Genomic DNA, 114,094 nt, shown 5'->3' on the forward strand with positions numbered 1-114,094 from the left:
TTCAATTTTATTTTATTGTAACCTACGATCCCCTTTTGTCTTCAGCATCCTACAAAATACCACTGATGCACATTTAAAAAAAATATATATAATTTTAAACCAAGGGGGGGGGGGGGGAAGGATAGGTAGGATGTGGGATGTGAACCCCACATTCTAACAAAATGCAGCAAAACCAATGCTCACACCTATCCATTGCTCCACAAAACGTTGATGGATACAATGGGAAATGTAGTTTACCAAAGTTCAAATCAGGAAGACAGGTCTGAATGTAATGGCTCGTCATTTTTTTTATTAATCTTGTAAACACATAATTTGCATCGCTTCCTATCTCACTCATCAGCATAGCAGGTATTTATAGGGTTGTATTATGACGTGACCTCATTAGCATAGCAGGTTTTTATAGGGTAGTATCATAACGTGACCTCATTAGCATAGCCGGTATTTCTAGGGCAGCATCACAATGTTACCTCATTAGCATAATGTCATATCTCTCCTCTTTTACTGTTATAGCGAGTGCTTGGAATGTCATTCGTCTATTAATTAACAATGAGCATGGCAAGCTGATATTTATTCCTGACCAGCAGATGTCACTAATGTGCACTGTGTTAAAAGCTTTGGGTAATGAACTGTTTTTTTCAGCACAATTTGGTGAAAGCCACAAAGGAGAACATGCCCAGGCTGACATTTGGCTTTGTGCACTCAGCCCTGTCAGCTGATGGGAGAGAAGATAGAGAAAGGGGAGGGAGAGAGAGAGGAAGAGAGGGAGAGAGAGAGAAAGGGGAGGGAGAAAGAGAGAAAGGGGAGGGGAGAGAGAGAGAGAGAGAGAAGGGAGAGAAAGAGAGAGAAGGGAGAGAGAGAGAGAGAAGGGAGAGAGAGAGAGAGAGAGAGGGGGAGAGAGGAAAATAAGAGAGAAAGAGACAGAGAGAGTAAGAGAGAGGAAAATAAGAGAGAGAAAGAGAGTAAGAGTGAGGTTGAGTTAGACATTTGAAATGTCTTTATTCTTTCGGAACTTTGAGTGTAACCTTTTAAATTTTTTTAATTTTTTAAATTTCACTTTTGTTTATCAATTTACATATGTTTCCCATGCCAATAAAGCCCATTAAATTGAATTCATATTGAATTGATAGATAGAGAGGGGGAAAGAAGTGTCTTCTACGAAAGGTCAAACTACAATACAGATCAAATTAGTGTCCCGGTGTTTCCTGATCAGGGGTCAACCATCCTTTGTGTTGTGTTCACAGTCCTGTGATGACTATCATGGTCGGAATATTGCAATAGACTGTCATGAAAGCAATTGATTAAAATATATATAAATATAAATATATATATAAATAATAGTTTAACTGAAAGAGTTGCACCTATTCCTTCATAATGTACTTCCGCAGTCACCAGACGTCTGTACGCATAAATGATGCCCCGACTAATAACTATTTCCTTAAACAAAACCCTTTTATTCACTCTCTGTCTTCCTCCCATATTCATTTTGAATTTCTTGCAGATATATTGATGCAGGATACCGTCGCTGTCCTGTTATTACAGGAAACGGGCTGATTCAGAGTGCTTTATTAGATTTCAACTTCAATTGAAAATAACCTTTTACATTTGTGAATGTAAACTTTATTTATTGAGGGTGGACTATTGAACATCAAATCAAAGTTTGTCACGTGCACCGAATACAACAGGTGTAGTAGACCTCACAGTGAAATGCTGAATACAACAGGTGTAGTAGACCTCACAGTGAAATGCTGAATACAACAGGTGTAGTAGACCTCACAGTGAACTGCTGAATACAACAGGTGTAGTAGACCTTACAGTGAAATGCTGAATACAACAGGTGTAGTAGACCTTACAGTGAAATGCTGAATACAACAGGTGTAGGTAGACCTTACAGTGAAATGCTGAATACAACAGGTGTAGTAGACCTCACAGTGAAATGCTGAATACAACAGGTGTAGTAGACCTTAGTGAAATGCTGAATACAACAGGTGTAGTAGACCTCACAGTGAACTGCTGAATACAACAGGTGTAGTAGACCTTAGTGAAATGCTGAATACAACAGGTGTAGTAGACCTCACAGTGAAATGCTGAATACAACAGGTGTAGGTAGACTTTACAGTGAAATGCTGAATACAACAGGTGTAGTAGACCTTACAGTGAAATGCTGAATACAACAGGTGTAGTAGACCTTACAGTGAAAGGCTGAATACAACAGGTGTAGTAGACCTTACAGTGAAATGCTGAATACAACAGGTGTAGTAGACCTTAGTGAAATGCTGAATACAACAGGTGTAGTAGACCTCACAGTGAACTGCTGAATACAACAGGTGTAGTAGACCTTAGTGAAATGCTGAATACAACAGGTGTAGTAGACCTCACAGTGAAATGCTGAATACAACAGGTGTAGGTAGACTTTACAGTGAAATGCTGAATACAACAGGTGTAGTAGACCTTACAGTGAAATGCTGAATACAACAGGTGTAGTAGACCTTACAGTGAAAGGCTGAATACAACAGGTGTAGTAGACCTTACAGTGAAATGCTGAATACAACAGGTGTAGTAGACCTTACAGTGAACTGCTGAATACAACAGGTGTAGTAGACCTTACAGTGAACTGCTGAATACAACAGGTGTAGGTAGACCTCACAGTGAAATGCTGAATACAACAGGTGTAGTAGACCTTACAGTGAACTGCTGAATACAACAGGTGTAGTAGACCTTACAGTGAACTGCTGAATACAACAGGTGTAGTAGACCTTACAGTGAAATGCTGAATACAACAGGTGTAGTAGACCTCACAGTGAAATGCTGAATACAACAGGTGTAGTAGACCTCCCAGTGAAATGCTGAATACAACAGGTGTAGTAGACCTCACAGTGAAATGCTGAATACAACAGGTGTAGTAGACCTTACAGTGAACTGCTGAATACAACAGGTGTAGTAGACCTTACAGTGAACTGCTGAATACAACAGGTGTAGTAGACCTTACAGTGAAATGCTGAATACAACAGGTGTAGTAGACCTTACAGTGAAATGCTGAATACAACAGGTGTAGGTAGACCTTACAGTGAACTGCTGAATACAACAGGTGTAGTAGACCTTACAGTGAAATGCTGAATACAACAGGTGTAGTAGACCTTACACTGAAATGCTGAATACAACAGGTGTAGTAGACCTCACAGTGAAATGCTGAATACAACAGGTGTAGTAGACCTTACAGTGAAATGCTGAATACAACAGGTGTAGTAGACCTTACAGTGAAATGCTGAATACAACAGGTGTAGTAGACCTTACAGTGAAATGCTGAATACAACAGGTGTAGGTAGACCTTCCAGTGAACTGCTGAATACAACAGGTGTAGGTAGACCTGACAGTGAACTACTGAATACAACAGGTGTAGTAGACCTCACAGTGAAATTCTGAATACAACAGGTGTAGTAGACCTTACAGTGAACTGCTGAATACAACAGGTGTAGTAGACCTTACAGTGAAATGCTGAATACAACAGGTGTAGTAGACCTTACAGTGAAATGCTGAATACAACAGGTGTAGGTAGACCTTACAGTGAAATGCTTACTTACAGGCTCTAACCAATAGTGTTTAAAAAGGTGTTAGGTGAACAATAGGTAGGTAAAGAAATAAAACAACAGTAAAAAGACAGGCTATATACAGTAGTGAGGCTATATACAGTAGTGAGGCTATATACAGTAGTGAGGCTATATACAGTAGTGAGGCTATATACAGTAGTGAGGCTATATACAGTAGTGAGGCTATAACAGTAGTGAGGCTATATACAGTAGTGAGGCTATATACAGTAGTGAGGCTATATACAGTAGAGAGGCTATATACAGTAGTGAGGCTATAACAGTAGTGAGGCTATATACAGTAGTGAGGCTATATACAGTAGTGAGGCTATATACAGTAGTGAGGCTATATACAGTAGTGAGGCTATATACAGTACAGAGGCTATATACAGTACAGAGGCTATATACAGTAGCGAGGCTATATACAGTAGTGAGGCTATATACAGTAGTGAGGCTATATACAGTAGTGAGGCTATAACAGTTGCGAGGCTATATACAGTTGTGAGGCTATATACAGTAACGAGGCTATAACAGTTGCGAGGCTGCATACAGACCACTGGTTAGTCAGGCTGATTGAGGTAGTATGTACATGTAGATATGGTTAAAGGGACTATGCATATATGATGAACAGAGAGTAGCAGTAGTGTTAAAGAGGGGTTAGCGGGTGACGGGACACGATGCAGATAGCCCGGTCAGCCCAATTGATATAGATAAAACACAGTATCGTACATCATAGTAGAACGTTCATAGTATTCTGCATCCTGTCTCCGTCTTTCCCTCAGCTCTTTACGTTACTTTCAAGGTCCAATGCAGACATTTTTTTTTAATCTCAATAGCGAATACTTTCTGGGGGGGGGGGGGGGCAATTAACCATATTCTAATTAAAAATAGTCAATAAGACACAAAAATAGCTTCTTTACAAAAGTACTGAACCTTTCTATTCTCGTAGGGTCAACCAAAAATAGCGTCTGAGTTAAGAGCTAGAACTGACTGGGAGTGGCCTGAGTGTGGGGGGGGGGGGGAGGAGGGGACTGAAAACTAACTGTTATTCGCAGAGAAGCTTGGAACTCTTTCTTATTGGTCTATTGCTCAATGTACCACCTGGTGACATCACCAGGCAGGTTGAAACACCAATCCCACCAAAACTGTCTGTAATTGCAGGCGGACTTTTCAAAAACAGCTCTTACACTTAAAAAAGGGCCTCGTTATCATTCTCACTATTTCACATAATTATTCCTCATAGTGTGGAGATGTAGATAAAACACAGTAAAACCACATTTGACTGCACTGGGCCTTTAAATTCTGCCTTATGTGACCAGAATGTGATCGAGTTCTGATTCCACAAATGAAAATGTAATCAATCTGTGCTGGTCAGGGAATCTGGGCCAGACCTAAGGGCAAGAGCGTGTGAGTTTTCCTTGGCCCACTGCCTCGCTCAGACGTGTGGGCTACAGTTTTAGAGCACCATGTTTTCATGAAATAGTGTAAGGCAAGAAACAAGCTAGACATGATGATGATCCCCTTTGGCCAAGCAAGTTCAGGTCCTGTCCTGTCAGCCCCAGCCGGGAAGGTAGTCAAGTCAGGCTACCGCTCGGCTGTGTCCATTAGCATTTGTTATGGGATGAATTCAGGTACCTTCCGAACACAACCTGGTCCTGTTCTATTTATTTTATGAAGCACAAGTTAAAATCCTACCGAGGTCAATTAGCTCAGAGAGCAGGGTGAGTCTCCCCTGGTCAACTAGCTGGGTGGGTCTCCCCTGGTCAACTAGCTGGGTGGGTCTCCCCTGGTCAACTAGCTGGGTGGGTCTCCCCTGGTCAACTAGCTGGGTGGGTCTCCCCTGGTCAACTAGCTGGGTGGGTCTCCCTGGTCAACTAGCTGGGTGGGTCTCCCCTGGTCAACTAGCTGGGTGAGTCTCCCCTGGTCAACTAGCTGGGTGAGTCTCCCCTGGTCAACTACCTGGGTGGGTCTCCCCTGGTCAACCAGCTGTGTGGATCTCCCCTGGTCAACCAGCTGGCTGGATCTCCCCTGGTCAACCAGCTGGGTGAGTCTCCCCTGGTCAACCAGCTGGGTGAGTCTCCCCTGGTCAACCAGCTGGGTGAGTCTCCCCTGGTCAACTAGCTGGGTGAGTCTCAACTGGTCAACAAGCTGGGTGAGTCTCCCCTGGTCAACTAGCTGGGTGAGTCTCCCCTGGTCAACTAGCTGGGTGAGTCTCCCCTGGTCAACTACCTGGGTGGGTCTCCCCTGGTCAACCAGCTGTGTGGATCTCCCCTGGTCAACCAGCTGGCTGGATCTCCCCTGGTCAACCAGCTGGGTGAGTCTCCCCTGGTCAACCAGCTGGGTGAGTCTCCCCTGGTCAACCAGCTGGGTGAGTCTCCCCTGGTCAACTAGCTGGGTGAGTCTCCCCTGGTCAACTAGCTGGGTGAGTCTCCCCTGGTCAACTAGCTGGGTGAGTCTCAACTGGTCAACTAGCTGGGTGAGTCTCCCCTGGTCAAGAGCCTTATATTGCGATCCAAATATAAGGATCTGACACACTCCACTGAAGTCCAGAGGGTTACGGCTACATAGCTAGTGGATACCAGTCAGGTCAACTGTCACTAGCTGAATGAGGTCACTGTTTAAGAGCTCATTAACTCAATAGGATCACGTATTCCGTTAAGATCAATGGAAGGTCTTGTCCAAATCACAGTAAACACTGTAATAGCAATCATGTTAGATTTCACGGAGAGGTAGCCTCGTTTTGTACCACCGGTTCAGTAAAGCTGTTTGTGAGAGGTGAGATGCTGCTAAAACTTCCTTTTTACTGCTGCTGCTAAAACTTCCTTCTTCCTTTTTGCAATAAATAGCGAAATCATGGGAACAACCTATTTATGCCGTAAACCCTGGATTAAAATGGAGCTGTGTCATTATGCAATGCCCTGAGAGTGCAGCTGCACAAATTGTCCAAGACCAAGAAGATAACCTATTTATAGAGATCTCCATTAGGGCCCAGAACCAATTGAGCCGTAATGGCTCAATCTGTATTCTTAATGGTGATGCCCTATTTGTTTGTTCCATTTGGCTCTGCTCTGTACAGGTGCATTAATGAGGTCTGCTGGTTAACAGACCAGTGAACAAGTCCCAGGGAAAGCAGACCGACTTGCTTAGAGAATGAACAGGGTCGTGTAGTGGTTCAGTGGTTTCTTAGCGCCCTCTAGTGGCGCTAAGACTACAGTCAACCAAAGGCCTTTTTAAAATGGAACAGTGAAACACCATTAAAATCTCAGCACACAGAATCAAATCAACTAACCAGAACAATTGTGGCTATTTACAGAATTCAGATTGATTAAATAAGAGAAGGCTGTCCAAGAAGGCTATTACTCCTATTCATCTGTGACCGTTGAAGGGGGTGGGGGGGGGGGGCAGGGTGTTATTTTAGGATTATATAAAACAAAAACAAAGCAGGGTTTGTTATAAAAAAAAACATTTAAAAGCTAAATAGCAAAAACTGGTAGATTTAATATCACTATCATTAAAATCACACACAAAAACAAACAATCCATCTTTTAAAAACACAGAAATAATAAAACACTCCAAGTAAAAACACAAATCAGCAACATAAAAAACCCACAGTGGAAACATTCACTTGGTGTAGTTTTCCATTCCCCTATTACCCTTCAGAGAACTCATCCGCTGACATCGATACACTGTAGAGAGAGAGAGAGAGAGACAGTGTTTTTAATTGAGAAGCAGTAATTATCTTATTGGATGTAGTTAATGAACACAACCAACACGCCATGTTGCCTACAGCTAAACTGGTAATTGAGTTTCTATTTTCTGAGACGGCTGCTCTGGCTCTCCTTGTGACTGTTCTACCCCCCACCACACACACACACACACAAATGGCACTCTATTCCTAATGCAGTGCACTACTTTACCCATAGAGCCCTGGTCAAAAGTAGTGAACTATATAGGGAATAGGGTTCCATAGGGCCCTGGTCAAAGTAGTGAACTATGTAGGGAATAGGGAGCCATTTGGGATGCAGGCATGTGTTGCTGGCCACACAGTGGGCGTATCAAATTGGTTGGGGCCTCTGTGTTGGATGGGGACTGTTGGATCGTGAAAGGCCTGAGGAGTAGGGACCACTGGCACGTTTCCCAAAGCTGGGTGAAGTTAGGTAGTCCCCTAGGTACAGATCTAGGATCAGTTTCCCCCTCCCACAATCCAAAACCTTAACCATTCGTGTGGAAAATGCTAAACTGACCCAAGATCAGTATCTAGTGACAAATTCACCTTACGTCTATCCCCTGAGGGTGGCACAGACTGTGCAAGAGGTGTCACCAATCTCATCTTCAGGAGACCATCTTACACAGATCATACTGATAATATTCAAGGCCATTGTTAATAAGAGTCCTATGGTTTGCCTCTTCTATAAACTGTTAAAGGTCAGACTTGTTAAGCTTTATTTCCTATGCCATTGGTGTGAATTTATAGGACGGCTACTGTTTCCATAGTGATTAAATAAGGCTCTCATTACAGTTGAGGTCACATTTCCAGTGCAGCATCCTCCCTTATTACAGTTGTTCTGTCACATTTCCAGTCCAGCATCCTCTCGTTACAGTTGTTGTTCTGTCCCATTTCCAGTGCAGCATCCTCCCTTACAGTTGTTCTGTCCCATTTCCAGTGCAGCATCCTCCCTTACAGTTGTTCTGCCACATTTCCAGTGCAGCATCCTCTCTCGTTACAGTTGTTGTTCTGTCCCATTTCCAGTGCAAAATCCTCTTATTAGCTGTTGTTCTGTCACATTTCCAGTGCAGCATCCTCCCTTACAGTTGTTCTGCCACATTTCCAGTGCAGCATCCTCTCTCGTTACAGTTGTTGTTCTGTCCCATTTCCAGTGCAGCATCCTCTCTCGTTACAGTTGTTGTTCTGTCACATTTCTAGTGCAGCATCCTCTTATTATTAGCTGTTGTTCTGTCCCATTTCCAGTGCAGCATCCTCTTATTATTAGCTGTTCTGTCACATTTCTAGTGCAGCATCCTCTCTTTAAGCTTATGATTTAGAGTTATTTGACTGACAGCATCACTTCTACAGCACCACAGAGGAAGAGGCACTGACTGACTGTTATTTACTAGCTAGCTTGCTGTTGGATTTTCTTTACATCATGACGTCAATCGGTTTAAAAAAAAAAAAGACAATGCCACTTTTTGACCGGGTCTTTTTCTGCACCTGGAGAAAGGCTGAAACAACAAGAATGACTTCCAGCTTTTAGCATATCCTTGTTGTAAATTCAACAGTGAAAGAGTCAACGTAAAAAGACAGAAAACATTGAGAAGTATCTCTCAGGTAAGTGAGCTAAAGACAAACATGCATTACATAAACGTAAACATGATGGACGGCTAGGATGAACTTCTCCCAACACAATGGTTTTACAGCTGTATTTTTGTTTTGACCCTTGAACTCTACCGTTTTTCTTCATGGGATATTGCTTATCAAAACAGGAAAACTTCAACAAAAGGATGTCTTTAATTAACCGAGTGTTTACACTTAAAAACAGAAGACCAGCGGAGACTGTGAAACAGTTCAGTATTTATTTTAAATGTTTTAGGTTGTTTACAATAAGAAATTGATATGAAAAAGAAAAATAGGTATACTGGCAGAACAGATAATTGTGTCAAATGAATGAGCACAATATTCAGAAAAATAAGGGGAAAATTACATCGGATATCAAAAAGTGGCTTAGGAGTCTTGTATAAAGATGCATCCCAAATCGCACCCTATTCCCTATGTAGTGCACTACTTTTTTTATTTTTTACCAGGGCCCCATAGGGCAGTGGTGAACAGTAGTGCACTAAACAGGGAATAGGGTGTAATTTGGGAAATAAAAATAATGATTTGATGAAGGCACTATCAAGCCTCCTGATGCGTTTCTCTTCTTAGCGTAGCTCGCTCCCTAACGAGCGTGACCCCGTTACCAAAAACACTAAAACATTCTTAGGCATAAACCATGTGACTTGGTCCCGATTTGCACCTTTCCCCGCGGGCCAAACCACGTCTGTACATTTGTACGGTGTATGCAACACGGTGGAAGATTATACCGTTGCTTATATATACACACACACCAGACCTTTCTGATCTGCAAACACAAAAAGGGTTAGGGCCAAGGGAGAAGGGGTGGAGCGCCATTTGGGACTGGCTGGGGTAAAAATAATAATAACAACAAAAGTCTTATTTCTGGTCAACGTTGATCTCACCCCCACTGTTGAGTCATAGTGACAAATTCCTGCTGCATTCACACACTAAAACTTTGTGCTAAAGACAAGTTCGTTTACCCGGACAACTCCAACAAACTGATGAATGAAACACGTTTGGAATGTTGTGGTGGTTATTAAAAAAAAAATGGGAGGAACTTCAGGTCGATAGTACAGAACGGAGATTATTTTATTTAAAAATGTTTTTTTAAATAAATTAAAATCGGATAATTTTTTTCTTAGTGGGCTACAAATTAACTAGATGTTAAAAGACACACAGAAAAAAAAAAGGTACAATGCTCACAGAAGTCTTACCAAACATTTGGTCCAGTACATCAGATATGTAGGGTGTAAATACACTGTGCACTGTGGTTTCATGTGTTTACTCTGTAAACTGCTGACAGTGGATCTAAAATATACAAATTGTGGCCAAAAGTTGTGAGAATGACACAATTATTAATTTCCACAAAGTTTGCTGCTTCAGTTGTCTTTAGATATTTTTGTCAGATGTTACTATGGATGCTGAAGTATAATTACAAGCATTTCATAAGTGTCAAAGACTTCTATTGACACTTACATGAAGTTGATGCAAAGAGTCAATATTTGCAGTGTTGACCCTTCTTTTTCAAGACCTCTGCAATCCGCCCTGGCATGCTGTCAATTAACTTCTGGGCCAAATCCTGACTGATGGCAACCCATTCTTGCATAATCAATGCTTGGAGTTTGTCAGAATTTGTGGGTTGGTTGTTTGTCCATCAGTCTCTTGAGGATTGACCACAAGTTCTCAATGGGATTAAGGTCTGGGGAGTTTCGTGGCCATGGACCCAAAATATCAATGTTTTATTCCCCGAGCCACTTAGTTATCACTATGGCAAGGTGCTCCATCATGCTGGAAAAGGTATTGTTCGTCACCAAACTGTTCCTGGATGGTTGGGAGAAGTTTCTCTCGGAGGATGTGTTGTTACCATTCTATATTCATGGCTGTGTTCTTAGGCAAAATTGTGAGTGAGCCCATTCCCTTGGCTGAGAAGCAACCCCACACATGAATGGTCTCAGGATGCTTTACTGTTGGCATGACACAGGACTGATGGTAGCGCACACCTGGTCTTCTCCAGACAAGCTTTTTACCGGATGCCCCAAACAATCAGAAAGGGGATTCATCAGAGAAAATGACTTTACCCCAGTCCTCAGCAGTCCAATCCCTGTACCTTTTGCTGAATATCAGTCTGTTACTGATGTTTTTCCTGGAGAGAAGTGGCTTCTTTGCTGCCTTTCTTGACACCAGGCCATCATCCAAAAGTCTTCGCCTCACTGTGCATGCAGATGCACTCACACCTGCTTGCTGCCATTCCTGAGCAAGCTCTGTACTGGTGGTGCCCCGATCCCACAGCTGAATCAACTTTAGGAGACGGTCCTGGCGCTTGCTGGACTTTCTTGGGCGCCCTGAAGCCTTTTCACAACAATTGAACCGCTCTCCTTGAAGTTCTTGATGATCCGATAAATGGTTGATTTAGGTGCAATCTTACTGGCAGCAATATCCTTGCCTGTGAAGCCTTTTTTGTACAAAGCAATGATGACGGCACGTGTTTCCTTGCAGGTAACCATGGTTGACAGAGGAAGAACAATGATTCCAAACACCACCCTCCTTTTGAAGCTTCCAGTCTGTTATTCGGACTCAATCAGCATGACGGAGTGATCTCCAGCCTTGTCCTCCTCAACACTCACACCTGTGTTAACGAGATAATCACTGACATGATGTCAGCTGGTCCTTTTGTGGCAGGGCTGAAATGCAGTGGAAATGTTTTTGGGGGATTCAGTTCATTTGCATGGCAAAGAGGGACTTTGCAATTAATTGCAATTCATCTGATCACTCTTCATAACATTATGGAGTATATGCAAATTGCCATCATACAAACTGAGGCAGCAGAATGAAAATTCATGTGTGTCATTCTCAACTTTTGGCCACGACTGTACACACACAATGTAGATGAACAGCCCTTAACACACCGAGCTGAAGCCACCCTTTCCTCCTCTACAGTACCTCCCTTTCACAGTCGCCCAGCTTAGGCACGAGCCAGCAAACTGTCCATCTGACACGAGCCAGCAAACTGTCCATCTGACACGAGCCAGCAAACTGTCCTTCTGACACGAGCCAGCAAACTGTCCTTCTGACACTTTGATCTGACATTTTGTACAACAGATCAAACTGTTTCTGACATACTCCTGTTTTCTTTTCAATTGACCTTCTCATATGTTGTTTGATTTTTTTTGTTTTTTTACGAAACGTAAAATAGACAATCTTTTGCTGGACGTCGTCCGATGTGGTTGTGGTTGGGCAGCCATTTTGAGTTGGAGCCTGAAGACCACAAGGCAGGTCCCCAGTGGAGGGGGGGGGGGGGGGGCTTATTGACCTCTGTGTAGATACACGCAGGTCAGATGTTGGATCTGGCTTAAATAACCTGTAGAAGAAGTGGCCAGCTACAGAGAAGTACAGGACACCATGTTGGATCTGGCTTCAATAACCTGTAGAAGTGGCCAGCTGCAGAGGAGTACAGGACACCATGTTGGATCTGGCTTCAATAACCTGTAGAAGAAGTGACCAGCTACAGAGAAGTACAGGACACCATGTCTGGCTTTAATAACCTGTAGAAGTGGCCAGCTGCAGAGGAGTACAGGACACCATGTTGGATTTGAGACCTGTTCAAATACCTTGTAGAGGTCAACAACTACAGTGAAGAACAAGGAACCAATGAAACCAGCACAGTATCCCCCAGACCCAGTACAGCTACACAGTAGGTCCCCATCTACACGTCAGACAGTAATTGTTATGATGGCATTCTGTGACGTGTGTAACAGGGTGAATAATGGTCAGTGTATGACCTCATCAATATCACCCTGGCCTGATGTTAACCCAGACCTCATCAACATCCCAAATGGCCTGATGTTAACCCAGACCTCATCAACATCCCCCCTGGCCTGATGTTAACCCAGACCTCATCAACATCCCAAATGGCCTGATGTTAACCCAGACCTCATAAACACATCTACATCCCCCTGGCCTGATGTTAACCCAGACCTCATCAACATCCCCCTGGCCTGATGTTAACACAGACCTCATCAACATCCCCCTGCCTGATGTTAACCCAGACCTCATCAACATCCCCCCTGGCCTGATGTTAACCCAGACCTCATCAACATCCTCCCTGGCCTGATGTTAACCCAGACCTCATCAACACATCTACATCCCCCTGGCCTGATGTTAACCCAGACCTCATCAACATTCCCCTGGCCTGATGTTAACCCAGACCTCATCAACATCCCCCCTGGCCTAATGTTAACCCAGACCTCATCAACATCCCTCCCCCTGGCCTGATGTTAACCCAGACCTCATCAACACATCTACATCCCCTTGGCCTGATGTTAACCCAGACCTCATCAACATCCCCCTGGCCTGATGTTAACCCAGACCTCATCAACATCCCCTCTGGCCTGATGTTAGCCCAGACCTCCACATCCACCTGGCCTGATGTTAACCCACACCTCATCTACATCCCCCTGGCCTGATGTTAACCCAGACCTCATCTATATCCCCTTGGCCTGATGTTAACCCAGACCTCATCAACATCCACCTGGCCTGATGTTAGCCCAGACCTGCACATCCCCCTGGCCTGATGTTAACCCAGTTCCACCCTAGTTCACTTTGGGGTAGATTTTCTCATAGAAGAAGTTCTGTGCCAGCAGGTAGAGTTCCCCGTCCTTCTCCCGGACGGCGTGGGCTCTGACAAATTGGAACTGCTCCTGGGCAAACTCGTAGAACTCGTTCTCCATCTTCCAAACGTCGGACTGCTGCAGCTTGGCGATGGACTCCTTGGTGGGTGGCTTCTTCTCTGTGGTCTTACGCAGGTGGGACTTCTTACCTGGGAGCACACGGGAACAGGAGAGGATCGGTTAGAGTCTACAGTGGTTCGTCCTTTAAAAAAGTTGCAGCGTATTGCAGCACAGTACTTGTTTATTGTGATTCAAAGCCATGAATGAGTGAGTCACTCAGCTTTATATAGGTGCCGGCTATATGACTGTGCCATCAACTTGACAATATATAACGATATTTGGAGATTATTCAGATTACAAAATCACTGACTTTTGTTTTTTTGAAAAGTAAATAAAGTTGTTTTTAGAGCGAGAGAAACACTGGGCCAATTGTTCACCTCCCTATGGGACTCCCAATCACGTTCAGATGTGATAAACAACAACTTAGAACCTAACTTTGACGATAGAATTCTCCCCCTTACCCTCCATCTTGGCAAGTCTACTGTCCAGCTACCTGTTGAACAGCCGGAACGTTTCCCTAGTCAGCCCCATTATTAGTGCAAAGCCCCTTAAAGTGTTGCTCTGTGCTGCCCAGTGTGGCAGGGTGGGAGTCCACCCTCCTCCTCGGTCTGTCTTCTGTGCGTGGCTCTGCGGCCCATCCCGTGCCCCCTGCCCTCGTCTTGAACCTCGCACGCTTTCAGTGGATACAGCTGGAGAACTGCAAGGCAGTCCCATTGTGCGCCACTTGGGAGCCATGACCAATATATATTGTCCTGCTAATAAAAAATTATATTTTGGAGATGAACATGGGGTGAGACATTGTTACTAATTTGTAAATAAAGCCAGTTTGTTATTTTTTCTGTTTTTAAAGCGAGAAAAACCACAAAAAAAAACCTAGTCAGCTCATGGGTCTTCCAGTTGAGGGCGGCACGGGTATTGAACCAGCATCCGTAGCAACACAGCTTGTACTGCTATGCAGTGTCTTAGATCGCTGCAGTGTCTTAGGCGCTGTACAACGTGACTGGTCGGGAGTGGCCTACAGTCCTACAGTAAGAGCAAAACAATCCTAACAAAATAAAATAAAATAATAAAAACATGAACAGTTTAGTAAGTAATACTGAAGTCGTGCACAATTATCAGTTTCTATTGAGGTTTATGCCACCCATTCATTGTCAGTTAGACACAGTAGGACCCAAAAGCCTAATCAGTACTCTAACTCCCCCTTGTGGTGGTCTGAAGCAATGAAGTGGTGACGCAGGGTACCGTACTAATTGCAAAAACTTTTAGTGGAGCAACCACTATCTATCCAACAGGCTACTCCTTCACTTGGTCTGCCCAAGTGCCCTAAATATAGTAGGTTATTCTGCCCAAGTGCCCTAAATATAGTAGGTTATTCTTCCCAAGTGTACTAAATGCTGTTACCAGGAAAAGAGCAGAGCGGCAGAGTGGGGCTGCAGACCAGGGTCGGTCAGAAGGACAAGGCGCCACAGAGACAAGGCTAGAACACTGACAGGGTTTTATCTGCTGAGGCTAAGTGAGAGGAACCAGGATACATGGTGTGCCAGTACAGTACCTGTTTTGTAGAGGCCTGTGGCACCCTTGAAGAAGCGGGGCAGAGCTGCCTCCAGCATCATGATAAAGTCCTCCAGCTCCTCTGTCACACCGACTAGTAGATATTCATTCAGCAGGTTATACTTGGCCTGATCCAGGGCCCACCTGCTGCCTACATTCCTATAGTACACATACACACCATGGTAATTACACATAGAAAACTCATTTAATAAGATATATCTGTGGTTTACACACAGTTTAACGACAACAAATGACTTAATCATTACGTTATCAATGTGTTCTGATTACTAACACATTGACCAAAGTCCCCTAGGCCCCAGCCGGTGCAATGGGGATAAGTGGGTCGGCGCTGGCAGCCATGTTGGCTCCCACCCAGCACTGGCAGCCATGTTGGCTCCCACCCAGCACTGGCAGCCATGTTGGCTCCCACCCAGCACTGGCAGCCATGTTGGTACCCACCAGCACTCTGAGTAGTGTCCGCAGAAGAACGGGATCTGGAGCCAAAGCTTCTCAGAGGCACAGTCAGAACCACCTGCTGACACACACTCATCAAAGGTCTAAAACACACACACACACACACACACACACACACACACGTCAGAAATAGAGCTTTATATACACTCACTAGGGCGATAAGACATTTTAAAACACCATTGAAAACTGTTTGTAAATGTATACAACAATACCTTTTTGTCACCTTGTTTTCTCCGTCGAAGGCCAGGCCTGTAGTCATCTCCAAACCTCAGGAAGTAGTAGTAAGATACGAGGCGTTGGATGGGGTCCCGGACCACGTTGATGTAAACGGGTTTACCTCTCACCCCATACCTATCAGAGGGCAAATAGTTAGGAGAAGACCTGTACCTAATCACAAGTTAGGAATATACCTGTACCTAATCACAATAGTTATGAATATACCTGTACCTAATCACAATAGTTAGGAGAAGACCTGTACCTAATCACAAGTTAGGAATATACCTGTACCTAATCACAATAGTTATGAATATACCTGTACCTAATCACAATAGTTAGGAGAATACCTGTACCTAATCACAATAGTTAGGAATATACCTGTACCTAATCACAATAGTTAGGAGTATACCTGTACCTAATCACAATAGTTAGGAGTATACCTGTACCTAATCACAATAGTTAGGAGAAGACCTGTACCTAATCACAAGTTAGAAGACCTGTACCTAATCACAAGTTAGAAGACCTGTACCTAATCACAAGTTAGAAGACCTGTACCTAATCACAATAGTTAGGAATATACCTGTACCTAATCACAATAGTTAGGAATAGACCTGTACCTAATCACAATAGTTAGGAATATACCTGTACCTAATCACAATAGTTACGAATATACAGTGCCTTGCGAAAGTATTCGGCCCCCTTGAACTTTGCGACCTTTTGCCACATTTCAGGCTTCAAACATAAAGATATAAAACTGTATTTTTTTGTGAAGAATCAACAACAAGTGGGACACAATCATGAAGTGGAACGACATTTATTGGATATTTCAAACTTTTTTAACAAATCAAAAACTGAAAAATTGGGCGTGCAAAATTATTCAGCCCCCTTAAGTTAATACTTTGTAGCGCCACCTTTTGCTGCGATTACAGCTGTAAGTCGCTTGGGATATGTCTCTATCAGTTTTGCACATCGAGAGACTGAAATTGTTTCCCATTCCTCCTTGCAAAACAGCTCGAGCTCAGTGAGGTTGGATGGAGAGCATTTGTGAACAGCAGTTTTCAGTTCTTTCCACAGATTCTCGATTGGGTTCAGGTCTGGACTTTGACTTGGCCATTCTAACACCTGGATATGTTTATTTTTGAACCATTCCATTGTAGATTTTGCTTTATGTTTTGGATCATTGTCTTGTTGGAAGACAAATCTCCGTCCCAGTCTCAGGTCTTTTGCAGACTCCATCAGGTTTTCTTCCAGAATGGTCCTGTATTTGGCTCCATCCATCTTCCCATCAATTTTAACCATCTTCCCTGTCCCTGCTGAAGAAAAGCAGGCCCAAACCATGATGCTGCCACCACCATGTTTGACAGTGGGGATGGTGTGTTCAGCTGTGTTGCTTTTACGCCAAACATAACGTTTTGCATTGTTGCCAAAAAGTTCAATTTTGGTTTCATCTGACCAGAGCACCTTCTTCCACATGTTTGGTGTGTCTCCCAGGTGGCTTGTGGCAAACTTTAACCAACACTTTTTATGGATATCTTTAAGAAATGGCTTTCTTCTTGCCACTCTTCCATAAAGGCCAGATTTGTGCAATATAAGACTGATTGTTGTCCTATGGACAGAGTCTCCCACCTCAGCTGTAGATCTCTGCAGTTCATCCAGAGTGATCATGGGCCTCTTGGCTGCATCTCTGATCAGTCTTCTCCTTGTATGAGCTGAAAGTTTAGAGGGACGGCCAGGTCTTGGTAGATTTGCAGTGGTCTGATACTACTTCCATTTCAATATTATCGCTTGCACAGTGCTCCTTGGGATGTTTAAAGCTTGGGAAATCTTTTTGTATCCAAATCCGGCTTTAAACTTCTTCACAACAGTATCTCGGACCTGCCTGGTGTGTTCCTTGTTCTTCATGATGCTCTCTGCGCTTTTAACGGACCTCTGAGACTATCACAGTGCAGGTGCATTTATACGGAGACTTGATTACACACAGGTGGATTGTATTTATCATCATTAGTCATTTAGGTCAACAATGGATCATTCAGCGATCCTCACTGAACTTCTGGAGAGAGTTTGCTGCACTGAAAGTAAAGGGGCTGAATAATTTTGCACGCCCAATTTTTCAGTTTTTGATTTGTTAAAAAAGTTTGAAATATCCAATAAATGTCGTTCCACTTCATGATTGTGTCCCACTTGTTGTTGATTCTTCACAAAAAAATACAGTTTTATATCTTTATGTTTGAAGCCTGAAATGTGGCAAAGTTCAAGGGGGCCGAATACTTTCGCAAGGCACTGTACCTGTACCTAATCACAATAGTTAGGAATATACCTGTACCTAATCACAAGTTAGAAGACCTGTACCTAATCACAAGTTAGAAGACCTGTACCTAATCACAATAGTTAGGAGAAGACCTGTACCTAATCACAATAGTTAGGAATATACCTGTACCTAATCACAATAGTTAGGAGAAGACCTGTACCTAATCACAATAGTTAGGAGAAGACCTGTACCTAATCACAATAGTTAGGAGAAGACCTGTACCTAATCACAATAGTTAGGAATATACCTGTACCTAATCACAATAGTTAGGAGAAGACCTGTACCTAAATCACAATAGTTAGGAGAATACCTGTACCTAATCACAATAGTTATGAATATACCTGTACCTAATCACAATAGTTAGGAGAAGACCTGTACCTAAATCACAATAGTTAGGAGAATACCTGTACCTAATCACAATAGTTATGAATATACCTGTACCTAATCACAATAGTTAGGAGAATACCTGTACCTAATCACAATAGTTAGGAATATACCTGTACCTAATCACAATAGTTAGGAGAAGACCTGTACCTAATCACAATAGTTAGGAATATACCTGTACCTAATCACAATAGTTAGGAGAATACCTGTACCTAATCACAATAGTTAGGAATATACCTGTACCTAATCACAATAGTTAGGAGAAGACCTGTACCTAATCACAATAGTTAGGAGTATACCTGTACCTAATCACAATAGTTAGGAGAAGACCTGTACCTAATCACAATAGTTAGGAGAAGACCTGTACCTAATCACAATAGTTAGGAGAAGACCTGTACCTAATCACAATAGTTAGGAATATACCTGTACCTAATCACAATAGTTAGGAGAATACCTGTACCTAATCACAATAGTTAGGAGAAGACCTGTACCTAATCACAATAGTTAGGAGAAGACCTGTACCTAATCACAATAGTTAGGAGAAGACCTGTACCTAATCACAATAGTTAGGAATATACCTGTACCTAATCACAATAGTTAGGAGAAGACCTGTACCTAATCACAATAGTTAGGAATATACCTGTACCTAATCACAATAGTTAGGAGAAGACCTGTACCTAATCACAATAGTTAGGAGAAGACCTGTACCTAATCACAATAGTTAGGAGAATACCTGTACCTAATCACAATAGTTAGGAGAAGACCTGTACCTAATCACAATAGTTAGGAATATACCTGTACCTAATCACAATAGTTAGGAGAATACCTGTACCTAATCACAATAGTTAGGAGAAGACCTGTACCTAATCACAATAGTTAGGAGAAGACCTGTACCTAATCACAATAGTTAGGAGTATACCTGTACCTAATCACAATAGTTATGAATATACCTGTACCTAATCACAAGTTAGGAGAAGACCTGTACCTAATCACAATAGTTAGGAGAAGACCTGTACCTAATCACAATAGTTAGGAGAAGACCTGTACCTAATCACAATAGTTAGGAGTATACCTGTACCTAATCACAATAGTTAGGAGTATATAGTGCATTCGGAAAGTAAGAAGATCCCTACACTTTTCCCACATTTTGTTACGTTACAGCCTTATTCTAAAAATTATGAAATAGTTTTTTCCCCCTCAAATCTACACACAATACTCCATAATGACAAAGCAAATGAAATGTTTGAAAATGTATAAAAAATAAAAACTGAAATATCACATTTCCATAAGTATTCAGACCCTTTACTCAGTACTTTGTTGAAGCACCTTTGGCAGCGATTACAGCCTCGAGTCTTCTTGGGTATGACGCTACAAGCTCGGAACACCTGTATTTAGAGAGTTTCTCCCACTCGTCTCTGCAGATCCTCTCAAACTCTGTCAGGTTGGATGGGGAGCATCGCTGCACAGCTGTTCTCCATTAACAATGTCTACACTGTATTTCTGATTAATTTGATGTTATTTTAACTAGACAAAACATGTGCTTTTCTTTCAAAAACAAGAACATTTCTAAGTGACCCCAAACGTTACAGTGGTGTACCTGTCCCTAATGACAACAGTTAGGGGAACACCTAATGACAACAGTTAGGGGAACGCCTAATGACAACAGTTAGGGGAACACCTAATGACAACAGTTAGGGGAACACCTAATGACAACAGTTAGGGGAACACCTAATGACAACAGTTAGGGGAACACCTAATGACAACAGTTAGGGGAACACCTAATGACAACAGTTAGGGGAACACCTAATGACAACAGTTAGGGGAACACCTAATGACAACAGTTAGGGGAACACCTAATGACAACAGTTAGGGGAACACCTAATGACAACAGTTAGGGGAACACCTAATGACAACAGTTAGGGGAACACCTAATGACAACAGTTAGGGGAACACCTAATGACAACAGTTAGGGGAACACCTAATGACAACAGTTAGGGGAACACCTAATGACAACAGTTAGGGGAACACCTAATGACAACAGTTAGGGGAACACCTAATGACAACAGTTAGGGGAACACCTAATGACAACAGTTAGGGGAACACCTAATGACAACAGTTAGGGGAACACCTAATGACAACAGTTAGGGGAACACCTAATGACAACAGTTAGGGGAACACCTAATGACAACAGTTAGGGGAACACCTAATGACAACAGTTAGGGGAACACCTAATGACAACAGTTAGGGGAACACCTAATGACAACAGTTAGGGGAACACCTAATGACAACAGTTAGGGGAACACCTAATGACAACAGTTAGGGGAACACCTAATGACAACAGTTAGGGGAACACCTAATGACAACAGTTAGGGGAACACCTAATGACAACAGTTAGGGGAACACCTAATGACAACAGTTAGGGGAACACCTCATCACAACAGTTAGGGGAACACCTAATGACAACAGTTAGGGGAACACCTAATGACAACAGTTAGGGGAACACCTAATGACAACAGTTAGGGGAACACCTAATGACAACAGTTAGGGGAACACCTAATGACAACAGTTAGGGGAACACCTCATCACAACAGTTAGGGGAACACCTCATCACAACAGTTAGGGGAACACCTCATCACAACAGTTAGGGGAACACCTAATGACAACAGTTAGGGGAACACCTAATGACAACAGTTAGGGGAACACCTAATGACAACAGTTAGGGGAACACCTAATGACAACAGTTAGGGGAACACCTAATGACAACAGTTAGGGGAACACCTAATGACAACAGTTAGGGGAACACCTAATGACAACAGTTAGGGGAACACCTAATGACAACAGTTAGGGGAACACCTAATGACAACAGTTAGGGGAACACCTAATGACAACAGTTAGGGGAACACCTAATGACAACAGTTAGGGGAACACCTAATGACAACAGTTAGGGGAACACCTAATGACAACAGTTAGGGGAACACCTAATGACAACAGTTAGGGGAACACCTAATGACAACAGTTAGGGGAACACCTCATGACAACAGTTAGGGGAACACCTCATGACAACAGTTAGGGGAACACCTCATGACAACAGTTAGGGGAACACCTCATCACAACAGTTAGGGGAACACCTAATGACAACAGTTAGGGGAACACCTAATGACAACAGTTAGGGGAACACCTAATGACAACAGTTAGGGGAACACCTAATGACAACAGTTAGGGGAACACCTAATGACAACAGTTAGAGGAACACCTAATGACAACAGTTAGGGGAACACCTAATGACAACAGTTAGGGGAACACCTAATGACAACAGTTAGGGGAACACCTAATGACAACAGTTAGGGGAACACCTAATGACAACAGTTAGGGGAACACCTAATGACAACAGTTAGGGGAACACCTAATGACAACAGTTAGGGGAACACCTAATGACAACAGTTAGGGGAACACCTAATGACAACAGTTAGGGGAACACCTAATGACAACAGTTAGGGGAACACCTAATGACAACAGTTAGGGGAACACCTCATCACAACAGTTAGGGGAACACCTCATCACAACAGTTAGAGGAACACCTCATCACAACAGTTAGGGGAACACCTCATGACAACAGTTAGGGGAACACCTCATCACAACAGTTAGGGGAACACCTAATGACAACAGTTAGGGGAACACCTCATCACAACAGTTAGGGGAACACCTCATCACAACAGTTAGGGGAACACCTCATCACAACAGTTAGGGGAACACCTAATGACAACAGTTAGGGGAACGCCTCATCACAACAGTTAGAAGTGAACTGCTAAAAGAATAGCTGAACTTCTTAGGAGCTTTTGATTCACGCCCAATGCATTTCACAAATACAGGACTAGTTCCACTTTCAGCCACATGGTGGCAGCAGCCGTTTTGAGAAAATGAAGAGCAAAGATGAATCCCACAGTAGGAGAAGTATACAAGCGATGAGAGCAGCAAAAAAAAAAAAAGTCTACATCAGTAACTAAATAAATAAAAGCACCAAGTCAAGACCTTGTTCATGTGTCATATAAAATGTGTTTGTTACTCATCTGGATATCGTTTAAGTAAAGAATGTTGTGGAGAGTTTTACTTGGAGAAGTCGAGGAAAGCCACATGTCCGTGGTAGAACCCAGGCTTCATCGCTCTCCAGGACGTCACGTTTCGGACAAAGCGCACCTGGAAGCACAAATCAACAGTCCTAAATCACACAAGCTGATTAGTTTGTTATCCATGTCGTCTATGCATGTCTGAAACAGACACGAGGACAAGTACATTAGAGTGGCAGGGTAGCCTAGTGGTTTAGAGCGTTGGACTTGTAACTGAAAAGGTTGTAAGATTGAATCCCCCGAGCTGACAAGGTGAAAATCTGTCGTTCTGCCCCCCTGAACAAGGCAGTTAACCCACTGTTCCTAGGCAGTCAGTGTGAATAAGAATTTGTTCTTAACTGACTTGCCTAGTTAAATAAAGCTAAAAACATACAACTTCCTTCCTGTCTCCATTAACATCATCTTCTCCAAACTGAAAGGTTTTGTTAACGTTCCCCATTTTCCCATTTCTTATTTTGGGGTAACACTCTTATCCAAACAGATAAGTTTAAAAAGAACATCAAAGATCACATTTATGTGGAGAGATTGGATTTATGTGCAATCCACACTACAGTTCCTTGTGGCTACGAGTTTCTCTCATCTATCTAGGTGACATTTAACAATGCTCAGATTCTCCCCACCCATGTCGTATCGTCTGCACAGGGAAGAGACCGCTGTGAGAACAGACAGGTTATTACCTTGGCAGGGCAGAGGAGCGGACAGAACTAACACCATCACGGCTCTAGCCAGAGGCTCCAAAGCATTCCTTCTGCTCGTTCTCTGTGTTCTCAACAGGAGTCACAGTGACAGTCAGGAATACAAATGCACACAGCCAGACTAAACACGTCAGGGCCGTGGAGGACACAGCCAGACTAAACACGTCAGGGCCGTGGAGGACACAGCCAGACTAAACACGTCAGGGCCGTGGAGGACACAGCCAGACTAAACACGTCAGGGCCGTGGAGGACACAGCCAGACTAAACACGTCAGGGCCGTGGAGGACACAGCCAGACTAAACACGTCAGGGCCGTGGAGGACACAGTCAGACCAGACTAAACACGTCAGGGCTGTGGAGGACACAGTCAGACCAGACTAAACACGTCAGGGCTGTGGAGGACACAGCCAGACCAGACTAAACACGTCAGGGCCGTGGAGGACACAGTCAGACCAGACTAAACACGTCAGGGCCGTGGAGGACACAGTCAGACCAGACTAAACACGTCAGGGCTGTGGAGGACACAGTCAGACCAGACTAAACACGTCAGGGCTGTGGAGGACACAGTCAGACCAGACTAAACACGTCAGGGCTGTGGAGGACACAGTCAGACCAGACTAAACACGTCAGGGCTGTGGAGGACACAGTCAGACCAGACTAAACACGTCAGGGCTGTGGAGGACACAGCCAGACCAGACTAAACACTGTGGAGGACACAGTCAGACCAGACTAAACACGTCAGGGCTGTGGAGGACACAGTCAGACCAGACTAAACACGTCAGGGCTGTGGAGGACACAGTCAGACCAGACTAAACACGTCAGGGCTGTGGAGGACACAGCCAGACCAGACTAAACACGTCAGGGCTGTGGAGGACACAGTCAGACCAGACTAAACACGTCAGGGCTGTGGAGGACACAGCCAGACCAGACTAAACACGTCAGGGCTGTGGAGGACACAGTCAGACCAGACTAAACACTGTGGAGGACACAGCCAGACCAGACTAAACACGTCAGGGCCGTGGAGGACACAGCCAGACCAGACTAAACACGTCAGGGCCGTGGAGGACACAGCCAGACTGTTTCTCTGACCAGGTGCTTGATGAGGCAATACAAGGGTCAATAAGTGCCGGAGGGCTAAGGAGACAGATTTGTATTCAAGTTTCCCCAACAAATCCTTAAATGAGTACTGTCGTGGCTCCTAGAAAATTATATTTTTGAAATGTATTCAAAAACACGTCTGAAAACAGTACATGCCGAATTCCTTCCAAATCAGGCTGACATCACTCCTACTTAATACCTCCTGTTTCTAAATGCTGGTGGATGCGTCTCGTTGTAGGAGTGTTTATAAAGTGGCAGGTGTGTTTATAAAGTGGCAGGTGTGTTTATAAAGTGGCAGGTGTGTTTATAAAGTGGCAGGTGTGTTTATGAAGTGGCAGGTGTGTTTATAAAGTGGCAGGTGTGTTTATAAAGTGGCAGGTGTCAGCTTTGTTCTCACCTGGTCTTGTAAGGACATGACAGGATTGTTCTTGGTGGTGTTGATGTGCAAAACGTGGAAGTGGTTCTTTCCACAAAGGTCGTAGGCGATGTTGGTGAACGACGTGCTCGCCGTCTTGGGCACTCTGTTATATATGATAACCACGTCCTCTGCCTCAGCCAGCGGCGGCGTGTCCCGTACGCCATCTTGGGTGTGGCGCTGCTCCACCTCCCTCACCTCGTGTCTGGCGATGGTACGCTCTTATAGGAGGGAGACAAGAGGAAGGTCAAGGTTCACGCTCAGAAAATATTTATTGTGCCAACATTAGGCAATGGTCGCTAGCAATGATCTGGTTTCACAATAAATAGGGGCTTCTGGGGGAATAAATGATGAAGACAGAGCGTACTGCTGGATAGACTGGAGTGTCACAGTGTACCAGCAGAGGGAGCAGGGGAGGCCTCAGGATGTGGACACAATAGCCTTCCATCTTCTATGACAAGTGCCTCCAGATAAGCAGGCTATAGTCAATTACTTGGCCCAGTGTTTTTCACTGAAGGTGTGATAGAGAGGGGTCATAGAGAGAGTGGATAGAGAGAGGGGGGATAGAGAGAGTGGATAGAGAGAGGGGGGAATAGAGAGAGGGGGATAGAGAGAGGGGTTGAGGGTGGATAGAGAGAGGGGGGGGGGATAGAGAGGGTGAAGGACAGGCATGTTTTAACAACGACAACAGACGGGACTGATCACAAGTTCCGCTGATGGCTAGCCCCTGTACAAACTAAAACGATGTAATTACACAAAGCTGGTAATTGAGCCATCCTTCGTCTACAGTAGATAGATGCCCACTGGTGCATAAAATAACTAGGTTCCATTATCGATCACAGCTTCCCAAGGCACCATGCATCAACCTGGGAGCCGCCTGGATGTGAAGCTAGTCTCTCTGTTAAAAAGCTGTCTAAGACCAAGGTCTCCATCATCCTGTAACAGAGGATGTTTCAGTTCGCACAACAGCCGTCTGAGACCTGAGGGTCTAAACTATTTCTGTATCACTAGCTGGTCATGGTAGCAAAATCAGTCCGAGGGTAGGAGGGCTGAAAAACTGCTTACATCAAAAATAACTACTCTCTCTCTCTCTATCACATTGTAAGATAGATCATACTGGGTCATGATGCAAGCAGGCAGTCTGAATACACAGCAGAAGGCTCAGAAGTTCAGTCCCAAGTCCCCAGGCACTGTTCAGGCTCAACTCAGCTCCTGGCTCCCACTCTGCTTGTTTGCATACTCACTGATGCACTACTCAAACTGCACTACTCTCTCAAAAACAGCACTACACAATGCACTGCACTACTTTCTCCAAACTGCACTACACACAGCACTACTCTCCCCAAACTGCACTACTCTCCAAACTGCACTACTCTCCAAACTGCACTACTCTCCAAACTGCACTACTCTCTCCAAACTGCACTACTCTCTCCACACTGCACTACTCTCTCCACACTGCACTACTCTCTCCACACTGCACTACTCTCTCCACACTGCACTACTCTCTCCACACTGCACTACTCTCTCCACACTGCACTACTCTCTCCACACTGCACTACTCTCTCCACACAGCACTACTCTCCCCAAACTGCACTACACACAGCACCACTCTCCCCAAACTGCACCACTCTCCCCAAACTGCACCACTCTCCACAAACTGCACCACTCTCCCCAAACTGCACCACTCTCCCCAAACTGCACCACTCTCCCCAAACTGCACCACTCTCCCCAAACTGCACCACTCTCCCCAAACTGCACCACTCTCCCCAAACTGCACCACTCTCCCCAAACTGCACCACTCTCCCCAAACTGCACCACTCTCCCCAAACTGCACCACACGCAGCACTACTCTCCAAACTGAACTACACACAGCACCACTCTCCCCAAACTGCACCACTCTCCCCAAACTGCACCACTCTCCCCAAACTGCACCACTCTCCCCAAACTGCACCACTCTCCCCAAACTGCACCACTCTCCCCAAACTGCACCACTCTCCCCAAACTGCACCACTCTCCCCAAACTGCACCACACGCAGCACTACTCTCCAAACTGAACTACACACAGCACTACTCTCCAAACTGCACTACACGCAGCACTACTCTCCAAACTGCACCACACACAGCACTACTCTCTCCACACTGCACTACTCTCTCCACACTGCACTACTCTCTCCACACTGCACTACTCTCTCCACACTGCACTACTCTCTCCACACTGCACTACTCTCTCCACACTGCACTACTCTCTCCACACTGCACACAGCACTACTCTCTCCACACAGCACTACTCTCTCCACACTGCACTACTCTCTCCACACTGCACTACTCTCTCCACACTGCACTACTCTCTCCACACTGCACTACTCTCTCCACACTGCACTACTCTCTCCACACTGCACTACTCTCTCCACACTGCACTACTCTCTCCACACTGCACTACTCTCTCCACACTGCACTACTCTCTCCACACTGCACTACTCTCTCCACACTGCACTACTCTCTCCACACTGCACTACTCTCTCCACACTGCACTACTCTCTACACACAGCACTACTCTCTCCACACTGCACTACTCTCTCCACACTGCACTACACACAGCACTACTCTCCAAACTGCACTACACACAGCACTACTCTCCAAACTGCACTACACGCAGCACTACTCTCCAAACTGCACTACACACAGCACTACTCTCTCCAAACTGCACTACACACAGCACTACTCTCTCCAAACTGCACTACACACAGCACTACTCTCTCCAAACTGCACTACACACAGCACTACTCTCTCCAAACTGCACTACACACAGCACTACTCTCTCCAAACTGCACTACACACAGCACAACTCTCTCCAAACTGCACTACACACAGCACTACTCTCTCCAAACTGCACTACACACAGCACTACTCTCCAAACTGCACTACACACAGCACTACTCTCCAAACTGCACTACACACAGCACTACTCTCCAAACTGCACTACTCTCCCCAAACTGAACTACTATCTGCATGCAGGCATTTAGAAGAACTGCTCTGTACTCTGAAAATCAAAAAGGAGGTGGGGGGGGCCTCATCAGGCCAGCGAGCAGAGCACCGCACGTCTTCGCTCATTAGCGTGGCTTAATTATCTAAAACAACCTGCCCCTTCGCAACGCACAAACCTGTTTCCAGGTGATTAAACCTTGGATGAAAACATTTAAAGAGAGGAGGCATAATTACAAGTGAAGTTTGTTTTCTATTGTCGCAGTCTGACGGAAGTTAATTACAGGTATGGCCTTGTCAGTGTGTGCGCAGTGTTTCTCCTAGGATTTTATTTTTTCAGCATCGTTGGCAAGTGTGTTCGGGGTACTTCCGCTGCTGCTGCAGTTTCAGAGGACTGGCATCCTGCCGGCATCCTGTCTTCTGCTGGCGGGCCTCTGTTAGGGGAATTTCACCAATTCAGTGCCTTTTGAGAAGTGGAACTTGGTCAACAAAAAAATAACGTTTGATTTGATCTCATTTTAACATTGTGATAAAGAGCAATGTTCAACTTCATTTAAACATGGTTTCCCATTTCAAGATGTTAAATAAAATTAGTATAGTAAGTGCCTATTACGGGACATTTAAAATAGTATAGTTAGTGCCTATTACGGGACATTTAAATTAGTATAGTTAGTGCCTATTACGGGACATTTAAATTAGTATAGTTAGTGCCTATTACAGGACATTTAAATTAGTATAGTTAGTGCCTATTACAGGACATTTAAATTAGTATAGTTAGTGCCTATTACGGGACATTTAAAATACTATAGTAAGTCTGCCCCTCATGCGGTGTCGTTGTTTTGGATTGCCTACTGGAAATAGCTCCATTGTCCTGGGTGCTAGTCCGAACACAGGATCCGCTTCAGGAAAGTCGTATTCCTGGTTGTAATGTTGGTAAGCTGACGTTACTCTTATATCCAATAGTTCTTCCTGACTGTATGTAACAAGACTTAAGATTTCAATGTAAGAAAAAATACATAATTAAAAAAAAAATACTGCATAGTTTCCTAAGAACTCGAAGCGAGGCGACTATCTCTGTCGGCATCTTGCTGTTGATCCAGAACACAAACACCAGTGTTCCAGAACACAAACACCAGTGCTCCAGAACACAAACACCAGTGCTCCAGAACACAAACACCAGTGCTCCAGAACACAAACACCAGTGTTCCAGAACACAAACACCAGTGTTCCAGAACACAAACACCAGTGCTCCAGAACACAAACACCAGTGCTCCAGAACACAAACACCAGTGTTCCAGAACACAAACACCAGTGTTCCAGAACACAAACACCAGTGTTCCAGAACACAAACACCAGTGTTCCAGAACACAAACACCAGTGTTCCAGAACACAAACACCAGTGTTCCAGAACACAAACACCAGTGCTCCAGAACACAAACACCAGTGCTCCAGAACACAAACACCAGTGTTCCAGAACACAAACACCAGTGCTCCAGAACACAAACACCAGTGTTCCAGAACACAAACACCAGTGTTCCAGAACACAAACACCAGTGCTCCAGAACACAAACACCAGTGTTCCAGAACACAAACACCAGTGTTCCAGAACACAAACACCAGTGCTCCAGAACACAAACACCAGTGCTCCAGAACACAAACACCAGTGTTCCAGAACACAAACACCAGTGCTTAATCTACTTAGGTGTGAGAGCTGCTTTAGAATTAGTCTCCGTCTCCACACTAGAGGTCGACCGATTATGATTTTTCAACACCGATACCGATTATTGGAGGACCAAAAAAAAAGCAGATACTGATTCAAATCAGACAACTTTTTAAATGTATTTATTTGTAATAATGACAATTACAACAATACTGAATGAACACTTATTTTAACTTAACATAATACATTAATAAAATCAATTTAGCCTCAAATAAATAATGAAACATTTTCAATGTGGTTTAAATAATGCAAAAACAAAGTGTTGGAGAAGAAAGTAAAAGTGCAATATGTGCCATGTAAGAAAGCTAACGTTTAAGTTCCTTGCTCAGAACATGAGAACATATGAAAGCTGGTGGTTCCTTTTAACACGAGTCTTCAATATTTGAGGGTAAGAAGTTTTAGGTTTGTATTTTATATACCTTTGACTATTGGATGTTCTTATAGGCACTTTAGTATTGCCAGTGTAACAGTATAGCTTCCGTCCCTCTACTCGCCCCTACCTGGGCCCGAACCAGGAACACATTGACAGCCACCCTCGAAGCATCGTTACCCATCGCTCCATAAAAGCCGCGGCCCTCGTAGAGCAAGGGGAACAACTACTTCAAGGTCTCATAGCGAGTGACATCACCGATTGAAACGCTACTAGCTAGCCATTTCACATCAGTTACACCAGCCTAATCTCGGGAGTTGATAGGCTTGAAGTCATAAACAGCTCAATGCTTGAAGCACAGCGAAGAGCTGCTGGCAAAATGCACGAAAGTGCTGTTTGAGTGAACGCTTACGAGTCTGCTGCTGCCTAGCGTCGCTCAGTCGGACTGCTCTATCAAATATAAAATCATAGACTTAATTATAACATAATAAACACAGAAATACGAGCCTTAGGTCATTTAATATGGTAAAATCCGGAAACTTAAATTTCGAAAACAAAACGTTTATTCTTTCAGTGAAATACGGAACCGTCTGTATTTTATCTAACGGGTGGCATCCCTAAGTCTAAATATTGCTGTTCTATTGTACAACCTACAATGCTATGTCATAATTATGTACAATTCTGGCAAATTAATTACGGTCTTTGTTAGGAATAAATGGACTTCACACATTTCACAACGAGCCAGGCGGCCCAAACTGCTGCATATACCCTGACTCTGTTGCACAGAACACAAGAGAAGTGACAATTTCCATAGTTAAAAGAAATTAATGTTAGCAGGCAATATTAATTAAATATGCAGGTTTAAAAATATATACTTGTGTATTGATAAAAAAAAAAAAAGGCATGATGTTTATGATTAGGTACACATTGGTGCAACGACAGTGCTTTTTCGCGAATGCGCTTGTTAAATCACCCGTTTGGCGAAGTAGGCTGTGATTCAATGATAAATTAACAGGCACCGCATCGATTATATGCAACGCAGGACACGCTAGATAAACTAGTAATATCATCAACCATGTGTAGTTAACTAGTGATTATGTTAAGATGGATTGTTTTTTTATAAGACAAGTTTAATGCTAGCTAGCACCTTACCGTGGCTCCTTGCTGCACCCGCATAACAGGTAGTCAGCCTGCCACGCAGTCTCCTCGTGGAGTGCAATGTAAGGCAGGTGGTTAGAGCGTTGGACGAGTAACCGGAAGGTTGCAAGTTCAAACCCCCGAGCTGACAAGGTACAAATCTGTCGTTCTGCCCCTGAACAAGGCAGTTAACCCACTGTTCCTAGGCCGTCATTAAAAATAAGAATTTGTTCTTAACTGACTTGCCTAGTAAAAGGTACATTAAAAAAAAAATGTAATTGCCCACAATCGGTCCAAAAATGGCGATTACCGATTGTTATGAAAACTTGAAATCGGCCCTAAGTAAAATCGTCCATTCCGATTAAAATCGGCAGGCCTCTACTCCACACCACTCCCCCTTTATCTAGGCTGAGAGTGTAAATGTGCCCCGCCCAGGACGCATGCTCTGCTCTTTTAACAGCCAAAGTAAATGAAGAAAATAGCAAAGCATTCCATGATCAGGAGTGGGGGTACATATGACAGAGAACACATGTGAAGGAAGGAACATCGCTTTACTGTGACAGTAATGGAGAGAGGAATCCTGGTTAAAACAAGTCTGAACTCTTAAGTGAAGACAAATCATAGTGACTGTATCTTGTAGTGCAAATTAGTACAACATGATCCAAGAACAGTGGGTATTAAGGGGGAAGCTCAACCATTCGGAAACCTGCATGAAGACAGTGACAACAAGGTAAGCAATCTCAGGCCTACCTAGGGTGGAGCAATAGCACCTAGCCTGACAAACGCATCTCAGGCCTACCTAGGGTGGAGCAATAGCACCTAGCCTGATAAAAGCATCTCAGGCCTACCTAGGGTGGAGCAATAGCACCTAGCCTGACAAACGCATCTCAGGCCTACCTAGGGTGGAGCAATAGCACCTAGCCTGACAAAAGCATCTCAGGCCTACCTAGGGTGGAGCAATAGCACCTAGCCTGACAAACGCATCTCAGGCCTACCTAGGGTGGAGCAATAGCACCTAGCCTGACAAAAGCATCTCAGGCCTACCTAGGGTGGAGCAATAGCACCTAGCCTGACAAACGCATCTCAGGCCTACCTAGGGTGGAGCAATAGCACCTCGCCTGACAAAAGCATCTCAGGCCTACCTAGGGTGGAGCAATAGCACCTAGCCTGACAAACGCATCTCAGGCCTACCTAGGGTGGAGCAATAGCACCTAGCCTGACAAACGCATCTCAGGCCTACCTAGGGTGGAGCAATAGCACCTAGCCTGACAAACGCATCTCAGGCCTACCTAGGGTGGAGCAATAGCACCTAGCCTGACAAACGCATCTCAGGCCTACCTAGGGTGGAGCAATAGCACCTAGTCTGACAAACGCATCTCAGGCCTACCTAGGGTGGAGCAATAGCAACTAGCCTGATAAAAGCATCTCAGGCCTACCTAGGGTGGAGCAATAGCACCTAGCCTGACAAACGCATCTCAGGCCTACCTAGGGTGGAGCAATAGCACCTAGCCTGACAAAAGCATCTCAGGCCTACCTAGGGTGGAGCAATAGCACCTAGCCTGATAAAAGCATCTCAGGCCTACCTAGGGTGGAGCAATAGCACCTAGCCTGACAAACGCATCTCAGGCCTACCTAGAGTGGAGCAATAGCACCTCGCCTGACAAAAGCATCTCAGGCCTACCTAGGGTGGAGCAATAGCACCTAGCCTGACAAACGCATCTCAGGCCTACCTAGGGTGGAGCAATAGCACCTAGCCTGACAAACGCATCTCAGGCCTACCTAGGGTGGAGCAATAGCACCTAGCCTGACAAACGCATCTCAGGCCTACCTAGGGTGGAGCAATAGCACCTAGCCTGACAAAAGCATCTCAGGCCTACCTAGGGTGGAGCAATAGCACATAGCCTGACAAAAGCATCTCAGGCCTACCTAGGGTGGAGCAATAGCACCTAGCCTGATAAAAGCATCTCAGGCCTACCTAGGGTGGAGCAATAGCACCTAGCCTGACAAACGCATCTCAGGCCTACCTAGGGTGGAGCAATAGCACCTAGCCTGACAAACGCATCTCAGGCCTACCTAGGGTGGAGCAATAGCACCTAGCCTGACAAACGCATCTCAGGCCTACCTAGGGTGGAGCAATAGCAGCTAGCCTGACAAACGCATCTCAGGCCTACCTAGGGTGGAGCAATAGCACCTAGCCTGACAAACGCATCTCAGGCCTACCTAGGGTGGAGCAATAGCACCTAGCCTGACAAACGCATCTCAGGCCTACCTAGGGTGGAGCAATAGCACCTAGCCTGACAAACGCATCTCAGGCCTACCTAGGGTGGAGCAATAGCAGCTAGCCTGACAAACGCATCTCAGGCCTACCTAGGGTGGAGCAATAGCAGCTAGCCTGACAAACGCATCTCAGGCCTACCTAGGGTGGAGCAATAGCACCTAGCCTGACAAACGCATCTCAGGCCTACCTAGGGTGGAGCAATAGCACCTAGTCTGACAAACGCATCTCAGGCCTACCTAGGGTGGAGCAATAGCACCTAGCCTGACAAAAGCATCTCAGGCCTACCTAGGGTGGAGCAATAGCACCTAGCCTGAAAAACGCATCTCAGGCCTACCTAGGGTAGAGCAATAGCACCTAGCCTGACAAAAGCATCTCAGGCCTACCTAGGGTGGAGCAATAGCACCTAGCCTGACAAACGCATCTCAGGCCTACCTAGGGTGGAGCAATAGCACCTAGTCTGACAAACGCATCTCAGGCCTACCTAGGGTGGAGCAATAGCACCTAGCCTGACAAACGCATCTCAGGCCTACCTAGGGTGGAGCAATAGCACCTAGCCTGACAAACGCATCTCAGGCCTACCTAGGGTGGAGCAATAGCAGCTAGCCTGACAAACGCATCTCAGGCCTACCTAGGGTGGAGCAATAGCACCTAGCCTGACAAACGCATCTCAGGCCTACCTAGGGTGGAGCAATAGCACCTAGCCTGACAAACGCATCTCAGGCCTACCTAGGGTGGAGCAATAGCACCTAGCCTGACAAACGCATCTCAGGCCTACCTAGGGTGGAGCAATAGCACCTAGCCTGACAAACGCATCTCAGGCCTACCTAGGGTGGAGCAATAGCAGCTAGCCTGACAAACGCATCTCAGGCCTACCTAGGGTGGAGCAATAGCAGCTAGCCTGACAAACGCATCTCAGGCCTACCTAGGGTGGAGCAATAGCACCTAGCCTGACAAACGCATCTCAGGCCTACCTAGGGTGGAGCAATAGCACCTAGTCTGACAAACGCATCTCAGGCCTACCTAGGGTGGAGCAATAGCACCTAGCCTGACAAACGCATCTCAGGCCTACCTAGGGTGGAGCAATAGCACCTAGTCTGACAAACGCATCTCAGGCCTACCTAGGGTGGAGCAATAGCACCTAGCCTGACAAAAGCATCTCAGGCCTACCTAGGGTGGAGCAATAGCACCTAGCCTGATAAAAGCATCTCAGGCCTACCTAGGGTGGAGCAATAGCACCTAGCCTGACAAACGCATCTCAGGCCTACCTAGGGTGGAGCAATAGCACCTAGCCTGACAAACGCATCTCAGGCCTACCTAGGGTGGAGCAATAGCACCTAGCCTGACAAACGCATCTCAGGCCTACCTAGGGTGGAGCAATAGCACCTAGCCTGACAAACGCATCTCAGGCCTACCTAGGGTGGAGCAATAGCACCTAGCCTGACAAACGCATCTCAGGCCTACCTAGGGTGGAGCAATAGCACCTAGCCTGACAAACGCATCTCAGGCCTACCTAGGGTGGAGCAATAGCACCTAGCCTGACAAACGCATCTCAGGCCTACCTAGGGTGGAGCAATAGCACCTAGCCTGACAAACGCCGACACTGATATAAGACCATCTATTCCACAGATGGTTTCTATTATCATATCGTTACATCATCTCACCTCAGCAGTACAGATAACCCCCCCCCCCAAAAAAATGGCACCCTACAGGGCTCTGGTCAACAATAGTGCACTATATAGGAAATAGGGGGTAATTTGTACTGCAACCCATAGTGATGGCCACACTGTCACAGTCAGTCAGCTTCCCAGCAGACACTGCACACATCTTCCCCTAGGCAAAAGCTTGTGGTACCCTGCTGTGGAGTCCAGCTGACGATCCACCTCTTTCACTTAAAAAAAAATTATAAAAATGTTTTAAAACTTAAGTCAACTTTAGCCACAACAACATTTCAAATATGGATACATTTCTCCAGCTATTAGAACATGGAGTATTGTACTTGCAAGTACAGAACAAGTCTCAAATCTCCATCATCAAAAGTCTAGCCAATATCATCCTGCTTTAAAAATGGCACTAAAGGAAAACATAAACAGTCCCAAGGTAGATATTCCTATAGGTACTCTGCCTGACACTGGCCCCAAGGTACTCCGCCTGACACTGGCCCCAAGGTAGATATTCCTATAGGTACTCTGCCTGACACTGGCCCCAAGGTACTCCGCCTGACACTGGCCCCAAGGTAGATATTCCTATAGGTACTCTGCCTGACACTGGCCCCAAGGTACTCCGCCTGACACTGGCCCCAAGGTAGATATTCCTATAGGTACTCCGCCTGACACTGGCCCCAAGGTAGATATTCCTATAGGTACTCTGCCTGACACTGGCCCCAAGGTACTCCGCCTGACACTGGCCCCAAGGTAGATATTCCTATAGGTACTCTGCCTGACACTGGCCCCAAGGTACTCCGCCTGACACTGGCCCCAAGGTAGATATTCCTATAGGTACTCTGCCTGACACTGGCCCCAAGGTACTCCGCCTGACACTGGCTCCAAGGTAGATATTCCTATAGGTACTCTGCCTGACACTGGCTCCAAGGTAGATATTCCTATAGGTACTCTGCCTGACACTGGCCCCAAGGTAGATATTCCTCTAGGTACTCTGCCTGACACTAGCCCCAAGGTAGATATTCCTATAGGTACTCTGCCTGACACTAGCCCCAAGGTAGATATTCCTCTAGGTACTCTGCCTGACACTAGCCCCAAGGTAGATATTCCTATAGGTACTCTGCCTGACACTGGCCCCAAGGTAGATATTCCTATAGGTACTCTGCCTGACACTAGCCCCAAGGTAGATATTCCTATAGGTACTCTGCCTGACACTAGCCCCAAGGTAGATATTCCTATAGGTACTCTGCCTGACACTAGCCCCAAGGTAGATAATCCTATAGGTACTCTGCCTGACACTGGCCCCAAGGTAGATATTCCTATAGGTACTCTGCCTGACACTAGCCCCAAGGTAGATATTCCTATAGGTACTCTGCCTGACACTAGCCCCAAGGTAGATATTCCTATAGGTACTCTGCCTGACACTAGCCCCAAGGTAGATATTCCTATAGGTACTCTGCCTGACACTAGCCCCAAGGTAGATATTCCTATAGGTACTCTGCCTGACACTGGCCCCAAGGTACTCCGCCTGACACTGGCCCCAAGGTAGATATTCCTATAGGTACTCTGCCTGACACTGGCCCCAAGGTACTCTGCCTGACACTAGCCCCAAGGTAGATATTCCTATAGGTACTCTGCCTGACACTAGCCCCAAGGTAGATATTCCTATAGGTACTCTGCCTGACACTGGCCCCAAGGTAGATATTCCTCTAGGTACTCCGCCTGACACTGGCCCCAAGGTAGATATTCCTCTAGGTACTCCGCCTGACACTGGCCCCAAGGTAGATATTCCTATAGGTACTCTGCCTGACACTGGCCCCAAGGTAGATATTCCTCTAGGTACTCCGCCTGACACTGGCCCCAAGGTAGATATTCCTATAGGTACTCTGCCTGACACTGGCCCCAAGGTAGATATTCCTATAGGTACTCTGCCTGACACTGGCCCCAAGGTAGATATTCCTATAGGTACTCTGCCGGGTCCTTAGTCACGACGCTGCATAATTCATGTTTGTCTTAACTGTGAGCATAAAGTGGCATAACGTAAACCAAAATATTCCAGAAGACTATCAAGTGTTCCTCTGCAGTAAGTTACTGAATCTACAGTTATGGACTTCATTTCAAAATGGCACCCAGGGAGGAAGACGGTCCCCTTCTTCTAGTTGTTCCAGTCAGCCTCGGTGAACTACGAAGTCAACCAATTATGTGTGTTTATTCAAGAGGCCTGGGCTACACTTTAACCTGATTGAAAAAACAAATCGACCAAACCGGGAGTAGAAATAGGTGTCAGCAGATATGCAGAGAAATGATGAAAATCTCAAATTTGGGAGGAGCTGAGCCGGGCTACTCCTTTATCAAGAATACAGAAGTGGCGAATGTATTGCAGATGAGCTGGTAGAATGGGCTCCACCTAGCCTACTCCTTACACGTCAACGCTTACAAAAGGATAAAACACATTTGAGTTTCAGGGAAATCTGGACCATTCAAATTCTAACATTTATATTTAAAAATATGATTAAAACAAGCTCTAAAAACATAAATCTGTGCCGGAGAGAGCGAGAGAGACAGGCAGAGGGAGAGAGAGACAGGCAGAGGGAGAGAGAGACAGGCAGAGGGAGAGAGAGACAGGCAGAGGGAGAGAGAGAGAGAGAGAACATCCCAAAGACCATTGTACACCACCATATTCTATGCTAAATTCAACTGATTTATGGGTATAAAACAACCCTGTGGACAGCCATAACGGACCTGGCCACCTATCAACATTCTCTTGACAGCGTAGAATTTAAAAGAGACAAACAAGACCAGTCATCATCAGGAAGAGAGATGAAAGAGAGCAGTCAAATAGCTTCCTCTCTCTCTCTTCTTCTCTGCATGAGCAGCTTCATGTTGCCCTGAACCGTGTCTTGTAAATGGCCCCCATGGGATGGCAGATAAAACCAAAAAGAGAGGAAAAAAAAGATACCATACGCCCAGAAACACCCGACCTCTGTCAAGCTGGATAAGTCCCAAATGGTACCCCAGTCAAAATCAAAATGTATTTATAAAGTCCTTCTTACATCAGTTGATGTCACAAAGTGCTGTACAGAAACCCAGCCTAGACGGTGGCTAGGGGAAAAAAAAACAGTGAGCTCCAACAGTATTGGGGAAATGACACGTTTAATTGGTTTTGGCTCTGCACTCCAGTTGGATTTTAAATGATACAATGACTAGGAGGGTATTCTCATACATATTGGTTGAACCGTTTAGAAATTACAGAACTTTTTGTACATAGTTCCCCCTTTTAAGTATTCAGACCCCTTGACTTTATCCACATTTTGTTACGTCACAGCCTTATTCTAAAATTGATAAAATAGTTTCCCCCCTCAATCTACACACAATACCCCATAATGACAAAGAAAAACAATATAAATATATATATATATATATTTTTTTTTTATTTATTTTGTGCGGATTTATTTAAAAAAATTGAAAACTGAAATAATCACATTTACATAAGTATTCAGACCCTTTACTCAGTACTTTGCTGAAGCACCTTACAGCATTGAGTCTTCTTGGGTATGACGCTACAAGCTCGGCACACCTGTATTTGGGCAGTTTCTTCCATTCTTCTCTGCAGATCCTCTCAAGCTCTGTCGGTTGGATGGGGTTCAAGTCTGGGCTCTGGCGGGGCCACTCAAGGACATTCAGACACCCCTGTATTATCTTGGCTGTGTGCTTAGGGTCGTCGTCCTGTTGGAAGGTGAACCTTCGCCCCAGTCTGAGGTCCTGAGCGCTATGGAGCATATTTTCATCAAGGATCTCTGTACTTTGCTCCGTTCATCTTCCCTCAATCCTGACTATTCTCCCAGCCTAAATGGGGGCTAGGAAAAACTCCCCAGTGAGCTCCAACAGTATTGGGGAAATGACATTGGTTTTACCACTGAAAAACATCCCCACGGAATGACGCTGCCGCCACCACCATGCTTCACTGTAGATCTGTGCCTCGACACAATCCTGTCTCGGAGCTCTACGGACAATTCCTTCGACCTCATGGCTCAAGGATGATCAATGGAAACACGATGCACCCGAGATCAATTTTGAGTCTCATAGCAAAGGGTCTGAATACTGATGTAAATAAGGTATTTCTGGTTTTTATTTGTAAAAAAAATGTGCAAACATTCCTAAAAAAACTATTTTCTGTATTTTTATTATGAGCTATTGCATGTAAATTAAATGAGGAAAAAATATATTTTATCCATTTTTGAATAAGGCTGTAACTTAATAAAATGTGGAAAAATTCCAGGGGTCTGAATACACATATACAGGGCATTCATAAAGTATTACAAATAGTCAAAGGTTTAGTGTAGTTTAAAGTTTAGTCCCATATTCCTAGCATGCAATGATTAAAGCAAAGCTTGTATCACATAAAATCCAAAGTGCTGGAAGTATAGAGCCAAAACAAAACATGGGTCACTGTCCCAATCGTGTTGGAGCGCACGATCGTGCACTACCTTTACCGGACCCTTACTTTTGGGACACACCCTCTAACCCAGGACACACCGCATTCTGGGAGGTGGAGGACAGGCATCGATGAATAAAAACGCTGAAATTAGTTCTGTCCTTTCGATTGACTCGGTGACTGGCGAACACAGTGACTCTGAAGCTGCTTAGGAAAATGAGAAACTTGCATTTGGACATATTTATTGGTTTATTCAGACTTAATTTTGTTCTGGTTCCATGGAGAGATGTTTTAGCGTTTTCCATTAAGTTGATGTTTCTAGAGCTGGTCAACGGTCACAATTCACCAGACAAATCCAACATGTCAGCAAGGTGAATTTAGGACAAATTCGGATGAGATTTTGATCCATAGGCCATGTTAGTCCCACATCTGGAGCTGCTGCAGTGGGGACGTTCATCTAGCCACCTGTTCCATCCCTCAGCATGACCTAATCCAGGAGGGTGGGGGGGGGACAGGAACCTAAATCATTTTTACGCTACAAATTGATGCAAGAAGCCCAAACAGATATTGTATCTGACAAAAACAATCATTTAAAATCTTGATTACACAACAATCACATTGCTATGAGTGGAAATACTTTACAATAACAATTATTTTGAGCTGAATTCCTAATGATTTACATTATTTGATCAAGAAGTTGAACACACAAAAAAAAAAAATCTACCCCCAAATTACACTTTTTTTTGCTGTTTTTTTGTGTGAGAATTTTACCCCCTTTTTCTCCCCAATTTCGTAGTATCCAATTGTTAGTAGTTACTTTGTCTCATCGCTACAACTCCCGTACGGGCTCGGGAGAGACGAAGGTTGAAAGTTATGCACATCCAACCCGGAAGCCAGCCGCACCAATGTGTCGGAGGCTACACCGTGCACCTGGCAACCTTGATTAGCGCGCACTGCGCCCGGCCCGCCACAGGAGTCGCTGGTGCGCGATGAGACAAGGATATCCTTACCGGCCAAACCCTCCCTAACCTGGACGACGCTGGGCCAATTGTGCGTCGCCCCACGGAGCTCCCGGTCGCGGCCGGTTGCGACAGAGCCTGGGCGCGAACCCAGGGACTCTGATGGCACAGTACAGCGCCCTTAACCACTGCCCCAACCGGGAGACCAAAAATTACATTTAAAAAAAGATATATATATAAACACATATTGATTTTTTGCTCAGAAAACTTCGGGGCAAAATAAAATTGCAGTGGGCCGCTAGTTGATGATCCCTGACAGCCTAACCACAGTCAGTCAATGTCACCAACAAAGACTGGGGAAACACAACCACCGTGCAGAAACAGGAAACCAAAATTGTGCTGTTGGGGAAATTAGGAATTAGGAGTCAGTTTTATCATTTTGAGCCAACAGATCTGTACATTTGTCAGTTTCCCCTGAAAACATCTCACTCTCATCACGATATCTAGCTGACTGACTTAAAGCACCACCAGCCTGCATGGTGTTTAAAGCCTTAAAAGCATCTTAAACTAAGACAGGAACCTCTTCCTGATCCTTCTCCCTCCCAGAGGCACATCTCAAAAAGAGCCATAGAGAATGAGTCTGACTCAAACAGTCAGAAATCCTCATCGCAATTAAGAAGCTTCCTCTGATGAAACCTCATCTCACAGCCCATCGAACACTAGTGTGGGGCTAACCCCCATCTCACCCCCTCAACCTCATCCTCACCCGCTCCTCCAAGTCTCCTCTCCTCCCTCCTCCCAGTCTCCTCTCTCTCAACCCCCTCACCCCCATCTTCACCGTCTCCTTCCTCACCCTCATCCTCACCCCCTCCTCCAAGTCTCCTTCCTCACCCTCTCCTCCCTCAATCCCTGCCAAGCCTGCCCTGAACCCTGTCGAATCACCAGACAAGACAAGCCCTCTCTAATACTGGTTCCCAATTAGTGTTACACTTGCCAACGTATAGCATGGTGGGGGGGGGGGGGGGAGAATAGACAGCTTAATGAAATTACAGAACACTGCTGGGAGCAGAGAACAAGAGGGGGGAAAAAATCCCTTACATTATTGTGCTCTGGCCTAATTATTCTGTTTCTTGTATCCAGCCGTAGGGGCTCTGTACGTTCCTTCCTTCTGCAATGAGCAAAAGGCTAATGATTCAGCAGAAATCTAGGAAATCTTTTTTTTTTTTTTTAAATGCTTTGATAAATGCAGTGAAACAGCGTTCACATATTATCATGGCCTGAAACAAATCAGGATGCAGACCAACGTCACTGGTGAAATGGCATGAACAGGAGTCCCAAAATTAACAAAGCTTTGACCCCCCCCACCCCCCACCACCAAAAAAAACTTGTCTATTTCACTTAATGTCACCTTTTTGGCTGTCCTGTCAATGCCTGCCCCATACCTGAGGCTAACGTGTCCCCGAAGCCTGCAATTGTGGATCAGGTGAGGGGTTGACAGTGTCACTCAGGGAGGAGGTGGCCTCGTCCCAACCAGCATCCTACTATTAGGGCACTACACTTGACCAGTAGACCTATAGGCCCAACATATAGGGAATAGGGTGCTATTTGGGTCAAAAATTCAGAGATGAAGAACACAGCTGACAGCTGGAAACAAGGGATGTAAAAAAGCAGTTCTCTGAAGACACTTCTTCAGGACTAGACTGAAAATACTGTTGCAGCAGCACAGACAGACAGTTCATGGTTTAAAAAACAGGGTCACCAAGAGGCTGAGATCAGAGGGAGAAATCTGGGATTGGTAAATAATTGGTTTTAGTGGCATGGTGACTGCTTTGTTGTTGTTTGAATCCCAGCTTGCCCCTTTAAAAAATAAAAAGGAGACGTGTTGTACAGCTTGTCCTCTGGGGGAGTCTGACACGTTGTACAGCTTGTCCTCTGGGGGAGTCTGACATGTTGAGATCCATGTCTCACTGAGCCTCTGGTGCCACCGACCAGCCGGCCCAATTAACAGGCACCTGGTGGAGGGTGTTAAGACACCAGGCTGGAGTCACAGGGTCAAAACGCATCGAGGTTCTCATGTCCTCAGGCTGTGTTGTGTTAGAAGAGAGATATGACCAGTATCCCTCAGAGTATTCATTCAATAATGCTTGGTCAAAACATAATCTGGTAGGAAAATTGTGTTCCTCAGGGTTCTATTTGAGAGTCTATGCTTTTTAAAATGATCATGGCAGGGGGTTTAAATGTACACTGAACAAAAAAATATATAAAAACGCAAGATGTAAAAGTGTTGGTCCCATGTTTCATGAGCTGAAATAAAAATCCGACATTTCAGGACACAAATAGCTTATTTCTCAAAAACAAAAATCGCACACATTTGTTTACAGGGACACCAAGAGGCTGAGATCAGAGGGAGAAATAGAAAGCATTTTTCTTTTGTCAAGATAATCCATCCACCAAAAAGGTGTGGCATATCAAGAAGCTGATTAAATAGTGTGATTACACAGGTGCACCTTGTGCTGGGGGGACAATAAAAGGCCACTCTTAAATGTGCACTTTTGTCACAACACAATGCCACAGATGTCCCAAGTTGAGGGAGCGTGCAATTGGCATGCTGACTGCAGGAATGTCCACCAGAGCTGTTGCCAGAGAATTGAATGTTAATTCTCTACTATAAGCCGCCTCCAGCGTTATTTTAGAGAATTTGGCAGTGCGTCCAACGGTGTCGTGTGGGCGAGCGGTTTGCTGTTGTCAACGTTGTGAACAGAGTGCTGCGTGGTGGTGGTGGGGTTATGGTATGGGCAGGCATAAGCTACAGACAACGAATACAGTTGCATTTTATTGATGGCAATTTGAATGCACAGAGATACCGTGACGAGATCCTGAGGCCCATTTTTTTTAAGGTACAGTATCTGTGACTAACTAGGGTTGCAAAGGGTCGGAAACCTTCAGGGGAATTTTTTGTGGGATACACACAAGGCAATTCTAGGTTCTTGTGGCATATTTTGGTTAAACTATCCCCAATGCAATGGAATGGCAACCCTTTGCATGCAACAGTGCATTCTTCCATCACATGTACAGCTGATTCTCAAGATCTTGCTATTGAGCCCACACTACTACACTGTCTGAGCCAAGGACTAACTACATGCTTTCTGGTAAGCTTTGATTACAATACTGGGTGGGGTGAATATATTTTATATGACATTCATTATTTTTTGTTAGCTAGTAAATAGTAGTTTACAGCAAAGTGTGTTTAAATAATTTCTAACTTGTTAATTTCTGCTAGTTAGTTTTTGCTACCATGTGGGTATTAGTTTCCATACAGGTTTCATTTAAAAACATTTATCTTACCAAGGCATTGTTTAATCTAAATGCTTAACTATTTATCTGAACATGGAATTGTATGTTTTTTTTTTTTTTAAACCAATTTTTCTCTTTACAGGAAAATGCCACGGGCACTATCTGATGTGGATACATTTCACTGCAGCTAATGTAGAAGGAAAAGCTGTGTACATGTGTAAATACTGTGCCAAATCATATGTGAAGAATGCAACAAAGATGCAGAATCATCTGGCCAAGTTCATTAAGTTCCCTCGGCGCTCATAACAAGCAACCTCAAAAGTCCCTCTACTTCTATTCGAGGTGAAAATGATGAATCTGACACCTTATCGATAGCAACAGCTCATGGTCCTCCTGGAATCAGAAGTTGTTTTGACTCAATGGAGGAACGTAGTCAGAGAAATGCTGATAAATACTCACAGGCAATGTGTATTGGAAGAGATTTCTGAATGTTCTTCGCCCAGCATTTGCTGGATGCAGAGTTCAGAGTTCAAGTGAAGGTCAAGCAAATCATAGAGAAAGCAGACTGCAATCATCTCTGATGGGTGGTCAAATGTTTGTGGGCAAGGAATAATTAACTACATAATCTCCACCCCTCAACCAGAATTATACAAGAGCACAGACACAAGGGACAACAGACACACCGGTCTCTACACTGCAGATGAGCTGAAGGCAGTCAATGACCTTGGACCGCTAAAGGTATTTGCATTGGTGACAAGGCTGCGAACATGAAGGCTGCTTGGTCTAAAGTGGAGGAGTCCTACCCTCACATCACACCCATTGGCTGTGCTGCTCAGGCATTGAATCTGCTCCTCAAGGACATCATGGCACTGAAAACAATGGATACCCTCTACAAGAGAGCCAAGGAAATGGTTAGGTATGTAAAGGGTCATCAAGTTATAGCAGCAATCTACCTCACCAAGCAAAGTGAGAAGAATAAGAGCACCACATTGAAGCTGCCCAGCGTCATCATGTGTGAGTCTCCTGGAGGGGAAGGAGTCTCTCCAAGAAATGGCCATATCACAGTCTGCCGATAGGGACAGCCCCATCAAGAGGATCCTCCTGGATGATGTATTTTGTGAGAGAGCCTGAAACTCCTGAAACCTATAGCAGTAGCCATTGCACGAATTGAGGGCGACAATGCCATCCTGTCTGATGATCAGACTCTGCTTGCAGATGTAAGAGAAGATATCAGTACTGCCCTGCCCACTTCACTGTTGCTCCAAGCAGAGGAAACTGCAGTTCTGAAATACACCCAAAAGCGTGAAGACTTCTGCCTGAAGCCCAGCGTACATGTTGGACCCCAAGTATGGGATGGAGATGCAATATGGCAGCCGTGCCAACATATCTCATCAGCCACCTGGTGGGAAGGGACTTTGTGGATCTGAGGCTCTTTCCCCTGTTGCCTCCATCATCCTCCAAATCACACCGACATCAGCCGCCTGAGAGCACAACTGGTTCAACAAGGGTTGAAAAAAAAATAAAAATAGGTGGCCATCTGGGCAAATTTGAGGCTTTTTGAGCCTGACAAAGAGCCATCCTCAACAAGGTTGGAAAGTGACAGTGAAGATGTCTGATGTTCAAGAGGTGGATTTTGAGGAGGTCCAGGGAGAAGACATGGAAGCCTGAGAGGAAGACAACCACAGATTTAGTTTCTAGACTATAATTTTACAGATGTATGTTGAAGACGTTTCTGGGAGATGCGATGGATCACTGAATATTCCCTTTTGTTGTTCAGTGAAATCATCCCATGTGAAAAGTCAACTCATTTAATTAAAGTTCAATTAGTAACTTTTTATTGGAAGGATTTAATAATTTGGAATTATGTCTACTTATGATAAAGTAAAAGGTTTGTTTGTCGCCAAAACATCTACATTTAAAATGGTATTAATATCTATTGCCATATATTCCCACGGAAAGTTTTCATCTCTGAATATTCCCCAAAATGTGCACCCCTATCTATCTGTGACAGATCTGCATATCTTTATCACCAGTCATGAAATATCCATAGATCAAGGCCTAATGAATTTATTGCAATTGACTGATTTCCTGATATGAACTCGGTAACATTTTTGAGAAGAGGCCTAGCTGTATGAGAAGCCTAGCTGTATGAGAGGCCTAGCTGTATGAGAAGCCTAGCTGTATGAGAAGCCTAGCTGTATGAGAAGCCTAGCTGTATGAGAAGCCTAGCTGTATGAGAAGCCATACGAAAGCCCAGACTGGGAAGAGGCCTAGCTGTATGAGAGGCCTAGCTGTATGAGAGGCCTAGCTGTATGAGAGGCCTAGCTGTATGAGAGGCCTAGCTGTATGAGAGGCCTAGCTGTATGAGAGGCCTAGCTGTATGAGAGGCCTAGCTGTATGAGAGGCCTAGCTGTATGAGAGGCCTAGCTGTATGAGAGGCCTAGCTGTATGAGAGGCCTAGCTGTATGAGAGGCCTAGCTGTATGAGAGGCCTAGCTGTATGAGAGGCCTAGCTGTATGAGAGGCCTAGCTGTATGAGAGGCCTAGCTGTATGAGAGGCCTAGCTGTATGAGAGGCCTAGCTGTATGAGAGGCCTAGCTGTATGAGAGGCCTAGCTGTATGAGAGGCCTAGCTGTATGAGAGGCCTAGCTGTATGAGAGGCCTAGCTGTATGAGAGGCCTAGCTGTATGAGAGGCCTAGCTGTATGAGAGGCCTAGCTGTATGAGAGGCCTAGCTGTATGAGAGGCCTAGCTGTATGAGAGGCCTAGCTGTATGAGAGGCCTAGCTGTATGAGAGGCCTAGCTGTATGAGAGGCCTAGCTGTATGAGAGGCCTAGCTGTATGAGAGGCCTAGCTGTATGAGAGGCCTAGCTGTATGAGAGGCCTAGCTGTATGAGAGGCCTAGCTGTATGAGAGGCCTAGCTGTATGAGAGGCCTAGCTGTATGAGAGGCCTAGCTGTATGAGAGGCCTAGCTGTATGAGAGGCCTAGCTGTATGAGAGGCCTAGCTGTATGAGAGGCCTAGCTGTATGAGAGGCCTAGCTGTATGAGAGGCCTAGCTGTATGAGAGGCCTAGCTGTATGAGAGGCCTAGCTGTATGAGAGGCCTAGCTGTATGAGAGGCCTAGCTGTATGAGAGGCCTAGCTGTATGAGAGGCCTAGCTGTATGAGAGGCCTAGCTGTATGAGAGGCCTAGCTGTATGAGAGGCCTAGCTGTATGAGAGGCCTAGCTGTATGAGAGGCCTAGCTGTATGAGAGGCCTAGCTGTATGAGAGGCCTAGCTGTATGAGAGGCCTAGCTGTATGAGAGGCCTAGCTGTATGAGAGGCCTAGCTGTATGAGAGGCCTAGCTGTATGAGAGGCCTAGCTGTATGAGAGGCCTAGCTGTATGAGAGGCCTAGCTGTATGAGAGGCCTAGCTGTATGAGAGGCCTAGCTGTATGAGAGGCCTAGCTGTATGAGAGGCCTAGCTGTATGAGAGGCCTAGCTGTATGAGAGGCCTAGCTGTATGAGAGGCCTAGCTGTATGAGAGGCCTAGCTGTATGAGAGGCCTAGCTGTATGAGAGGCCTAGCTGTATGAGAGGCCTAGCTGTATGAGAGGCCTAGCTGTATGAGAGGCCTAGCTGTATGAGAGGCCTAGCTGTATGAGAGGCCTAGCTGTATGAGAGGCCTAGCTGTATGAGAGGCCTAGCTGTATGAGAGGCCTAGCTGTATGAGAGGCCTAGCTGTATGAGAGGCCTAGCTGTATGAGAGGCCTAGCTGTATGAGAGGCCTAGCTGTATGAGAGGCCTAGCTGTATGAGAGGCCTAGCTGTATGAGAGGCCTAGCTGTATGAGAGGCCTAGCTGTATGAGAGGCCTAGCTGTATGAGAGGCCTAGCTGTATGAGAGGCCTAGCTGTATGAGAGGCCTAGCTGTATGAGAGGCCTAGCTGTATGAGAGGCCTAGCTGTATGAGAGGCCTAGCTGTATGAGAGGCCTAGCTGTATGAGAGGCCTAGCTGTATGAGAGGCCTAGCTGTATGAGAGGCCTAGCTGTATGAGAGGCCTAGCTGTATGAGAGGCCTAGCTGTATAGCTGTATGAGAGGCCTAGCTGTATGAGAGGCCTAGCTGTATAGCTGTATGAGAGGCCTAGCTGTATGAGAGGCCTAGCTGTATGAGAGGCCTAGCTGTATGAGAGGCCTAGCTGTATGAGAGGCCTAGCTGTATGAGAGGCCTAGCTGTATGAGAGGCCTAGCTGTATGAGAGGCCTAGCTGTATGAGAGGCCTAGCTGTATGAGAGGCCTAGCTGTATGAGAGGCCTAGCTGTATGAGAGGCCTAGCTGTATGAGAGGCCTAGCTGTATGAGAGGCCTAGCTGTATGAGAAGCCATACGAAAGCCCAGACTGAGAAGAGGCTGAGAGGGTATTGCATCTGGTTGCTATGTGACTGTGCGTTTCGCTTCAACAACAGCGGATTGAGAGATCAATCAAGGATGAAGAAGAGAAGATGTTGTCGATGCTGGAAATGGGAGACATGGCCAGTAGACGCACGCACTCACAAACACACGCCAGGAAGCCTCCTCTCCGGCTGGGACTAATTACAGGGCTGGCATTTAGCTCTCGCTCCACTACAATCCCCCTCGGCTCATCCTCTCATCCCTCTCCTCTGTTTATTCATCTTTACATCAAATCGCAGAGAGAGGCGCTGCTGCTGATTCAGGAAACCTCAGTTTACTAAATCTGCGTTTCCACATACTTTTCACCGTCTGCTATTAAAACACACATTGGAGGAGATGCAAACCTCCTGCCAATAGGCCAAGCCCGTCTTCTTCTAAACCAACCAATCGGGAAGCTATTACTCACATGCACAGGGTTGCTAATAGAATCCCAGGGTACAGTGCAGGTCTAAATATTATAAATGAATTGTGTGAATGGTGTGGCTGTTGAGAAAGTTGAGGAGACTAAATTACTTGGCGTCACCTTAGATTATAAACGGTCACGGTCAAAACATAGAGGTCTGTCTGTAATAAAGAGATGGGGAGAGGTCTGTCTGTAATAAAGAGATGGGGAGAGGTCTGTCCGTAATAAAGAGATGGGGAGAGGTCTGTCCCTAATAAAGAGATGAGGAGAGGTCTGTCCCTAATAAAGAGATGAGGAGAGGTCTGTCCCTAATAAAGAGATGAGGAGAGGTCTGTCCCTAATAAAGAGATGAGGAGAGGTCTGTCTGTAGTATAGAGACGGGGAGAGGTCTGTCTGTAATAAAGAGATGGGGAGAGGTCTGTCTGTAATATAGAGATGGGGAGAGGTCTGTCTGTAGTATAGAGATGGGGAGAGGTCTGTCTGTAGTATAGAGATGGGGAGAGGTCTGTCTGTAGTATAGAGATGGGGAGAGGTCTGTCTGTAGTATAGAGATGGGGAGAGGTCTGTCTGTAGTATAGAGATGGGGAGAGGTCTGTCTGTAATAAAGAGATGCTCTGCTTTTTTGACACCACACTCCAAAAATTCCAAGTCCTGCAGGCTCTAGTTTTTTGTCTAGTCTTGATTATTGTCCAGTCGTGTGGTCCAGTGAGGCAAAGAAAGACCTAGTGAAGCTGCAGCTGGCCCAGAACAGAGCGGGACGTCTTTCTCTTCATTGTAATCAGAGGGAAGAAAACGTACAGTATTATATAGAGCCACCTATTGCTTGGAACATCTCATAATGCTCAAATGAACAGTAAACCTGTTTTAAAACACCTCACGCCTCTCCCCTATTTGATCTATATGTAGGCTACTTGTACATTTAAAAAAAATAAAAAAAAATAATAATAATAATAATAATAATAATAATAATAATAAATGTAGTTCTTTCCTTGAGCTGTTCTTGTCTATTGATGTTCTGTATTATGTTTCAGGTTCTGTGTGGACCCCAGGAAGAGTAGCTACTGCTTTTGCAACAACTAATGTGGATCCTAAAAATAATATCAAACTGTGGGGGGGGGGGGTAGTTGTCCATTGGGGGTCATGGGCAGGGTAAAGGTTCAATATATAGACACCTAGCCTACCTTCTCCTCTGATTGGTTTAGGAAAAAAAAGATAACTTCTTGATATACAATGCGTTTTGGAAAGCATTCAGACTTTTTCCACAATTTGATACGTGACAGCCCTATTCTGCGATAAAACAAGTTGGTTCCCCTCATTAACTTACACACAATACCCCATAACGACAAAGCAAAAAAACACGTTTAGAAATGTGCAAATATATTTTTAAAAAACTTAAATATTACATATTTACATAAGTATTCAGACCCTTCACTCAGTATTTTGTTGAAGCACCTTTGGCATCGATTACGGCCTCTAGTATTCTTGGGTATGACGGTACAAGCTCGGCACACCTGTATTTGGGGAGTTTCTCCCATTCTTCTCTGCAGATCCTCTCAAGCTCTGTCAGGTTGGATGGGGAGCGTCACTGCACAGCTATTTTCAGGTCTCTCCATAAATGTTAGATCAGGTTCAATTCCAGGGTCTGGCTGGGCCACTCAAGGACATTGAGACTTGTGCAGAAGCCACTCCTGCATTGTCTTGACTGTGTGCTTAGGGTCGTTGTCCTGTTCGAAGGTGAACCTTCACCCCAGTCTGAGGTCCTGAGCACTCTGGAGAAAGTTTTCATCAAGGATCTCTCTGTACTTTGCTCCGTTCATCTTTCCCTTGATCCTGACTAGTCTCCCAGTCCCTGAAAAACATCCCACAGCATGATGCTGCCACCACCATGCTTCACCGTAGGGATGGTGCCAGGTCTCCTCCAGACATGACGCTTGGCATTCAGGCCAAAGAGTTCAATCTTGGTTTCATCAGACCAGAGAATCTTGTTTCTCATGGTCAAAGTCCTTCAGGTGCCTTTTGGCAAACTCCAAGCGGGCTGTCGTGTGCCTTTTACTGAGGAGTGATTTCCGTCTGGCCACTGTACCATAAAGGCCTGATTGGTGGAGTGCTGCAGAAATGGTTGTTCTCCCATCTCCACAGAGGAACTCTGGAGCTCTGTCATAGTGACCACCGGGTTCTTGGTCACCTCCCTGCCCAAGGCCCTTTTTCCCCCGATTGCTCAGTTTGGCCCGGGCGGCCAGCTCTAGGAAGAGTTTGTGGTTCTAAACTTCTTCCCATTTAATAATGGAGGCCACTGTGTTCTTGGGGGATCTTCAACGTTGCAGAAATGTTTTGGTACCCTTCCCCAGACCTGTGCCTCGGCACAATCCTGTCTCGGAGCTCTACGGACAGTTCCCTTAACCTCATGGCTTGGTTTTTGCACTGACATGCACTGTCAACTGTGGGACCTTATATAGACAGGTGTGTGCCTTTCCAAATCATGTCCAATCAATTGAATTTACCACAGGTGGACTCCAATCAAGTCGTAGAAACATCTCAAGGATGATCAATGGAAACAGGATGCACCTGAGATCAATTGAGTCGCGTTGCAATGGGTCTGAATACTTATGTCATCATGATGGGATATTGTTTGTAGATTGAATACATAGTCAAAAATCCTCACATTTCAGAAGTAGGTTGTAACACAAGAAAATGTGGAAAAAGTCAAGGGGTCTGAATACTTTCCGAATGCACTGTATGCCTAGCCTACAGCACAGCGCAGTACACTTCCCAGCAGTTCAGTACAGTACACTTCCCAGTACACTTCCCAGCAGTACAGTACACTTCCCAGCAGTACAGTAGACTACAGTACAGTACACTACAGTACACTTCCCAGTGCAGTGCAGTACAGTACACTTCCCAGTACAGTACACTCCCCAGTGCAGTCCAGTACACTTCCCTGTGCAGTACAGTACAGTACACTTCCCAGTGCAGTACACTTCCCAGTGCAGTACAGTACACTTCCCAGTACACTTCCCAGCAGTACAGTAAACTTCCCAGCAGTACAGTAGACTACAGTACAGTACACTACAGTACACTTCCCTGTGCAGTACAGTACACTTCCCAGTACAGTACACTTCCCAGTGCAGTACAGTACACTTCCCAGTGCAGTACAGTACACTTCCCAGTGCAGTGCAATACACTTCCCTGTGCAGTACAGTACACTTCCCAGTGCAGTGCAGTACACTTCCTTGTGCAGTGCAGTACACTTCCCAGCAGTACCAAAGACTTGGCTGGTAAAAAAAAAAGCAGCAATACCATTCAACAGCAGATTGACCAAGAGAGTAAATCACAACAAACACCTTTTCAAACTACTACTCACTGCCACCCTACTAACAGTCTCCCCGTCTGTCTGCCACCCTACTAACAGTCTCCCCGTCTGTCTGCCACCCTACTAACAGTCTCCCCGTCTGTCTGCCACCCTACTAACAGTCTCCCCGTCTGTCTGCCACCCTACTAACAGTCTCCCCGTCTGTCTGCCACCCTACTAACAGTCTCCCCGTCTGTCTGCCACCCTACTAACAGTCTCCCCGTCTGTCTGCCACCCTACTAACAGTCTCCCCGTCTGTCTGCCACCCTACTAACAGTCTCCCCGTCTGTCTGCCACCCTACTAACAGTCTCCCCGTCTGCCAGACTGTGCCACCCTACTAACAGTCTCCCCGTCTGCCAGACTGTGCCACCCTACTAACAGTCTCCCCGTCTGCCAGACTGTCTGCCACTGCTATCCTCAGTGGGCTCTACAGATGAAGGTCCTACCCTATGTAGTCACAGTGCAGGTCCCAGACGGCACTAAATGCACAACACAATGACCAAAATAAATAAATAAATAAAAAAAATTTAAAAAATCAAGCTGGAATTGGCTGATGACCAATCGGGTTCTGTGAACCTGACCCACTTACTACCCTGCAGTCTAATTGGTCTATTGATTTCCTGAAGTGTGATGAGCTTTCTGTCTCTCTCTAAAGAGAGAGTGCCATCATTGCTGGAGTCCCAAACTGCACCATATTCAGTACACTACTTTAGACACATAGGGCTCTCTGGGTCAACCGTGGTGAATTCTTTAGGGAATAGGATGCCATTTGGGATGTACGATGTGCCATGTATCATCAGAAGTGGGCATTAGATGCCCTGTAAAGTGAACAACCTCTTATTCCCTCAGTGAAGGACAAACATTAACAGTGATATGTGATCCGAGAGAGAGAGAGCGCAAGAGAGCGAGAGAGCGAGAGAGAGCGAGCGAGAGAGAGCGAGCGAGAGAGAGCGAGAGAGAGCGAGAGAGCGAGAGCGAGAGAGCGAGAGCGAGAGAGCGAGAGCGAGAGAGAGCGAGAGCAAGAGAGAGCAAGAGAGAGCGAGAGAGAGCAAGAGAGAGCAAGAGAGAGCGAGAGAGAGCAAGAGAGAGCAAGAGAGAGCAAGAGAGAGGAGTGGGAGATTATACTGTGTCACAGCCATCAATCATCTCACTGAGGGTTCCTTTCTTTACCCCAGTGTTTTCCCATTAGCACTGGCTGTCGGCTCATCAGCCGGTTACAGACTCATTTTCAGCCGGCTACATTTTCCACTTCATTCGAAACCATACGACTATTCATTGCAGCTTCAATCCGCTAGTCTGTCAAGCCCTCTCCCACTAGAATGGACCATATGCATCTTCCAGCGATCCATTGATAGGCGCCTGTCAGGTCACAAAGTGAGCGATGACACAGTAACACAGCAGAGAGGAAGAGACGAAACGAGCGGTTTCACTCTCGCCAAAACCTGTCCAAAATAAGCCTGCCTTTGGAACAACTCCTCCCCTTGTTGGGAGTAGAGACATGAGCGTCATCATTATATACAGATCTGTGGTTGCAGGCAAAATGTCCTTACACGGAAGGGAGAGAGAGCATGATGCTCGTGAATTTGCACGTCCCATGTAATGTAAGCGGGAACGATGAGGCAAATTCCACGACTTAGTCTAATTACTATTCTCTGAAAAGTTCATTTATTTTATTTTGTGTGTTTCACATAGCCAGTCACACGGAGTCCTGGCTCACAGTAGACTATTTACTGTGCGTTGATTGACAACTGAACAGCAAGTGTTGACGAGTTTAGAAAAAGGTTTCAAATTTACTGAATAAAATCGATATACTGTATATCCCTTCGCCATCCATAAATCATGCAACGTGGTTATTTTTTTTATTTTTTTCATTTCACCTTTATTTAACCAGGTTGCCAGTTGAGAACAAGTTCTCATTTACAACTGCGACCTGGTCAAGATAAAGCAAAACATTGCGACAAAAACAACAGAGTTACACATGGGATAAACAAACGTACAGTCAATAACACAATAGAAAATCTGTATACAGTGTGTGCAGATGAAGTAAGGAGGACAGGCAATAAATGGGCCAATAGTGGCGAAGTAATTACAATTTAGCAATTAACACTGGAGTGAGATGTGCAAGTAGAAATACTGGTGTACAAAAGAGCAGAAAAAATAACAAATATGGGGATGAGGTAGGTAGTTGGTTGGTTGGATGGGCTATTTAGAGATGGGCTGTGTAGAGCTGCAGCGATCGGTAAGCTGCTCTGACAGCTGGCGCTTAAAGTTAATGAGGGAGATAAGTCAATTCATTGCAGTCATTGGCAGCAGAAAACTGGAAGGAAAGGTGGCCAAAGTAGGTGTTGGCTTTGGGGATGACCAGTGAGACATACCTGCTGGAGCGTGTGCTACGGGTGGGTGTTGTTATCGTGACCAGAGAGCTGAGAAGGCAGAGCTTTACCTAGCAAAGACTTAGATGATCTGGAGCCAGTGGGTTTGGCTACAAATATGGAGCGAGGGCCAGCCAACTAGAGCATACAGGTCCCGATGGTGGGTAGTATATGGGGCTTTGGTGACAAAACAGATGGCACTGTGAGAGACTGCATCCAGTTTGCTGAGTACAGTGTTGGAGGCTATTTTGTAAATGACATCTCCAAAGTCAAGGATCGGTAGGATAGCCAGTTTTACAAGGGTATGTTAGGCAGCATGAGTGAGGGAGGCTTTGTTGCGAAATAGGAAGCTAAATCTAGATTTAATTTTGGATGGGAGATGTTTAATATGAGTCTGGAAGGAGAGTTTACAGTCTAGCCAGACACCCAAGTATGCATAGTTGTCCACATATTCTAAGTCAGAAGCGTTCAGAGTAAGACGTGTCCAGAGTAGTGATGCTAGGCGGGCGGGCGCGGAGAGCGATCGGTTGAAGAGCATGCATTTAGTTTTACTAGCGTTTAAGAGCACTAGGATTGTTGTATGGCATTGAAGCTCGTTTGGAGGTTATATGTCCATGGTATTGTATCAGGACACGTAAACCCAAGGATTTCCTTGGCTCCCATCCTAGGATGTCGGGGCTTGCCAAACAGTGAGTGATTTGTCAGGCAACGTAGCCTACCGAATTGCATCAATGAAATAGCCGTTCATTTGGCTCCTTTAATTTGCAAAGGCAAACGGTAGGCCTACGTTTTGTCAATTATCTGCAGGTAAATTACTAAAACAATTTGATGACGATGGTGAATCATCACTGTAGGAACAATAGGTAGTGGAGAGACTCATCCTGGTTCAAATACGATAATTGGGGCCCCTCGCGGAATCCAGGCATTAAAACAGGAAAACACATTAAAAAAAATATATATATATTGACCTTAGTAGAGAATGAACCAAATGTATTCTTTGCCAAAGTTTATCATAAGACATGGAACAGAATGCATCAGTCATTCATATTTCCTGCAACTTTATGTAGATGAAATGAGAATGCCCACTGCTCTGATGGACAGGCTTCCCCAAAAACATTCTCAATGAAATGTAAATGCTGTATGCTGACCTGGCAGAAGAGATATCATGATTATTTTTTATCAATCCAGTATTTGTCTGGTGGGGATTAACACGTTATAGTATTTCGGTACAAATCTGGAGGAACTAGGACTGTTGTAGTTACTGCCTGGAGTAACTAGTACTGCCTGGAGTAACTAGGACTGCCTGGAGTAACTAGGACTGTCTGAATGAACCAGTACTGTCATAGTTACTGCCTGGAGTAACTAGCACTGCCTGGAGTAACTAGGACTGCCTGGAGTAACTAGGACTGCCTGGAGTAACTAGCACTGCCTGAATGAACCAGTACTGTCATAGTTACTGCCTGGAGTAACTAGTCCTGCCTGGAGTAACTAGTCCTGCCTGGAGTAACTAGTCCTGCCTGGAGTAACTAGTCCTGCCTGGAGTAACTAGTCCTGCCTGGAGTAACTAGTCCTGCCTGGAGGAACTAGTACTGTCTGGAGGAACTAGTACTGTCTGGAGGAACTAGTACTGTCTGGAGGAACTAGTACTGTCTGGAGGAACTCTGTGGGCTGGACTTATACTCTTACTCAAGTCATTTCTGAAGGAAGTAACTTCCTTTTTACTCTGTTACATTTGACCAAATCACTTGAAAGCCTTGTCCATCAAAATGTTATAAAATTATTTAAAAAATGTAATCATGAAATCGATACTATTGTTTCTCTTTGTTTTAAGGTTTAACGACCCCTTGACCAATGAAATGTATTCAAAATAGCTTGTCAAAACTCTTAAATCCATTGGCTTTCAAAGTTGTCCGTCAAAACCCCGCATCTCCACCACGGCTCTTGAAGAGAAGCGCACGTCTTCACTCCTAATAAAGATTTTTGTTTGTGGGTTCGTAGCAAAGATTGGAATAGAAATGATTTCCCAATCGTTTCGTTCTGAACAGAACCATGATGTGTTTGTTCCATTCCACTGTTCCGACCAGCAAAATACATTTCTAAACCGGATCGAACCCCCCCCCCCCCCCCCAAAAAAAAAGTACTGTTCCTTTTTAAACCTTTGAAATCAAAATGTTTTTATAGAAATAGAGCAGCAATTTAAATCTGTATAGGAAAGACGCTACGGGCAAATTGTATTTTTCCATAACAGCATAGTTTAATCATAACGAAAGACAACACACACACAATCGTGTTGCCAGTCATAATTAACAGACCAGTGTAGGGCACGAGATGCAATTAATATTTTGCGGGTGAGGAGAGAGGGTGAAGGAAGCTTGCCTTTAAGCGCTGGGCATCTTGTTAGATACACCTGGAAGGATTTCTGCAAATATGTCAATACCACTTGGGAGTCCTCTTACATTTGGGAACATTACAGTCCTATTGATCAAACAACCATGAAAAAAAAAAGGGTAGGCCCTCTCTCCCTCAGTTATGCAACAAAAAGATCCATCAACTAATGTTAGCCAGAGAAAGATGAGCTAAAATATAACGAAGGAACATTCAATAAACCCTCAAACTTTTTCAGTTTGAGCCATCAAAAATTGCACTGATAAAAGATGGGGAATCATAGCCTACTTGTCCTTCTGCAGCTTGCCTGACAAACAACGCATTCATGTCCCAACTAAGCACCCAAAACTAACTGGCTAAAATCGGCTAGCTTGCTACTTCCAGACACAAATGAGAGAACACCTCATTCTGACCATTTTACTCACCCTAGCAGAGCTGGTAAGGCTGGCTAACTAGATAAGTCGTTTAAGTTCTCGCTAGCTAACCAAATCCCACCTGCATCTCTAGCTGTGTACCGTATAGCTACCCCAAAAAAACTATATGAAGGGAAAGTCAATCACTCACCCACTCCCCCAATGACATGATATCCTCCTAGCAGCTAACTAGCTAACGTTAGGCTCCGTGTTATTAGCTTGCTACAGAAATAGATGCGCTAGACTATTAGCCACGTTATGACTGACTTGTGATCATTGCCTTTGCTAGTTTGACTGTATTGACATTGGTCAGCCCTAATTACATTTTGTCCTGTTTTTATCCAAAATATTGAGCCATTGGAACTGAAACAGTGCATCCCGAATGGAGGCAGCAACACATGTACCAGGCCAGCTGTGACTGACAACCTGATAGCAATATATTTTGCACTACCAAGAAATGTATTGGTGAATTACATTAGTCATGAATGAAACTGTATCCATATATTCTGTCAACAATGCCTTAGTGCACGTCATGAAATGTTGAGGCAAATAGAATCTATTTTTAAAACCTTTCAGTTGGTTTTGTAACAAAACTGGGACTTTGACATGTTTGACTGATATTATGATTGTCTGTTTCATATCTGCAAAGTAGTTAAAATGTTGTCAGTTCCACTCTAAGTCAACTTTGAATAAGACTGTAATTGAAACTGTACAGCCTACCTGTGCTGGTGGACATCTGCAAGATGGTGCTGGCGGGTATAAATAATACAAATAAATTGCACTAAGTTGTTATCGTTTGCTGTCAAAATAATACCAAAAGGTGTAAAAACAAAATTTAGTTTTTTTTTTTTTTTTTTTACTCTTACTTGAGTAGTTTCTTAAGAGGGTTACTTTTACTTAAGTACAGATTTCACTATTCAGCCAACCTCTGGTATTTGTTATGTAAACTCTACCATCATATGTTCACTACAAAAACACCCTAGGTGCACACTTTAAATAAAAGGGTAACCACACACTGATTTTTCCCAGACCACAAAGGTGGTGGTCGCCTGATGTGGTTTAAGCGTTGTTGTGGACTTACAACATCCAAATGTTGTTGTTTTTCTTATTTAATATATATATATATATATATATATGTGTGTGGCCGGCCACTTACTCTGTGTGGCCGGCCACTTACTCTGTGTGGCCGGCCACTTACTCTGTGTGGCCGGCCACTTACTCTGTGTGGCCGGCCACTTACTCTGTGTGGCCGGCCACTTACTCTGTGTGGCCGGCCACTTACTCTGTGTGGCCGGCCACTTACTCTGTGTGGCCGGCCACTTACTCTGTGTTCTTGTGGAAAACACTGTTAGCCAACATCCAAGTTACACTTCACTAGAAATAGCCTTTATCTACGGACAGAGGAAAAAGGGCAGGTTTGACAGAACGGTCAATAGTTTGTCTAGTTCTGTCAGAACTGTATAGTAATTCATGCATGTCTTTAACCTTGAAAGGGGTGGGGTACAAGACACGCTATGCAAGCTACTCACTTCTACAATAATGAAGATATTTTATGACTAATCAAGGGAGCAGTCATTCAGATCATTTTTTTTTTAAAACAGCAGGGGATCGTATTACCCTTTTGATATTCTCTTACTGGAATATCGGGAGTTTAACATTTTATACATAAACCGAAATGAAAGATATTTGTTGCTAACAAGTGAGTGTTTTTTTTCAATTCTGAGACAAGACATAGCAGTCTGCTGGACTGAACGCTATCTTCAGGTCCTCACAGCTACTGAAATACACTGGGTGGTTTCTCATCTGGTCCACTGAGCAACCATAGCCCTCAGCAGCACTGACCATGGGGGGGGGGGGTTAGGCCTCAGCAGCACTGACCATGGGGGGGGGGGGGGGGGGTTAGGCCTCAGCAGCACTGACCTTGAGGGGGGGGGGGTTAGGCCTCAGCAGCACTGACCATGGGGGGGTGAGGGTTAGGCCTCAGCAGCACTGACCATGGGGGGTTAGGCCTCAGCAGCACTGACCATGGGGGGGTTAGGCCTCAGCAGCACTGACCATGGGGGGTTAGGCCTCAGCAGCACTGACCATGGGGGGGTTAGGCCTCAGCAGCACTGACCATGGGGGGGTGAGGGTTAGGCCTCAGCAGCACTGACCATGGGGGGGGGGTTAGGCCTCAGCAGCACTGACCATGGGGGGGTTAGGCCTCAGCAGCACTGACCATGGGGGGGGGGGGGTTAGGCCTCAGCAGCACTGACCATGGGGGGGTTAGGCCTCAGCAGCACTGACCATGGGGGGGGGTTAGGCCTCAGCAGCACTGACCATGGGGGGGGGGGGGGGGGGGGTTAGGCCTCAGCAGCACTGACCATGGGGGGGGGGGGTTAGGCCTCAGCAGCACTGACCATGGGGGGGGGGTTAGGCCTCAGCAGCACTGACCATAGGGGGGGGGGGGAACGTGCAAAAACAAACAAAAAAACACAACCAATTCAAGTCTGATCACATTTAGTTTCATTCATAATATTTTATTGCGTTCCTATTGGCCACATTTCACCAAGCTAAGTCCATTTAACTTTCTCATTCATGAATGCTGCATGAACAAAGCTTTAGCTACACAACCGCGTCTTTGTCTATTAGTGTGGAAATGGGCCAAAAAGTCTACACTCAACCCACTTGGAAGGGAGAGAGGTCTGCCACCCATGTGGAGAGAGACACAGAGACCAAGAGAGGAGAGACTGTTTTATAAATCTACATTTTATTTTATCTTTATTTAACGAGGCAAGTCAGTTAAATTCTTATTTACAATGACAGCCTACACAGGCTAAACCCGGACAACATTGGGCCAATTGTGCGCCGCCCTATGGGACTCCCAATCACGGCCGGTTGTGATACAGCCTGGATTCGAACCAGGGTGTCTGTAGTGACGCCTCTAGCACCGAGATGCAGTTCCTTAAGAGCGCTGAGGCACTCGGGAGAATAATCCATCATAATAATAATAATCTCACATAATAATAGTGAGCTAATGTAAACAGCATCTGCACAGATGGCATTTAGGCCTTTACCCATGGCTGCCAATGCTTAGCTTACATGACCATTATTCAAGATCACCTTTTGTGCTGCTGATTAAGATTGTCAATATCCGATAAGGCAAGCTAAAAATGTTATTAAACTTGAAATGCTCTCCGTTTTATCATAAATCATTCAGGTGTACTCACCTCCCATTCATTCCTCTGATACTTGATAGCGTTCAAGGACAGGCAGGAATCAAAAACAGCAGCAGACATGCGAATTCAGTCAGTGAAACGTTTGATAATGGAATCTCTGAGAGAATAGCTCAGCAAAGTCACCTCCCTCTCTCTCCTGCAGAGAGGGTCTATTTTCACTCGATGAGAAAATGTGTTTCTTGGTCTAAACTCTGTTAGTACTGTATGGATGTGTTGTGCCCCAGTGAAACTGTTGCTGACTAAACCACACTGATTCTAACACAGTCTCATCAAACGTGTTCATTAGGTCACACTGCAACCAAATGTTTTAAAACACTTTGCAACTGAACACGACAAAGCCCAGGTTGTCCCTCCTGTTTGCGGTATCTTTTTAACCAGAATTTTGGAACCATCTATGGGCGATTCCAGCGTGATGGATGTTACATTTGCACGCAAAATCACAACTTTAATAAAAATGAAAAACTTTGGTGTGTGTATATATATCCCATTGAGGGGAGTGCATAGCCAAAAAGGCAGATTTCTAAACATTGGCATGTTGGAAAAATCTAATTAAAAACATAATTATTTATGAAGGTTTCATGAAATGGACAAGCTGTGTGGAGAGACTGGCTAGCCAGTTAGATAGACTTTTGCTAAGATGTTCAGTTGGCTGAGTTTGTAAGAGGTAGCCTAGTGGTTAGAGCGTTGGGCCAGTAACCGAAAGGTTGCTAGATCGAATCCCCGAGCTGACAAGGTAAAAATCTGTCGTTCTGCCCCTGAACAAGGCAGTTAAACCCACTGTTCCCAGGCAGTCATTGTAAATAAGAATTTGTTCTTAACTGACTAGTAACATAAAAATAAAATATTGTGGCTAAAGATCTTTACTAACCACCTGTCTAACAGCACACAGGTCGTTAGGAACATAATCCAGGTAGAATCAGGAATTCCCCAGGGTCTGCTTACTGTTTTCAATCTTTGCCGGCTTTGAGTTGAGCTTCAGTCAGTTCAGTCAGCTGTTTCAGAATGGGTGGCAAAGAATAAGTGAATCCTAAATATTTCAAAAAGTTGTATTTGGGACAAATCATTCACTAAACCCTAACCCATAAATAAAAATATGAATGAATAATGTGTAAATTAAGCAAGTTGAGGTACCTAAACTGCTTGGAGTAACCCTGGATTGTAAACTGTCATGGTCAAAACATATTGATACAACAGTAGCTAAGATGGGGAGAAGTCTGTCCATAATAAAGAGCTGCTCTACCCTCTTAACACTATCAACAAGGCAGGTCCTACAGGCTCTAGTTTCTACCTTCTTAACAGCACTATCAACAAGGCAGGCCCTAGTTTCTACCTTCTTAAAAACACTATCAACAAGGCAGATCCTAGTTTCTACCTTCTTAACAACACTATCAACAAGGCAGGTCCTACAGGCCCTAGTTTCTACCTTCTTAACAGCACTATCAACAAGGCAGGCCCTAGTTTCTACCTTCTTAAAAACACTATCAACAAGGCAGATCCTAGTTTCTACCTTCTTAACAACACTATCAACAAGGCAGGTCCTACAGGCCCTAGTTTCTACCTTCTTAACAACACTATCAACAAGGCAGGTCCTTGTTTTGTTGCACCTGGACTACTGTTCAGTCGTGTGCCACAAAGAGGGACTTTTTGGCTCATAACAGGGCAGCACAGCTGGCCTTGGATACACACAGAAAGCTAACAATAATACGCATGTCAGTCTCTCCTGGCTCATATTGAAGAGATGGACTTCATCACTACTTGTATTTGTGAGACGTATTGACATGTTGAATGCACCAAGCTGAACTACTAGCACACAGCTCAGGTACGCCATGCATACCCCACAAGACATACCACCAGAGGTCTCTTCACAGTCCCCAAGTCCAGAACAGACTATGGGAGGCGCCCAGTACTACATAGAGCCATGACTACATGGAACTCTATTCCACAGTACTACATAGAGCCATGACTACATGGAACTCTATTCCACAGTACTACATAGAGCCATGACTACATGGAACTATATTCCACAGTACTACATAGAGCCATGACTACATGGAACTCTATTCTACAGTACTACATAGAGCCATGACTACATGGAACTCTATTCCACAGTACTACATAGAGCCATGACTACATGGAACTATATTCCACAGTACTACATAGAGCCATGACTACATGGAACTCTATTCTACAGTACTACATAGAGCCATGACTACATGGAACTCTATTCCACAGTACTACATAGAGCCATGACTACATGGAACTATATTCCACAGTACTACATAGAGCCATGACTACATGGAACTCTATTCCACAGTACTACATAGAGCCATGACTACATGGAACTCTATTCCACAGTACTACATAGAGCCATGACTACATGGAACTCTATTCCACAGTACTAAATAGAGCCATGACTACATGTAACTCTATTCCACAGTACTACATAGAGCCATGGCTACATGGAACTATATTCCACAGTACTACATAGAGCCATGACTACATGGAACTCTATTCCACAGTACTACATAGAGCCATGACTACATGGAACTCTATTCCACAGTACTACATAGAGCCATGACTACATGGAACTATATTCCACAGTACTACATAGAGCCATGACTACATGGAACTCTATTCCACAGTACTACAGAGAGCCATGACTACATGGAACTCTATTCCACAGTACTAAATAGAGCCATGACTACATGGAACTCTATTCAACATCAGGTAACTGATGCAAGCAGTAGAATCAGATTTAAGGTATACACACACACACATTATTCTATGGTGGTATCGTGCATTTTGTGTAGTAGATCTGTAGTGGTGGAACAAAGTTATGATGTACTGTTTTATTTGTGTTTTTTTATGTACAGTAAGTGTCTTGATGTGTTTGGACCGCAAGAAGAGTAACTGCTGGGGATCCCTAATAAAAACACACGCCACTGGCTAGCTAGCGTGCGTCGCAAAATACATTTAGAAATCCTTGTTATTCAATTATTGCGCCAACGAGCATCTACGATGCCAAGAGCTAAAATAGAACTCCTTCCTGTTTCAGACGCAGATCGCACTGCAAGCCCTGCCTCTCCCATCTCCTCATTGGTTTATAGAAGCAGGTACCCACGTGCCATCTCATTGGTTATACCCACGTGGGTGACTGAAAGACGAACTGTTTTGCCGGTCGTCGTGGTAATACAATGAAATTTTAGATGCGATCAACATAAGTTAAACGATGAAAAAGCCTGGGAGGAGAGATGACTAGAAACAATTCGGTTGGCCGAGGTCCTTGTTGGAGTAGAGGTCCTTGTTGGAGTAGAGGTCCTTGTGCATTTCAGGTAAAATAACGCAATGTTTATATCCCAGGACAAATTAGCATGAGCTAGCAACAGCAAGCTAGCTAAACGGCCAAATTAACATTAGCTAGCAAGTGCAAGCTAACTAGCTAAATTGCCATACATGTTTAATGATTTTTCGACCTGTCCCCAGATTAATGTCATTGGTTCAGAGTTTGTTTTGATATTTTAACCTGCGTGTCATGATCGCGTTTGGTGTGGGGGAGCAAAATAAATGTATGCACGATAGCGCACGATAGCGCACGATGGCACACTCGCGTAGCCAAACATTTGGCTATGGACTGGCGCTATGGGATTATGGAGAGGGAATTAAATATATTTTGTCATCTTGCTAGGTAGTCATCTAGCTGTGGCCATCCGGCTAGTATCAACCATGACTTTCTACAAAATAGCAAGAAAGCTAGCATTGGAATCTAGACCATAAGCGAAACACCACACACAGACATGCATTGCCAAACACTACCACCACCTTGTGGTTTGGGGTATTTTAACAAGGCTGAGTGGCTGACGACATGGGCTTTACAGTGTGATACACAAAAGAGAATGACTGCCAACACTGTTCAGAGATGCTAAGTTCTGTCAGCAGGCATACGGTTTGACTATCCTACCGGTTTGTCTGAGCGATTAAAGCTATATTTTAGACAATGTTTTGGTTCTTTGCTAGCTTGTCAGCTGTCCAACTGGCTAGATAGCTCATATAAAATTACAAGAACACATAGTGCAAAGTTCAAGGGGGCCGAATACTTTCGCAAGGCACTGTATATCTGACAACTTTTTCAGTTTAACTATAGCCAATTTTCTATTTACCATATGTGGAAAATTAACACATTACAAGTTAGTTATTGACAAGTACAGCGAGCAAAAAAAATAAAAAATAAGCTATCTTACAGTTCGGAATGAAGAAATGGAAGCAGTGCATTCTGTCGGTGGAATTTCAATCTTGATCCAACGTCACGGTCAGGTTACCATGACCAAGATCGCAACAACGGGGTCAAAGTTGAAATGCATATTCAAGGGGCAAATGGATCCAGGTGATAAATCAGATGGCAGGTTCACCTGGGAGAGATGGAGCGCCATCTTGGGGAGGTACAGAATGTACGGACAGCGAACAGATTGGAGAAACCCTGCATGGAAGGGAGATTTTACACACCTGCTCAACATAGGGACAGCTGGCGGAAAAGATGGCTTCCATACACTCAAATAGTGTGATTTTAAAAAAAACATAGGAGGGATTTAAATACCATTTTGTAAGAAAATGTACTGATAAGATCCAGTTGAAATGAATAGTATTATTTCAGATATTACATCCCAAGACTGTAAACACTTAGCAGAATTGGGGGGGGAAAAAAAAAAAAAAATCAATATTTATTTTTTGGTATATCGATATTTGACTCCAAGTCTCGATTTCACCCTCTCGCTTGTTCGTCATCTTTTCAGACCTTATTTCCTGGATTGATCAAAGCTCGTTTCGTCACGCTCTCTCGTCTCTCTGCAGCAGACGTTATATTTATATAGGGAGCAATATAATTGGAACATCAAATAAATCACCAATCGCGACAAATCATATCGGCGCCGAAGTATCGTGATAATATCGTACCGTAAGGTCCTATAGCTTACCTCTGCTTACTGTAGCCTACACCAACATAGGGAACTGCATCTTATTGTCAGAGATGAGTTCACTTTTAACAACGTCCCCCATGGACTTCTCCCTGAATTATTTATCACTACAAGGCGCTGCTAAAGAGAGAAAGTATTTGATTTCATTTCTCCCTCCCTCCTTAACTCGCCCTCTCCCCCCCGTTAAATATCTGCAGCATAGCATATGAATCACAAACCCAACAAGACAATAGCAAGTGAAACAAGTAGACCTGAATGTATCCCAAATGGCACCCTAATCCCTACATAGTGCACTACTTTTGACCAGAACCCTATGGGCTTCGTGCACAACAACGGGAATAGGGTGTCATTTGGGACACTAGGAGCTAGGACACATTGTATTGATTTAATGACGATTAATAGGACTAATCAATTCAAGCCGCATGCTTCAAATGATCAAATTATCCGTCGCAGCCAAATCTATAACTAAAAACAGGTGTTTTAATTAATGATGTTGTCAGTCTCATAACATTGACCTACAGTTTGGTGTTTTCCTGGAGCTAGACTACTGTGTGTGCTCGTACACTAATTGAATACGCATCTATTGCTGCAGACTGATGATGACAATGGGAGATTGCTGCAAAAAAGATTCAAGGCACACCCACGGATCTTACATTAATTATTACATATGAAAACTTTCATATATTTTCCTAGTACATTGGAGAACCAGTATTTGCACCACACACAGTGACATTACAATTTGGATAATGTGGTGTATGCAGGCCATGCTCCCATGCTATTCTACAGACAGAGCAGATGGGATAATGTGGTGTATGCAGGCTCCCATGCTGTTCTACAGACAGAGCAGATGGGATAATGTGGTGTATGCAGGCTCCCATGCTGTTCTACAGACAGACAGAGCAGATGGGATAATGTGGTGTATGCAGGCTCCCATGCTGTTCTACAGAGACAGAGCAGATGGGATAATGTGGTGTATGCAGGCCATGCTCCCATGCTGTTCTACAGACAGAGCAGATGAGATAATGTGGTGTATGCAGGCCATGCTCCCATGCTGTTCTACAGACAGAGCAGATGAGATAATGTGGTGTATGCAGGCTCCCATGCTGTTCTACAGACAGGCAGAGCAGATGGGATAATGTGGTGTATGCAGGCTCCCATGCTGTTCTACAGACAGAGCAGATGGCATAAATAGAGGTACGGCCAATCACAACCTCGTAAATCATTTGAGCAGCTGTCACAGACATATTTTACTTGCTGCGTCCCAGATAGAGTACTTTCAGTAACCACCTCAGTGGTTCACCATAGCAGATTTGTGTTCAATCCAATAGGCTTTGGCTTAGTGATGCTACTGCCCAAGCTTTAAGAAAAGTAGAATCTACGGTCCAACTCACTGGCTCACTCAAATTGGTAAGAAAAACTGGGACGTCAACAACAGACATCAGCATTTTCCACGCTAATTTCAGTAACCTAGCCTCAATGACAAATCCATTGCGGCTTTGTTCTTCCTAAAAAAAATGTTTTATTTTTTGTAATTCTTAGTCAAATCAAACCCCCAAAAAAGGTGTGCATTTCTTAAGTTTAGCAAAGAGTGTAATGGTTCTGTTTCCACTAGGCCGCCCACCTCAGTGGGAGAAAGGACAAATCATCCGGCAGCAGCTGATGTTACGCTTGAAACAAAGCGACAGGTACCAAACAGCAATATCACAGTGGGTAAAATAAGCGAGAGAGAGCGAGAGCGAGAGCGAGAGCGAGAGAGAGGTACCAAACAGCAATATCACAGTGGGTAAAATAAGCATGAGAGAGAGAGAGCGGGGTACCAAACAGCAATATCACAATGGGTAAAATAAGCAGAGAGAGAGAAAGAGAGAGAGATTTACATTTAGTCTAATCCTTTGCAGGAAAAATCATCAGTTATAGAGATGTGCCCACGATGCAATGCTTTGGGGAAATGGGGCTTTGGACAGGCTGGTGCTACAGCACATGCCCCCTACTATGTCTTCAACTGGAAAACGCAGACTTCCCCCCCCCCCCCCCCCCCCCCTATGAGGCTACATCATGAAATGAACCAAGACTTTCCCCTGTGGACCAAGACATCCCACCATCTGTTTAGGTGTAGCACAATCGGCCCCTAACACAAGACGAGCAGAAGCTAATCAAGTCCTATTCGTCACACGCTTCATAAACAACAGGTGAAGACTAATTGAGAAAGGCTTATTTTATAGGTCCTTTTACAACAACGCAGATTTTAAAAAATATATTTTTTTTTTTTTTTTGAAAAGTGCATTGAGGAATAACTACACAGTAAATCATGAATAGCAATTACAACTTTAAAATTAACTTGGCTATATACGGGGAGTAGCAGTACCTAGTCGATGTGCAGGGGGGTACGAGGTAATAATAAAATGAGGTGAAACAGATTTCAGTTTCCCTGCATTAAAATCACCAGCCACAAGAAGCATTTTCCTTGTTTGCTTATGACCCTCAGAGAAACTGGTGAGGTCCAAAAAAGGTGATTGAAACACGCAAAAAATACATCTTTATTCATATCAGCTTTAAAAAGGCTAATTTCTAGTGACTTAGGCTGGATCCCATCTTGAAATGCAGGTTTTAACTATGTACTAATTAAACAACAGAGACTACACTCCACATGACCAGTCTGTGGAAATAAGTGGTTAATCGCATATTCGGTTATTATTCTATTATTTTAATGAGCTCCGCCCCCAAGCAAGATCAAATTGGGTTAGTCAGGACCAAATCTGAACCAATCCTAGATCATTCACAAGTTTAGACATTAAAGTACAGTATAGTTCAGAATATTACAGTGTACTCAACTCGTGTGGTACTCCACTCTGTAATGAACTATACGTTACTGTGCTCGCCTGTAACATATTGTGCTCTCCAAATATCTATGATTGGTTCAGATCTGGACTGAACCAAATCTAGAAGTCTGTTTGGGCCAAATCAAGGCTGGTCCGAACCAAAATAGTTGTCAGGGGTCTTTACTTCAAAATGGTGTGTTGATGTATTTCCAATACCCTTTAAGACTGTTTACTAGTAGACGTTTTCTAAAAAGACCCCTTTTCCATTAGTTTGACCCAAGAATCAAAGACTTACTCACATTTAGGATAGAAAATGGTTGAGAAATGTATGCCTTAAATTGACTCTTCGGTTTCATTTGACACCAGAGTTGACTTCACATGTTGATGCTCATGCGTCCTTTTACAAGGATCTGCCCATATCTAAAATACCATCCTCCAAAGCTCAGAAAGGATTTTTTTTTTTTTAAGATTTTCTGAGAGTATTTTAGCAAAGTAACCCGAAATAAAGAATTGAAGCTCAAGGCAGCACACAGAACTAGGCAGACAGATACGGTAGCCCCGTAGAAGCGAACAGACACAGGGTAGCCCTGTAGAAGCGAACAGACACAGGGCAGCCCTGTAGAAGCAAACAGACACAGGGCAGCCCTGTAGAAGCAAACAGACACAGGGCACCCCTGTAGAAGCAAACAGACACAGGGTAGCCCTGTAGAAGCGAACAGACACAGGGTAGCCCTGTAGAAGCGAACAGACACAGGGTAGCCCTGTAGAAGCGAACAGACACAGGGTAGCCCTGTAGAAGCGAACAGACACAGGGTAGCCCTGTAGAAGCGAACAGACACAGGGTAGCCCTGTAGAAGCGAACAGACACAGGGTAGCCCTGTAGAAGCGAACAGACACAGGGTAGCCCTGTAGAAGCGAACAGACACAGGGTAGCCCTGTAGAAGCAAACAGACACAGGGTAGCCCTGTAGAAACGAACAGACACAGGGTAGCCCTGTAGAAGCGAACAGACACAGGGTAGCCCTGTAGAAGCGAACAGACACAGGGTAGCCCTGTAGAAGCGAACAGACACAGGGTAGCCCTGTAGAAGCGAACAGACACAGGGTAGCCCTGTAGAAGCGAACAGACACAGGGTAGCCCTGTAGAAGCGAACAGACACAGGGTAGCCCTGTAGAAGCGAACAGACACAGGGTAGCCCTGTAGAAGCGAACAGACACAGGGTAGCCCTGTAGAAGCGAACAGACACAGGGCAGCCCTGTAGAAGCAAACAGACACAGGGCAGCCCTGTAGAAGCAAACAGACACAGGGCAGCCCTGTAGAAGCAAACAGACACAGGGCAGCCCTGTAGAAGCAAACAGACACAGGGCAGCCCTGTAGAAGCAAACAGACACAGGGCAGCCCTGTAGAAGCAAACAAACACAGGGCAGCCCTGTAGAAGCAAACAGACACAGGGTAGCCCTGTAGAAGCGAACAGACACAGGGTAGCCCTGTAGAAGCGAACAGACACAGGGTAGCCCTGTAGAAGCGAACAGACACAGGGTAGCCCTGTAGAAGCAAACAGACACAGGGTAGCCCTGTAGAAACGAACAGACACAGGGTAGCCCTGTAGAAGCGAACAGACACAGGGTAGCCCTGTAGAAGCGAACAGACACAGGGTAGCCCTGTAGAAGCAAACAGACACAGGGTAGCCCTGTAGAAGCGAACAGACACAGGGTAGCCCTGTAGAAGCGAACAGACACAGGGTAGCCCTGTAGAAGCGAACAGACACAGGGTAGCCCTGTAGAAGCGAACAGACACAGGGTAGCCCTGTAGAAGCGAACAGACACAGGGTAGCCCTGTAGAAGCGAACAGACACAGGGTAGCCCTGTAGAAGCGAACAGACACAGGGTAGCCCTGTAGAAGCGAACAGACACAGGGTAGCCCTGTAGAAGCGAACAGACACAGGGTAGCCCTGTAGAAGCGAACAGACACAGGGTAGCCCTGTAGAAGCGAACAGACACAGGGTAGCCCTGTAGAAGCGAACAGACACAGGGTAGCCCTGTAGAAGCGAACAGACACAGGGTAGCCCTGTAGAAGCGAACAGACACAGGGTAGCCCTGTAGAAGCGAACAGACACAGGGTAGCCCTGTAGAAGCGAACAGACACAGGGTAGCCCTGTAGAAGCGAACAGACACAGGGTAGCCCTGTAGAAGCGAACAGACACAGGGTAGCCCTGTAGAAGCGAACAGACACAGGGTAGCCCTGTAGAAGCGAACAGACACAGGGTAGCCCTGTAGAAGCGATGCGATCGGATGTCAGCCAGTGAAAGAGAAGGCCACTGTAATCTCTATGATCTCCCTCTCCTTATCACCACCATCACTTCCCTCTTCTCTGGATCAATATAGCTGTCCTGTCCCGGGTCATGTTGGAGCACAAACCGTTTGTTGTTCCCCACCAGTAATAGCAGGAAGTGGAACAAGTTCAGAATCACAGTCGTGGCGCTCCTAGTCGAGAGTCCTGATCGTGAATTGGACTGTCTGGAGTGTGATAGGTAATTAATTCAGTACGGTAGCCTGGCTGCAAGGGCATGATTAATTATAGATACATTTGACAAATTACTAAACTATTTTAATTTTTTTTTTAAAGGCCCAAACTATAAAAGGAATTCACCAGACGAAATTTGAATGCATTCAGAGAAACATACACTCAGAGATCCATGCCTAAGCATTATACAGCAGAACTACTCATGTATCTTATTAAAGTCCCCCCCCCAAAAAAAAATAGTTTTGAATAAAAATAAATAAATTAAATAAAAAACAGGTTAGAAGGATATCTCAGATGAAACGCCTGCAGAATCTGCCACGTAGCCTGTTTCACCACTCAATGACTAGCCTATTATACAACATTAAAATCAGTCAAGTTGCTGATGACGTAATGGAATGTGGACGCCGAGCTGAGATTGAGGGATAGTGAATGGGGACACCCAGCAGGGATAGTGAATGGGGACACCCAGCTGAGATTGAGGGATAGTGAATGGGGACACCCAGCTGAGATTGAGGGATAGTGAATGGGGACACCCAGCTGAGATTGAGATGGAAGGTAGGGGTGTGAACGTTTAAACTAAAATTGGGAACCTTATCAAGAAAATGTTTGCCTCCACAAAATTAAAATCACTGTGCAGTTATCACAAAACATAACTTTCTGTGTTATAGCCCAACAAGATAATAGGCTATAAAAGGCCTGGGTTGTGTAATTTCAAATGGTAGACTCAGCGATAGGAAGTGCATGGAGAAAATACACAGCATTGTGAGTCAAATGGTAGTACAGGTGCAATGTGCAACCATCTGAACGGGATGCACCATGAGACCCATATTGTTGCTAGCAGTGTAACAGTATAACTTTAGACCGTCCCCTCGCCCATACCCGGGCGCGAACCAGGGACCCTCTGCACACATCAACAACAGTCACCTACGAAGCATCGTTACCCATCGCTCCACAAAAGCCGCGGCCCTTGCAGAGCAAGGGGAACCACTACTACAAGGTCTCAGAGCAAGTGACGTCACAGATTGAAACGCTATTTAGCGCTGCACCGCTAACTAAGCTAGCCGTTTCACATCCGTTACACCAGCACCACCGCTAATTAAGCTAGCCGTTACACATCCGTTACACCAGCACCACCGCTAATTAAGCTAGCCGTTACACATCCGTTACACCAGCACCACCGCTAACTAAGCTAGCCATTTCACATCCGTTACACCAGCACCACCGCTAACTAAGCTAGCCGTTTCACATCCGTTACACCAGCACCACCGCTAACTAAGCTAGCCGTTTCACATCCGTTACACCAGCACCACCGCTAACTAAGCTAGCCGTTTCACATCCGTTACACCAGCACCACCGCTAACTAAGCTAGCCGTTTCACATCCGTTACACCAGCAGCATTGTGAATTCATGTGGAATGCAATCATTTATCATTTTACAAGAAAACCAGATTTAAAAATACTAAATAAAAAAAATAGATTAAACGTTAAGAAAAAAAAAATGATGTGTCACATTCCTAATTGAGGGATAGTGAATGTGTACATGGACATACAGAGTTAGTCAGGAAGAAGTCAGCTGAGACAGGGAGAGGAGGCATTCGGGGCCATGCAGAGTGTTTGAGACAGGAATCAGCATGCCTTCAGCTGAGACAGGGCGAAGAGGCATTCACTCTTCCTTTCTTTTCCATCAGGGACTCATTATTTAGGGTACCATGTCTTCCATAGTGCTCATGCACTCACTTCCACTCTAGTTTAGATGAATTACTCATATCTGCCTAGAAAGGGGAAGTGTTAGGCTTTGTTACTTGACAAAACACCCTAAATCTACAATAAGACCGGAGTCATTTGTTTCTAAAAAGAGAATGATGACCATCCTCCACTCGCCGTCTGTCTCGGTCGGTCTCTGTCTGTCCGTCCGTCCATCCGTCCATCCAGTCTAAACTGCACAAGGCTGAGAGGAAGAAATCAAACCTGAACTCTCATCGTGGTGTGCCAGTTTGGTAGTGTGCCCACAGCAGCAGAATAAGAAGTCCTGTCGAAGTAGAATGTGTGGTCTGGCCTGGCATCGCTCTCCTCACCACTACATTGGCAGTTTGACCGGCAGCTCGTTTATCAAAGCACTGCTGATTAACACGAAAGCCCTGCCTCCTGATAAAAAGATGAATATTGACAGTCAGAAAGACTATAGTCCTGCTGCAGTCGTATTAATCACACACACACACACACACACACACACACACACACGCACCTCCATTCATCACTCAGCTAACCAGTATCATAATGGATGTGCTGCCAATCACAAACCAAACTTACTCCCAGTGGACTCAGACGATTGGCTACAGAGTGAGCAAAAACATGAATCATTAAAAATCAGTTACACAGATACAAAACCTTATTTTGGGGCTGGCAAGTTGTAGGACAACAGATAAGGTTTGTAAAATTATTATTTGATGAATTTGTATTTTATTTCCGTGTCTAATCGCCAGTTGACAACCCATCCCTTACAGGATTAATTGACACAAACATTACAATGATTCGCAGAGATAACTTCGTCGTGCAGCAATAATAGCCTAACCCTAGAACAGTTAAAACAATTCAAAAAAAATACAGAAAAATTTGATGTTTTAAATATATGGAACAAAAACATTAAAAAGTTCCCTCTGTCTCAGCACCACTTAAAACAAGAAATCAGAGAGCATTTTTGCTGTGATTCCAACCATCCATGAAGATACAAAATGGCTCCAATCAGGTTCAACTGAAAAGTTGCAGTCTTCGTGATACGGTTGCTGAGCAGAGATCCAAATTGAACAGACATGAAAACCAGGCCCAGAAAAGAACAGGGCTTTACTGAACCGTGTGAGGGGCGTCTGTCAAATCGCTCCACCTTCTCTCCCCCCCCCCCTTCTCACTCCTTTCTTCTCCTCCATGAAGCCCACTTTGCCAAGGAGACTTGCCAGGGTACCAAGAAAATCCACTCCACAACGAGAGCCCTTGCTAATGTTGCAGTGGAAAGAAGTGGGGAAATGCATTGAGGACACGAAGGAAACATCCCCATTAGGTTCAGTTTTACAATGACATTTAGAATACAAATGTTTTTTTAAGTAACGTTGCCAAGTATAAAACCCATTGCAGCTCACATACCAGACTTAAGACATATTCAAATATAAATATATATTGTTGTTCTTGTGAATTCAGCCATGTATCCTAGGTAAATGGCCACTGTGTCATCTGTATCCATTCAAAAAAAACTGTTAAAAGACAGCAACAAAAGAGGGGCTAATGATCAAACGTGCACATGGCAAAATGCACTCTACAAACGTCGCTGGGCAGATGAGTCCTGTTCAAATCAGAAAGGATAAATCACATCTGGTCAAAAGGGTTGACCCATTGGCATGATGGGTAATGCCACTGTAATTGTCTACTCAAACACAAAATGGACATCCGGCTCTTCTTTCTCCCTCCAAATAGCCTAGGACCCCCATCAGAGCAGAAACTTGAGGTATCGTCCCAGCCCTACTTACTACCATCTATCCCACTCAAACTTAATCCTTGGACACTGCCCTCAACCAGTCCCTGCGGACAGAATAACCCCCCCCCCCCCCCTTATGAAGTACTGCTACCCCCAACGTCAATCTGTTGCACGATCAGCAGGGACGTGGACAACAAGAGGATAAAGGTCTGGCTAAGCTGCTGCTTCTTCTTCTTGTCTACCTAGTAACAATTATTCTAATCCTCTTTGTTTCCAGGGTTGTGTCAGCAGCTTCCTGGTGTGGAGGGCCTTAACAATAGCCTTAATGGCAATGTATTAGTGGTACTGCATGTATTATATGCAGTACCACAAGGAAGCTGCTCATGGTAGGTCCAATGCGTTTCACACCATGAACTAGCGTGACCTACTTGTCACTGTGCAGCAAAATGCATATAAAAAAGATAAATCTATTTTTTTAAATGTAAACATCCATTTGTATTGGTAGCCTGCATAGTAGAACTATATGTAAAAGTATCTGTACAGTTTACCCCTATTCAGAGTTTGAAATATCTAGGGGGTCCCTGGTCAAAAGTAGTGCACTATATTAGGAAATAGGGTGTGATTTGGGACGCAGTCATTGATGTGTCAGAGACTGGGCCATAGTGACAGACTGTCAGCACGATAGGGATTATTCCCCCATTGGTGCTCGTTCGTCACCTTTCACCTCTCCAGATACAGCAGCCGTCCACATTTAATCCCATTAATTACAGTATTATTGGATTTCAGATCCCCCAATCTCATCCATAATGAACATTCAGAACATGACTGAAAGCTGTGCACTTATTCCTCGGGTCACTATTTCTATTATTGTATCTTTTTTAACCTTGTTGTTGTTGTTGTTGTTGTTTGTTGTTTTGTTGGTTGTTTTGTTGGGAAAAGTTAAAGACTTCACTGTTAAGTCTACACCTGTTGTTTAGGAAGCTTGTGACAAATACAAATTAGACCGGAATAAAAACATGCTTTCTGTTCATTATTCATTGGTTCATTAGTCATGATATACTCGATTGTTTGTTACATTTATACACACAAACACACACACACACACACACACACCCTCCCTTATTTAAAAAAAATATATATGTAACTTACAACATGAAATAACGCCAAAGGGGAGCATGACGGCTATGGCTAGTCTAGACTAGCAGCTCTGTCTCTACCCCGCTTCAGAGGAACAGGAAAGATTATCCTTTGGGATGGTTGTGGCTTAGCCTTCGCAGACAACTGACAAGACATGATCAAAACAAGTAGTTTATTGGTCGTGTACACAGTTTAGCAGATGTTATAGAGGGTGCAGTGAGATGTTGTGTTACTACCTCCTAACGAGAAAGAAATTAATTTAAAAAAATGTCAAACTGAAATGTCTGAATCAATAAGTATTCAGTTCCTTTGTTATTGTAAGCCTAAATAAAAGTTCAGGAGTAAAAATGTGCTTAACAAGTCACGTACCAAGTTGCATGGACTCATTCTAAGTCCAATAATAGTTTAACATGGCTGTTGAATGACTACCTCACCTCTGTACCCCACACATACAGATAATTTTAAAGGTCCCTCAGGCGAGCAGTGAATTTCAAACAAAGACCAGGGAGGTTTTTCAACACCTCGCAAAGAAGTGCACAGATTAGTAGATGGGTAAAAAAATAATGTAAAGCAGACATTGAATATCCCTTTGAGCCCGGTGAAGTTGTGAATTATACTTTGGATGGTGTATGAATACACCCAGTCACTACAAAGATACAGGCGTCCTTCCTAACTCAGTTGCCGGACAGGAAGGAAACTGCTCAGAGATTTTACCATGAGGACAATGGTGACTTGAAAACAGTTAAGAGTTTAATGGATTGGTCAACATTGTAGTTACACCACAATGCTAACTTAATTGACAGAGTGAAAAGGAGGAAGCCTGTACTGAATTTTTTTTTTTTTATATTCCAAAACATGCATCCTGTTTGCAACAAGGCACGAAAGTAACACTGCTGAAAATGTGCCAAAGAAATAAACTTTATGTCCTGAATACAAAGCCTTATGTTTGGGGCAAATCCAATCCAACACATTACCGAGTACCACTATCCAGATCTTCAAGCATAGTGGTGGCTGCATCATGTTATGGGTATGCTTGTAATCATTAAGGACTGGGGAGTTTTTCAGGATAAAAAAAAATAAAAAAAATAAAAAGAATGGAAGGGAGCTAAGCACAGGCAAAATCCTAGAAAACCTAGTTGAGTCTGCCTTCCAACAGACACTGGGAGACTAAGTCACCTTTCAGCAAGACAATAACCTAAAACACAAGGTCAAATATACACTGGAGTTGCTTACCAAGAAGACACTGAATGTTCCTGAGTGAGCGAGTTACCGTTTTGGCTTAAATCTATTTTAAAATATATGGCAAGACCTGAAAATAGTTTCTCTAGCTTTTGATCAACAACCAATTTGAAAGGAATAATGGGCAAATGTTGAACGATCCTGGTGTGGGAAGCACTGAAGAGATTTACCCAGAAAGACTCACAGCTGTAGTCAATGTTAGAAGTGCTTCTACAAAATGTCTATAAACATGTTTTCACTTTGTCATTATGGGGTATTTTGTGTTGCTGGGAAAAAGAGAAAATGTCATTAATCCATTTTGAATTCAGGCTGTAACACAAGATGTGGAATAAGTCGAGGGGTATGAATACATTCTGAAGACACTATCAACACGGGATTAATTTACAAATATATACTAAGAATGGTATGTACAGTAGTAGAGATACTGTACAGCAGTAGAGATACTAAGAATGGTATTACAGCAGTAGAGATACTAAGAATGGTATGTACAGCAGTAGAGATACTAAGAATGGCATGTACAGTAGTAGAGATGGTTTGGAGCCATGTCAAGAATATCGTATTTAAATACACAGTACAAAACCCCATGGCAAGAGGGATAGAATTGCAGGAAATTACCAGAGTCCAGAATATAATATGTGTGAATGGTGTGTATATACACCGAATGTGAATAGAAAATGTGTGTATATCAAGCAGTAGTTAGTTATACTGGATGAGCCATGTGTAGAATACAGTATATAGATATAAAGTGTGTAGAACAGTGTGTAAACATTAAAAGTGATCAGTGTTCAATGATTCTATGCACATAGAGCAGCAGTAGGGTAGAGTACCGGGCGGTGGCAGGGTACAGTGCCGGGCGGTGGCAGGGTACAGTGCCGGGCGGTGGCAGGGTACAGTGCCGGGCGGTGGCAGGGTACAGTGCCGGGCGGTGGCAGGGTACAGTGCCGGGCGGTGGCAGGGTACAGTGCCGGGCGGTGGCAGGGTACAGTGCCGGGCGGTGGCAGGGTACAGTACCGGGCGGTGGCAGGGTACAGTACCGGGCGGTGGAAGGGTAGAGTCTAAGGTTCTGGGCTCCAGAATGGCACAACGGTCTAAGGGACTGTATCTCAGTGATAGAGGCGTCACTACAGACCCTGGTTCGATTCCAGGCTCTATCACAACCGGGCGGCCAGTGATTGGGAGTCCCATAGGGGCGGCGCACAAATTGGCCCAGCGTCGTCTGGGTTTGGCCGTCATTGTAAATAAGAATTTGTTCTTATTAACCAACCTGCCCAGGTAAATAAAGCGCAATAAAATAAGGTTCAGGGCAGGGTACTGGGCGGAGGCCTGGCTAGTCTGATGGCCTGGAGATAGAGGTCTCTTGATCCTGGATTTGATGCACCTGTACTGTCTCCGCCTTCTAGATGGTAGCGGGGTGAACAGGCCGTGGCTCGGGTGGCTGAGGTCCTTGATGATCTTCTAGATCAGGGGTGTCAAAGTCAAATGGACGGAGGGCCAAATAAAAAAATCAGCTACAAGACGAGGGCCGGACTGTTCGAATGTTCATTGAAAAATTTTTAAATGACGCATATAGTCTAGTGAACCTAATTGAACCTACTGAAAACCTAACAAATATATTACAATATGATCAGATAAATAAAGCAATATTTTCTTATGGCTCTGTCAGTAATCTTTAATTTTCAACAGACACAAAAGACAAATTTCCTTTATATAAATATCCCCATAACATGAACATTAAATGAAAGAAACCGGTATTCAAGGCACCATCAGTAGACTATATTTTCTATTTTAGCAAAAGTGGGCTAAATTTACTTCAAAGAAAAAACAATAATAGCAATTTTCTATCATCCACTCAACTGAAATATTTTTAAAATATAATTGGATTGAAATACAAAAAAATAAAGTGCAAAAATCTATTAATCAAAAACAACACTTTGTTTAAGGAGAAGTAACATGCAGTGAAAACAAATATTAAATTTTAACTTTTAAACTTGAACTGAGTAAAAACTCTAAATATGTGATTGCACAGTAATGTTCACTTGTTTGAGGTTGAGGGTGATACTTGGTGGTGTCCCATCTTTTCCACAAGTTCATCAATGTTCGGGGTAAGGCTCTGAGCTGAAGAAATCCTCAGAATTGAGTGGAGGTGTTCAGCAGTAAGTCGACTTCTGTGTGATGTTTTGTTCAGGTTCATCAAAGAAAACAGTTGTTCACACAGGTATGTGCTGCCAAACATAGACAACGTTTGAGCAGCCTGGATGCGCAGCTGGGGCATTGTGCCGGGGAGGAAACGGGCGAACTCCGCAGCACCCACTGCCGCATATTTTGCCCTCAGTGCATCATTGCATTGGAGGTCAATCAACTCCATTTGGAGGTTTGGTGGTGAGCTTTCCACGTCAACAGCAAATGGGTTACCGAGCAGTTCCAACCTGCTTTTTTGTGCTTCAAAGTCAGCAAATCAGCGTCGAAAGTCAGCGGCAAGCATACCTATTTTATCAGCCAACTGTGTGCTCGGGAACGCACTGGTAGAGAGCTTCTCTTTCATGGTCTGGCAGCTGGGAAAGTGGCTCAAATTTTCTTTCCGCATCTGCGTCTCCCACAGAGTCAGTTTGGTTTTAAATGCCTTCACTGTACTGTACATATCAGAGATGACACGATCCCGACCCTGCAGCTGCAAGTTTATTGCATTCAGATGACTCGTAATGTCACACAGAAAAGCCATTTCACACAGAAACATTTCGTCTCGGAGTTGTGTTGTGTCTTTCCCTTTGCTGTCCAAGAACAGACAAATCTCCTCACGAAGCTCGAAACATCTTTGAAGCACCTTTCCCTGGCTTAGCCATCGCACCTCTGTGTGATAAGGCAAATCACCATGCTCCGTTTCTAACTCCGTCAGAAATGCCTTGAACTGGCGGTGATTCAAACCTTTGGCTCTGATAAAGTTAACTGTGCGCGTGATGATGCTCATTACATGCTCCATTTTCAAGGCTTTACCGCACAACGCTTCCTGGTGTATGATACAATGATAAGCTGTCAGCTCACCTGTCGCGTTTTCCTCTTGCATCTTTTCCCGTATCTTCGCCACCAGTCCGCTCCTGTGTCCACACATCGCAGGTGCTCCGTCGGTTGTCAAACCCACGAGTTTTTCCCAAGGCAGCTCCATCTCATTTACACATCTTGACACCTCTTCATACAAATCATGCCCCGTAGTTGTGCCATGCATAGGACGTAAAGCCAAAAACTCCTCTGTCACGCTTAGGTTGGAGTCCACTCCGCGGATGAAAATTGACAACTGGGCAATGTCAGAAATGTCGGTGCTCTCATCCACAGCCAAGGAATATGCAATAAAATCTTTTCCCTTTTTCACAAGCTGCTCTTTTAGATTGATGGACAACTGGTCTACTCTCTCGGCAATGGTGTTTCTGCTCAGACTCACATTTAAAAAGAGTTGCCTTTTTTCTGGGCAAACTTCGTCACAAACTTTAATCATGCAGTTTTTGATGAAATCCCCCTCCGTAAATGGCCGGGCTGATTTAGCGATCTCTTCTGCCAAAATAAAACTGGCCTTTTGTAGCCTTTGTTCCATGTCCATATTCTTGTTTTTGTCCGCGTGTTTCGTTTCATAATGTCGTCTCAGATTATACTCTTTCAGTACCGCCACACTTTCTCCACACAGAAGACACACAGGTTTTCCAGCTACCTTCGTGAACATATACTCCGACTCCCACCTTGTTTGAAACCCCCGGTTCTCAGTATCCACCTTCCGTTTTGCCATTTTTGATGGGTATCTGAAAGTTAATTTTACTGTGATGCTGACGACTGCTGTGCCAATAAATATTGAAATGAAGCAGCCTACTGCTCGGTGCGTCACCTTTGCATTGTGGGAAATGTAGTATTGGTGCGTGTAAAAGATCTGCGGGCTGCCGGCTTGCTGCGGGCCGGTTCTAATAATAAATCAAGATCATCCCAGGGGCCGTAAAAAAACCTTCTTGCGGGCCGGATGTGGCCTTGACTCTGACATATGTGTTCTAGATGGTAGCGGGGTGAACAGGCTGTGGCTCGGGTGGCTGAGGTCCTTGATGATCTTCTAGATGGTAGCGGGGTGAACAGGCCGTGGCTCGGGTGGCTGAGGTCCTTGATGATCTTCTAGATGGTAGCGGGGTGAACAGAGGCTGTGGCTCGGGTGGCTGAGGTCCTTGATGATCTTCTAGATGGTAGCGGGGTGAACAGAGGCCGTGGCTCGGGTGGCTGAGGTCCTTGATGATCTTCTAGATGGTAGCGGGGTGAACAGGCCGTGGCTCGGGTGGCTGAGGTCCTTGATGATCTTCTAGATGGTAGCGGGGTGAACAGAGGCTGTGGCTCGGGTGGCTGAGGTCCTTGATGATCTTCTAGATGGTAGCGGGGTGAACAGAGGCCGTGGCTCGGGTGGCTGAGGTCCTTGATGATCTTCTAGATGGTAGCGGGGTGAACAGGCCGTGGCTCGGGTGGCTGAGGTCCTTGATGATCTTCTAGATGGTAGCGGGGTGAACAGGCCGTGGCTCGGGTGGCTGAGATCCTTGAAGATCTTCTTGACCTTCCTATGACACTGGCTGCTATAGATGTCCTGGAGGGCATTGTGCCCCCGATGAGGAGTCTGGCTGACCGCACCACCCTTAAGGCGGTTTCAGGCGGTGCAATTGCTGTACCATGCGGTAATACAGCCCGACAGGATGCTCTCAACGGTGCATCTGTGTAAGTTTGTGAGGGAGGGTATTGGGAGGCCAAGACTAATTTCTTCAACAAGGCTCTGAGCATTCATCACCATGCTGTCGGTGTGAAGGGGACCGTTACAGGTCCTCGGTGATGTCCAAACTTTTGACCCTCTCCACAGCGGCCCTGTCCATGTGGATAAGGGCGTGTTCTCTCTGCAGCAGTATCATACCCAGGTGAAACGATAACCTGACATTCTATTTGTTGGAAGGGGAAATCTTTTGGATCAGACCTATGCAGAATTGCCTCTAAGGGAATGGGAAACAACATATCAACACAGCTATAGCTGTGACAGCTAGCTTCTTCAAATCAAAACCCTTCACGCATAGATATGAGAGCCATTCCTGCTCTCTTTAGCTTGATTTGAACAAGACGACCCAGATTTCCAGCCAACTGAGTTACAATGCAGCTGTAACGAGAAGATTGAAACACTGCACATTTTTACCCGGGAAACAGCAACTTTCATCTTCATGCTAGCTAGCAGTAGCCACCTCATGCTAGCTAGCAGTAGCCACCTCATGCTAGCTAGCAGTAGCCACCTCATGCTAGCTAGCAGTAGCCACCTCATGCTAGCTAGCAGTAGCCACCTCATGCTAGCTAGCAGTAGCCACCTAATGCTAGCTAGCAGTAGCCACCTAATGCTAGCTAGCAGTAGCCACCTAATGCTAGCTAGCAGTAGCCACCTAATGCTAGCTAGCATAATGACAAAAAGGGAATTTTTCAAGGAAAACTAGCAGTATTTCAATCTTGTCTATGTATCAGTGTGGATAAAGTTACAATTTGGAGTACAGTGGCATATTGCATTGAGGTATGTTTTCCGACTCCATCGCGTCTGAAGGCCGAGATCCTTTTCCACGTAAATTTGTATAGCCACGTTTGCATCACCCTCATGTTGGTTCTAGCAACAGCTTGGTAGTGCTATGTATCAATAGTAAATCCAGTATGGCCTGGAAACTATAGTTACTGGAAACTACAGTTACTGGAAACTAGTGAACTTCAAATGGTCAATAGCAATGCAATTTTCCTAAAGTTAATCTTTCCCCAACTTTGATCCTGCCATGTCCCTCACCCATATTAGCATCACCCAATGCCCCCCGCCCCTTCTGTCATTGAAATGGGATGGTCTTCCATTGGTTCATCACTCCCAATTTGCTATGTTGATCTCTTGTGTTAATGAAACCATGATTACGTTCTGACCCTAGTGCAGCTCAGTGTAAAAAAAAGCGTAACGGTAGGTTCGGGTATCTTCTGGTAAATACTTAAAAGTATTAAGTTAACTAGTTTGTTGTTGGAAAACATCAGCTAAATGTGGAAACAGGGGATAAATTGTAGCCAGTCAACTAGCTACTGAGTTGCCTTTAGGTAACCAGCTGCAAGCTAGCTCGATTAGAATGCAAAACTGCACTCTTGGCTGGAAAGCTATCTTAAGCTAGTTAAACGTTACCCAAAAACCCCAAGATAGCTTTCCAATCTAAAATCGATGATTGTAATTCTCCAAACACAATGTTTACAAACACTTAGCACGTAACTAATGTTGATATTTTATAAAATATCGTGTGCACAACAACGTTCAAATGCTTACCCAGTTTTGCCCGCGACTCCTCCAATTTCTGGATTTGGTTTTCAATGAAGAGCATCGACACTCCAAAAACCAAAATAGACAAAAGCTGTAACTTGGGAGGCATCATAATCCTTAAAAGCCCCATCAAACTATCAGATGCAAACAATTCATACCGCGAATTCAATATTCATAAGAGACAGGGTGAAGTCAAGTCTTGTGTTCATCAATGCACGCAAGCGATGGGAATGTCCGAGACTAGCGTTCACTTATCAAGGGATTAAAAAACTAACTAATACTACCCACTAATTTAATATCTGACACTTATCAAATCAGTTCAACGTTGGGTCTTGTTCTCTTCGCGGTCCAAATTCTCTCTGCTCCGTCCGTAGTTTCATCCGTGCTCCGGTGAAAAGCAGCCTGCTAAACACACAGCGCGCTTTCAAGCAGGGTTGCCAGGATAGGACATTTCATGGGAATGATCACGCAAAACCCGCACCGCCAAAAAGGACAGAAAACGAGCAAAACATTTTTTTCACAGCAGGAGATTAGTTGCCATATCTATACAATAAACCATTTTCTATAACGTTAACAAGCCAATTAAGAAGGAACATTATAGTAACAGGCTGACTACACCTCTTGCATTGCAAAATCAATTTAGAAATCTATGTTATTCAATTATTGCACCACACTACTTGTGTGCGCCAACAAGTGTATGCATAGAAGTCATTCCTATATCTGACGCAGATTGCACTGCAAGTCCTGCCTCTCCCATCTCCTCATTGGTTTATAGAAGCTCATCTCATCTCCTCATTGGTTATAGGCACGTGGGTGACTGAAAGATGATCGAGGTCAGTTTCGGTAATGCACCTAAGTTATGAAAGTTGCCAATCATAATATAAAGTAAAGAGAAGAAAAAGCCTGGAAGGAAGAGAGATGACTAGAAACGATTAGGTTGACCGTTTTATGTGTGGATTAATTGGCGGAGTAGAGGACCTTGTGCATTTCAGGTAAAATAACAACTCAATGTTTATATCCCAGGACAAATTAGCTAGCAACAGCAAGCTAGCTAAATAGGACAAATTAGCTAACAAGTGCATGCTAACCGGCTAAATTGCCATAAATATTTAATGCGTTTCGACCTGTCCCCAAATTAATAGAATTAATTCCGAACTTGTGTTGATATTTTAATCTGCGTGTCGTGATCGCATTTTGTGTGGGGGGACAAAATACATTTATGCACGATGGCGCACGATGGCGCAGCCAGTTTGGGTTCCGTGTAACTTGTAACGATGTTAGAAGCTACATTTGAGTTTCCTCAATATAAGAATTATTGCAAGCTTTGAGATTACTTAGCAAAGCAATTTAAATATATGGCAAGAGAAAAGATAATTCACCCGTGTTAAACTCGCCAGATCATTTTCCATCAATGGATGTCAATTTAATTTGTTTGACTGCTATGATTAAACAATAAGCCACAAAGGGGTTATGGTATATGGCCAAAATACAGTGCCTTCGGAAAGTATTCAGACCCCTTGACATTTTGCACATTCTGTTACGTTACAGCCTTATTCTAAAAATGGATTTTAAAAATAAATAAAAAATCCTCAGCAATCTACACACAATACCCCATAATGACATCACAATAACCCATAATGACAAAGCAAAAACAGGTTTTTAGAAATGTTTGCAAATGTATTACAATTTTCTTTTAAACAGTGCATGTCGGAGCAAAAACCATGAGGTCGAAGGAATTGTCCGTAGAACTCCCAGACAGGATTGTGTCGAGGCACAGATCTGGGGAAGGGTACCAAAAAATATCTACAGCATTGTGATCCCCAAGAACACAGTGGCCTCCATCATTCTTAAATGGAAGAAGTTTGGAACCACCAAGACTCTTCCTAGAGCTGGCCGCCCTACCAAACTGAGCAATCCTTGGTCAGGGAGGTGACCAAGAAACCCATAGTCACTCTGACAGAGCTCTATAGTTCCTCTGTGGAGATGGGAGAACCTTCCAGAAGGACAACCATCTCTGCAGCATTCCACCAATCAGGCCTTTATGGTAGAGTGGCCAGACAGAAGCCACTCCTCAGTAAAAATGTACATGACAGCCCGCTTGGAGTTTGCCAGAAGGAACCTAAAGGACTCTCAGACCATGATAAACAAGATTCTCTGGTCTGATGAAACCAAGATTAAACTCTTTGGCCTGAATGCCAAGTGTCACATCTGCAGGAAACCTGGCAAAGTACAAAGAGATCCTTGATGAAAACCTGCTCCAGCTCGCTCAGGACCTCAGACTGGGGCGAAGGTTCACCTTCCAACAGGACAACGACCCTAATTACACAGTCAAGACAATGCAGGAGTGGCTTCAGGACAAGTCTCCGAAATGTCCTTGAGTGGCCCAGCCAGAGCCTGGACTTGAACCTGATTGAACATCTCTGGAGAGCTGTTCTGAAGATAGTTGCTAGAAATCTTAGCAAATATATATGTGTGTGTGTGTGTGTGTGTGTGTGTGTGTGTGTGTGTATATATACATTCGCTAAGATTTCTAAAAACCTGTTTTTGCTTTGTCATTATGGGGTATTGTGTGTAGATTGATGAAGGAAAAATACAATTTATTCCATTTTAGAGTAAGGCTGTAATGTAACAAAAATGTGGAAAAAGTCAAGTGGCCTGAATACTTTCCGAAGGCACTGTATATCAGTACACTCAACATCTTAAGCATTACAAAACTTATATTTGATCAAATAAACCTCAGGTATCAAGTAGGCCATTATTTTTTTGTAGACCAAATTTGACACTTTCTCATTGACAGATTTTCTGCCGAGTTAGGACTGTTAGTTAGGGCTGGGTATAATAAGAACTATGGGAGAGCAGACCGGAATTTAGCATTTTATTCAATGGTAAACGGCCTGAGTGAACTGCCATCATTTATCCACCATCTTTGATATAACAATAGCGCTTGGTTCGTTCTCATGCCAAATTCAAGACAACTCGGGAACTCTGCCATTTTCGTATTGCAAAGTTGTTGCAAAAAGTTTCACACTTGGAAAGTATCAGCAAAGATTTTTTATGACTAAACCAAGATAGACCACAGCCTGTCGTTTACAATGTGAATAAATGAGACATAGTGTGCAGAACAAGCAAGGAGGTGGGCAGAGCCAAGCACGAGCTAACAAGATCCTATTGGTACATCCGTTAGGGAACGCCTACTCTGTGAGGTGCGCATGTGCAATTCCATCTTCTCCCACTGCCGGCCACTGGGCTTCCTTTCACCACCATATTTGGTAGTGAGTGGAAAAGCCAACCGGATGCTTCACATTTATACATCCGGTGAAATATCTGTCTCATTGTTCTGTGGTATCAGAATCAACCAATAGGAACTTCTATGCAAAAATGTAGCTAGTCAAATGTTTTAACTCTGAGGTTTCGAGTTTCGAATAGTCTTGAAAGCATTGTTGCCATGTTCACGGTTTTCCCGCTAAATTGGGATACTTTGAAAACAGATGTCGCGGGTGAAAATGTATTGGTTGCGGGTTTTTGGGCTATTTCTAAGTTGCACCTCCACTGTCATGGCATTTCTCTTAAAAAAATATACCGTATATTTCACTGTAATCTGCTGCTTACTGTCAGGCTATCACGACCCAGGATAAGACACAGATACAGACAGGAGGCAGATAGTTAAATTCTCTGATTATTTATTATAACACAGGGGCAGGCAAAAGGCAGGTCGAGGGCAGGCAGAGGTTCGTAACCAGGTCAGAGTCAGTAAAGGTTCAGGACAGGCAGAAAGGTCAGAACCCGGGAAGACTAGAAACAAAAACTTGAGAACAGGAAAACAATGGGCAACACGCTGGTATGACCTGACAATACAAGACTGAACTGGCAACAGACAAACAGAAAACGCAGGTATAAATACACAGGGGATAATGGGGAAAAATGAGACACCTGGTGGCGGTTGGAGACAAGCACAAGACAAGTGAAACCGATCGGGGTGTGACACCGATCGGGGTGTAACACCGATCGGGGTGTGACACCGATCATGGGTGTGACACCGATCATGGGTGTGAAACAGGCAGTGAGGCAGACTGTTGCTGACCTAAGACCTAAGGATGTATGTATCAGATGTTCAACATGCTCTGCTCACACCTACTGTGATGGTCCGGGCATAAACCACACAAAAACACTAGACCCTATTTGACACATTTGAGTTAACAGCAGTGAATGGATGGCGAGCAGCAAATAGTTTGAACTTTCTCATGCTGTTGCTGAGAGGAAATACTCTTGAGATTTTGTCAGACTTTAACCTCAGGATACAAAGAACGATTACAACAGCATTCACTTTCACTGCGAACTCAAATTGTTCAATCCAAACAGTCCATTTTGCTTTCCTTCCCCTCGAAAGATTCTGGCATGAGCACCGGCTGGTCAATCCGTCTGTCCGTGGCACCCGGCTGATCCACCACCGGCTGTCGTTCGGTTGGCGGTTATTTGATTGCTGTTCCCAGGTGGTTTCGACTTCTCCCTCCATTTTCCCACCAAAGTGGCTTTGCAGCGCCATTTTGAGCCATCCAGCCATGCTGACTGGATTCGTGCAATTTAATATTATTATTTTTTTTCTTCAGGGCAGAAAACGTAAAGTGGGTGAGTGCATTCGTGACTTTGGGCGAGCGGTTTGCTGATGTTAACGTTGTGAATCGAGTGCCCCATGGTGAAGGTGGGGTTATGATATGGCATAAGATTCTGTACATAATTCCGGGAAGCTGAAAATGTCCCAGTTCTTCCATGGTCTGCATACTAACGAGACATGTCACCCATTGAGCATGTTTGGGATGCTCTGGATCAACGTGTACGACAGCGTGTTTCAGGTCCTGCTAATATCCAGCAACTTCACACAGCCATTGAAGAGGAGTGGGAATACCACGATTTAAGCAGGCTAGCTTCAAAATATTTATCCAGATGAAAGTGCGACCTGATTCACAAGATCATTTTATTACACACATTGGGTGCAGTGATCTTTGTTTGCACCTGCTCAAAGGAGTACCAACAACTTTGGAAGAGGCCATTAGCATTGCTATAGAGCTTGATCAGATACAGCCTGGACCAGGGGAGAGGGGAGGGGAGGAGGATCTAGTTTCCCCGGGAACGACAGAGGACGACCTATTTTGACCAATAGCAGGGTCTGCTGGCACTGTGGTTGCACATTGCACATGAAGAAAAATAGGTAGGCTACAGGATTCTAACTAGCTGCCATACTCTCCCACCACAGAAAAGTGGGACGTAAAAACAGTTCATCCAAAAGCTGGACATAGATTTCAGCCAGCTAACTGAGGTGCAGCTGAGAGCTGTAAAAAGACATCGGTGGGAAGGTATGTGGAAGTGTTTAACACTGGTATTTTTTTGGGGGGGGGGGTGGGGGACTTGGGCGACACGAGGATTGACACACGGGACACCAGGCCTATCAAACAAGTGTTGAGGTGGGTACCTGTTCATCTGGAAGCAGAGTTTCACAAGGATTTGCAGGACATGCTAGAAAGGGGAAAAGTTAACCCATCCGACAGTGTCCACCCCACCAATGGTGTTAGTAAGAAAGGAGGACGGCTCAATCAGGTTCTGTGCGATTTACAGAAGGTTAAACGAGAACACTGGTTAAAGATGCTTATCCACTTCCTAGGATCGACGAGACCTTGGACTCGCTAGCTCAGTGGTTTTCCACTTTAGACTTAGCCAGTGGGTATCGGCAAAGTCGAGATGCATCCCGAGGATAGCTGCAAAACTGTTTTTGTGACAAAGCGAGGGCCTTTTGAATTCCAGGTCATTGGGTTTGGGTTGACAAAGGCTCCAAGCAGCTTCCAGCGTCTCATGGACCTGGTTCTGGCTGATTTACAGTGGACAACATGTCTGGTGTACTTAGACGACATCGTAGTGTTTGGTCGTACATTCCAGGAGGATGTGAAACGTTTAGACGAGGTTTTCACCAGATTGGAGCAGGCAGGACTTAGATGGTGAAACCTTCTAAGTGCCGTTTGTTCAGGTCGTAGGTGAGCTACCTGGGAAACGGTATCTCGGCTGAGGGAGTGTCCACTGACCCCTTGAAAACAGAGACAGTTAGTTCATGGCCTAGTTTTGTAGCATTGACGGATGCCTTTGTACAGATTGACAAACAAGGGGGACAATGTTTTGAGTGGACTGCAGTGTGTGAAGTGGCTTTTAATTCATTAAAATCCAAGCTCACCCCCCCCCCCCTCCCCCCAAACTGGCTTTCCAAGACCCAAATCTATGTTTCATAATGGATAGCGACACGTGACACAGGGTAGAGAGAGAGAGAGAGGGTAGAGAGAGAGAGAGAGAGAGAGAGAGAGTGAGAGAGGGTAGAGAGTGAGAGAGGGTAGAGAGAGAGAGAGAGGGGGTAGAGAAAGAGAGTGAGAGTAGAGAGAGAGAGAAAGGGTAGAGAGAGAGTGAGAGAGGGTAGAGAGAGAGAGTGAGAGAGAGAGTGAGGGTAGAGAGAGAAAGAGAGAGAGACAGGGTAGAGAGAAAGAGAGAGAGGGTAGAGAGAGTGAGAGAGAGAGTGAGGGTAGAGAGAGAGAGAGAGAGAGAGAGAGTGAGAGAGTGTAGAGAGAGAGAGAGAGGGTAGAGAGAGAGAGAGAGAGAGAAAGAGAGAGAGATAGCATGTGCCAGTTGGCCACTGTCAAAACAGGAGAGGAAGTATTAAAATCAAATCCAATTTTATTTGTCACATACACGTGTTTAGCAGATGTTATTGTGGGTGTAACGAAATGCTTGTGCTTCTAGCACCGACAGTACAGTAATATCTAACAATTTCACAACATATACCCAATACACACAAACCCAATACACACAAATCTATGTAAAGGAATGGAAGTAAGAATATATAAATATATGGATGAGTGATGTCAGAGCGGCATAGACTAAGATACAGTAGAATAGTATAGAATAAAACAGACTAAGATACAGTAGAATAATACATAGACTAAGATACAGTAGAATAATACATAGACTAAGATACAGTAGAATAGTATAGAATAATACATAGACTAAGATACAGTAGAATAGTATAGAATAATACATAGACTAAGATACAGTAGAATAGTATAGAATAATACATAGACTAAGATACAGTAGAATAGTATAGAATAATACATAGACTAAGATACAGTAGAATAGTGTAGAATAATACATAGACTAAGATACAGTAGAATAGTATAGAATAATACATAGACTAAGATACAGTAGAATAGTAGAGAATAAAACATAGACTAAGATACAGTAGAATAGTATAGAATAATACATAGACTAAGATACAGTAGAATAGTATAGAATAAAACAGACTAAGATACAGTAGAATAATGCATAGACTAAGATACAGTAGAATAGTATAGAATAATACATAGACTAAGATACAGTAGAATAGTATAGAATAAAACATAGACTAAGATACAGTAGAATAATACATAGACTAAGATACAGTAGAATAAAACATAGACTAAGATACAGTAGAATAATACATAGACTAAGATACAGTAGAATAGTATAGAATAATACATAGACTAAGATACAGTAGAATAGTATAGAATAATACATAGACTAAGATACAGTAGAATAGTATAGAATAATACATAGACTAAGATACAGTAGAATAAAACATAGACTAAGATACAGTAGAATAATACATAGACTAAGATACAGTAGAATAGTATAGAATAAAACATAGACTAAGATACAGTAGAATAGTATAGAATAATACATAGACTAAGATACAGTAGAATAGTATAGAATAATACATAGACTAAGATACAGTAGAATAATACATAGACTAAGATACAGTAGAATAATACATAGACTAAGATACAGTAGAATAATACATAGACTAAGATACAGTAGAATAGTATAGAATAATACATAGACTGAGATACAGTAGAATAATACATAGACTAAGATACAGTAGAATAGTATAGAATAAAACATAGACTAAGATACAGTAGAATAATACATAGACTAAGATACAGTAGAATAATACATAGACTAAGATACAGTAGAATAATACATAGACTAAGATACAGTAGAATAGTATAGAATAATACATAGACTAAGATACAGTAGAATAGTATAGAATAATACATAGACTAAGATACAGTAGAATAGTGTAGAATAATACATAGACTAAGATACAGTAGAATAGTATAGAATAATACATAGACTAAGATACAGTAGAATAGTAGAGAATAAAACATAGACTAAGATACAGTAGAATAGTATAGAATAATACATAGACTAAGATACAGTAGAATAGTATAGAATAAAACAGACTAAGATACAGTAGAATAATGCATAGACTAAGATACAGTAGAATAGTATAGAATAATACATAGACTAAGATACAGTAGAATAGTATAGAATAAAACATAGACTAAGATACAGTAGAATAATACATAGACTAAGATACAGTAGAATAAAACATAGACTAAGATACAGTAGAATAATACATAGACTAAGATACAGTAGAATAGTATAGAATAAAACATAGACTAAGATACAGTAGAATAGTATAGAATAATACATAGACTAAGATACAGTAGAATAGTATAGAATAATACATAGACTAAGATACAGTAGAATAATACATAGACTAAGATACAGTAGAATAATACATAGACTAAGATACAGTAGAATAGTATAGAATAATACATAGACTAAGATACAGTAGAATAGTATAGAATAATACATAGACTAAGATACAGTAGAATAGTATAGAATAATACATAGACTAAGATACAGTAGAATAGTATAGAATAATACATAGACTAAGATACAGTAGAATAATACATAGACTAAGATACAGTAGAATAGTGTAGAATAATACATAGACTAAGATACAGTAGAATAATACATAGACTAAGATACAGTAGAATAGTATAGAATAATACATAGACTGAGATACAGTAGAATAATACATAGACTAAGATACAGTAGAATAGTATAGAATAAAACATAGACTAAGATACAGTAGAATAATACATAGACTAAGATACAGTAGAATAATACATAGACTAAGATACAGTAGAATAATACATAGACTAAGATACAGTAGAATAGTGTAGAATAATACATAGACTAAGATACAGTAGAATAGTGTAGAATAATACATAGACTAAGATACAGTAGAATAATACATAGACTAAGATACAGTAGAATAGTATAGAATAAAACAGACTAAGATACAGTAGAATAGTATAGAATAATACATAGACTAAGATACAGTAGAATAGTATAGAATAATACATAGACTAAGATACAGTAGAATAAAACATAGACTAAGATACAGTAGAATAGTGTAGAATAATACATAGACTGAGATACAGTAGAATAGTATAGAATAATACATAGACTAAGATACAGTAGAATAGTATAGAATAATACATAGACTAAGATACAGTAGAATAGTATAGAATAATACATAGACTAAGATACAGTAGAATAGTATAGAATAATACATAGACTAAGATACAGTAGAATAGTATAGAATAAAACATAGACTAAGATACAGTAGAATAATACATAGACTAAGATACAGTAGAATAATACATAGACTAAGATACAGTAGAATAGTATAGAATAATACATAGACTAAGATACAGTAGAATAATACATAGACTAAGATACAGTAGAATAATACATAGACTAAGATACAGTAGAATAGTATAGAATAATACATAGACTAAGATACAGTAGAATAGTATAGAATAATACATAGACTAAGATACAGTAGAATAGTATAGAATAATACATAGACTAAGATACAGTAGAATAGTATAGAATAAAACATAGACTAAGATACAGTAGAATAATACATAGACTAAGATACAGTAGAATAATACATAGACTAAGATACAGTAGAATAGTATAGAATAAAACATAGACTAAGATACAGTAGAATAATACATAGACTAAGATACAGTAGAATAATACATAGACTAAGATACAGTAGAATAATACATAGACTAAGATACAGTAGAATAGTATAGAATAATACATAGACTAAGATACAGTAGAATAATACATAGACTAAGATACAGTAGAATAATACATAGACTAAGATACAGTAGAATAGTATAGAATAATACATAGACTAAGATACAGTAGAATAGTATAGAATAAAACATAGACTAAGATACAGTAGAATAATACATAGACTAAGATACAGTAGAATAGTATAGAATAATACATAGACTAAGATACAGTAGAATAGTATAGAATAAAACATAGACTAAGATACAGTAGAATAATACATAGACTAAGATACAGTAGAATAATACATAGACTAAGATACAGTAGAATAGTATAGAATAATACATAGACTAAGATACAGTAGAATAATACATAGACTAAGATACAGTAGAATAATACATAGACTAAGATACAGTAGAATAGTGTAGAATAATACATAGACTAAGATACAGTAGAATAGTATAGAATAATACATAGACTAAGATACAGTAGAATAGTATAGAATAATACATAGACTAAGATACAGTAGAATAGTATAGAATAATACATAGACTAAGATACAGTAGAATAATACATAGACTAAGATACAGTAGAATAATACATAGACTGAGATACAGTAGAATAATACATAGACTAAGATACAGTAGAATAATACATAGACTAAGATACAGTAGAATAGTGTAGAATAATACATAGACTAAGATACAGTAGAATAGTATAGAATAATACATAGACTAAGATACAGTAGAATAGTATAGAATAATACATAGACTAAGATACAGTAGAATAATACATAGACTAAGATACAGTAGAATAGTGTAGAATAATACATAGACTAAGATACAGTAGAATAGTATAGAATAATACATAGACTAAGATACAGTAGAATAGTATAGAATAAAACATAGACTGAGATACAGTAGAATAAAACATAGACTAAGATACAGTAGAATAGTATAGAATAATACATAGACTAAGATACAGTAGAATAATACATAGACTAAGATACAGTAGAATAGTATAGAATAATACATAGACTAAGATACAGTAGAATAGTATAGAATAATACATAGACTAAGATACAGTAGAATAGTATAGAATAATACATAGACTAAGATACAGTAGAATAGTATAGAATAATACATAGACTAAGATACAGTAGAATAGTATAGAATAATACATAGACTAAGATACAGTAGAATAGTATAGAATAATACATAGACTAAGATACAGTAGAATAGTATAGAATAATACATAGACTAAGATACAGTAGAATAGTATAGAATAATACATAGACTAAGATACAGTAGAATAATACATAGACTAAGATACAGTAGAATAGTATAGAATAATACATAGACTAAGATACAGTAGAATAATACATAGACTAAGATACAGTAGAATAGTATAGAATAATACATAGACTAAGATACAGTAGAATAGTATAGAATAATACATAGACTAAGATACAGTAGAATAGTATAGAATAATACATAGACTAAGATACAGTAGAATAGTATAGAATAATACATAGACTAAGATACAGTAGAATAGTATAGAATAATACATAGACTAAGATACAGTAGAATAGTATAGAATAATACATAGACTAAGATACAGTAGAATAGTATAGAATAATACATAGACTAAGATACAGTAGAATAGTATAGAATAATACATAGACTAAGATACAGTAGAATAGTATAGAATAATACATAGACTAAGATACAGTAGAATAGTATAGAATAATACATAGACTAAGATACAGTAGAATAGTATAGAATAATACATAGACTAAGATACAGTAGAATAGTATAGAATAATACATAGACTAAGATACAGTAGAATAGTATAGAATAATACATAGACTAAGATACAGTAGAATAGTATAGAATAATACATAGACTAAGATACAGTAGAATAGTATAGAATAATACATAGACTAAGATACAGTAGAATAATACATAGACTAAGATACAGTAGAATAATACATAGACTAAGATACAGTAGAATAGTATAGAATAATACATAGACTAAGATACAGTAGAATAGTATAGAATAATACATAGACTAAGATACAGTAGAATAGTATAGAATAATACATAGACTAAGATACAGTAGAATAGTATAGAATAATACATAGACTAAGATACAGTAGAATAGTATAGAATAATACATAGACTAAGATACAGTAGAATAGTATAGAATAATACATAGACTGAGATACAGTAGAATAATACATAGACTAAGATACAGTAGAATAGTATAGAATAAAACATAGACTAAGATACAGTAGAATAGTATAGAATAATACATAGACTAAGATACAGTAGAATAGTATAGAATAATACATAGACTAAGATACAGTAGAATAAAACATAGACTAAGATACAGTAGAATAATACATAGACTAAGATACAGTAGAATAATACATAGACTAAGATACAGTAGAATAATACATAGACTAAGATACAGTAGAATAATACATAGACTAAGATACAGTAGAATAGTATAGAATAATACATAGACTAAGATACAGTAGAATAGTATAGAATAATACATAGACTGAGATACAGTAGAATAGTATAGAATAATACATAGACTAAGATACAGTAGAATAGTATAGAATAATACATAGACTAAGATACAGTAGAATAGTATAGAATAATACATAGACTGAGATACAGTAGAATAGTATAGAATACAGTATATACATATGAGATGGGTAATGCAAGATAAGTAAACATCATTAAAGTGACTAGCGTTCCATTTATTAAAGTAGCCAGTGATTTTTAAAACTATGAGACAGATGACACCATCTGGAGAGGGGTTGTACCAGAGGAACTCGTAAATGAGATACTTAACCTTTATCCACAATGATAGAACAGGAGGCTATTTAGGTGTTGAAAAACTCACCGGTAAAATTAGAGCAAGATTTAACTGGCCAGGCTGGCAGAGAGCCATAAAGCACTGGTGTAAGTGCTGTGTGGCGTACGCTGCCTACAATTTACAGGGTCCAGACCCCCCCCCCCCCCCCCCCACACACACCCCCTTCCTCCCCCCCAAAACACCCCATGACAAGGTCTGTCACAGGCCGTCCTTTTGAGTAGAGAGCTGTAGACTTAATGAGTCCGATTTACATGTTTTCTCTAAAAAAAATAGTTAATTTAAAATTTCACCCCTGGTCACTATGGATAGAGCGAGGAACGCCTAGCTTCAGTTTCTTGGCAACTGTTACTGCTTCCTGATTGGGTATGGCATGTGCCTCTGACCACCTCGTAAAGTAATCTGACACTACCAATATGTGTTTGTTACCTCGTCCCGTCTCTGTAAACAAACTCATTAAGTCTACAGCTCTCCTCTCAAAAGGGCGGCCTGTGATAGACCTTGTCATGGGTGCTCTGGGGGGGGGGGGCTCCATAAACTGGCAGTCTTTGTTCATGACTGTCAAATGGTACCTAGGCTGGTATTCTGCTGCATTGCAGAGTCCACTTCAGCGCTTAGAGTTCTGATTTTGGACACGTGAGTGTCACACTTGCTCCTTTTCGGTCTCAAACTTATCTGTCATGGTTTGCAGATAGAGAGGTCTTGAGTACGGAGCGAGAGATTCAGTGATGAGATTTCCTCCGCTTGCTTAGAAATCAATATCTCCATCTTCATCACCTGAGTTCTCTCATCATTCATATCTCCATCTTCATCACCTGAGTTCTCTCATCATTCATATCTCCATCTTCATCACCTGAGTTCTCTCATCATTCATATCTCCATCTTAATCACCTGAGTTCTCTCATCATTCATATTTCCATCTTCATCGCCTGAGTTCTCTCATCATTCATTTGGTCAGCGACTTCAATGAGTTCTGCTGATTCATCATCCAACTTTGTCATTGTGTTCATTAACTGATGGTCTTTGGCCTGCGGCGTTTTGAGGAGAATCGTGTTACTCTGAGTAACGTTCAACAAAACCTCATGCACGTTATCAAGTTAAGCGCTCCTGTTTGTAGATAACTCTTCAGATTCATCTAGTTTGGCGTGGATATCATCGTATTTAGTTTTGTCTAAATTGATTTGTTCCTGTAGCATATGATTTTGTTCCTGTAGAAGACGATTTTGTTGAAGAGCTTGTGCTTGTTCATCGTCATATGTTTTTGCAATTCCATTTAATTGTTCAGTTTTCAAATGCAGTTCCATAGCTAGCAGAATCTTTCCCTTTTCTGCATTTGTCATTGGTTTCCCGGTTCTCTCCCTCTGTCCCTTTATGTCTCCCATCGCCTGCTCGTGCTTCAGCTGTGCACTGCGGTATTGGACAGATGACATTCTTGGATGGCAAGACATCAGGGCTAGACTGGAGAGAACCTTTACGAGGCCTACGCCCGATGGTTGATTTTGGAAAGCGTTGTTGTCTGCTTTCCCACTAATGGCATAATTAGGGTTGGTATCGCTGCTGAGGTCAGAGGTCAATCCATTCGCGGGTGGAGGTTCACTAATTAGTGGGCGAGTGGGGACTACCCCCTCTGATAGCGAGTGGGGACTACCCCCTCTGATAGCGAGTGGGGACTACCCCCTCTGATAGCGAGTGGGGACTACCCCCTCTGATAGCAGGTGGGGACTACCCCCTCTGATAGCGAGTGGGGACTACCCCCTCTGATAGCGAGTGGGGACTACCCCCTCTGATAGCGAGTTGGGACTACCCCCTCTGATAGCGAGTGGGGACTACCCCCTCTGATAGCGAGTGGGGACTACCCCCTCTGATAGCGAGTGGGGACTACCCCCTCTGATAGCGAGTGGGGACTACCCCCTCTGATAGTGAGTGGGGACTACCCCCTCTGATAGTGAGTGGGGACTACCCCCTCTGATAGCGAGTGGGGACTACCCCCTCTGATAGTGAGTGGGGACTACCCCCTCTGATAGTGAGTGGGGACTACCCCCTCTGATAGTGAGTGGGGACTACCCCCTCTGATAGCTTGCACATTATTAGAACATTTTGAAAGGAAAAAATGTTTTTCCTAATTTTCCAAAGTTTGGTTTTGGAATATATTGGGAGCTGCAAAGATTATTTTATTCTATTTATAGACGTTAATGAACCATCAGTACTGGACAGTACTGTGTAAGTTGGATGTGAATGAATTTGCAAAAGCAAATTGAATTAATCAATGATAATGATTAATCATACCTGGATAGGCTATCTGGGAATTAAACTTTAAATTAACCTGGGGAGTTGGTTCATCTAGGTTACTATTGCAAAGTTTAAGGTGTCTCATTTGATTGGAAGAACCTAGAAAGGTATGTCCGACAATTTAAATAAATAAATTGAATGAGACGATAATACCGAAGCAATTGAGATTGCTGGATTATCATAAAGATAATGTTAGGTACATTTACCACTATAGTACACTTTCCCCTCAGGCCAAAGCCATATGGGATTCCCACTGGAGGCGGGACTGATTGATTGTGCTTTACAGAAGCAGATTTTACTGATTGATCAAATTTAATGAATAATCAAACCTGTATAGGCTATCTGGAAATTAAACTTTAAATTCACCTGGGAAGTTGGTTCATCTAGGTTACTATTGCAAAGTTTAAGGTGTCTCATTTAATTGGAAGAACCTAGAAAGGTCCGACAATTTAAATAACGTTATTTTAACGTGATCCACGTTTGGATTTCCAACCCTTCGTTTAAGAGATGTACTTGCGATTCTTCACCAGCAGTGATGCAGAATGCTGAAATCAAACGGGAGTACAAAGGGCGGGATTTCCGTCGCGCAAGGCGGAGGAATTTAAACGGAACACAGGAAGTGAAATCTGTTAGCTTAGCATCTCGTATTCCGACGATAATCAGAAATACCACGTTCTAAGCACAAAATAGGGTCCCTTTTACAGTGGAAAGGGTGGGTTTACTGGTGACGTTTCATATTAAACCATTCGGCATACTCTGCTAGCGTTGTGTTGACCGGAGCGACACGGTACATAATACGGGTATGCCTGTAGTCTGTCCACACTGGTGTAGTGCGGTAGGCGGACAAAAATACTTCGGCTCGGACACCGATTTCTAACCTTACTGTCTCTAGAAGTTAATATTGACCGACAGAAATAGTACCGTTTGGCCTAACGGACTAAATCTGGAATTTATCACTCATTGCTCTGACGCTAAAAACCACTACTGGAGGCGCTCTGGAGCCCCTTCGAATGGGAACACACACAACCAGTTTGAATGTATACAAAGCAGTCTGTTTGTACAATTCTGTTTGCAAAATTGATATATAGAATTCTGCAGCAAAGTCTAATTCTCTCTTAGATTCCTCGCACGGGGCGTAATAAATGTTGTGTCTTTACTATCATTAACTGAATACTGATAGTTTTTATCAAAGATTCTCTAATTAGTTATTACGCGATTAGACTGATTAATAATGTAACCGTAATTACTAGGAAGTCGTGGCACCAAGGAAAAATATTCAGATTACAAAGTTACCATTTCCTAAAATAACTTTTCAGATATTTTATTTGATCAATTAGTCTTCGAATTAATGGATTATTTACTTTACCTCATGTTAGTCTCATTCCAAACATCGTAAATTGTTAGTTATCTGCACGAACCCAGTCTTCACTATGAGTCATCCATACATCAATTGTCTTAAATCATTTACTTATTACTAACTAAGTAATTCACAGAAATGCATAAACAAACAAACAAGGTAAATGTGGTTACATGTAATGATAGGAGAATGTGCCCTAGTGGGCTAAACCGGCATGGCGGCTTGTTAGACAAAAAGGGAAGTGGGGGTCGACTAAGAAGTCACTACAAAGTGATAATTATAACAATTGAAATGCTAATCCTTTACACATGAACGCTCACTCATTCGGGAACAATTGCAATAAATATATATATTTACGCTCAGTTTGTCGTCTTGATTGCTAGTGAAAAGTTCATTTATTTTGTAGAATTGTCTGTCTCTCGATTGTGGTTAGAGGGGTTTGTTCAGAGTGACATTTGTTATAAAATGTATGTTTCGCCGGTTGTCTTCTTCGCGTTCAATGATACCGAATTCCTAGCTGCAGACTAGTAATTAAAATCAAAGACATGTTCTTATTCTGTCGGTATCGATAGTCTAAGAGTTTAACCACGTGGTATGGTTAAAATATTCAGCAATGGTCTACAACATTTGTCCTACTAATGGAGAAAAACATGGTCTGCAACCTTTAGCCATCTCGTAATTGAGGTAAGCTCGGTCTGCTGATCGAAAACACGAGTGGGGGTTTTATTCGGAAGGGCCGAAGAGGGCTGTCCCAGGATATCTGACCCTAACTGGGCTCAGGGGCGGTCCTCTGATTTAGTTCAAATCAAAGGGGAATTGTATTTTTCTTCATTAAACAGTCCAAAATCATATTACACCATTATACAAACAGTATCATACTCACTCATTCATCTTATACAACAATTAGATGTAAACCTCATATCTGAGGCTATTATATAAACAGCGTTATGGTAATGAGGCCACACCGTCTCCCATGAGCTTCCCCAAGTTGTGACAAACGGACCAGTTCGTCGCTGGATTCTTCACCGATCTTTTATACTTTCTCCGGAACATGAAATGTGTTCGTACCTCAAGTTCTGTGAGGTGGAAGGATTTAATTTGTTCTCCATGAAAATCGACTCTCTCTCTCTACTGTGTGGCCATGTGGCAGGGTCTTCTCAGGAATTTACGACGTCTCTCTGACCACAGCAGCCTAGTTGAAGGAGGCAAGAGGGGAGGCAGGAAGAGGGGGATGGGGCTTGCTAAACCCAAAGAGGCCAACGTCATGACACTAGTCCAACGCTCTAACCACTAGGCTACCTGCCGCCCCATATGTGATGTCATACAGGACTAGTGTTCAATCTTCCACAGGGGTTCACACCATACAGGGTGCTGTTTGGTACCGAAATGACTTTACCGGTTGATGTGGTTATGGGAACACAACAAAAGGCAGGGAAACATGATGTTTTTTTTCAGTGGCTGCGTTTCAAACTCATATAAGACACTCCCTCGTCCACCTACCCTCGCATTATGCCCTTGGGGGAATCCCCGGGGCCATATTTGTGGTCGGTCCAAATGATTAGCCAAGCCGTTTTTTAATGGAGTTTGTGAGTGTACAATTATGTTCACTTCGGGGCCTGAAACACTCCATAATTCAATTTGCGATGATTGTACGTCTAAGAAAAATCTCAACGTCAATATGGAGTCAACATACATAAGTTAAAACGAATGTAAATAAGTTAGAAATTGTGCTAATAGTGCACAAACACATCTCGTAAAAGTAATGATATTTTTGTTTGGTTATCTTTTGGAAATTGTAGAAATTAAACATTTTTCTCCTTTAGAAGTTCCAGCTAGGCAGGCTAACGCTAGTTAGCTAATTAATTTGCTAGCTATCATACAGTAGGCAGGCTAACACTAGTTAGCTAATTAATTTGCTAGCTATCATACAGTAGCCAGGCTAACACTAGTTAGCTAATTAATTTGCTAGCTATCATACAGTAGGCGTATATTAATAATTATATAGTTAATATAAGTAGACATGCAATCATAATTGACTGTAGCGCCTATAAAGCACCCACAAGCTACCGGTGGCTGAAAACACAATCGTCGCTGATACATTTCCAGGCAAGGGCGGTCCATTTTTTAAAAATGAATTCCTGTCACGTTCTGACCTTAGTTCCTTTGTTTTTGTCTTTGTTTTAGTATGGCCAGGGCGTGAGTTGGGGTGGGCAGTCTATGTTTGTTTTTCTGTGTTGGTTTTTTTGTTCGGCCTGGTATGGTTCTCAATCAGAGGCAGGTGTCGTTAGTTGTCTCTGATTGAGAATCATACTTAGGTAGCCTGGGTTTCACTTTTGGTTTGTGGGTGTTTGTTTCCGTGTGAGGGTTTGGGCCACACGGTACTGTTTTGTTCACATCGTTTATTGTTTTGTTCCAGTGTTCAGTTTGTTTATTGAAAAGACATGAACACTTACCACGCTGCACCTTGGTCCTCCTCTCTATCTCCAGACGACATCCGTTACAATTCCTTCCTCCCTCGCCCCATGCCCTGCAAGTGTATACTCGTCAGACGTCATGATACGTCATCAGAAGTGTCCACTTAATTTGAAGGCTGAGGGGATAGGGTGTGTCTGTTAAGTGTTTGGAATGCAGCCAGTATGTGCGAAAGGTGCAAGGGTAATTTAAGCACTGTAAGGGAAGCTGTAAAGAGAAATCACCTAAAAGCCACAGGCAAACAAAAGCAATAATTTAATCTAAAAGGTGACACCCCAGAGATATGAGGAAAATGAATGTGTGGCTTAGAGATAATCAGAGGACAAAGGGGGTTGTCACTCAAACTGATGAAGAAATTCAAAGGGTCCTTTCAAAATTTGCAAAAATAAACTGTCAGAGGTGCTGTATGAAGTAGTACACTACAACAGGCTCAAACCTTCCTTTGGGGCTGTTTCAAAGCATCAAGTCACTGGCACGGGGACAAGAGACTGAGTTGAGATGAGCGCTGACTTATTTGTCCGCAGTGTAATGGACCGTATCATGCCGTGGTACACTACAACAGGCTCAAACCTTCCTCTGGGGTTGTTTCAAAGCGTCAAGTCACTGGCACGGGGACAAGAGACTGAGTTGAGATGAGCGCTGACTTATTTGTGCCTAGTCGGTCATACTACCCTTCAGAGAAACACGGTACTCCTGAGGAAAAAAAGCAACCAAAGTTGCCTAGGTTACCCTTCAGGAGAAGGTTGGGGGGCATTGTGAGACTGTGGGTTCCAAGGGATGTTAATGCCCTAGTGGAATGGGAACTGGACACGGTCAGGACTGAAAACTCAGTCGAAGACACAGAGACTATGCAAACGGATGTAGGAAGAGCCTGTAAGTCAGCCTTGTTGGGAAGAGCCTGTAAGTCTGCATTGTTGGGAAGAGCCTGTCAGTCTGCATTGTTGGGAAGAGCCTGTAAGTCTGCATTGTTGGGAAGAGCCTGTAAGTCTGCATTGTTGGGAAGAGCCTGTCAGTCTGCATTGTTGGGAAGAGCCTGTCAGTCTACATTGTTGGAAAGGACCAGTAAGTCTGCATTGTTGGGAAGAGCCTGTAAGTCTGCATTGTTGGGAAGAGCCTGTCAGTCTGCATTTTTGGGAAGAGCCTGTCAGTCTGCATTGTTGGGAAGAGCCTGTAAGTCTGCATTGTTGGGAAGGACCCGTACATCTGCATTGTTGAGAAGAGCCTGTCAGTCTGCATTGTTGGGAAGAGCTTGTAAGTCTGCATTGTTGGGAAGAGCCTGTAAGTCTGCATTGTTGGGAAGGACCCGTACATCTGCATTGTTGAGAAGAGCCTGTAAGTCTGCATTGTTGGGATGTGCCCGTAAGTCTGCATTGTTGGGAAGAGCCTGTAAGTCTGCCTTGTTGGGAAGAGCCCGTAAGTCTGCATTGTTGGGAAGAGCCTGTCAGTCTACATTGTTGGAAAGGACCAGTAAGTCTGCATTGTTGGGAAGAGCCTGTAAGTCTGCATTGTTGGGAAGAGCCTGTACGTCAGCATTGTTGGGAAGAGCCTGTCAGTCTGCATTGTTGGGAAGAGCCTGTAAGTCTGCATTGTTGGGAAGGACCCGTAAATCTGCATTGTTGAGAAGAGTCTGTCAGTCTGCATTGTTGGGAAGAGCCTGTAAGTCTGCGTTGTTGGGAAGGACCAGTAAATCTGCATTGTTGAGAAGAGCCTGTCAGTCTGCATTGTTGGGAAGAGCCTGTAAGTCTGCATTGTTGGGAAGAGCCTGTAAGTCAGCATTGTTGGGAGGAGTCTGTCAGTCTGCATTGTTGGGAAGAGCCTGTAAGTCTGCATTGTTGGGATGTGCCCGTAAGTCTGCATTGTTGGGAAGAGCCTGTAAGTCTGCCTTGTTGGGAAGAGCCCGTAAGTCTGCATTGTTGGGAAGAGCCTGTCAGTCTGCATTGTTGGGAAGAGCCTGTCAGTCTACATTGTTGGAAAGGACCAGTAAGTCTGCATTGTTGGGAAGAGCCTGTAAGTCTGCCTTGTTGGGAAGAGCCTGTAAGTCTGCATTGTTGGGAAGAGCCTGTAAGTCTGCATTGTTGGGATGTGCCCGTAAGTCTGCATTGTTGGGAAGAGCCCGTAAGTCTGCCTTGTTGGGAAGAGCCTGTAAGTCTGCATTGTTGGGAAGAGCCAGTCAGTCTGCATTGTTGGGAAGAGCCTGTAAGTCTGCATTGTTGGGAAGGACCCGTAAATCTGCATCGTTGAGAAGAGCCTGTCAGTCTGCATTGTTGGGAAGAGCCTGTAAGTCTGCATTGTTGGGATGTGCCCAATTTGATCAGAACTTTTTACTCCTCCGTGGGTGGCCTTGTGAGTCCCATTGATCCTAAGAGCTGATTCCAATGACCCTGTCGTCTCACGGAAAGGTTGAGGGGGCGGTTCCAGACTAAGAGCGATCCAAAATAAGTCCCTCCGTCTGATAACCAGAAGGAATGGGACACACCCCTAGCACCTCCACCTTCTTAGATCTGCCCCTTGTGCAAATATCACCCTTGTGCAAACACACCGAATGTGTTTGATGGATCGCGGGGAAAGAGCAGGAATAGGCTTTTGTAGATTATCCAATTTGAATAAACCCTTGGAGGTAAGGATGACAGCAGTGGTGTAACCTACAGCAAAACGGATATCACTTATTATTGATATCTACATAGCGCATTGACGTGAATCAAACTGCTGCTCTCTCATTTAACTATTTGCGCTTTACGGATTGTGGTTGTTGTGGATGGCTGTTCACAAATGTAAATGTGTATTTGAACCCAGTAATGGTTGAATTAAAGAAGTCTAAGCTGCCTATCAACCATTGTTTTTGAAACAAGTGGACAGCCAGTCAAAATGTTGCTCTTGCAACAGTTGCATATAGTGTGGATCCCAGCCTATAGAATACAAGTGGGGCTTTCATTGCTCAATCTAATTCGTGCTGATAAATTAGTTTTAAATCCATAGGCGTAATGGACACATGCTCAAACTCGCACACTTTCGATAGACTTAAAGGGGTACTCTGGTATTTGCTACATCCATTTTTAGACTTATAAATCATATTAATTGATTCTTGAAGAATGTAACTCATAAATGCCTCATGAGTTTAGTTCAACTGTCAGAACCCAAAAAATATAAGCTTGTTTTACTCCAATATTTATAAACATTGTAAATGTAAACACACGGTATAGCCTCATAACATGGTTAACACGATAATGTTGATATCATGGATGGTCCGTCCTGTATAGCCTCATAACATAGTTAACACGATAATGTTGTTGATATCATGGATGGTCCGTCCTGTATAGCCTCATAACATGGTTATAACTATAATGTTGATATCATGGATGGTCAGTCCTGTATAGCCTCATAACATGGTTACAACTATAATGTTGATATCATGGGTGGTCAGTCCTGTATAGTCTCATAACATGGTTATAACTATAATGTTGATATCAAGAATGGTCAGTCCTGTATAGCCTCATAACATGGTTAACACTATAATGTTGATATCATGGGTGGTCAGTCCTGTATAGTCTCATGACATGGTTAACACGATAATGTTGATATCATGGATGGTCAGTCCTGTATAGCCTCATAACATGGTTATAACTATAATGTTGATATCAAGGATGGTCAGTCCTGTATAGCCTCATAACATGGTTAACACTATAATGTTGATATCATGGGTGGTCAGTCCTGTATAGTCTCATAACATGGTTATAACTATAATGTTGATATCAAGAATGGTCAGTCCTGTATAGCCTCATAACATGGTTAACACTATAATGTTGATATCATGGGTGGTCAGTCCTGTATAGTCTCATAACATGGTTAACACGATAATGTTGATATCATGGATGGTCAGTCCTGTATAGCCTCATAACATGGTTATAACTATAATGTTGATATCAAGGATGGTCAGTCCTGTATAGCCTCATAACATGGTTAACACTATAATGTTGATATCATGGATGGTCAGTCCTGTATAGCCTCATAACATGGTTATAACTATAATGTTGATATCATGGATGGTCAGTCCTGTATAGCCTCATAACATGGTTAACACGATAATGTTGATATCATGGGTGGTAAGTCCTGTATAGTCTCATAACATGGTTATAACGATAATGTTGATATCATGGATGGTCAGTCCTGTATAGCCTCATAACATGGTTATAACTATAATGTTGATATCAAGAATGGTCAGTCCTGTATAGCCTCATAACATGGTTAACACGATAATGTTGATATCATGGATGGTCAGTCCTGTATAGCCTCATAACATGGTTATAACTATAATGTTGATATCAAGGATGGTCAGTCCTGTATAGCCTCATAACATGGTTAACACTATAATGTTGATATCATGGATGGTCAGTCCTGTATAGCCTCATAACATGGTTATAACTATAATGTTGATATCATGGATGGTCAGTCCTGTATAGCCTCATAACATGGTTAACACGATAATGTTGATATCATGGGTGGTAAGTCCTGTATAGTCTCATAACATGGTTATAACGATAATGTTGATATCATGGATGGTCAGTCCTGTATAGCCTCATAACATGGTTATAACTATAATGTTGATATCAAGAATGGTCAGTCCTGTATAGCCTCATAACATGGTTAACACTATAATGTTGATATCATGGATGGTCAGTCCTGTATAGCCTCATAACATGGTTATAACTATAATGTTGATATCATGGATGGTCAGTCCTGTATAGCCTCATAACATGGTTAACACGATAATGTTGATATCATGGATGGTCAGTCCTGTATAGCCTCATAACATGGTTATAACTATAATGTTGATATCAAGGATGGTCAGTCCTTGCATCCATATCTCTGTCTATTAATCTGAGAGTGGTTTTCAACTCGTCACCCAAGTCATAGACTGTTTTCTCTGCTACTCGCTGTTTATTATCTATGCATAGTCACTTTACCCCTACTTAGATGTAGAAATGACCTCTAACCTGCACCCCGCACACGGGCCCAGTACCCCCTGTATATAGCCTCATTATTGTTATGTTATTGTGTTACTTTAGATTTTTTACGTTAGTTTATTTGGTAAATATTTTCTTAACAAACAGTGCAGTTCAAGAAGTGTTAAGGGCTTGTAAGTAAAGCATTTCACGGTAAGGTCTCCACTTGTTGTATTTGGAGCATGTGACAAATAAAGTTTGATTTGAAAATAGCAGTGTAGCAATGCACCCCATCCAACCTGACAGCGCTTTGGAGGATCTGCAGAGAGGAATGGGAGAAACTCCCCAAATACAGGTGTGCCAAGCTTGTAGCATCATACCCAAGAGGACTTGAGGATGTAATCACATATCATTCGCGCTAGCTAGGGTCTCCTTTGAATGATAAATTACAAGATTGTGTGAATCCAAGCAAAGTGGTGGTAACCTTTCTTGTATACCTCAATGGTGGCATTAGTGATAAGTAGGGTCTATCTGCTGACCGCAGACTGGGAGGGGGGGGGGGGGGGGGGTACGCAAGGTAAAGATCATGCCCACATTATACCCACCAGCTAGTGCCGTGTGCGATTTGAGTTCAATAGCGTCTGGCTCCAGCAAAAAAACATGCGTACTAGCTAGCTAGTGTGTGTACTAACTAGTGTGGACTAACTAGCTCTGTCGATGTGATCTTGAGCAAGACACTTAACCCTAATTTACACACAGGAGTGCTGCATTACTACGACTGACCCTATAAAACAACACATTTCACTACGACTATCGTGACAATAAAACTTTTTTTCCCCTAGCTAGTGTATACTAGATGGTGTGTACTAGCTAGCTAATGTGCTAGCCAGTGTGTACTAGGTAGTGATGGTGGGGAGGGACATACTGACCCCTCCTGTCTCAGCCTCCAGTATTTATGCTGCAGTAGTTTATGTGTCGGGGGGCTAGGGTCAGTTTGTTATATCTGGAGTACTTCTCCTGTCCTAATATACCAGCCCAAGCTCTTGTCTAATGATGAATAAAATAAAAAAAATTAAAGTAAATTGTATTTTCTCACAATCCAGCCAGGTAGTGAGTGCTAGGCTACATAGGCTACTTGAATGAGAACATACACTGTTAAGTGTTTTTTTTTTGCAGCATATAGGATATGCTTTATTGTTTGTCATTACTTCATGCCCTTTTGTACCTTACTCATTATTATTTAAGATTGTGTAACATAGAATTGTACCAGATGTGATTAAATGGAGCCCACAAAGATTCTTACTGTATGGTCATTGATCGCATGTCAACATCACTAGAGTCTGCAGTGTTAGTTTCTTAAATTTTCAACCTTTATGTTGCTTTTTTTGGTCAGTAAGCATGTAAAGAAACAGAATATGAATCAATCACATGAAGGAAAAAACACTCACTGTACAGAAAATGATTAGACTAGATGTACATCAGTTCCTGTACTGGGTAAACAATATGAACAGGATTAGACTACATGTACAATCGCCATCGCACTGCACACTGCCCTATCCCATCTGGACAAGAGGAATACCTATGTAAGAATGCTGTTCATTGACTATAGCTCAGCCTTCAACACCATAGTACCCTCCAAGCTCATCATTAATCTCGGGGCCCTGGGTCTGAACCCCTCTGTGTACAAATGGGTCCTGGACTTCCTGACGGGCCGCCCCCAGGTGGTGAAGGTAGGAAACAACACCTTCACTGCGCGGATCCTCAACACAGGGGCCCCACAAGGGTGCATGCTGAGCCCCCTCCTGTACTCTCCCTTCACCCATGACTTTGTGGCCATGCACGCCTCCAAATCAATCATCAAGTTTGCAGACGACACAACAGTAGTAGGCCTGATTACCAACAATGATGAGACAGTCTATAGGGAGGAGGTGAAGGCCCTGGCGGATAGGTACCAGAAAAATAACCTCTCCCTCAACGTCAACAAAACAAAGGAGCTGATCGTGGACTTCAGGAGACAGCAGAGGGAGCACGCCCCCTATCCACATCGACGGGACCGCAGTGGAGAACACGGAAAGCTTCCAGTTCCTCGCTGTACACATCACAGACAATCTGAAATGGTCCCCCCACACAGACAGTGTGGTGAAGAAGGCGCAACAGTGGCTGAAGAAATTAGGCTTGGCCCCTAAGACCCTCGCAAACTTTTACAAATGCACAATTGAGAGAATCCGGTCGGGCTGTATCACCCCCTTGATGGCAAATGCACCGTCCACAACCGCAGGGTTCTCCAGAGGGTTGTGCTGTTTGCCCAACGGATCACCCAACAGCACACTGCCTTCCCTCCAGGACACCTACACCATCCGATGTCACGGGAAGGCCAAAAAGATAATTAAGGACAACAACCACCCGAGCCACTGCCTGTTCACCCCGCCATCATCCAGAAGGCGAGGTCAGTCCAGGTGCATCAAAGCTGGGACCCGAGAGATTGAAAAACAGCTTCTATCTCAAGGCCATCAGACTGCTAAATAACCATCACTAGCCGGCTACCACCCAGTTACTCAACCCTGCACCTTAGAGGCTGCTGCCCTATATACATAGACATGGAATCATTGGCCACTCAAATAATGTTACATACTGCTTTACTCATCTCATATGTATATACTTTATTCTATTCTACTGTATTTTATTCAATGCCACTGCGACATTAGTTGTCCTAATATTTATATATTTCTTAACTCCATTCTTTTACTTTTAGATTTGTGTATATTAATTTGTAAATTGTTAGATATTTCTGCACTGTTGTTACTAGGAACACAAGCATTTCGTTACACCCGCAATAACATCTGCTAAATATGTGTATGTGACCAATACAATTTGATTTGAAAGCCATTGATTCCTTCTGCACAACCTCACTGGGCCTGGTTTCCCAAAAGCATATTGTGGCTAAATGCATCAATAGAACCTACGTAGAAGCATCTTAAATCTTTCCCAAAACCAAAGACAGTACAGTATGAACATAGGATAAAACTGCTTCTCCAATATAAATCCCTGGTCACGCTTATAAGTTAACGTCATGGCGACGTTGGCTTGCGAAGCCAAAGATTTATAACTAAACCAAGATAGACCACCGCCTGTCGTTTCCAATGGGAACAAATGAGTCATTGTGGGCAGAGCCAAGTACGCGATAGAGAGATCCTATTGGCGCGTTTTAGCATCATCTGCATATTTCGTTAGGGAACGCCTACTCGGGGAAGTGCGCATGTGCAATAACTCAATTCACCTTTGAAGTCATACACAACGTGATTTTTTATTTTTTTGCAAAGGGTAAAGTCTACACACCTCTGTTCATAGCAGATTGTAGATTTGAGAACAGGAAACTGTATTAAGAGCAAATGTTTCATCGATGACAAGATTTGTAACAATATCCACCAAAATCCATCTCGTTCCATCTTCTCGCCCACTGCCCGCCAGTGCGCTTCCTCTCACTACCATATATTTGGTAGTGAGTGGAAAAATCCAAGCCAATGCGACACATTTACACGTCCAGTGAAATATCTGTCTCATTGTTCTATATGTGGCTAAACTCGACATCAAATCAAAGGCACTCCTTCGATAAGTTGTTTTTGACGAAAATGAAAACGTGTCAATTTGTCACTTTTACGAGGTTGGGGTAATAATATGTTTACCCTTAAGACATTAGATCGAATCTAGGTTGTGCCTTTAGATTTTGAAAAAAACAACAACTAAGGAATTATTTTGAATTCCTCTCATTGACTTCTCAAACCCCGGCCTGGTCTGTTTGGGTTGCTTTACAAGCGTTCCCGACAGTTTCGCGATGTTGCGCCTCTGGGTTTTAAAAACGGTGTCCAAACGAACGTTGCGCTTGAAAACAGTCGTAATTGCAGACCGCTCGTAAAACAAGCGTGTGTCGTTAGATGCTTATTTGCCCTCCCGCATAACTTTATACACAGAATCACATGGTTTATCCGCCTCTCTGTGACCGCAGATAACTTCACAACAAAGTGGACTACAAATACAAAGTTGCCAATGTCTTTGCAAATTGATCAAAACAATAAACATATTTTTTAAAATGCTTCAAATTTAAACCCGAGATGAATGAATTACATTTTACCGAAATACATTTCATGGTCAAGCAATTGAGTTCTATTTTGCTACTTGTTTGCTACTGTCTGTAATTTGTCTCAATATATTTCATGTAGTAGCCTAATGTGATCAATGAGGTGCTAAATATGTGAGTTAATGCATTGCTAGACGGTAGGCATTATAATATACTGACTCAATATTTTCAGCCATATGTGATAATATCTTTCTAGGGGGTGATCCGTTGTCTGTATTGTGGAATAATTAACATTTTAAGTTAAGATTTTAATGGAGCTGCGATGCCTTTCTTTTGACCCTACTCTATGAAGTGGACTCCCAAGTGGCACAGCATCTCAGTGCTAGAGGCGTCACTACAGTACCTGGTTTGAATCCAGGCTGTATCACATCCGGCCGTGATTGGGAGTCCCATATGACGGCGCACAATTGGCCCAGCGTTGGCCGGGGCAGGCCGTCATTGTAAATAAGAATTTGTTCTTAACTGACTTGCCTAATTAAATAAAGGTCAATAAAATAAGGTTCAGGGCAGGGTACTGGGCAGAGGCCTGGCTAGTGGTGACAGTCTGATGGCCTGGAGATAGATGTCTCTTGATCCTGGATTTGATGCACCTGTACTGTCTCCGCCTTCTAGATGGTAGCGGGGTGAACAGGCCGTGGCTCGGGTGGCTGAGGTCCTTGATGATCTTCTAGATGGTAGCGGGGTGAACAGGCCGTGGCTCGGGTGGCTGAGGTCCTTGATGATCTTCTAGATGGTAGCGGGGTGAACAGGCCGTGGCTCGGGTGGTTGAGGTCCTTGATGATCTTCTAGATGGTAGCGGGGTGAACAGGCCGTGGCTCGGGTGGCTGAGGTCCTTGAAGATCTTCTAGATGGTAGCGGGGTGAACAGGCCGTGGCTCGGGTGGCTGAGGTCCTTGAAGATCTTCTAGATGGTAGCGGGGTGAACAAGTCGTGGCTCGGGTGGTTGAGGTCCTTGAAGATCTTCTAGATGGTAGCGGGGTGAACAGGCCGTGGCTCGGGTGGCTGAGGTCCTTGAAGATCTTCTTGACCTTCCTAGGACACTGGCTGCTTTAGATATCATCGGGGGCACAATGCCCTCCAGGACGAGTCTGGCTGACCCTTAAGGCGGTTTCAGGCGGTGCAATTGCCGTACCATGCGGTAATACAGCCCGACAGGATGCTCTCAACGGTGCAACTGTGTAAGTTTGTGAGGGAGGGTATTGGGGGGCCAAGACTAATTTCTTCAACAAGGCTCTGAGCATTCATCACCATGCTGTCGGTGTGAAGGGGACCGTTACAGGTCCTCGGTGATGTCCAAACTTTTGACCCTCTCCACAGCGTCCCTGTCCATGTGGATAAGGGTGTGTTCTCTCTGCAGCAGTATCATACCCAGGTGAAACGACAACCTGACATTCTATTTGTTGGAGAGGGAAACCCTTTAGATCAAATTAAATAAAAATCTGTATTATCAGTATTATCAGTATTATCTGTATTATCAGTATTATCAGTATTGTCAGTATTATCAGTATTGTCAGTATTGTCAGTATTATCAGTATTATCAGTATTATCAGTATTATCAGTATTATCTGTATTATCTGTATTATCAGTATTATCAGTATTATCTGTATTATCAGTATTATCAGTATTGTCAGTATTATCAGTATTGTCAGTATTATCAGTATTGTCAGTATTGTCAGTATTATCAGTATTATCAGTATTGTCAGTATTGTCAGTATTATCTGTATTATCAATATTATCAGTATTGTCAGTATTATCAGTATTGTCAGTATTATCAGTATTATCAGTATTATCAGTATTGTCAGTATTATCAGTATTGTCAGTATTATCAGTATTATCAGTATTGTCAGTATTATCAGTATTATCAGTATTACCTGTATTATCAGTATTATCAGTATTGACACGTGTTCTCTCTGCATGTTGTTTTTGGAAACGTATACTATATATTACAAAAGTATGTGGACACCCCTTCAAATTAGTGGATTCGGCTACTTCAGCCACACCCGTTGCTGACAGATGTATAAAATCGAGCACATGCAATCTCCAATCTCTGCTGTTATTGTGAAGAGGAAACATCTAGGAGCCGAGTGCTGAAGCGCACAGCGCGTAAAAATCGTATGTCCTCGGTTGCAACACTCACTACCAAGTTCCAAACGGCCTCTTGAAGCAACTTCAGCACAATAGCTGTTCACAATAACTGTTCGTCAGGAGCTTCACGAAATGGGTTTCCATGGCCGAGCAGCCGCACACAAGCCTAAGATCACCATTGGCAATGCCAAGCGTCGGCTAGAGTAGTGTAAAGCTGGAGCCAGTGGAAACGCTACTCTGGAGTGATGAATTATGCTTCACACTCTGGCAGACCAACGGATTAATCTGTGTTTGGCGGATGCCAGGAGAACTCTAACTGCCCGAATGTATAGTGCCAACTGTAAAGTTCGGTGGAGGGGAATAATGGGCTGGGGCTGTTTTCATGGTTTGGGCTAGGCCCCAAGAGTTCCAGTGAAGGGAAATCTTAATGTGACAGCATATAATGACATTCTAGACGATTCTGTGCTTCCAACTTTGTGGCAACTGTTCGGGGAAGGCCCTTTCCTGTTTCAGCATGACCATGACCCCGACCCCGTGCACAAAGCGAGGTCCATACAGAAATGGTTTGTCGGGATCGGCGTGGAAGAACTTGACTGGCCTGCACAGAGCCCTGACCTCAACCCCATCGCACACCTTTGGGATGAATTGGAACACCGACTGCAAGCCAAGCCTAATCGCCCAACATCAGTGCCCGACCTCACTAATGCTCTTGTGGCTGAATGGAAGCAAGTCCCCGCTGCAATGATCCAACATCTTTTTTTTTTTTTTTTAACCTCTATTTAACTAGGCAAGTCAGTTAAAGAACAAATTCTTATTTACAATGACGGCCTACCAAAAGGCAAAAGGCCTCCTGCGAGGTTGGGGGCTGGGATTAAAAATAAAATATAAATATAGGAAAAAACACACATAATGACAAGTGGTGGTAAGCCTTCCCAGTAGAGTGGAGGCTGTTATAGCAGCAAAGGGACCAACTCCATATTAATTCACATCATTTTGGAGTGAGATGTTTTGACGTTCAGGTATCCACATACTATTGGTCATGTAGTGTGTCTATTACATCTTCGGCCGTTGTCAGAAAGAAGCCTAATGCCACATTTAAATGCCAGTCGGGAACTAGCAAACTCGGAAATGTAAGACTTGCTAAC

The 114,094-nt window shown here is 43.3% G+C and overlaps 1 protein-coding gene across 2 annotated transcripts; it reads right to left on the reverse strand.

Annotated features, from left to right (window-relative positions):
- Positions 1-9,138: 9,138 nt before the first annotated feature.
- On the reverse strand, positions 9,139-83,240 carry hs2st1b (heparan sulfate 2-O-sulfotransferase 1b). Of its 2 annotated transcripts, XR_016496372.1 has the most exons (8): positions 82,785-83,240; positions 24,887-25,125; positions 22,682-22,767; positions 15,878-16,016; positions 15,651-15,748; positions 15,193-15,350; positions 13,158-13,729; positions 9,139-13,082 (listed from the first exon to the last, which is right to left on the reverse strand). XR_016496372.1 is itself a non-coding variant. In XM_036978904.2 (7 exons), exons 1-7 carry the CDS (start codon positions 82,906-82,908, stop codon positions 13,503-13,505), a joined length of 1,071 nt encoding a protein of 356 aa, XP_036834799.2. In that variant the 5' UTR covers positions 82,909-83,240; the 3' UTR covers positions 9,139-13,502. The 2 variants fall into 2 exon arrangements, 1 of the variants encoding a protein (XP_036834799.2); XM_036978904.2 differs by having other exon boundaries at positions 9,139-13,729.
- Between the last annotated feature and the right edge of the window lie 30,854 nt (positions 83,241-114,094).

The sequence above is a fragment of the Oncorhynchus mykiss genome, chromosome 5 (genome assembly GCF_057628025.1).
Source record: "Oncorhynchus mykiss isolate SJ-2025 chromosome 5, ASM5762802v1, whole genome shotgun sequence".
NCBI classification, from domain to species: Eukaryota; Metazoa; Chordata; class Actinopteri; order Salmoniformes; family Salmonidae; genus Oncorhynchus; species Oncorhynchus mykiss.

Coding starts and splice junctions, on each gene's coding strand:
- hs2st1b (XM_036978904.2), bottom strand. CDS start 82,908: ATGGGGCTTTTAAGGATTATGATGCCTCCCAAGTTACAGCTTTTGTCT. Junction 15,749..15,877: donor GAAAACAAGGTGACAAAAAG/GTATTGTTGTAT, acceptor TGTGTGTTTTAG/ACCTTTGATGAGTGTGTGTC. Junction 13,730..15,192: donor CACAGGCCTCTACAAAACAG/GTACTGTACTGG, acceptor GTGTGCTCCCAG/GTAAGAAGTCCCACCTGCGT.